Source organism: Oncorhynchus clarkii, chromosome 4, assembly GCF_045791955.1.
Source record: "Oncorhynchus clarkii lewisi isolate Uvic-CL-2024 chromosome 4, UVic_Ocla_1.0, whole genome shotgun sequence".
Lineage (NCBI taxonomy): Eukaryota > Metazoa > Chordata > Actinopteri > Salmoniformes > Salmonidae > Oncorhynchus > Oncorhynchus clarkii.
In genome coordinates, this window is record NC_092150.1 from 6,018,739 (window position 1) to 6,151,238 (window position 132,500).

General features: G+C 41.8%; 2 protein-coding genes across 3 annotated transcripts in view; one reads left to right on the forward strand and one right to left on the reverse strand.

The window, feature by feature from the left end:
• The first annotated feature begins 17,740 nt into the window (after nucleotides 1–17,740).
• On the forward strand, nucleotides 17,741–85,186 carry LOC139406338 (plakophilin-3-like). Of its 2 annotated transcripts, none has more exons than XM_071148841.1 (17): nucleotides 17,741–18,150; nucleotides 47,678–47,769; nucleotides 52,685–52,852; nucleotides 53,002–53,124; nucleotides 54,077–54,268; nucleotides 54,509–54,754; nucleotides 55,358–55,515; nucleotides 62,539–62,662; nucleotides 64,691–64,895; nucleotides 66,710–66,884; nucleotides 68,643–68,760; nucleotides 69,469–69,633; nucleotides 69,787–69,969; nucleotides 74,982–75,135; nucleotides 75,389–75,584; nucleotides 77,507–77,594; nucleotides 84,994–85,186. In XM_071148841.1, exons 1-17 carry the CDS (start codon nucleotides 17,922–17,924, stop codon nucleotides 85,033–85,035), a joined length of 2,658 nt encoding a protein of 885 aa, XP_071004942.1. In that variant the 5' UTR covers nucleotides 17,741–17,921; the 3' UTR covers nucleotides 85,036–85,186. The 2 variants fall into 2 exon arrangements, with proteins under 2 accessions (XP_071004942.1, XP_071004943.1); XM_071148842.1 differs by lacking the exon at nucleotides 17,741–18,150 and adding an exon at nucleotides 39,581–39,699.
• A 28,094-nt stretch (nucleotides 85,187–113,280) lies between these two features.
• Nucleotides 113,281–132,500, reverse strand: part of LOC139407537 (anoctamin-9) — a 37,962-nt gene continuing 18,742 nt past the window's right edge. The window contains exons 7-24 of the mRNA XM_071151355.1: nucleotides 131,932–132,011; nucleotides 129,960–130,094; nucleotides 129,560–129,653; nucleotides 122,819–122,879; nucleotides 122,050–122,132; nucleotides 121,744–121,848; nucleotides 121,132–121,296; nucleotides 120,817–120,853; nucleotides 120,340–120,451; nucleotides 119,027–119,084; nucleotides 118,783–118,880; nucleotides 118,300–118,496; nucleotides 117,622–117,774; nucleotides 115,649–115,796; nucleotides 114,991–115,113; nucleotides 114,564–114,657; nucleotides 114,235–114,347; nucleotides 113,281–113,813 (exon numbers count right to left, since the gene is read on the reverse strand). Coding sequence (XP_071007456.1) covers nucleotides 113,798–113,813; nucleotides 114,235–114,347; nucleotides 114,564–114,657; nucleotides 114,991–115,113; nucleotides 115,649–115,796; nucleotides 117,622–117,774; nucleotides 118,300–118,496; nucleotides 118,783–118,880; nucleotides 119,027–119,084; nucleotides 120,340–120,451; nucleotides 120,817–120,853; nucleotides 121,132–121,296; nucleotides 121,744–121,848; nucleotides 122,050–122,132; nucleotides 122,819–122,879; nucleotides 129,560–129,653; nucleotides 129,960–130,094; nucleotides 131,932–132,011 — 1,872 coding nt within the window. The 3' untranslated portion in view covers nucleotides 113,281–113,797. The remainder of the gene's footprint in view (nucleotides 113,814–114,234; nucleotides 114,348–114,563; nucleotides 114,658–114,990; nucleotides 115,114–115,648; nucleotides 115,797–117,621; nucleotides 117,775–118,299; nucleotides 118,497–118,782; nucleotides 118,881–119,026; nucleotides 119,085–120,339; nucleotides 120,452–120,816; nucleotides 120,854–121,131; nucleotides 121,297–121,743; nucleotides 121,849–122,049; nucleotides 122,133–122,818; nucleotides 122,880–129,559; nucleotides 129,654–129,959; nucleotides 130,095–131,931; nucleotides 132,012–132,500) is intronic.

Below are 132,500 nucleotides of genomic sequence, written 5' to 3' on the forward strand. Positions count from 1 at the left end.
CACACACACACACACACACACGCACGCACGCACACATACACTCTCTCTGTGTCAGTTATTCCCTCTCATCAGCCATCAGTTCTACAACCCCAGTGAAATGTCAGGAGCCAACTAATCTCTCATGGACCGATATAGCCATAACATAGCTGAGATTTTTTTTGTTCTGGGTTGCCGAGATGACGAGCCAATTTTACCACAGGAACGCTAACCAAGATTACCCTGAGCAATCATAATACATTTTTTTTACTTGTTTTGGGCTCCCGAGTGTCGCAGCGGTCTAAGGCAATGCATCTCAGTGCAAGAGGCGTCACTATAGTCCCCGGTTTGAATCCAGGCTGTATCACACATCCGGCCGTGATTGGGAGTCCCATAGGGCGGCGCACAATTGGCCCAGCGTCGTCCGGGTTTGGCCTGGGGGGGGTAGGCCGTCATTGTAAATAAGAATTTGTTCTTAACCGACTCGCCTTAGTTAAATATAATGTTAAATCAATCAAATAAGTAAAAATGTGTGTGTCCTGTAAGCATTCCAGTTGTCGTGGTTACGGTATGTAGAAGTTACGAACATCTCAACTGGGTGTCTCTCTCTCTCTCTCTCTGTCTCTGTATTAAAACACTACATCAGGATGTATGGATCAGCAGTGTAAATATTGACAACACTTCTGCTGCTGACAACCATCTTAGTATTAATTCAGAACCTTTGATTATTGTTATTATTTTCTCTGTGACTTTTAATAATTCTGTATCATCATATATACATATATCATATATCATATATATATATATATACATATATATATTTACCTCTTAATATAATTGTTATAGATGTGATAGAGATGATTAAACATACCATCAACAAGTACACAATCTAGTACAACATTAGTACAAAATCTAGCAACCTTATCTAGAGGTTTAGACCTCGTAGAGTAACAGCTATTGGGCTGACACTCTCAGGGACCCAGGTTCAAGTCCCGATAAAGGCTACCCCCTGAATTCACCACAATACAGTAGGTGGAAGAATGCACCCGGAAACTCCCTCTGTCACAGATGCTTGCACCCTCCTCTCCTCACCCTCGACCACTCACTTTCCTTGACTCTTTTGTACTACATGGTGACTGAGTCAACACCCTGTAGTGGATGGTCTCTCTGAGTCAACACCCTGTAGTGGATGGTCTCTCTGAGTCAACACCCTGTAGTGGATGGTCTCTCTGAGTCAACACCCTCTCTGAGTCAACACCCTGTAGTGGATGGTCTCTCTGAGTCAACACCCTGTGGTGGATGGTCTCTCTGAGTCAACACCCTGTAGTGGATGGTCTCTCTGAGTCAACACCCTGTAGTGGATGGTCTCTCTGAGTCAACACCCTCTCTGAGTCAACACCCTGTAGTGGATGGTCTCTCTGAGTCAACACCCTGTAGTGGATGGTCTCTCTGAGTCAACACCCTGTAGTGGATGGTCTCTCTGAGTCAACACCCTGTAGTGGATGGTCTCTCTGAGTCAACACCCTCTCTGAGTCAACACCCTGTAGTGGATGGTCTCTCTGAGTCAACACCCTGTAGTGGATGGTCTCTCTGAGTCAACACCCTGTAATGGATGGTCTCTCTGAGTCAACACCCTGTAGTGGATGGTCTCTCTGAGTCAACACCCTGTAATGGATGGTCTCTCTGAGTCAACACCCTGTGGTGGATGGTCTCTCTGAGTCAACACCCTGTAGTGGATGGTCTCTCTGAGTCAACACCCTGTGGTGGATGGTCTCTCTGTGTCAACACCCTGTAGTGGATGGTCTCTCTGAGTCAACACACTGTGGTGGATGGTCTCTCTGAGTCAACACCCTGTAGTGGATGGTCTCTCTGAGTCAACACCCTGTAGTGGATGGTCTCTCTGAGTCAACACCCTCTCTGTGTCAACACCCTGTAGTGGATGGTCTCTCTGTGTCAACACCCTCTCTGTGTCAACACCCTGTAGTGGATGGTCTCTCTGAGTCAACACCCTGTAGTGGATGGTCTCTCTGAGTCAACACCCTGTAGTGGATGGTCTCTCTGTGTCAACACCCTGTAGTGGATGGTCTCTCTGTGTCAACACCCTGTAGTGGATGGTCTCTCTGAGTCAACACCCTGTAATGGACGGTCTCTCTGAGTCAACACCCTGTAGTGGACGGTCTCTCTGAGTCAACACCCTGTAGTGGACGGTCTCTCTGAGTCAACACCCTGTAGTGGATGGTCTCTCTGTGTCAACACCCTGTAGTGGATGGTCTCTCTGTGTCAACACCCTGTAGTGGATGGTCTCTCTGAGTCAACACCCTGTAGTGGATGGTCTCTCTGAGTCAACACCCTCTCTGAGTCAACACCCTGTAATGGACGGTCTCTCTGAGTCAACACCCTGTAGTGGACGGTCTCTCTGAGTCAACACCCTGTAGTGGACGGTCTCTCTGAGTCAACACCCTGTAGTGGATGGTCTCTCTGTGTCAACACCCTGTAGTGGATGGTCTCTCTGTGTCAACACCCTGTAGTGGATGGTCTCTCTGTGTCAACACCCTATAGTGGATGGTCTCTCAGCTACTGTTCCTCTGAAGTCTGTTCTGGGCTCTGATCATCTGCTAGGAAGAAAACAATTGGCTATACACCTGTTGTAGCCAAATTAATCATAGTATCTGGACTGATCAATATAATAATGCTTATCAATATGTTATACATGGCTAATAATTATAATGTTATAATGTTCTAGGGTTTAAGGGTTTACCTTGCATTTTTAATATATGAATACTTAGGGTCTCTATTCAATCAAATCCGCTTTAGCCGACATCCGCATTGCGTTTGTTTTGTCTGAGGTGGAACTGTGTCAGAACTGTGTCAGAACTGTGTCAGAACTGTCGAATCCACAGGGGGCTCCTGGCCTTATACTTTAATGTATTCCGTTTTTCGCTACACCCGCAATAACATCTGCTAAACACGTGTGTGTGACCAATAACAACTGCTAAACACGTGTGTGTGACCAATAACATCTGCTAAACACGTGTGTGACCAATAACATCTGCTAAACACGTGTGTGTGACCAATAACATCTGCTAAACACGTGTGTGTGACCAATAACATCTGCTAAACACGTGTGTGTGACCAATAACAACTGCTAAACACGTGTGTGTGACCAATAACATCTGCTAAACACGTGTGTGTGACCAATAACATCTGCTAAACACGTGTGTGTGACCAATAACAACTGCTAAACACGTGTGTGTGACCAATAACATCTGCTAAACACGTGTGTGTGACCAATAACAACTGCTAAACACGTGTGTGTGACCAATAACAACTGCTAAACACGTGTGTGTGACCAATAACAACTGCTAAACACGTGTGTGTGACCAATAACATTTTGATTTGATAACGATTTTCTATTATTTCTCTGTAGCCTACGCTTATGTCATTCTGAAACGCCAGTGGGACGGGCGTGGCTTCGAGACAATGATCAAGGGCAGCTGCTCACTGATTTGACATCTCCAACGAAGTTTAACACCTCCGACACGCCAAAACACATCAGCGGAAAGGAGGGTGTGTCGGCTACCGCCGAGGTTAACGGCTCGATCCGATTGAATCCAGGTATTTTGTCTATCTGTGAGATAACTCACTTAAAAGCGAAAGAAAACCCCGGGTGGTAATAAGTTCTCTTAAGACTCCACAGTTGTAACAGCCGTCTGTGGTGGAAGGAGAGGAGGACCAAACCAGGCCAAACACAATCACAATATAGAAAAAAGAACATAGACTACCCACCCCAACTCACGTGAGGACCAAACCAGGCCAAACAAAATCACAACATAGAAAAAAGAACATAGACTACACACCCCAACTCACGTGAGGACCAAACCAGGCCAAACAAAATCACAACATAGAAAAAAGAACATAGACTACCCACCCCAACTCACGTGAGGACCAAACCAGGCCAAACAAAATCACAACATAGAAAAAAGAACATAGACTACCCAACCCCAACTCACGGCCTGACCAACCTAAAACAAAGACAATGACGAAGGAACTGAGGTCAGAACGTGACAACAGTCTACGACACGGCTCCTCGAAGGGGAAACCCAGTGGAACTTCGTTGGCGTAGCTCTCCATACAACAGAGCTGCCACTGGAGGAAAAGTGTGCTCTTTTCTCTCTTTTCTCCATCTGTCAATGTGGATCTCTACATATTATTTATTGTTAAAACGAGAGGCTGCCTGGATCTTTAACTTAAAGACCCTTGTTCCCTTCGGTCTCAACGTAGACTTTGATCTGAAGCCATTCTGGTGATTAATGTGACTTTGCCATTGTAATTGTTTGGAAGCTTGTGTAGTCAAATGAATCTATGATCGTTTGCTATCCATTTGTTGTTTGTATGCTGTTCTTTGTATGACATTTTAATATTTGATTATTAACCAATGATATTAGGCCCCTCTTGACCATGATTACAGACACCTGTGTCTTTTGACATGACATAAACGAGTCATTCCGCAGTGTTTGTGATTATACCCTGATGAAGACAGCTTGGCTGTCGAAACGTTGGTAATTACATTTTTGCATCTGAGCTCCTGGAGTGTGCGGCTCTCTTTCATTTTCAAATATGGATCTCTCTGTCTGTCTTCATTGTCTTTGTCTGTTCAGTGTGATGAGGATATGGGTATAGATTACATAAAAACATTCAAACATAAAAACATTATAACATGACATGAAACTCTATCCTGGTCTGATATCAGATTATTCCTAATCAGATGTATCTCTTCTCACAGCATCCTTGTGTTCGATGTCAGACGTACACACACACACGCACGCACGCACACACACGCACACGCACACACACGCACACGCACACGCACACACACACACACACACACACACACACACACGCACACACACACACAGTGGTGGAAAAAGTACCCAATTGTAAAGATACCTTAATAGAAAATGACTGAAGTAAAAGTGAAAGTCACCCAGTAAAAAGTAAAAGTACAAGTATAAATAATTTCCAATTCCTTATATTAAGCAAACCAGAAGGCATCATTTTCTTGTTTTATTACATTTTACGGATAGCAGTAGAGATGACCAGGGATGTTCTCTTGATAAGGGCAGTAGAGATGACCAGGGATGTTCTCTTGATAAGGGCAGTAGAGATGACCAGGGATGTTCTCTTGATAAGTGCAGTAGAGATGATCAGGGATGTTCTCTTGATAAGGGCAGTAGAGATGACCAGGGATGTTCTCTTGATAAGGGCAGTAGAGATGACATGGGATGTTCTCTTGATAAGGGCACTAGAGATGACCAGGGATGTTCTCTTGATAAGGGCAGTAGAGATCACCAGGGATGTTCTCTGTTTAGTGAGTCCTCCAGATCAGAGGCAGTAGAGATGACCAGGGATGTTCTCTTGATAAGGGCAGTAGAGATGACCAGCGATGTTCTCTTGATAAGGGCAGTAGAGATTACCAGGGATGTTCTCTGTTTAGTGAGTCCTCCAGATCAGAGGCAGGAGAGATGACCAGGGATGTTCTCTTGATAAGTGCAGTAGAGATGACCAGGGATGTTCTCTTGATAAGGGCAGTAGAGATGACCAGGGATTTTCTCTTGATAAGGGCAGTAGAGATGACCAGGGATGTTCTCTTGATAAGGGCAGTAGAGATGACCAGGGATGTTCTCTTGATAAGTGCAGTAGAGATGACCAGGGATGTTCTCTTGATAAGGGCAGTAGAGATGACCAGGGATGTTCTCTTGATAAGGGCAGTAGAGATGACCAGGGATGTTCTCTTGATAAGTGCAGTAGAGATGACCAGGGATGTTCTCTTGATAAGGGCAGGAGAGATGACCAGGGATGTTCTCTTGATAAGGGCAGTAGAGATGACCAGGGATGTTCTCTTGATAAGTGCAGTAGAGATGACCAGGGATGTTCTCTTGATAAGGGCAGTAGAGATGACCAGGGATGTTCTCTTGATAAGGGCAGTAGAGAGGACCAGGGATGTTCTCTTGATAAGGGCAGTAGAGATGACCAGGGATGTTCTCTTGATAAGGGCAGTAGAGATGACCAGGGATGTTCTCTTGATAAGGGCAGTAGAGATGACCAGGGATGTTCTCTTGATAAGGGCAGTAGAGATGACCAGGGATGTTCTCTTGATAATGGCAGTAAAGATGACCAGGGATGTTCTCTTGATAAGGGCAGTAGAGATGACCAGGGATGTTCTCTTGATAAGGGCAGTAGAGATGACCAGGGATGTTCTCTTGATAATGGCAGTAGAGATGACCAGGGATGTTCTCTTGATAAGGGCAGTAGAGATGACCAGGGATGTTCTCTTGATAAGGGCAGTAGAGATGACCAGGGATGTTCTCTTGATAAGTGCAGTAGAGATGACCAGGGATGTTCTCTTGATAAGGGCAGTAGAGATGACCAGGGATGTTCTCTTGATAAGGGCAGTAGAGATGACCAGGGATATTCTCTTGATAAGGGCAGTAGAGATGACCAGGGCTGTTCTCTTGATAAGGGCAGTAGAGATGACCAGGGATGTTCTCTTGATAAGGGCAGTAGAGATTACCAGGGATGTTCTCTGTTTAGTGAGTCCTCCAGATCAGAGGCAGTAGAGATGACCAGGGATGTTCTCTTGATAAGGGCAGTAGAGATGACCAGGGATGTTCTCTTGAAAAGTGTAGTGGAGATGACCAGGGATGTTCTCTTGATAGTGCAGTAGAGATGACCAGGGATGTTCTCTTGATAAGGGCAGTAGAGATGACCAGCGATGTTCTCTTGATAAGGGCAGTAGAGATTACCAGGGATGTTCTCTGTTTAGTGAGTCCTCCAGATCAGAGGCAGTAGAGATGACCAGGGATGTTCTCTTGATAAGTGCAGTAGAGATGACCAGGGATGTTCTCTTGATAAGGGCAGTAGAGATGACCAGGGATGTTCTCTTGATAAGGGCAGTAGAGATGACCAGGGATGTTCTCTTGATAAGGGCAGTAGAGATGACCAGGGATGTTCTCTTGATAAGGGCAGTAGAGATGACCAGGGATGTTCTCTTGATAAGGGCAGTAGAGATGACCAGGGATGTTCTCTTGATAAGGGCAGTAGAGATGACCAGGGATGTTCTCTTGATAAGGGCAGTAGAGATGACCAGGGATGTTATCTTGATAAGGGCAGTAGAGATGACCAGGGATGTTCTCTTGATAAGTGCAGTAGAGATGACCAGGGATGTTCTCTTGATAAGTGCAGTCAGAGATGACCAGGGATGTTCTCTTGATAAGGGCAGTAGAGATTACCAGGGATGTTCTCTTGATAAGTGCAGTAGAGATTACCAGGGATGTTCTCTTGATAAGTGAGTGAATTGGACCATTTTCCTGTCCTGCTAAACATTCAAATTGTAAAAAGTACATGTTTTTCCTTTAGGAATGTAGTGAAGTAAAAGTTGTCAAAATTATATAAATAGTAAAGTACAGATACCCCCCAAAAACTACTTAAGTAGTACTTCAAGTATGTTTACCTAAGTACTTTATACCACTGCACAAACACACACATACTCTCTATGTCTGTCTGTCTGTCTGTCTGTATGTCTGTCACACACACACACACACACACTCTCTTTATCTGTATATCTGTCACACACACACACACACACACACACACACACACACACACACACACACACACACACACACACACACACACACACACACTCACACACTCACAAACTCACACAAACACACCCTAATTTCTCTTTCTCTCTCTCTCTCTCTCTTTCTCTCTCTCTCTCCCTCAATTTCTCTCCTCTTTCTCACCGCCCCCACCTTCCTCCCTCTCATGCTGGTGTTACTCTGGTGAATACGGTAGAGAGACAGGGCCTGAGGAGTTAACGCTCGCTCCATACCAAAGCCAAGCTAGTTGTGAGGGCGTTGACGATGAGGAATCCTCTATAAACATATTATCACTTGTTTTGTTTTGCGTGTGTGTGTGTGTGTGGGGGGGGGGGGAATCACTCTCTCACAACAGAGAACCTTACCTGAGATCTACCTGTCCTGATCACCATCCTCTGAGACTTAATGGCGATGGTGGGTGAAGAGATATGGCTGCTATTAGCTAGCTAGTGGACGCTATTTGGGGACTTGAGTGCTTAATAACGGGGTTTGTTACTATGAATTTATTTACAGATATTTACACAATATTTGAATGTATAAAACTTTCAGCAGCCTCATTGGGCTGTTTCTATTCCTAGTGGGGTTAACGAATGCTATTAACCTAGGGGTTAACGAATGCTATTAACCTAGTGGTTAACGAATGCTATTAACCTAGTGGTTAACGAATGCTATTAACCTAGTGGTTAACGAATGCTATTAACCTAGTGGTTAACGAATGCTATTAACCTAGTGGTTAACGAATGCTATTAACCTAGTGGTTAACGAATGCTATTAACCTAGTGGTTAACGAATGCTATTAACCTAGTGGTTAACGAATGCTATTAACCTAGTGGTTAACGAATGCTATTAACCTAGTGGTTAACGAATGCTATTATTATTGCTGATTGACACAAAATGATTGGACTCTGAAGAAGGACATGGACAGCTGCCACGGCGAGATTCAGTTTGTTATTAGGGCTAAAAGGGGTTCAGTGTAGGGTTGCTATGTCAGGGCATTTGGGAGACAGGGGTAATACACTAGGTTACCTCCTGCTCCCTAGACCTGCTCTGTTACACTAGGTTACATCCCACTCCCTAGACCTGCTCTGTTACACTAGGTTACCTCCTGCTCCCTAGACCTGCTCTGTTACACTAGGTTACCTCCTGCTCTGTTACACTAGGTTACATCCTGGTCTGTTACACTAGGTTACCTCCTGCTCCCTAGACCTGCTCTGTTACACTAGGTTACATCCTGCTCTGTTACACTAGGTTACCTCCTGCTCTCTAGACCTGCTCTGTTACACTAGGTTACCTCCTGCTCTGTTACAGTAGGTTACCTCCTGCTCCCTAGACCTGTTCTGTTACACTAGGTTACATCCTGCTCTGTTACACTAGGTTACCTCCTGCTCTGTTACACTAGGTTACATCCTGCTCTGTTACACTAGGTTACCTCCTGCTCCCTAGACCTGCTCTGTTACATTAGGTTACATCCTGCTCTGTTACACTAGGTTACATCCTGCTCTGTTACACTAGGTTACCTCCTGATCTGTTACACTAGGTTACCTCTTGCTCCCTAAACCTGCTCTGTTACACTAGGTTACCTCCTGCTCTGTTACACTAGGTTACCTCCTGCTCCCTAGACCTGCTCTGTTACACTAGGTTACATCCTGCTCTGTTACACTAGGTTACCTCCTGCTCTGTTACACTAGGTTACCTCCTTCTCTGTTACACTAGGTTACCTCCTGCTCCCTAGACCTGCTCTGTTACACTAGGTTACATCCTGCTCTGTTACACTAGGTTACCTCCTGCTCTGTTACACTAGGTTACCTCCTGATCTGTTACACTAGGTTACATCCTGCTCTGTTACACTAGGTTACATCCTGCTCTGTTACACTAGGTTACATCCTGCTCTGTTACACTAGGTTACATCCTGCTCTGTTACACTAGGTTACCTCCTGCTCCCTAGACCTGCTCTGTTACACTAGGTTACATCCTGCTCTGTTACACTAGGTTACCTCCTGCTCTGTTACACTAGGTTACCTCCTGCTCCCTAGACCTGTTCTGTTACACTAGGTTACCTCCTGCTCCCTAGACCTCCTCTGTTACACTAGGTTACATCCTGCTCTGTTACACTAGGTTACCTCCTGCTCCCTAGACCTGCTCTGTTACACTAGGTTACATCCTGCTCTGTTACACTAGGTTACCTCCTGCTCCCTAGACCTGCTCTGATACACTAGGTTACATCCTGCTCTGTTACACTAGGTTACCTCCTGCTCCCTAGACCTGCTCTAAACAAATGAGATCTAATAGGAACCTTGACTTCCTCCCATTCTTTAGGGAATGGTTGATCACTACCCTGCTCTGACACACACTGGACCTTATTACATGTTGATCCACTTGAACACATTGAGATGAGAAGACACTGGACCTAACAATGAGTTATGAGTAGTGATAGACAGATCATTTCTGTCTACTAAAAGCAACGTAATTTCTCTACAGGAAATGATCACACACCTGCAGCACTGTTGCACATTGATCAGACAGCCGGACGGCCTGTTGCTATGCTAAGATAAATACGCCAGGCACAACAGAGGTGTGTGAGTCAGAGCTTTAATCACAGAGTAGGCCTGTACTGCACCACACCTTGTTATGCCACACACGCTCTGATGTCAGACTGCCTACGCTGTGTGATAGGCTCAAATCAATTCAAACTTGGTTTAAAAGTGTATTTGGATCAATATCAGAATATATTACTAAATTTAAAAAAAAAAAGTGATTGAAATTGTAGAAACAAAAGTGTAATCACATATGAATAACCTATGATTATACTATTTTTTGTTATTATTCATATTATTGTTATTATTCATAACTGTAAATATGAATAATGCTATTTTTTTTTTAATGTTATTATAATTATTTATATTCAGTCTTCAGTTCTATTGGTCCATCCACCTGGAAATACACATTAGGGGAGACTGGGGCATGTTGTAACAGGGGACTTTTACTCTGAAACTAAAAAAAAAAGGTTTTGTTTAAAACGTCCAGTTAGACAAAGGTTTGCCCTTTTGATTAGAGGTTAGCTATGTTGGTTTCAACAGTCTAGGTTAAAACAGTTTGAGACGAGGACAACTTTTGTGTTTTTCATACCTAAATGTAGAATGTAGAAATCTTGTTTTTTGTGTGTTTTTTTTTTATAAATATTTGATCAACAAGGAACCACAAAAAAATACACAGTATGATACAATAAGGCGATGGTCAACTTATGTAATGTTGAGTTTGAATGGCTGTGTCAAGCTACTGTACGTTCTCAGGGAAAAAATATTTGTCATGAAAGTCTGGCCGGGGCTTGTTGTCACACTGTTTTCGGGGCTTGTTGTCACATGTGAAACCTATTGAAGCCTCTGACCCTGCATATCCATTGCATGCAACTGAAGGCTCAAATTGAACTAACATGAAAAATCTCACTCTCTCTCACTGTCGCTCTCTCTCTCACACTCTCTCTCTCTCTCACACACACACACGCGCGCATCGCACCGACAGGACTAAACATCTCTCCGGGAAGAAGAAGGGCGGGGATCTATGTTTCATGATTAACGACTCATGGTGTAATTGTAACAACATAGAAGAACTCAAGTCCTTTTGTTCACCTGACCTTGAATTCCTCACAATCAAATGCCGACCCTATTATCTCCCAAGTGAATTCTGCTTGGTTATTGTCACAGCCGTGTATATCTCCCCTCAAGCCGATACCACGATGGCCCTCAAGGAACTTCACTGGACTCTATGCAAACTGGAAACAATATATCTTGAGGCTGTTTTTATTGTAGCTGGGGATTTTCAAAAATAAAATTTGAGAACAGGGCTACCTAAATTCTGTAGCACTCGCGCTGGAAAAACACTAGATCACTGCTTCTCTAACTTCCGCGATGCATACCAGGCCCTCCCCAGCCATCCTTTCGGCAAATCCAACCACGACTCCATTTTGCTCCTCTCGTCCTATACACAGAAACTCAAACAGGATATACCCGTGCTAAGGACCATTCAACGCTGGTCTGACCAATCGGAATCCACGCTTCAAGATTGTTTTGATCACGCGGACTGGGATGTGTTCCAGGTAGCCTCAGAGATACTGACGTATACGCTGATTTGGTGAGTAAGGAAGTGTAGTGGCATACTGTGACTATTAAAACCTACTCTAACCAGAAACCGTGGAGAGATGGCGGCATTCGTACAAAACTGAAAGCACGAACCACCGCATTTAACCATGTAAAGGTGACTGGGAATATGGCCGGATACAAACAATGTAGTTATTCCCTCCGCAAGGCAAACAAACAAGAAAAATGTCAGTATAGAGACAAAGTGGGGTCGCAATTCAACGGCTCAGACACGAGACGTATGTGGCAGGGTCTACAGACAATCACAGATTACAAAGGGAAAACCAGCCAAGTCACGGACACCAACGTCTTGCTTCCAGACAAACTAAACACCTTCTTTGTCCGCTTTGAGGATAACACAGTGCCACCGACGCAGCCCGCTACAAAGGACTGTGGGCTCTCCTTCTACATGGCCGACATGTGTAAGACTTTTAAACGTGTTAACCCTCGTAAAGCTGCTGGCCCAGAGGGGATCCATAGCTGCGTCCCCAGAGCATGCGCAGACCAGCTGGCTGGTGTGTTTATGGACATATTCAATCTCTCTCTATCCCAGTCTGCTGTCCCCACATGCTTCAAGATGGCCACCATTGTTCCTGTACCCAAGAAGGCAATGGTAACTGAACTAAATGACTACCACCACGTAGCACTCACTTCTGTCATGATGATGTTTTTTTATTTAACCTTTATTTAACTAGACAAGTCAGTTAAGAACACATTCTTATTTACAATTACAGCCTCGGAACAGAGGGTTAACTGCCCTGTTCAGGGGCAGAACGACAGATTTGTACCTTGTCGGCTTAGGGTTTTGAACTTGCAACCTTGCGGTTACTATTCCAACGCTACGCTGAGAGACTAGTCAAGGATCACATCACCTCTACCTTTCCTGATACCCTAGACCCACTTCAATTTGCTTACCGCCCCAATAGGTCCTCAAATGATGCAATCGCCATCACACTGCACACTGCCCTATCCCATCTGGACAAGAGGAATACCTATGTAAGAATGCTGTTAATTGACTACAGCTCAGAATTCAAAACCATGATACCCTCCAAGCTCATCATTAAGCTTGAGGCCCTGGGTCTTAAGCTTGAGGCGGCAGGGTAGCCAAGTGCTTAGAGCGTTGGACTAGTAACCGGAAGGTTACGAGTTCTAACCCCCGAGCTGACAAGGTACAAATCTGTCCCCTGAACGTCATTGAAAATAAGAATTTGTTCTTAACTGACTTGTCTAGTTAAATAAAAGGTTAAAAAAAAAAAAACATTAAAAACCCTGCGCTGTGCAATTGGGTCCTGGACTTCCTGACGGGCCGCCCCCCAGGTGGTGAAGGTAGGAAACAACATCTCCACTTCGCTGATCCTCAACACTGGGGCCCCACAAGGGTGTGCTCAGCCCCCTCCTGTACTCCCTGTTCACCCATGATTGCGTGGCCATGCACACCCCCAACTCAATCATCAAGTTTGCAGACGACACAACAACGAGACCGCCTACAGGGAGGAGGTGAGGGTCCTCGGAGTGTGGTGTCAGGAAAACAACCTCTCGCTCAACGTCAACAAAACAAAGGAGATGATCGTGGACTTCAGGAAACAGCAGAGGGAGCACCCCCTTATCCACATCGACGGGACAGCAGTGGAACGTTTAAGGTGGAGGTGGAACGTTTAAGTTCCAGGTGGAACGTTTAAGTTCCTCAGTGTACACATCACGGACCAATTGAAAAGGTCCATCCATACAGACAGTGTGGTGAAACCCTCACCAACTTTTACAGATGCACAATTGAGAGAATCCCGTCGGGCTGTATCACCGCCTGGTAAGGCAACTGCACTGCCCTCAACGGCAAAGCTCTCCAGAGGGTAGTGCGGTCTGCACAACGCATCACCGGGGGCAAACTACCTGCCCTCCAGGACACCTACAGCACCCGATGTCACAGAAAGGCCAAAAATATCATCAAGGACAACAACCAACCGAGCCACTGCATGTTCACCCCGCTATCATCCAGAAGGCGAGGTCAGTACAGGTGCATCAACGCTGGGACCGAGAGATTGAAAAACAGCTTCTATCTCAAGGCCATCAGGCTGTTAAAGAGCCATCACTAACACAGAGAGGCTGCTGCCTACATACACATTTGAAATCTGCCCACTTTAATAAATTAATCACTAGTCATTTTAATAATGCCACTTTAATAATGTTTACATGTCTTGCATTACTCATCTCATCTGGAATTTTCCAAGCAGTTTAAAGGCACAGTCAACTTAGTGTATGTAAACTTCTGACCCACTGGAATTGTGATACAGTGAATTTTAAGTGAAATAATCTGTATTTTATACCATCTACTGCATCTTAGCCTATGCCGTTCTGTCATTGCTCATCCATATATTTATATGTATATATTCTTATTCCATTCTTTTACTTAGATTTGTGTGTATTAAAGAGTTATTGTGGAATTGTTAGATATTGCTGCACTGTTGGGAACTAGAAGCACAAGCATTTCGCTACACTCGAAATAACATCTGCTAACCATGTGTATGTGACCAATAAAATTTGATTTGATTTGACACACACACACACAGACACACACATACACCACACACACACAGACACACACACACACAGCTTTTTAAATTATAAATGTTTTGTCAAACAAAAGATTTTATTGTAATATGTTGCAATAAAGAAACGTGTTCAGTTCATTTATAAGGACAAAACCTAATAAAGTGTATTTATCTCCAATAAGCAGAGAAATTAGATATACTTGCAATAATCTAGTTATTATTATTTAATTTCAGAATATTCTTACTTCAAATAGTATCAGGTGATAAGAACAATGCTTTTGACACTAACAGCACATGTACCATTGTTACATCTGGCCCCATACTGTGTGATAACTTGCCCAGCTACGGGGCACGATGTCACAACTGATCAGAGTGTTACTCTACCAATAATAACTTAAAAATGGCAATGTGTAACTTTTTTGGGGGGGCGAGCCTGAAAAAAAAGTCACATAGAAATGTGTGTTATAGATCTGTCATTCCACCTGAACACAAGTCTAAGAAGCGGTAGATCAGTTCTATGTGTGCTATTTCTATGCTTCCTGTTCTTGTTCACTATGGCCTATTTTATTGCCTTTACCTCCTCACGCCATTTGCACACACTGTACATAGACTTTCTTTTTTTTTCTTCTATTATGTTATTGACTGTGTTTATGTGTAACTCTGTGTTGTTGTTTGTGTCTCACTGCTTTGCTTTATCTTGGCCAGGTCGCAGTTGTAAATGAGAACTCGTTCTCAACTAGCTAACCTGGTTAAATAAAGGTGTTCTCAACTAGCTTACCTGGTTAAATAAAGGTGTTCTCAACTAGCCTACCTGGTTTAAATAAAGGTGTTCTCAACTAGCTTACCTGGTTTAAATAAAGGTGTTCTCAACTAGCCTACCTGGTTAAATAAAGGTGTTCTCAACTAGCCTACCTGGTTTAAATAAAGGTGTTCTCAACTAGCTTACCTGGTTTAAATAAAGGTGTTCTCAACTAGCCTACCTGGTTTAAATAAAGGTGTTCTCAACTAGCTTACCTGGTTTAAATAAAGGTGTTCTCAACTAGCCTACCTGGTTAAATAAAGGTGTTCTCAACTAGCCTACCTGGTTTAAATAAAGGTGTTCTCAACTAGCTTACCTGGTTTAAATAAAGGTGTTCTCAACTAGCCTACCTGGTTTAAATAAAGGTGAAATAAATATAAATAAAAGATGGTTCAATGATTCTCTATACTATACTAGCTTATTGTGTCACATAAACGGAAATTAGGCAAACTATTACAGTTTTAGCAACCAGGACATGGTGGAGGAGCAATTTCTACATAGTGCAACTTTAATAAAAGTTATAAAAGATGTAAAAGTAACTTTTTTCTAAACAAATCAAATTGTATTTGTCACATGCACCGAATACAACAATAGTAGACATTACAGTGAAATGCTTACTTTAATCTATTCATCAATAACAATGCTGAGAAATCTACAGTGGTTAAGTGCGACAACATGCCCCGGTCTACATTCAGAGTACCTTTACATGCACAGTAATAATTCGATATTAATTTGATTTTGGTAGTAGGTAGATTATGCAATAGTCATGGAAACACATTACTCTTCTTATCTTAATTGGTATAAAGTCAAACTCGAAGTAAGCATTACACGGTTTAAAAACACCTGGTTTTCCGAGCAGTCTTTCGAATTATTAGGATATATAAATGCCGACGCTGGGACAATTGTGCTCCTCCTTATGGGACTCCCGATCACGACCGGTTGTGATACAGCCCGGAATCGAACCAGGGTCTCTAGTGACTCTAGCACTGAGATGAGGTGCCTTAGAATGCTGCGCGAGTGAAGTTCGTAACAAATTCTTACACACTTTATATGTCTGAAATCAGAATCAAATATGCTTCCCAAAAATAACATCGCTGCAGTGCTTAAGGTGAGCCTGCCGGAACAGGATTCGGCACCTCTCCGATCAAAGTTAATTCGAGTTACCTCTTTGTTAATTGTCCTGCCCCACGGCCTGATATTCTAAGAGTTGATTCGGGTTGGGTCGGCCAGTGTTTGTGGTTTGCGTAACATTGTAACCTTTGTTTGATACCAATGCGTGGCCATAGCTGTGTGAGTAGCGCGCGTGTATCTCTCACAGAACTAGAATGAGATTCACTTTGTATGATCTGCCTCCCTCGCTCTGCTCTGATAGCCATGATCCTACAACTCTCCTATTTTCAGCGTTGCACTTCCTCATTTATTTGTTTATAGAATCATAGACGCGCTGAGGGTTCTGGAAAAGGGATCTGGAATTGAAATATATTTGCCAAAGTTAGCTATTGAATAACTGATGTTCAGAAATAAATTAAATTATTCAGAATGTCCTACTACACCATGCAAATGCCCGTCATTTTTGCCACAGAGGATCAACAGTTGATTTAATTGCTGTGGGTTGTGCGTAACCCAATAACATGGCATGGCCTACAGTCGGGGACGCGCGGCAAATCTGTCAGTGAACAAGCATGCGGTCAAAACAAGCCTTTCGCAATATGTCAAATACAATCGGGAGAAAACACCGGTTGGAAAGCAAATGGCTACTGCTGAAAAAAAAGAAATGCTAATCTGTCTGCTACCCAAAATATTTAATCAACTTCCAAATATTGTTTAAAATCGCGTCGGCCATCGCCGGTGAGTGAGATGCGCATCATTGGGGTGAGTCAGTGAAACTGGAACGCATGTTTAAGGACTATAATTTCCTCTTCATATTGTAGCCTACAACGTGTGTCTCCAAACACCTAGCCCTGGGTTATTGATAGATTCAAGGTCGTTTTTTGTCAAAGTAGTCTGTCACTTCGATCATTTGTGCGGCATTAAAGAAAAAGTAAGTCTCCAGTCGTGTAAAATTATGTAAAATTGCATGAAATGCGTTTATAAAATAAACATATTTTCCCTTACCAATTTATTTCCGGACCCTAGGCTACTAGAATGTTCCCCATGTATAAATGCCTCTACTCTATTGCCCTATGCCACTACGCAAATGAGATGATATGCATGCAATGCTTTGTTAGATATGTTGTTGTTTTTCCTCATGATGTCCCGTACCTCAGAGCTTCCCAGGTCACCCCCCTCTCCCGCTTACTGTTAGTTCCGGCACCTCCCGATTTACAAATGAAGCACATGACCAGTGTGCTAGAAAGTTTCTTTTGATTGGCGATGTTCTGCATTTATCAGAGTGCCATCATGTAGCCTTTTTCAGATGTGTCCATGTAAACATAATGATTAGGGGAATCGTTCTTCTTAGCAAAGCAATAACTACTATATGAATCTAACTATCCACAATAATCGCATTATTGTGTGCATGTAACAGGTACTCAATGAGAGAGTTTATTTTCCTGTGCCAGGTAGCCTACTCTCCCTCACAGACTCCACCCCGTTGTTATTTCAGCATATACTGTATAGTTCATTACCGAGGGAGCAGTCGTAAGAAAAGTATCTCACACAGGAACGAGCAACTCAACACCGAATACCGACTTTACCGATGACCAAATTAATTATTTCCAGATCAGAAATTGTTTAGACGAGAAACACACATTGCGCTCTCGGTTGGAATCCTTGGAACTTTTAAATTGCCTTCCGAGTTTCGACAATGAGTTTCGGGGCTCAAGATCATGTCTTTCTGTCTGCTTTGCAGCCCAATACCGCCGTCAGTACTTACGCGGTCCCGTCCGAGATCCAACTCGAGGGGAAAGGGGGTAACCTGTCGGATGAGATGACCCGGGCCAAGCGGGTCCAGCAGCAGGTTGCTATGCGGCTCGCCGAGAAAACCTCGACGCTTTCACGACAGAACGGCTCAGCCACACACTATACCTCCTCAGGTAGGACCTAGCCTCCTATGGCGACATGGTACTCAAATGAACCGTAGACTACCTACTACATTGCCGCGCTCAGAGACAATTTACTGACTTGATTTGATACATAAGCAAACTATTGACAGTGCTCAATCCACCTGTAGTAGCAACTGTCGGTAGAACTGCATTGCAATGTGATGCATTTGCCTCATGCCACAACAAACTGCTTAATACTGTTATATAAATATACCTTTCTTTCTTCAAACATGTATTCCACATTGTGTAAAATTATCATAAAGTCTACAAATGTTGAATTACCCACAATCCTCTAAAAACAGGCATGCTGCAAGTTATTGCAAGAACTTAAAATATTATTTAAAATAAAAATTATTATTTAAAATACTTAGATTTTGAGCAACATACAGGAGTTGGATTTATTCTTAACTTTTTTTGGTTAAATTAAATGAACAAATCATGTAAACAACTTGCATGAATTCGTACTAATTATATAATTTTTTATTCAATTAATTTGAGTCATTTAGCAGTTATCCAGAGCAACTTAGAGTAGTGAATGTCTACATTCTCTTACTTATTTTCCCCATACTGGTCCCCCTGGGAATCAAACTCACAAGCACAATGCTCTACCACCGGAGCTACGCGGGACCACTCTAGATTAATTGTTTAGTGTTGTATACAGTGTAAAACTACCTGATCCAGTTCTGCCACTCATCTCTCTCTCTCCCTCTCCCTTTCTCTCCCATTCTCCACTCCCTCTCTCTCTCTCTTCTCTCTCCCATTCTCCACTCCCTTTCTCTCTCTCCCCCCTCTTTCCATCTCTCTCCCCTTTCTCCCTTTCTTCTCTCCCCCTCTCCCTTTCTTCTCTCTCCCTCTCCCTCCTCTCTCCCATTCTCTACCTCCCTTTCTCTCTCCCCCCTATCTCCATTTCTCTCCCCTCTCTCCATCTCTCACCCCTCCCTTTCTCTCTCTCCCCTCTCTCCATCTCTCACCCCTCCCTTTCTCTCTCCCCCCTATCTCCATCTCTCTCCCCTCTCTCCATCTCTCACCCCTCCCTTTCTCTCTCTCCCCTCTCTCCATCTCTCACCCCTCCCTTTCTCTCTCCCCCCTATCCATCTCTCTCCCCTCTCTCCATCTCTCACCCCTCCCTTTCTCTCTCTCCCCTCTCTCCATCTCTCTCCCCTCCCTTTCTCTCTCTCTCTCTCCCCTCCCTTTCTCTCTCTCTCCCTCCACTCTCTCCACCGGCTACCTCAGTCTTTGTATAAGCCTGTATAGAATATAATAAAATAAACTTTATTTTTTTGTTTTGGGTTATAGCAGTGCTTTACCATGAAGTTTTTATACAATTGAATCTTTAGTTGACAGGCTCAAACAAGCATGGCTTTCATAGATCGGTTAGTTGACAATGTCATGAAGTGCGAAGCGCGCGCTTCAACGGGGCAGACGGTCTGTGTGTTGTTGTTGTGATTCTGAATGGCCAGATAGCTAGCAACAATGACAAGAAGCTGCCATGTGGAGAATCGTAAGTGGCTGGTTTCAGCTAGTTTTATCTTGTTCTTGATACCATGTCTTGTTTTGATGTTTTGACTGTTCTCACGTCTTTGCAACCATGGCAACCATAAAATAGCCAGCTAACCATCAACTGTAGCAATGTATTTGAGTGACAACAAGTGCTCATTGTCCAAATGTATTTATGTATTCAATAAACATTTGAGACTAAATATAGTTGACATGTTGTCAACAATCTAAGCCAAACCCATTCTTTTTTCCCACACAAGTCGGTTTTGTTGCTAAACAAACAACCCATCTATAAAATGAACTCACTGCCAGGAGAAAGAGAAAGAGAGAGTGAGGAATTGTCGCCAAGGACTAGGTTGAAAGAAATAGCTTCAGTGAAACAAGGCCTTGAGTGAGATTGAGATCCAGAAGATTGGGTGACAGGTGTTACTCAGGCTGAGTCTGCTCTAAGATGACCTATGAACTCACAGCTACCCCGAAACAATGAGGACTAGGGTGAAAATAAAGCGCTTCAGTCAGACCTGGTTCAATCAGACTTGTTTCAGTCAGACTAAGTTCAATCAGACTAAGTTCAATCAGACTTGTTTCAGTCAGACTAAGTTCAATCAGACTTGGTTCAGTGAGATATGGTTTAGTCAGAATTGGTTCAGTGAGACTTGGTTCGGGGAGACTTGGTTCAGTGAGATTGAGTTACAGGTCTGTCTTAGTCCGCTTTAGAGAGGAGAGGGTTTAATGTACATGTAGTTAATGAGAGGTGGAGAGACCAGGTTTCTGTGATTCTTGTCTGCCCAGTCTTGTCAGGGAAATTACATATCAATGGTCTTTCTCTCTGTCAACACAAAGCAGGCTGGGTGTCTAAGTGGTCTTGTTATGTAAGCTCTCTGGGACTGTCAAGGATTAGCTAAACTGTGGTGCTCCCTGGATTTTAAGTTAAAAGTTTCCTAAAGTCTTCAGAGTTATCCCAGGTGTTAAATTATGGTGTTCAGTAGTCAGTGACAGTGTTAGCCCCAGGCTGCTACCAGGAGAGACTGAAAAGGATTTTGATGTAGACAAAGAGCATATTTTCATCAGAATCATTAAGCATAGGCTCCTGAGTGGTGCAGCGGTCTAAGGCACTGCATTTTAGTGCAAGAGGTGTCACTGCAGTCCCTGGTTTGAATCCAGACTGGATCACATCTGGCTGTGATTGGGAGTCCCATAGGACGGTGCACAATTGACCCAGCTGGGGTAGGCCGTCATTGTAAATAAGAATTTGTTCTTAACTTACTTGCCTAGTTAAATAAAGGTTAATTACATTTGTTTAAAAAAAATGTGGACTTGTTCATCCGTTTCGAAAATTCCACAGAACAAGCAGAATAAAGTCGGTAATTTGCAAGCAAGCACCACTGCTGAGGTTACAGACCTCTTTCAGGACTGTGTTCCCCGATATAATGTAACCAGTTGATATTACGGTTTAAATCAATTGTTATTGCTTTTTTATTGACTTTAATATACACGTGCCAATTTAGCAACTATGATTTGTTATCTATAATGGTTATGAGAAATTATACATTATTGTGCACTTTTGACAAAGGCCTATAGATAGATGTGCACGTATATATTTTTCCAATGCAGGCCTTATGTTATCATTTAAAAAATATTTTTTTCCATTTTGAGTACTCAATTATTAAACCAAAAAATATGCGAGTGCTCGAACAGTTTAAAAATGTCAAATGCCCATACCTAATGTTGACTCACTGATCCAAACCTCGCATGGGGTTTACGGTACATTGCCTTCAGAAAGTATTCACCCCCCCCCCACACGCTGTTCTGTTACAGCCTGAATTTAAAATGGATTTAATTTAGATTGTGTGTCACTGATCTACACACAACATCCCATAATGTCAAAGTGGAATTATATTTTTAGAAATGTTTACAAATGAATTAAAAATGAAAAGCTGAAATGTTTTGAGTCAATAAGTATTCAACCCCTTTGTTATGACAAGCCTGAATAAGTTCAGAAGTCAAATTCCGTTTAACAAGTCACATAATAAGTTGCATGGATTCACTCTATGTGGAATAATAATAATGTTTAACATTATTTTTAAATGACTACCTCATCTCTGTACGCCAGCAGTGAATTTCAACCACAAAGACCAGGGAGGTTTTCCAATGTCTCGCAAAGAAGGACAGTTATTGATAGATGGGTAAAGATTTTTTTTTAAAGCAGACATTGAATGTCCGTTTGAGCATGGTGAAGTTATTAATTACACTTTGGATGGCGCATCAATACACCCAGTCACTACAAAGATACAGGCGTCCTTCCTAACTCAGCTGCTGGAAAGGAAAGAAATCGCTCAGGGATTTCACCATGAGGCCAATAGTGATTTTAAAACATTTACAGTTTAATGGCTGTGATGGGAGAAAACTGAGGATGGATCAACAACGTTGTACTTGCTCTACAATACTAACATGAATAACAGAGTGAAAAGAAGGAAGCCTCTACAGAATAAAAATATTCCAAAACATGCATCCTGTTTGCAACAAGGCACGAAAGTAATACTGCAAAACAAATGTCTAAATTAACTTTTTGTCCTGAATACAAGGCATTATGTTTGGGGGAAATCCAACACATCACTGAGTACCACTCTACATATTTTTAAGCATGGTGGTGGCTGCATCATGTTATGGGGATGCTTGTCATTGGCAAGAACTAGGGAGTTTGTTTTAGGATAAGAAAAAATGGAATAGCACAGGCAAAAATCCTGGAGGAAAACCTGGTTTAGTCTGCTTTCCAACAGATACTGGGAGACAAATTCACCTTTCAGCAGGACAATAACCTAAAGCACAAGACTAAATATACACTGGAGTTACTTACCAAGATGACATTGAATGTTCATGAGTGGCCTAGTTACAGTTTTGACTTAAATTGGCTTGAAGATCTATGGCAAGACATGAAGAATTTGATAAAGAATAATGGGCAAATATTGCACAATCCAGGTGTGCAAAGATCTTAGATACTTACCCAGAAAAACTCACAGCTGTAATCGCTGACAAAGGTGAATCTAACATGTACTGAGGGATGTGAATACTTATGTAAATGAGATATTTCTGTTTAATTTTCAATACATTTGCAAAACATTTCTAAAAACATGTTTTCATTTGGTCATTATGGTGTATTGTGTGTGTGTGTAGATGGGTGAGGAAAAAAAATCTATTTAATAAATGTTGAATTCAGGCTGTAACACAACAAATGTTGAATAAGTCAAGGAGTGTGTTCTCTAGGCAGCCAGAGACACATACCTGAGAGGAACAGTACAACATGTCTTCTTCTATCCAGGTCAACTGAGTGCAAACTGAACAAACAAACAAGAGTATGTCTCCCAATTCATGTTTAAAGCAGGACTACGTTGAAATAGATAAAAGGGGTGCACTTAAACAAATTGCTAACTCCACTAACTACAGTGGAAGGCCGGTGCCGTTTAGGATGAGGGAGAAACGATACAGTTGTTTACGAGCGTGGCCTTATGTCTATTACAGCATATTGGATGACTCTCATTCATCTTCCATTCACCCAGCTCTATAAGGTAGTAGTTTTGGAATTGTTAGGATAGATTACTCGTTGGTTATTACTGCATTGTCGGAACTAGAAGCACAAGCATTTCGCTACACTCGCATTAACATCTGCTAACCATGTGTATGTGACAAATAAAATTTGATGTAACAGCGATAGGTTTAGGTTTACTACATGATACTCTAATTTTCCCTATACACATCATGAGGTTGCTACAACCTATTCTATGAATACAAGCTCTATGACGTAGATGCACAGTTCAAGAGACATTTTAGTAATCAAGGTGGCAGACAGTGACACATTCAATACCAACTTGCACACTCTTGCCTGAATCTAGCTGATCTAGGGTGTAATCATTAGTCAACCAGTTGCAAACATGAGTTTCTATTGGACAAATCCAGGTACGTTTATCCTCGTTTCGTTCCATTTGCTTCCGTTTAAGAAATGTTTTTCAACAGAATCAGCGGAATGAATACACCCATGATCACACGTAAACACAGTTCACTTTCATAGCAGCCAGATAGTTGTATAATTCCTTCTCGCATCTACTAAGTGAAAGTGAAAGTTTAAAACATTTGATATCTCTCTCTCTCTCTTTGTGTTCCTCCTCCTTCATTTTTTAAATTTTTTTATTTGTTCTTAACTGTTCATCTATTGTCTTTCTCTCTTTGAGTGAACTACTCACCACATTGTATGCACTGCAGTGCTAGCTAGCTATAGCTTATGCTTTCAGTACTAGATTCATTCTCTGATCCTTTGATTGGGTGGACAACATGTCAGTTCATGCTACAAGAGCTCTGATAGGTTGGAGGACATTCTCCGGAAGTTGTCATAATTACTGTGTAAGTCTATGAAAGGGGGTGAGAACCATGAGCCTCCTAGGTTTTTGTATTGAGGCCAATGTACCCAGAGGAGGACGGAAGCTAGCTGTCCTCCGGCTAAACCATGGCGCTACCCTACAGCGTGCTGTTGAGGCTACTGTAGACCTTCAAGGCAAAACAGGTGTGTTTTAATCAATTATTTGGTGACGTGAATATTTTAAGTATAGTTTTATCTAAAAAGGATACCTTTTATTAAATATTTCACCATTTTTATTTTGGTGAAATTCACTGAGGAGGATGGTCCTCCCCTTCCTCCACCGACTAACTACAACTTTGACGGTTTAATGAAGCCTTCCGGATGCTTTGAAGCATGTTTTTACTGTTGTAAGGTATTGTATCATAGAGGCTGAATAGCTATCCCCAGTTTAGGATAATATTTTAATGCAAGTAGTCTCCTCTAATCCCACAGCCTTTGTATGAGTAGGAAGTGAAATTAAATGCAGAGTAGCCCAGTATCCCAGTAGCCCAGTATCCCAGTAGCCAAGTAGCCCAGTAGCCCAGTAGCCTAATTGCCCTATTGGCCCAGTATCCCAGTTGCCTATTGGCCCAGTATCACAGTAGCCTAGTAGCCCAGTAGCCTATTGGCCCAGTATCCCAGTAGCCTAGTAGCCTATTGGCCCAGTAGCCTATTGGCCAAGTATCACAGTAGCCTAGTAGCCTATTGGCCCAGTAGCCCTGTAGCCTATTGGCCCAGTATCACAGTAGCCTAGTAGCCTATTGGCCCAGTATCACAGTAGCCTAGTAGCCTATTGGCCCAGTAGCCCAGTAGCCTAGTAGCCTATTGGCCCAGTAGCCCAGTAGCCTAGTAGCCCAGTAGCCTATTGGCCCAGTATCACAGTAGCCTAGTAGCCTATTGGCCCAGTAGCCTAGTAGCCCAGTAGCCTATTGGCCCATTATCCCAGTAGCCTATTGGCCCAGTAGCCTATTGGCCCAGTAGCATATTGGCCCAGTATCCCAGTAGCCTATATGCCCAGTAGCCCAGTATCCCAGTAGCCCAGTAGCCTATTGGCCCAGTAGCCTAGTAGCCTATTGGCGCAGTAGCCTAAATTAATTAATATTCTATTCCAGTGACAGCTCAGGACCCTGCTGCCTTAATGGAGATATCCAATCACTTAGTCAGTAATAGTCACCTTAAGCAATCTATTGAACAACACCATGTATGGCAATGGGAAGTGCAGTTTATCATTACAATACAATGTTGTTTTCTGTGAGAGGGTGCTACGAGTCACTGGCAGGGATTTCAGAACAAATACAGTGTACACTTTTTACACTATGAATGCAGTTATGTATGTGCTAGTAGAAAAACACACAGACAATACTAGAGCATGGATAAAACATCCACAGATGACATCTTCCTGAGGGGATTGCACCTTTTATTCAAATTCCGCTTTTACATGAGTGACAGGGCGGCAGGGCGGCAGGGTAGCCTAGTGGTTAGAGTGTTGGACTAGTAACCGGAAGGTTGCAAGTTCAAACCCCCGAGCTGACAAGGTACACATCTGTTGTTCTGCCCCTGAACAGGCACCTACTGACTAGGCCGTCATTGAAAATAAGAATTTGTTCTTAACTGACTTGCCTCGTTAAATAAAGGTTAAATAAACAAAACAAAAAACAAAGCCCTAAGCTTAACCACTTGGAATTAATGCCTAAACTGTTCATTTTTAAGTTTACCTTGTAACCACATGGAATTAATGCCTAAACTGTTCATTTTTAAGTTTACCTTGTAACCACTCGGAATTAATGCCTAAACTGTTCATTTTTAAGTTTACCTTGTAACCACATGGAATTAATGCCTAAACTGTTCATTTTTAAGTTTACCTTGTAACCACTCGGAATTAATGCCTAAACTGTTCATTTTTAAGTTTACCTTGTAACCACATGGAATTAATGCCTAAACTGTTCATTTTTAAGTTTACCTTGTAACCACTCGGAATTAATGCCTAAACTGTTCATTTTTAGGTTTACCTTGTAACCACTCGGAATTAATGCCTAAACTGTTAATTTTTAAGTTTACCTTGTAACCACGCGGAATTAATGCCTAAACTGTTCATTTTTAAGTTTAGCTTGTAACCACATGGAATTAATGCCTAAACTGTTCATTTGTAAGTTTAGCTTGTAACCACATGGAATTAATGCCTAAACTGTTCATTTTTAGGTTTAGCTTGTAACCACATGGAATTAATGCCTAAACTGTTCATTTTTAAGTTTAGCTTGTAACCACTCGGAATTAATGCCTAAACTGTTCATTTTTAGGTTTAGCTTGTAACCACGCGGAATTAATGCCTAAACTGTTCATTTTTAAGTTTACCTTGTAACCACATGGAATTAATGCCTAAACTGTTCATTTTTAGGTTTAGCTTGTAACCACGCAGAATTAATGCCTAAACTGTTCATTTTTAAGTTTACCTTGTAACCACGCGGAATTAATGCCTAAACTGTTCATTTTTAGGTTTACCTTGTAACCACATGGAATTAATGCCTAAACTGTTCATTTTTAAGTTTAGCTTGTGACCACATGGAATTAATGCCTAAACTGTTCATTTTTAAGTTTAGCTTGTAACCACATGGAATTAATGCCTAAACTGTTCATTTTTAAGTTTAGCTTGTAACCACTCGGAATTAATGCCTAAACTGTTCATTTTTAAGTTTAGCTTGTAACCACTCGGAATTAATGCCTAAACTGTTCATTTTTAAGTTTAGCTTGTAACCACTCGGAATTAATGCCTAAACTGTTCATTTTTAAGTTTAGCTTGTAACCACTCGGAATTAATGCCTAAACTGTTCATTTTTAAGTTTAGCTTGTAACCACTCGGAATTAATGCCTAAACTGTTCATTTTTAAGTTTAGCTTGTAACCACTCGGAATTAATGCCTAAACTGTTCATTTTTAGGTTTACCTTGTAACCACATGGAATTAATGCCTAAACTGTTCATTTTTAAGTTTAGCTTGTAACCACTCGGAATTAATGCGTCAAAAAAACATTGCCGTTTGTCCATACTATGTTGAATTTAGAAGGGAACCTTTGAGATCTTGTTGTAGACAGACCAGGAAAAGGTGCCTGCTGAGTGACAGGTAGTGTTTGCATGTTGTCAGCAGGGTTAGGCCCAAGTCCTTGGGGCGCTGTCTCTTTAATCTTTCCCTCTCGCTTTCTGGCCTCATTCTCCACCAACCAGTTTGTTGCCTGTTCCCTGAGGCTTTGACTTAGCCAAGTATGAAGCTCACACACCCCTCCCTCCAGCCTACCTGCCTGGGAACACACAAACGCGTGCACACACACACACACCCACAAGTACAGTCTTGTTGTCTTTAACTTTTGTACTGTAAAATCAAATCGTATCAAATTGAATTAGTCACATGCGCCGAATACAAGAGGTGTAGATCTTAGTGAAATGCTTACTTACGAGCCCCTAACCAACAATGCAGTTTAAATACGAATAAGAATAAGAAATAAAAGGAACAAGTAATTAAAGAGCAGCAGTAAAATAACAATAGCGAGACTATAAACAGGGGGTACCGGTACCGAGTCAATGTGCGGGGCACTGGTTAGTCGAGGTAATTGAGGTCATATATACATGTAGGTAGAGTTATTAAAGTGACTATGCATAGATAATAACAGAGAGTAGCATCAGCTAAAGGGGGAGGCAATGCAAATAGTCTGGGTAGCCATTTGATTAGATGTTCAGGAGTCTTATGACTTGGGGGGGTCGAAGCTGTTTAGAAGCCTCTTGGATCTAGACTTGGTACTCTGGTACAGCTTGCCGTGCGGTAGCAGAGAGAACAGTCTATGACTAGGGTAGCTGGAGTCTTTGACAATTTTTAGGGCCTTCCTCTGACACTGCCTGGTATAGAGGTCCTGGATGGCAGGAAGCTTGGCCCCAGTGATGTACTGGGCCGTACGCACTACCCTCTGTAGTGCCTTGCAGTCGGAGGCCGAGCAGTTGCCATGCCAGGCAGTGATGCAACCAGTCAGGATGCTCTTGATGGTGCAGGTGTAGAACCTTTTGAGGATCTGAGGAAGCATGCCAAATCTTTTCAGTTTCCTGAGGGGGAATAGGCTTTGTCGCACCCTCTTCACGACTGTCTTGGTGTGTTTGGACCATGATAGTTTGTTGGTGATGTGAACACCAAGGAAATTGAAGTTCTCAACCTGCTCCACTACAGCCCCGTCGATGAGAATGGGGGCGTGCTCGGTCCTCCTTTTCCTATAGTCCACAATCATCTCCTTTGTCTTACTCACGTTGAGGGAGAGGTTGTCCTGGCACCACACGGCCAGGTCTCTGACCTCCTCCCTATAGGCTGTCTCGCTGTTGTCGGTGATCAGGCCTACCACTGTTGTGTCATCGGTAAACTTAATGACGGTTTTGAAGTCGTGCTGGCCATGAGTGAACATGGAGTACAGGAGGGGACTGAGCACGCACCCCTTAGGGCCCCCTGTGTTGAGGATCAACATGGCGGATGTGTTGTTACCTATCCTTACCACTTGGGGGCGGCCCGTCAGGAAGTCCAGGATCCAGTTGCAGAGGGAGGTGTTTCATCCCAGGGTCCTTAGCTTAGTTATGAACTTCGAGGGCACTATGGTGTTGAACGCTGAGCTGTAGTCAATGAATAACATTCACACATAGGTGTTTCTTTTGTGCCAGTGGGAAAGGTCAATGTGGAGAGCAATAGATATTGCATCATCTGTCGATCTGTTGGGGCTGTATGCAAATTTGAGTAGGTCTATGGTTTCTGTTATAATGGTGTTGATATGACCCATGACCAGCCTTTCAAAGCACTTCATAGCTACAGACGTGAGTGCTATGGGTCGGTAGTCATTTAGGCAGTTTACCGTAGTGTTCTTTGGGCACAGGGACTATGGTGGTCTGCTTAAAACACGTTGGTATTACAGACTCGGACAGGGAGAGGTTGAAAATGTCAGGGAAGACTAACAGTAACAGTTTACGTCCTTGTAATCCGTCTGGCCCTGCGGCCTTGTGTATGTTGATCTGTTTTAAGGTTTTACTCACATGAGCTGCGAAGAGTGTGATCACACAGTCGTAGAGAGAGAGAGACTTCCTATTAACTTCCTGTGTAGAGAGAGAGAGAGACTTCCTATTAACTTCCAGTAGAGAGAGAGAGACTTCCTATTAACTTCCTGTGTAGAGAGAGACTTCCTATTAACTTCATGTGTAGAGAGAGAGAGAGACTTCCTATTAACTTCCAGTAGAGAGAGAGAGACTTCCTATTAACTTCCTGTGTAGAGAGAGACTTCCTATTAACTTCCTGTGTAGAGAGAGACTTCCTATTAACTTCCTGTGTAGAGAGAGAGAGAGAGAGACTTCCTATTAACTTCCAGTAGAGAGAGAGAGAGACTTCCTATTAACTTCCAGTAGAGAGAGAGAGACTTCCTATTAACTTCCTGTGTAGAGAGAGAGAGACTTCCTATTAACTTCCTGTGTAGAGAGAGAGAGACTTCCTATTAACTTCCAGTGTAGAGAGAGAGAGAGACTTCCTATTAACTTACTGTGTAGAGAGAGAGACTTCCTATTAACTTACTGTGTAGAGAGAGAGAGAGAGACTTCCTATTAACTTCCTGTGTAGAGAGAGAGAGACTTCCTATTAACTTCCAGTGTAGAGAGTGAGAGAGAGACTTCCTATTAACTTCCAGTGTAGAGAGAGAGAGAGACTTCCTATTAACTTACTGTGTAGAGAGAGAGAGACTTCCTATTAACTTCCTGTGTAGAGAGAGAGAGAGACTTCCTATTAACTTCCTGTGTAGAAAGAGAGAGACTTCCTATTAACTTACTGTGTAGAGAGAGAGAGAGACTTCCTATTAACTTACTGTGTAGAGAGAGAGAGACTTCCTATTAACTTACTGTGTAGAGAGTGAGAGAGAGAGAGACTTCCTATTAACTTACTGTGTAGAGAGTGAGAGAGAGAGAGACTTCCTATTAACTTCCTGTGTAGAGAGAGACTTTCTATTAACTTCCTGTGTAGAGAGTGAGAGAGAGACTTCCTATTAACTTACTGTGTAGAGAGTGAGAGAGAGAGAGACTTCCTATTAACTTCCTGTGTAGAGAGAGAGGGACTTCCTATTAACTTCCAGTGTAGAGAGAGACTTTCTATTAACTTCCTGTGTAGAGAGTGAGAGAGAGACTTCCTATTAACTTACTGTGTAGAGAGAGAGAGAGACTTCCTATTAACTTACTGTGTAGAGAGAGAGAGACTTCCTATTAACTTCCTGTGTAGTGAGAGAGACTTCCTATTAACTTCCTGTGTAGAGAGAGAGAGAGACTTCCTATTAACTTACTGTGTAGAGAGAGAGAGACTTCCTATTAACTTCCTGTGTAGTGAGAGAGACTTCCTATTAACTTCCTGTGTAGAGAGAGAGACTTCCTATTAACTTCCAGTGTAGAGAGAGAGACTTCCTATTAACTTCCAGTGTAGAGAGAGAGACTTCCTATTAACTTCCAGTGTAGAGAGAGAGACTTCCTATTAACTTCCAGTGTAGAGAGAGAGACTTCCTATTAACTTCCTGTGTAGAGAGAGAGACTTCCTATTAACTTCCAGTGTAGAGAGAGAGACTTCCTATTAACTTCCAGTGTAGAGAGAGAGAGACTTCCTATTAACTTCCTGTGTAGTGAGAGAGACTTCCTATTAACTTCCTGTGTAGAGAGAGACTTCCTATTAACTTCCAGTGTAGAGAGAGAGACTTCCTATTAACTTCCTGTGTAGTGAGAGAGACTTCCTATTAACTTCCTGTGTAGAGAGAGACTTCCTATTAACTTCCAGTGTAGAGAGAGAGACTTCCTATTAACTTCCTGTGTAGTGAGAGAGACTTCCTATTAACTTCCTGTGTAGAGAGAGACTTCCTATTAACTTCCAGTGTAGAGAGAGAGACTTCCTATTAACTTCCTGTGTAGTGAGAGAGACTTCCTATTAACTTCCTGTGTAGAGAGAGACTTCCTATTAACTTCCAGTGTAGAGAGAGAGACTTCCTATTAACTTCCTGTGTAGTGAGAGAGACTTCCTATTAACTTCCTGTGTAGAGAGAGACTTCCTATTAACTTCCAGTGTAGAGAGAGAGACTTCCTATTAACTTCCAGTGTAGAGAGAGAGACTTCCTATTAACTTCCTCTGTAGAGAGAGAGACTTCCTATTAACTTCCTGTGTAGTGAGAGAGACTTCCTATTAACTTCCAGTGTAGAGAGAGAGACTTCCTATTAACTTCCAGTGTAGAGAGAGAGACTTCCTATTAACTTCCTGTGTAGAGCGAGACTTCCTATTAACTTCCTGTGTAGAGCGAGACTTCCTATTAACTTCCTGTGTAGAGAGAGACTTCCTATTAACTTCCAGTGTAGAGAGAGAGACTTCCTATTAACTTCCTGTGTAGAGAGAGAGACTTCCTATTAACTTCCAGTGTAGAGAGAGAGAGAGAGACTTCCTATTAACTTCCAGTGTAGAGAGAGAGAGAGACTTCCTATTAACTTCCTGTGTAGTGAGAGACTACCACTGTGGTACGTTAATACAGGATGGATTTCTGCCTGCTTGAACACCAATAACTCAGATACACATGAAATGACCCAGGTAAATCGATAGAACATCAACTCTGAGATGCACAAAAACAATATGACATTGAAAATGGGTGAATATTTACTTCAATTAATACCTAAACTTTACCGTCAAAAACTCTGGACATTGGCGTAAACGGTGTGATCCGGGTCTGAGGCTCGCGGGTTCAATCCCAGGTTTAGGCACTAGTTTGGATTCAGAAGTCAATTTCACCATTTTTTTGTGAGATCTTGTTGAATTTTTGTTCACAACAGGTAAATGAAGGTTCTGTTACGACCAGCCTATGGCCTCGACTCCCCTTTAATCTAAGCAGTCATGTCGCAGCATGTGAAAAATGTACATGATATCACATAGTTCTTTCTGCAGAGCTCCCTCCCTGGTTCTCACAAACATATGTCATATTTCCTCAGGACAGGAAGTAATACCAGTCTATATATGAAGTGTTTTTTTTCTTTCTTTTTTTTCTTTTTCGGTTCGAAACTATTGCTTATTTTTATTTATTTATTTTTATTTAACCTTTATTAAACTAGGCAAGACAGTATGGGGGCATTCATGTGTGTGTAAAATTGTACTGTTCTCAGATTTTTTAAATTCATAGATCTTATGTGTATGAAAATGTTTTTTGTTGTTGCAAAAATACTGTATATCGATTGTTTAGCTGGAATGGAATGTTTGCATCCTGTATATTAGACTGTGATATGTGGTTGTCTCACCTAGATATCTATATATCCATTATTGTCTCACCTAGATATCTATATATCCATTGTTGTCTCACCTAGATATCTATATATCCATTATTTAACAGGAATGTTGGCATCCTGTATATCTGACTGTGATATGTGGTTGTCTCACCTAGATATCTATATATCCATTATTTAACAGGAATGTTGGTATCCTGTATATCTGACTGTGATATGTGGTTGTCTCACCTAGATATCTATATATCCATTATTTAACAGGAATGTTGGCATCCTGTATATCTGACTGTGATATGTGGTTGTCTCACCTAGATATCTATATATCCATTATTTAACAGGAATGTTTGTATCCTGTATATCTGACTGTGATATGTGGTTGTCTCACCTAGATATCTATATATCCATTATTTAACAGGAATGTTGGCATCCTGTATATTTGACTGTGATATGTGGTTGTCTCACCTAGATATCTATATATCCATTATTTAACAGGAATGTTGGTATCCTGTATATTAGACTGTGATATGTGGTTGTCTCACCTAGATATCTATATATCCATTATTTAACAGGAATGTTGGTATCCTGTATATCTGACTGTGATATGTGGTTGTCTCACCTAGATATCTATATATCCATTGTTGTCTCACCTAGATATCTATATATCCATTATTTAACAGGAATGTTGGCATCCTGTATATTTGACTGTGATATGTGGTTGTCTCACCTAGATATCTATATATCCATTATTTAACAGGAAAGTTGGCATCCTGTATATTTGACTGTGATATGTGGTTGTCTCACCTAGATATCTATATATCCATTGTTGTCTCACCTAGATATCTATATATCCATTATTTAACAGGAATGTTTGCATCCTGTATATTTGACTGTGATATGTGGTTGTCTCACCTAGATATCTTAAGATCAATGCACTAACTGTAAGGCACTCTGGGTAAGAGCATCTGCTAAATTAGAAATGTGAAATGTACATGTTTTACATACAGATCTCATATTAATGTATTTAATTATTATTCTTAGATGTTTTTATAATCATTTTGATGTCACAAATGTATCATTTGTATAGTTCTTTATTAAAAATGTATTTTTTATTTTATTTTTTACATTTGACTGTAAAACCTAGCAGTACTACTTATTTATCTGACAGTGAGGCGGAGATACATCATTTTACAAAAAATTCTAAAATGAAACCATCAAGTGACAGATTTTTTAAAAACATAAACAATAACAATATGTATGTTATAGAACAATAACAATAACAATATGTTATAGAACAATAACAATATGTATGTTATAGAACAACAACAATAACAATATGTATGTTATAGAACAATAACAATATGTATGTTATAGAACAATAACAATAACAATATGTATGTTATAGAACAATAACAATATGTATGTTATAGAACAATAACAATAACAATATGTATGTTATAGAACAATAACAATAACAATATGTATGTTATAGAACAATAACAATATGTATGTTATAGAACAATAACAATATGTATGTTATAGAACAATAACAATATGTATGTTATAGAACAATAACAATATGTATGTTATAGAACAATAACAATATGTATGTTATAGAACAATAACAATATGTATGTTATAGAACAATAACAATATGTATGTTATAGAACAATAACAACAACAATATGTATGTTATAGAACAATAACAACAACAATATGTATGTTATAGAACAATAACAACAACAATATGTATGTTATAGAACAATAACAATAACAATATGTATGTTATAGAACAACAACAATATGTATGTTATAGAACAATAACAACAACAATATGTATGTTATAGAACAACAACAATAACAATATGTATGTTATAGAACAACAACAATATGTATGTTATAGAACAATAACAACAACAATATGTATGTTATAGAACAACAACAATAACAATATGTATGTTATAGAACAATAACAATAACAATATGTATGTTATAGAACAATAACAATATGTATGTTATAGAACAATAACAATATGTATGTTATAGAACAATAACAATATGTATGTTATAGAACAATAACAATATGTATGTTATAGAACAATAACAGTAAGTATGTTATAGAACAATAACAATAACAATATGTATGTTATAGAACAACAACAATATGTATGTTATAGAACAATAACAATAACAATATGTATGTTATAGAACAATAACAATATGTATGTTATAGAACAATAACAATATGTATGTTATAGAACAACAACAATAACAATATGTATGTTATAGAACAACAACAATATGTATGTTATAGAACAATAACAACAACAATATGTATGTTATAGAACAATAACAATAACAATATGTATGTTATAGAACAATAACAATATGTATGTTATAGAACAATAACAGTAAGTATGTTATAGAACAATAACAATATGTATGTTATAGAACAATAACAATATTCTGTATTTATTGAACATTTCTATTCAGCGGTGTAGTTTTACATACTGAGACAGAAACCTTCATTTGGCCTTGTTAACTAGTTTCAGTGAAGCCAGATAACCGTGTCAACCACCTGTGGCGTGTGTGTGTGTGTGTGTGTGTGTGTGTGTGTGTGTGTGTGTGTGTGTGTGTCCAGCCTTGTACAGCTAGTAAAGCCAGATAACTGTGTCAGTGAACTGCAGAGGTTAGTCAGTCTGTTCTGCAACTCCTTCTGACTTAGCCTGTCACTAACACATGACTCTGTAATTACACACACACACACACACACACTACCCTAAGATCACTGCTCTTTATGCCTCTCAGTGCTTTAATTATACAGAAACATTTAATTAGTCACTGTTTCTCTTCCCCGAGGACAACAACAATAACAATATGTATGTTATAGAACAATAACAATATGTATGTTATAGAACAATAACAATAACAATATGTATGTTATAGAACAATAACAATATGTATGTTATAGAACAATAACAATAACAATATGTATGTTATAGAACAATAACAATAACAATATGTATGTTATAGAACAATAACAATATGTATGTTATAGAACAATAACAATATGTATGTTATAGAACAATAACAATATGTATGTTATAGAACAATAACAATATGTATGTTATAGAACAATAACAATATGTATGTTATAGAACAATAACAATATGTATGTTATAGAACAATAACAATATGTATGTTATAGAACAATAACAACAACAATATGTATGTTATAGAACAATAACAACAACAATATGTATGTTATAGAACAATAACAACAACAATATGTATGTTATAGAACAATAACAACAACAATATGTATGTTATAGAACAATAACAATAACAATATGTATGTTATAGAACAACAACAATATGTATGTTATAGAACAATAACAACAACAATATGTATGTTATAGAACAACAACAATAACAATATGTATGTTATAGAACAACAACAATATGTATGTTATAGAACAATAACAACAACAATATGTATGTTATAGAACAACAACAATAACAATATGTATGTTATAGAACAACAACAATATGTATGTTATAGAACAATAACAACAACAATATGTATGTTATAGAACAATAACAATAACAATATGTATGTTATAGAACAACAACAATATGTATGTTATAGAACAATAACAATAACAATATGTATGTATGTTATAGAACAATAACAATAACAATATGTATGTTATAGAACAACAACAATATGTATGTTATAGAACAATAACAACAACAATATGTATGTTATAGAACAACAACAATATGTATGTTATAGAACAATAACAACAACAATATGTATGTTATAGAACAATAACAATAACAATATGTATGTTATAGAACAACAACAATAACAATATGTATGTTATAGAACAACAACAATAACAATATGTATGTTATAGAACAACAACAATATGTATGTTATAGAACAACAACAATAACAATATGTATGTTATAGAACAACAACAATAACAATATGTATGTTATAGAACAACAACAATATGTATGTTATAGAACAACAACAATAACAATATGTATGTTATAGAACAACAACAATAACAATATGTATGTTATAGAACAACAACAATATGTATGTTATAGAACAACAACAATAACAATATGTATGTTATAGAACAATAACAACAACAATATGTATGTTATAGAACAACAACAATATGTATGTTATAGAACAATAACAACAACAATATGTATGTTATAGAACAATAACAATAACAATATGTATGTTATAGAACAACAACAATAACAATATGTATGTTATAGAACAACAACAATATGTATGTTATAGAACAATAACAATAACAATATGTATGTTATAGAACAATAACAATATGTATGTTATAGAACAGTAACAATAACAATATGTATGTTATAGAACAACAACAATATGTATGTTATAGAACAACAACAATATGTATGTTATATAACAACAACAATAACAATATGTATGTTATAGAACAATAACAATAACAATATGTATGTTATAGAACAACAACAATATGTATGTTATAGAACAATAACAACAACAATATGTATGTTATAGAACAATAACAATAACAATATGTATGTTATAGAACAACAACAATAACAATATGTATGTTATAGAACAACAACAATATGTATGTTATAGAACAATAACAATAACAATATGTATGTTATAGAACAACAACAATATGTATGTTATAGAACAACAACAATAACAATATGTATGTTATAGAACAATAACAATAACAATATGTATGTTATAGAACAATAACAATATGTATGTTATAGAACAACAACAATAACAATATGTATGTTATAGAACAACAACAATATGTATGTTATAGAACAATAACAATAACAATATGTATGTTATAGAACAACAACAATATGTATGTTATAGAACAATAACAATAACAATATGTATGTTATAGAACAATAACAATAACAATATGTATGTTATAGAACAACAACAATAACAATATGTATGTTATAGAACAATAACAGTAAGTATGTTATAGAACAACAACAATATGTATGTTATAGAACAATAACAATAACAATATGTATGTTATAGAACAATAACAATAACAATATGTATGTTATAGAACAATAACAGTAAGTATGTTATAGAACAATAACAGTAAGTATGTTATAGAACAATAACAATATGTATGTTATAGAACAACAACAATATGTATGTTATAGAACAATAACAATATGTATGTTATAGAACAACAACAATATGTATGTTATAGAACAATAACAATATGTATGTTATAGAACAACAACAATATGTATGTTATAGAACAATAACAATAACAATATGTATGTTATAGAACAATAACAATAACAATATGTATGTTATAGAACAATAACAGTAAGTATGTTATAGAACAATAACAATATGTATGTTATAGAACAACAACAATATGTATGTTATAGAACAATAACAATAACAATATGTATGTTATAGAACAACAACAATATGTATGTTATAGAACAACAACAATATGTATGTTATAGAACAATAACAACAACAATATGTATGTTATAGAACAACAACAATATGTATGTTATAGAACAATAACAACAACAATATGTATGTTATAGAACAATAACAATAACAATATGTATGTTATAGAACAACAACAATAACAATATGTATGTTATAGAACAACAACAATATGTATGTTATAGAACAATAACAATAACAATATGTATGTTATATAACAACAACAATAACAATATGTATGTTATAGAACAATAACAATAACAATATGTATGTTATAGAACAATAACAATATGTATGTTATAGAACAACAACAATAACAATATGTATGTTATAGAACAACAACAATATGTATGTTATAGAATAATAACAATAACAATATGTATGTTATAGAACAATAACAATAACAATATGTATGTTATAGAACAATAACAATATGTATGTTATAGAACAATAACAGTAAGTATGTTATAGAACAATAACAGTAAGTATGTTATAGAACAATAACAATAACAATATGTATGTTATAGAACAATAACAACAACAATATGTATGTTATAGAACAATAACAATAACAATATGTATGTTATAGAACAATAACAATAACAATATGTATGTTATAGAACAATAACAATATGTATGTTATAGAACAATAACAGTAAGTATGTTATAGAACAATAACAACAACAATATGTATGTTATAGAACAATAACAACAACAATATGTATGTTATAGAACAATAACAATAACAATATGTATGTTATAGAACAATAACAATATGTATGTTATAGAACAATAACAATATGTATGTTATAGAACAATAACAATATGTATGTTATAGAACAATAACAATATGTATGTTATAGAACAATAACAGTAAGTATGTTATAGAACAATAACAATAACAATATGTATGTTATAGAACAACAACAATATGTATGTTATAGAACAATAACAATAACAATATGTATGTTATAGAACAATAACAATATGTATGTTATAGAACAATAACAATATGTATGTTATAGAACAACAACAATAACAATATGTATGTTATAGAACAACAACAATATGTATGTTATAGAACAATAACAACAACAATATGTATGTTATAGAACAATAACAATAACAATATGTATGTTATAGAACAATAACAATATGTATGTTATAGAACAATAACAGTAAGTATGTTATAGAACAATAACAATATGTATGTTATAGAACAATAACAATATTCTGTATTTATTGAACATTTCTATTCAGCGGTGTAGTTTTACATACTGAGACAGAAACCTTCATTTGGCCTTGTTAACTAGTTTCAGTGAAGCCAGATAACCGTGTCAACCACCTGTGGCGTGTGTGTGTGTGTGTGTGTGTGTGTGTGTGTGTGTGTGTGTGTGTGTGTGTGTGTGTGTGTGTGTGTGTCCAGCCTTGTACAGCTAGTAAAGCCAGATAACTGTGTCAGTGAACTGCAGAGGTTAGTCAGTCTGTTCTGCAACTCCTTCTGACTTAGCCTGTCACTAACACATGACTCTGTAATTACACACACACACACACACACACTACCCTAAGATCACTGCTCTTTATGCCTCTCAGTGCTTTAATTATACAGAAACATTTAATTAGTCACTGTTTCTCTTCCCCGAGGACGCTGGGTTGGGTCCAAATAGTATTTATTTTGTTTTGAAATATTTTATCTGTGCTTTATTTGATGTCGTCTGGAGTAACACAACCAGTGGAGTAGCCCCGTTGCAGATCCTGCCCCTCCGGCCCTAACAAGCTCAATCACACGCTCAAGGTGTTTGAAAGAAAACAAATACTAATTGCTCCCAGGTCAGGTTGGTGCCTGTAAACTACTATATACAACTGTTGTCCTTCTGTCCTTCTGCTCTCTGTGCAAACTCTGCTCTGTGCAATCTCTGCTCTGTACTATCTCTGCTTTCTGTACTATCTCTGCTCTCTGTATTATCTCTGCTCTCTGTATTATCTCTGCTCTCTGTATTATCTCTGCTCTCTGTATTATCTCTGCTCTCTGTATTATCTCTGCTCTGTCCAATCTCTGCTCTGTGCTATCTCTGCACACTGTACTAATTGTCAAAGACTCCAGCCACCCCAGTCATAGACTGTTCTTTCTGCTACTGTACGGCAAGCGGTACAGGAGCGCCAAGTCTAGGTCCAAGAGGCTTCTAAACAGCTCCTTCCCCCCCAAGCCATAAGACTCCTGCACATCTAGTCAAATGGCTATCCTGACTATTTGCATTGCCTCCCCCCTCCCCTCTCCACACCACTGCCACTCTCTGTTGTCATCTATGCATAGTCACTTTAATACATGTACTTACTACCTCAACTAACCGGTGCCCCCGCACATTAACTTTATCGGCACCCCCCATGTGTATATTGTTACTTTCTACTGCTGCTCTTTAATTACTTGTTACTTTTATCTCTTATTCTTTTCCGTATTTTTTGAAACTGCACTGTCGGTTAGCGGCTCGTAAGTAAACATTTCACTGTAAGGTCTACCTACACCTGTTGTATTCAGCATTTCACTGTAAGGTCTACTACACCTGTTGTATTCAGCATTTCACTGTAAGGTCTACTACACCTGTTGTATTCAGCATTTCACTGTAATGTCTACTACACCTGTTGTATTCAGCATTTCACTGTAAGGTCTACTACACCTGTTGTATTCAGCATTTCACTGTAAGGTTTACTACACCTGTTGTATTCAGCATTTCACTGTAAGGTCTACTACACCTGTTGTATTCAGCATTTCACTGTAAGGTCTACTACACCTGTTGTATTCAGCATTTCACTGTAATGTCTACTACACCTGTTGTATTCAGCATTTCACTGTAAGGTCTACTACACCTGTTGTATTCAGCATTTCACTGTAAGGTTTACTACACATGTTGTATTCAGCATTTCACTGTAAGGTCTACTACACCTGTTGTATTCAGCATTTCACTGTAAGGTCTACCTACACCTGTTGTATTCAGCATTTCACTGTAAGGTCTACTACACCTGTTGTATTCAGCATTTCACTGTAAGGTCTACTACACCTGTTGTATTCAGCATTTCACTGTAAGGTCTACTACACCTGTTGTATTCAGCATTTCACTGTGAGGTCTACTACACCTGTTGTATTCAGCATTTCACTGTGAGGTCTACTACACCTGTTGTATTCAGCATTTCACTGTAAGGTCTACAACACCTGTTGTATTCAGCATTTCACTGTAAGGTCTACTACACCTGTTGTATTCAGCATTTCACTGTAAGGTCTACTACACCTGTTGTATTCAGCATTTCACTGTAAGGTCTACTACACCTGTTGTATTCAGCATTTCACTGTGAGGTCTACTACACCTGTTGTATTCAGCATTTCACTGTAAGGTCTACTACACCTGTTGTATTCAGCATTTCACTGTAAGGTCTACTACACCTGTTGTATTCAGCATTTCACTGTAAGGTCTACTACACCTGTTGTATTCAGCATTTCACTGTAAGGTCTACTACACCTGTTGTAATTCAGCATTTCACTGTAAGGTCTACTACACCTGTTGTATTCAGCATTTCACTGTGAGGTCTACTACACCTGTTGTATTCAGCATTTCACTGTAAGGTCTACTACACCTGTTGTATTCAGCATTTCACTGTAAGGTCTACTACACCTGTTGTATTTAGCATTTCACTGTAAGGTCTACTACACCTGTTGTATTCAGCATTTCACTGTGAGGTCTACTACACCTGTTGTATTTAGCATTTCACTGTAAGGTCTACTACACCTGTTGTATTCAGCATTTCACTGTAAGGTCTACTACACCTGTTGTATTCAGCATTTCACTGTAAGGTCTACTACACCTGTTGTATTCAGCATTTCACTGTAAGGTCTACTACACCTGTTGTATTCAGCATTTCACTGTGAGGTCTACTACACCTGTTGTATTTAGCATTTCACTGTAAGGTCTACTACACCTGTTGTATTCAGCATTTCACTGTGATGTCTACTACACCTGTTGTATTCATCATTACACTGTAAGGTCTACTACACCTGTTGTATTCAGCATTTCACTGTGAGGTCTACCTACACCTGTTGTATTCAGCATTTCACTGTTAGGTCTACTACACCTGTTGTATTCAGCATTTCACTGTAAGGTCTACTACACCTGTTGTATTTAGCATTTCACTGTAAGGTCTACTACACCTGTTGTATTCAGCATTTCACTGTAAGGTCTACTACACCTGTTGTATTCAGCATTTCACTGTGAGGTCTACTACACCTGTTGTATTCAGCATTTCACAGTACGGTCTACTACACCTGTTGTATTCAGCATTTCACTGTGAGGTCTACTACACCTGTTGTATTCAGCATTTCACTGTAAGGTCTACTACACCTGTTGTATTCAGCATTTCACTGTAAGGTCTACTACACCTGTTGTATTCAGCATTTCACTGTGAGGTCTACTACACCTGTTGTATTCAGCATTTCACTGTGAGGTCTACTACACCTGTTGTATTCAGCATTTCACTGTGAGGTCTACTACACCTGTTGTATTCAGCATTTCACTGTGAGGTCTACTACACCTGTTGTATTCAGCATTTCACTGTAAGGTCTACTACACCTGTTGTATTCAGCATTTCACTGTAAGGTCTACTACACCTGTTGTATTCAGCATTTCACTGTGAGGTCTACTACACCTGTTGTATTCAGCATTTCACTGTAAGGTCTACTACACCTGTTGTATTCAGCATTTCACTGTAAGGTCTACTACACCTGTTGTATTCAGCATTTCACTGTAAGGTCTACTACACCTGTTGTATTCAGCATTTCACTGTGAGGTCTACTACACCTGTTGTATTCAGCATTTCACTGTAAGGTCTACTACACCTGTTGTATTCAGCATTTCACTGTGAGGTCTACTACACCTGTTGTATTCAGCATTTCACTGTGAGGTCTACTACACCTGTTGTATTCAGCATTTCACTGTAAGGTCTACTACACCTGTTGTATTCAGCATTTCACTGTGAGGTCTACTACACCTGTTGTATTCAGCATTTCACTGTGAGGTCTACTACACCTGTTGTATTCAGCATTTCACTGTGAGGTCTACTACACCTGTTGTATTCAACACATTTGAATAATAACATTTGATTTGATTTGATCTCTGCCCTCTGTACGATCTCTACTCTGTACGATCTCTACTCTGTACGATCTCTACTCTGTACGATCTCTACTCTCTACAATCTCTACTCTGTAAAATCTCTACTCTGTACAATCTGTACAATTCTCTACAATCTCTACTCTCTACAATCTCTACTCTGTAAAATCTCTACTCTCTACAATCTCTACTCTGTAAAATCTCTACACTGTACGATCTCTACTCTGTTCAATCTCTACTCTGTACGATCTCTACTCTATCCTCTCCCTACTCTGTACGATCTCTACTCTATCCTATCCCTACTCTGTACGATCTCTACTCTATCCTATCCCTACTCTGTACGATCTCTACTCTATCCTATCCCTACTCTGTACGATCTCTACTCTATCCTATCCCTACTCTGTACGATCTCTACTCTATCCTATCCCTACTCTGTACGATCTCTACTCTATCCTATCCCTACTCTGTACGATCTCTACTCTATCCTATCCCTACTCTGTACGATCTCTACTCTATCCTATCCCTACTCTGTACGATCTCTACTCTATCCTATCCCTACTCTGTACGATCTCTACTCTATTCTATCCCTACTCTGTACGATCTCTACTCTATCCTATCCCTACTCTGTACGATCTCTACTCTATCCTATCCCTACTCTGTACGATCTCTACTCTATCCTATCCCTACTCTGTACGATCTCTACTCTATCCTATCCCTACTCTGTACGATCTCTACTCTATCCTATCCCTACTCTGTACGATCTCTACTCTATCCTATCCCTACTCTGTACGATCTCTACTCTATTCTATCCCTACTCTGTACGATCTCTACTCTATTCTATCCCTACTCTGTACGATCTCTACTCTATTCTATCCCTACTCTGTACGATCTCTACTCTATCCTATCCCTACTCTGTACGATCTCTACTCTATCCTATCCCTACTCTGTACGATCTCTACTCTATCCTATCCCTACTCTGTACGATCTCTACTCTATTCTATCCCTACTCTGTACGATCTCTACTCTATCCTATCCCTACTCTGTACGATCTCTACTCTATCCTATCTCTGCTCTGTACGATCTCTACTCTGTACTATCTCTGCTCTGTACGATCTCTACTCTGTACTATCTCTGCTCTCTGTTGTGTCATGTCCCATATCATTAAACTAGTTATACCAATGTCATGTCCCATATCATTAAACTAGTTATACCAATGTCATGTCCCATATCATTAAACTAGTTATACCAATGTATTGATGTATCGATGTTTAATTAGGTGTGGTGGTGGTGGTGGTGGTGGTGAAAAACACAAGGCTTAGAGTTGTCTTTAAATTGGATCAGTTTTTGGTGTGCTGATTCAGGTCCTTCCTTAGTGTTGTCTTTAAATTGGATCAGTTTTTGGTGGGCTGATTCAGGTCCTTCCTTAGTGTTGTCTTTAAATTGGATCAGATTTTGGTGGGCTGATTCAGGTCCTTCCTTAGTGTTGTCTTTAAATTGGATCAGATTTTGGTGGGCTGATTCAGGTCCTTCCTTAGTGTTGTCTTTAAATTGGATCAGTTTTTGGTGGGCTGATTCAGGTCCTTCCTTAGTGTTGTCTTTAAATTGGATCAGATTTTGGTGTGCTGATTCAGGTCCTTCCTTAGTGTTGTCTTTAAATTGGATCAGATTTTGGTGGGCTGATTCAGGTCCTTCCTTAGTGTTGTCTTTAAATTGGATCAGTTTTTGGTGGGCTGATTCAGGTCCTTCCTTAGTGTTGTCTTTAAATTGGATCAGATTTTGGTGTGCTGATTCAGGTCCTTCCTTAGTGTTGTCTTTAAATTGGATCAGATTTTGGTGGGCTGATTCAGGTCCTTCCTTAGTGTTGTCTTTAAATTGGATCAGTTTTTGGTGGGCTGATTCAGGTCCTTCCTTAGTGTTGTCTTTAAATTGGATCAGATTTTGGTGTGCTGATTCTGGTCCTTCCTTAGTGTTGTCTTTAAATTGGATCAGATTTTGGTGGGCTGATTCAGGTCCTTCCTTAGAGTTGTCTTTAAATTGGATCAGATTTTGGTGTGCTGATTCAGGTCCTTCCTTAGTGTTGTCTTTAAATTGGATCAGATTTTGGTGGGCTGATTCAGGTCCTTCCTTAGTGTTGTCTTTAAATTGGATCAGATTTTGGTGTGCTGATTCAGGTCCTTCCTTAGTGTTGTCTTTAAATTGGATCAGATTTTGGTGTGCTGATTCAGGTCCTTCCTTAGTGTTGTCTTTAAATTGGATCAGTTTTTGGTGGCTGATTCAGGTCCTTCCTTAGTGTTGTCTTTAAATTGGATCAGATTTTGGTGTGCTGATTCAGGTCCTTCCTTAGTGTTGTCTTTAAATTGGATCAGTTTTTGGTGTGCTGATTCAGGTCCTTCCTTAGTGTTGTCTTTAAATTGGATCAGTTTTTGGTGTGCTGATTCAGGTCCTTCCTTAGTGTTGTCTTTAAATTGGATCAGATTTTGGTGGGCTGATTCAGGTCCTTCCTTAGTGTTGTCTTTAAATTGGATCAGTTTTTGGTGGGCTGATTCAGGTCCTTCCTTAGTGTTGTCTTTAAATTGGATCAGATTTTGGTGTGCTGATTCTGGTCCTTCCTTAGTGTTGTCTTTAAATTGGATCAGATTTTGGTGGGCTGATTCAGGTCCTTCCTTAGAGTTGTCTTTAAATTGGATCAGATTTTGGTGTGCTGATTCAGGTACTTCCTTAGTGTTGTCTTTAAATTGGATCAGATTTTGGTGGGCTGATTCAGGTCCTTCCTTAGTGTTGTCTTTAAATTGGATCAGATTTTGGTGGGCTGATTCAGGTCCTTCCTTAGTGTTGTCTTTAAATTGGATCAGATTTTGGTGTGCTGATTCAGGTCCTTCCTTAGTGTTGTCTTTAAATTGGATCAGATTTTGGTGTGCTGATTCAGGTCCTTCCTTAGTGTTGTCTTTAAATTGGATCAGTTTTTGGTGGCTGATTCAGGTCCTTCCTTAGTGTTGTCTTTAAATTGGATCAGATTTTGGTGTGCTGATTCAGGTCCTTCCTTAGTGTTGTCTTTAAATTGGATCAGATTTTGGTGTGCTGATTCAGGTCCTTCCTTAGTGTTGTCTTTAAATTGGATCAGATTTTGGTGTGCTGATTCAGGTCCTTCCTTAGTGTTGTCTTTAAATTGGATCAGATTTTGGTGGGCTGATTCAGGTCCTTCCTTAGTGTTGTCTTTAAATTGGATCAGATTTTGGTGTGCTGATTCAGGTCCTTCCTTAGTGTTGTCTTTAAATTGGATCAGTTTTTGGTGGGCTGATTCAGGTCCTTCCTTAGTGTTGTCTTTAAATTGGATCAGTTTTTGGTGTGCTGATTCAGGTCCTTCCTTAGTGTTGTCTTTAAATTGGATCAGATTTTGGTGGCTGATTCAGGTCCTTCCTTAGTGTTGTCTTTAAATTGGATCAGATTTTGGTGGCTGATTCAGGTCCTTCCTTAGTGTTGTCTTTAAATTGGATCAGTTTTTGGTGGGCTGATTCAGGTCCTTCCTTAGTGTTGTCTTTAAATTGGATCAGATTTTGGTGTGCTGATTCAGGTCCTTCCTTAGAGTTGTCTTTAAATTGGATCAGTTTTTGGTGGGCTGATTCAGGTCCTTCCTTAGTGTTGTCTTTAAATTGGATCAGATTTTGGTGGCTGATTCAGGTCCTTCCTTAGTGTTGTCTTTAAATTGGATCAGATTTTGGTGGCTGATTCAGGTCCTTCCTTAGTGTTGTCTTTAAATTGGATCAGTTTTTGGTGGGCTGATTCAGGTCCTTCCTTAGTGTTGTCTTTAAATTGGATCAGATTTTGGTGTGCTGATTCAGGTCCTTCCTTAGTGTTGTCTTTAAATTGGATCAGTTTTTGGTGGCTGATTCAGGTCCTTCCTTAGTGTTGTCTTTAAATTGGATCAGTTTTTGGTGGCTGATTCAGGTCCTTCCTTAGTGTTGTCTTTAAATTGGATCAGTTTTTGGTGGGCTGATTCAGGTCCTTCCTTAGTGTTGTCTTTAAATTGGATCAGATTTTGGTGGGCTGATTCAGGTCCTTCCTTAGTGTTGTCTTTAAATTGGATCAGTTTTTGGTGGGCTGATTCAGGTCCTTCCTTAGTGTTGTCTTTAAATTGGATCAGATTTTGGTGGGCTGATTCAGGTCCTTCCTTAGTGTTGTCTTTAAATTGGATCAGATTTTGGTGGGCTGATTCAGGTCCTTCCTTAGTGTTGTCTTTAAATTGGATCAGATTTTGGTGTGCTGATTCAGGTACTTCCTTAGTGTTGTCTTTAAATTGGATCAGTTTTTGGTGGGCTGATTCAGGTCCTTCCTTAGTGTTGTCTTTAAATTGGATCAGATTTTGGTGGGCTGATTCAGGTCCTTCCTTAGTGTTGTCTTTAAATTGGATCAGATTTTGGTGGGCTGATTCAGGTCCTTCCTTAGAGTTGTCTTTAAATTGGATCAGATTTTGGTGGGCTGATTCAGGTCCTTCCTTAGTGTTGTCTTTAAATTGGATCAGATTTTGGTGGGCTGATTCAGGTCCTTCCTTAGAGTTGTCTTTAAATTGGATCAGATTTTGGTGGGCTGATTCAGGTCCTTCCTTAGTGTTGATTCATGACATTTTCTGATTTCCCCTCTCTCTTTTTGTTTTGTAGAACACAGCGGTTCTTCAACAATGAAGTACCAGACCTTCAACCCAGGGTTCAGCTCTAAGTCCTACGTCTACACAGCCTCCAGACCTGTCATGGTGAGTGGTAGTCCTGCCTCCACACCTGTCATGGTGAGTGGTAGTCCTGCCTCCACACCTGTCATGGTGAGTGGTAGTCCTGCCTCCACACCTGTCATGGTGAGTGGTAGTCCTGCCTCCACACCTGTCATGGTGAGTGGTAGTCCTGCATCTACACAGCCTCCAGACCTGTCATGGTGAGTGGTAGTCCTGCATCTACACAGCCTCCAGACCTGTCATGGTGAGTGGTAGTCCTGCATCTACACAGCCTCCACACCTGTCATGGTGAGTGGTAGTCCTGCCTCCACACCTGTCATGGTGAGTGGTAGTCCTGCCTCCACACCTGTCATGGTGAGTGGTAGTCCTGCCTCCACACCTGTCATGGTGAGTGGTAGTCCTGCCTCCACACCTGTCATGGTGAGTGGTAGTCCTGCCTCCACACCTGTCATGGTGAGTGGTAGTCCTGCCTCCACACCTGTCATGGTGAGTGGTAGTCCTGCCTCCACACCTGTCATGGTGAGTGGTAGTCCTGCCTCCACACCTGTCATGGTGAGTGGTAGTCTTGCCTCCAGACCTGTCATGGTGAGTGGTAGTCTTGCCTCCACACCTGTCATGGTGAGTGGTAGTCCTGCCTCCACACCTGTCATGGTGAGTGGTAGTCCTGCATCTACACAGCCTCCAGACCTGTCATGGTGAGTGGTAGTCCTGCATCTACACAGCCTCCAGACCTGTCATGGTGAGTGGTAGTCCTGCATCTACACAGCCTCCACACCTGTCATGGTGAGTGGTAGTCCTGCCTCCACACCTGTCATGGTGAGTGGTAGTCCTGCCTCCACACCTGTCATGGTGAGTGGTAGTCCTGCCTCCACACCTGTCATGGTGAGTTGTAGTCCTGCCTCCACACCTGTCATGGTGAGTGGTAGTCCTGCCTCCACACCTGTCATGGTGAGTGGTAGTCCTGCCTCCACACCTGTCATGGTGAGTGGTAGTCCTGCATCTACACAGCCTCCAGACCTGTCATGGTGAGTGGTAGTCCTGCATCTACACAGCCTCCAGACCTGTCATGGTGAGTGGTAGTCCTGCATCTACACAGCCTCCACACCTGTCATGGTGAGTGGTAGTCCTGCCTCCACACCTGTCATGGTGAGTGGTAGTCCTGCCTCCAGACCTGTCACGGTGAGTTCTACTCCGTTTTAGGGACCAGGTATTATAAATATATTATAAATGTGTTATAAACAATGTCGGCCAACATGCAGTATTTTCTTAGGAAAATACTGTCTCCATTACACATCCGATGGTTTCTGAGTTCCTCTTGATATGTTCAGCAGATGGTCAAAAGAGCCCTGCAGACTTACGTGTTGTTGCCAGTAAAGAGATATTATAGACGGTGTCTGTCTACGTGAAAATATGCAGCTTAAACGCTGTGTTCGCTCTCTGCAGCTTCCTGTGAATACAGTCAGCTATCAACACAGTGGGATGGTTTCACAGTGCAGTGTTGACAGAGCCATCGAGCTAGGTCTTCTCTGGGCTCTGTAAGTGTGGTATTTCACAGCGGCTCTCCACCCTTCAGATTCCTCCACATCTCACAGTCAGAATGTTCCCACCTCACGTTAGCGTAGCAGATATCATTAGACTATGACACCATTACACAATGTCATTGCTGAATGAACTTGCCATGGATGAAATTAATTAAATTAATGAATGTAACATTTTACTAGATGTATATTGTGTTTTGTATTCAGCAAATATACATTACACACCATCAGAGGCTGCCAAGGGGAGGACGGCTCATAATAATGTCTGTAACGGAGCAAATGGAACGGCATCAAACACCTGGAAACCATGGAAACCATGTGTTTGATGTATTTAAAACCATTCCACTGATTCCGCTCCAGCCATTACCACGAGCCCGTCCTCCCTAAGTAAGGTCCCACTACCCTCCTGTGGTACATACAGTAGAATAGATACAGTAAATAAATGATTCACATGTACACGGTAATGGTAACGACAGAAAGAACTCCATTATAGTGGCCTTGTTGACCCCATAAAACAATTATAATTCTAAACTCAACAATTTCCCCGTGACTTTTACAATTAGCTTTGCACAATGAAGGTACACAGAATTTTTACTTGTGTCAACACTAGTCCATAGACACGAGCCACTCCCTTTTTATGACAGTGACTCACAGCATTTACACTATCTACTAAAGGTATATCTGGAAAGGTCAGAGTTTGTTGTCCCCGCTAATAGTGGCGGAGTCATAGAGGCGGAGTCATAGAGGCGGAGTCATAGAGGCGGAGTCATAGAGGCGGAGTCATAGAAGCGGGGTCATAGTGATTAGCATTAGCAGTAGACGTATAACGATAGAACCACAATCATTTCTCATTCTCAACATAAAGGATAGAAATATGCCTCTGGCCTTCGAAAAACCAAATAGTTTTTTTTCTGATAACAGTCAGATAACATGCTGTATGTGGTTTCTGAAAAATAATTAGCTCATTCTAAGAATCCATCGAGTCTGAGTTAGGGAGGGTTTCCTCCCAAGGTCGAGAGAGAAGGCCCTGTTGTTCACTCCAACCGCTAACAAGATAATGTCAACAACACTGATGTAATGGTGAAGTTCGCCATCTGGAAGCTTAGCCAAATATGGTCGACCAGTTTACTCAGATATGTCCTAGAGTTTTCTCCGGGGCTCCTGGCATGTCTCCACCTGTCTTTGTCAGGTAAACATGTCATCCTGATCGCTCGTCATTATTGATCACCTCCCCAGGCCTTCATTATTGATCACCTCCCCAAGCCTTCATTATTGATCACCCACCAGGCTTTCATTATTGATCACCTCCCCCGGTCTTCATTATTGATCACCTCCCCAAGCCTTCATTATTGATCACCCACCAGGCTTTCATTATTGATCACCTCCCCCGGTCTTCATTATTGATCACCTCCCCAAGCCTTCATTATTGATCACCCACCAGGCTTTCATTATTGATCACCTCCCCCGGTCTTCATTATTGATCACCTCCCCCGGTCTTCATTATTGATCACCTCCCCCGGTCTTCATTATTGATCACCCACCAGGTCTTCATTATTGATCACCCACCAGGCCTTCATTATTGATCACCTCCCCAGGTCTTCATTATTGATCACCCACCAGGTCTTCATTATTGATCACCTCCCCAGGCCTTCATTATTGATCACCTCCCCAGGTCTTCATTATTGATCACCTCCCCAGGCCTTCATTATTGATCACCTCCCCAGGCCTTCATTTTTGATCACCTCCCCAGGCCTTCATTTTTGATCACCTCCCCAGGCCTTCATTTTTGATCACCTCCCCAGGCCTTCATTTTTGATCACCTCCCCCGGTCTTCATTATTGATCACCTCCCCAGGCCTTCATTATTGATCACCTCCCCAGGCCTTCATTATTGATCACCTCCCCAGGTCTTCATTATTGATCACCTCCCCAAGGCTTCATTATTGATCACCTCCCCCGGTCTTCATTATTGATCACCTCCCCAGGTCTTCATTATTGATCACCTCCCCCGGTCTTCATTATTGATCACCTCCCAGGCCTTCATTATTGATCACCTCCCCCAGTCTTCATTATTGATCACCTCCCCAGGCCTTCATTATTGATCACCTCCCCCGGTCTTCATTATTGATCACCTCCCCAAGCCTTCATTATTGATCACCCACCAGGCTTTCATTATTGATCACCTCCCCCGGTCTTCATTATTGATCACCTCCCCCGGTCTTCATTATTGATCACCTCCCCCGGTCTTCATTATTGATCACCTCCCCAGGCCTTCATTATTGATCACCTCCCCCGGTCTTCATTATTGATCACCCACCAGGTCTTCATTATTGATCACCCACCAGGCCTTCATTATTGATCACCTCCCCAGGTCTTCATTATTGATCACCCACCAGGTCTTCATTATTGATCACCTCCCCAGGCCTTCATTATTGATCACCTCCCCAGGTCTTCATTATTGATCACCTCCCCAGGCTTTCATTATTGATCACCTCCCCAGGCCTTCATTATTGATCACCTCCCCAGGTCTTCATTATTGATCACCTCCCCAGGCCTTCATTATTGATCACCTCCCCAGGCCTTCATTTTTGATCACCTCCCCAGGCCTTCATTATTGATCACCTCCCCAGGCCTTCATTTTTGATCACCTCCCCAGGCCTTCATTATTGATCACCTCCCCAGGTCTTCATTATTGATCACCTCCCCAGGCCTTCATTATTGATCACCTCCCCAGGCCTTCATTATTGATCACCTCCCCAGGCCTTCATTATTGATCACCTCCCCAGGCCTTCATTATTGATCACCTCCCCAGGGCTTCATTATTGATCACCTCCCCAGGGCTTCATTATTGATCACCTCCCCAGGTCTTCATTATTGATCACCCACCAGGCTTTCATTATTGATCACCTCCCCCGGTCTTCATTATTGATCACCTCCCCCGGTCTTCATTATTGATCACCTCCCCAGGCCTTCATTATTGATCACCCTCCAGGGCTTCATTATTGATCACCTCCCCAAGGCTTCATTATTGATCACCTCCCCAAGGCTTCATTATTGATCACCTCCCCAGGCCTTCATTATTGATCACCTCCCCAGGCCTTCATTATTGATCACCTCCCCAGGCCTTCATTATTGATCACCTCCCAGGTCTTCATTATTGATCACCTCCCCAGGCCTTCATTATTGATCACCCACCAGGCTTTCAATATTGATCACCTCCCCAGGCCTTCATTATTAATCACCCTCCAGGCCTTCATTATTGATCACCTCCCCCGGGGGGGGGTTACAGTCTGTGTCTTGGTGGCTGGTTAGAAGCAATAAAGACAAATTTCCATGGAAATTAATGCAAATGTACAATACAATATTTTTTCAACTTCTCCTCTACTTCCTCTTCTGTCCCAGGCACCCAGGATGTCTCACTACTCTGGTGGTTTTTCCTCCCGCTCGGCGATGGACCTGAGTGGTGGTCAGAGGCTCAGCATGGGGGGTGGAGGAGGAGGAGGAGGAGGGTACCAGTACCACGATAACATGAGCCTGAGCGGGGGCTACCATGGGGGAGGGGGCTACCAGGTACCACGTTAATGAGTTACTGTATTCTTCGACTACCATACAGATCCTTTTGGGCATCTGAAGCAAGGCAATGTTATTTTTTCTGTGTGGGGGGGGCATATGTTAATCATGTATGTGTACCAGTGTGCTGATTAACTCTGTTCTACCAGGCTGGCGGAGGGGCCATGAGGCAACAGATGTCCACCGTGAACCGGGCGATGAGCCGTGCTCCCGGCCCAGACCTAGAGACCATGTCCCTGCGTTCCGTTAGGCTCCAGAACATGCCCGCTCAGGTATCTGACTTTAGATACACTGCATGATGTGTTCTGTGTGTATTGTGTCAATGTCAACGTAAGGTTTTTCTTTCAAGTGTTGTATATCTGTATTGATGTGGTGTTGATGTTGATGTTCTGTCTGTATTGATGTTGTCTGTCTGTATTGATGTGGTATTGATGTTGTCTGTCTGTATTGATGTGGTATTGATGTTGATGTCCTCTGTCTGTATTGATGTTTATGTTGTCTGTCTGTATTGATGTTTATGTTGTCTGTCTGTATCGATGTTGATGTTCTGTCTGTATTGATGTTGATGTTCTGTCTGTATTGATGTGGTGTTGATGTTGTCTGTCTGTATTGATGTGGTATTGATGTTGATGTCCTCTGTCTGTATTGATGTTTATGTTGTCTGTCTGTATCGATGTTGATGTTCTGTCTGTATTGATGTTCTGTCTGTATTGATGTTGTCTGTCTGTATTGATGTGGTATTGATGTTGATGTTCTGTCTGTATTGATGTGGTGTTGATGTTGTCTGTCTGTATTGATGTGGTATTGATGTTGATGTCCTCTGTCTGTATTGATGTTTATGTTGTCTGTCTGTATCGATGTTGATGTTCTGTCTGTATTGATGTTGATGTTCTGTCTGTATTGATGTGGTATTGGAGTTGATGTCCTCTGTCTGTATTGATGGTGATGTTCTGTCTGTGTTGATGTCTGTCTGCATTGATGTGGTATTGATGTTGATGTCCTGTCTGTATTGATGGTGATGTTCTGTCTGTATTGATGTTGATGTTCTGTCTGTATTGATGGTGATGTTCTGTCTGTATTGATGTTGATGTCCTGTCTGTATTGATGTTTATGTTGTCTGTCTGTATCGATGTTGATGTTCTGTCTGTCTGTATCGATGTTGATGTTCTGTCTGTATTGATGAGGTAGTTTTCTGATTCTGACTTGTTCTGAATCTTGTTTCAGCCGTCCCCAGTGGCAGCCTGGGTAGATGCGGATGGCAGCGATGGGGTCAGCCTCGTCTCGGACCACGATGCCACATTCAACCGCCAGCAGTCTGTCTACAGCACCGTCAATGGAGGAGCCTACAGCTCTGGGACCCAGATGAGACAGGCAGGAGGAGGAGGGTCCATGGCCTACCAAGCCCCCATGAGGATGGTTGGTGGAGCCCTATCGAAATTTTCAAACGAGATTAACACATTGCAATTCTTATATGTTCTATGGAATGTGAAAATGAGTTATGTATTTCAAATACATTTAGGAACAAATAATGCCAAACTAGCTTTTCAGGTGTTTGTAAAAGCAAATATGTAAATTTCATTTGCGTTACAATATAATAATTATTATATTTACAGCACGTTTTTTTAATTTTTTTATGAACATTTACATTTCTGCTAGGGGGGAGAGGAGATGATGTCGGTCCAGCAGCAGCATTCCTTTAAAGGGCCAGCGTTTCGCACCATCAGCAGGATCAACAACAGGAACAACAGGATGTCCATGGGCTCCATGTCTGGGGCTTCCACCCTCCCCCCTGGGGGAAGTAGCTACGGCGGTGGGGGGGGGAACTTCGTCATGTCTGGGGCTTCCACCCTCCCCCCTGGGGGAAGTAGCTACGGCAGTGGAGGAGGATTCATGATGGGCCAGGTGAGGATTTGCGATGTGATAGGTTTATAGCCCATTCGCATGGACATTTTTGTTATGTGTGATCAGAAAGCAAAACGGAATACACAAAATTAATACAACAACTCTGAGAAGTGAGTGGACACACATTGATTTTTTACATTTATTTAACGAGGCAAGACAGTTAAGAACAAATTCTTATTTTACAATGACGGCCTACACCGGCCAAATCTTAACCCGGACGACGCTGGGCCAATTGTGCGCCGCCCTATGTGACTCCCAATCACGGCCGGTTGTCATACAGCCTGGAATCGAACCAGGGTCTGTAGTGACGCCCGTACCACTGAGATGCAGTGCCTTAGACCGCTGCGCCACTCGGGAGGGTTCACATATTCACATAGCCCCATGATGGACCAGGGCTAAACTGAGCGGATTCTCAGCATCTAGTCCTATATTGCTATTTTACCTGCCTTGATTCTAAAAAATAAAATGTTTTATGTCATTGGTAGTTTTAATTTTTTTCTTATATTATATATATTTTTTCCTAAGTAGAGCTTTGGTATAATGAAAAGCGCTAAACAATTGAAAATGTATTATTGTAATTGAATATAATGTTATTGTTATTAGATGTCGTCTGGGTCTCAGGGGAATCTGATGATGCAGCAACAGAGGCAGACCACTCTGCCCAGGACCATGTCTATCAAGAGCATGCACAGTGTTGGGAAGGGCATGGACATCTACGACGGAGCGATGGACATGACAGGCAGCATGGGCAACCTCAGCAGGTAAGGAGTGGTTAAATATCGCGAGTGAGTGGTTAAACACTCCCTATTCCCGGGATAAATAGCTGTGAGGAAACCGGTAAATTATAATAATTAATGATTTGTATGAACAGCATGGCGTGAAATGGAACTGTTAAATGATATGAGATGTCTAAATCTGGCTCCCCTACAGCCTCTAATTATATGAGATGTCTAAATCTGTCTGCCCTACGACCTCTAATTATATGAGATGTCTAAATCTGGCTCCCCTACAGCCTCTAATTATATGAGATGTCTAAATCTGTCTGCCCTACGACCTCTAATTATATGAGATGTCTAAATCCGCCTGCCCTACGACCTCTAGTTATATGAGATGTCTAAATCTGGCTCCCCTACAGCCTCTAATTATATGAGATGTCTAAATCTGTCTGCCCTACGACCTGTAATTATATGAGATGTCTAAATCTGGCTGCCCTACGACCTCTAATTATATGAGATGTCTAAATCTGGCTCCCCTACAGCCTCTAATTATATGAGATGTCTAAATCTGGCTTCCCTACGGCCTCTAATGATATGAGATGTCTAAATCTGGCTTCCCTACGGCCTCTAATGATATGAGATGTCTAAATCTGGCTGCCCTACGGCCTCTGATGATGAACCATCAACGCTCGGGGTGGGGACAGACGGCCCATCTCGGGGTGGGGACAGACGGCCCATCTCGGGGTGGAGGACAGGCGGCCCATCTCGGGGTGGGGACAGGCGGCCCATCTCGGGGTGGGGACAGGCGGCCCATCTCGGGGTGGGGACAGGCGGCCCATCTCGGGGTGGGGACAGGCGGCCCATCTCGGGGTGGAGGACAGGCGGCCCATCTCGGGGTGGAGGACAGGCGGCCCATCTCGGGGTGGAGGACAGGCGGCCCATCTCGGGGTGGGGACAGGCGGCCCATCTCGGGGTGGGGACAGGCGGCCCATCTCGGGGTGGGGACAGGCGGCCCATCTCGGGGTGGGGACAGGCGGCCCATCTCGGGGTGGGGACAGGCGGCCCATCTCGGGGTGGGGACAGACAGCCAATCTCAGGGTGGAGGACAGACAGCCACTCTCAGGGTGTAGACCTTTCATCTCATCATGGTAACTTTTTTTCTTGTGACAGGTAGGCCTGAATTTTCTATAATAGCAATAAGGCACCTCGGGGGTTGTGGTATATGGCCAATATACCACGGCTAAGAGCGCGATGCGTCGTGCTTAAAAACAGCTCTTAGCCGTGGTATGTTAGCCAATATACCACACCCCCGAGGTGCCTTATTGCTTAAATATAATACTGTACCAATATATGCCACTTAGCAGACAATATAATGCAAACACAGAGACCTACAGTGCAGTGAGTGCATACAACCTCAGCACTCAAATACGGGGTGGCAGGGTAGTGGTTAGAGTGTAGAGGTGGCAGGGTAGCCTAGTGGTTAGAGTGTAGAGGTGGCAGGGTAGCCTAGTGGTTAGAGTGTAGAGGTGGCAGGGTAGCCTAGTGGTTAGAGTGTTGGACTAGTAACCGGAAGGTTGCAAGTTCAAACCCCTGAGCTGACAAGGCACAAATCTGTCGTTCTGCCCCTGAACAGGCAGTTAACCCACTGTTCCTAGGCTGTCATTGAAAACAAGAATTTGTTCTTTAACTGACTTAACCTTAAATAAAGGTTAAAAATAAAACATACAAAAAATACTCTAGTCAGGGTATTAAGTGTAGATATAATAAAGGGGCCGTGAGTTTGTCCCCTGCGTGAATAGTGCCATGTTCTCGGAGCAGGACAATCTGTTGTGACACGGTGTGTGTAGCAGTGCACGGAAACACATAACCTCTAAGCGCATGTTTTGTAAACACTACCTACCGTGATCTACCGTGATTGTTATTTTGGTATTATGCCTGAATAGGAGAGTCGTTAGTTTCTCAAGTTAACTCCCAATCTCACCCAAACGGGCTAAACTCCCCAACTAACTCACCACTAATACACATCTGATACCTCTTAAATGTAGCGGTTAGGTCAGCGAGGTTTAAAGTCTCAGATGATATAGTGTGGTCAACACTTCCTCTCCAATCCCGGGTGTAATAATACTGAATAAGTTGAAATATAGTGTGAACATTCTTACCACACATTCCTTTAAGAAACTGGTCAATCAAAATACACAAGCCTCAGGGAAAGCAGATTTTGTTAGAATGTGTGCATTAAAATGTGTGCATTAAAATGTGTGCGTTAGTGTATGTGAAGTAGAATGTGTGCGTTAGAATGTGTGCATTAAAATGTGTGCGTTAGTGTGTGTGAAGTAGAATGTGTGAAGTAGAATGTGTGCGTTAGAATGTGTGCGTTAGAATGTTTGCGTTAGTGTGTGCGTTAGAATGTGTGCGTTAGAATGTGTGCGTTAGAATGTTTGCGTTAGAATGTGTGAATTAAAATATCTGCATTAGAATGTGTGCGTAGAATGTGTGAATTAAAATATCTGCATTAGAATGTGTGCGTAGAATGTGTGAATTAAAATATCTGCATTAGAATGTGTGCATTAGAATGTTTGCGTTAGAATGTGTGAATTAAAATATCTGCATTAGAATGTGTGCATTAGAATGTGTGCGTTTAGAATATGTGACATTTGGGTTGGTATTTGTCTTGAAGCAGGGTCGAACATTATATTGACTATAGAAAACCACAGAGTGAACCTGCTCCGTCCATCCAAAAGAGCAGGTAGAGACTGTCGTAAAGATACAGACACTATAGTTACGTATTGGACTACTACTACTGTATTTGTTGTGGACATTTCGTTACGGCAGTATGTTAAAACATGCTCCGGTAATTTGAAAGTATTTTTTTAAACCTCCCGGTTTTGGGGCTGGTTGTGTCATACAAGCCTAATCTATGAGCATAATTACTGTCTTACCTCAATTAGCCACGGAATCCCTTGTTTGAAAGAGTCTGTTTTCTGGAAGTTGTGCCGCGCCATTTCCCTACATGTACCTCCACGTGGCTCAGTCCCCTAGCAATTTGAGTTCTAGCCAATGAGCTTCTGCCCCTAGCATTTGAGGGACAGCTAGCAAGAGGCCTGCCCAGCGTTATCCAATGAGACTGCAGGGCGGGCCCAAACAGCTCAGTGGACACAGCAGAGAGAGAGAACAATGACATGGTGCACATAGGGGACAGTGAAACCTCTTTGGACTTAAAGTGATGCTATCTTTTCACAGTGGCGGTACCGCAGTATCGCTGTTTTAGAGCTAATAATTCTATATATTCATAATTCTCTCAGTTTACAAGGTTTCGTTCTACCCCTCCAGATGACACTTTACGGGACACTCGCTGTCTGTGTCGACAAATAGTGCACATGTGCAGTGTTGCCCTGGGTTATGCTAACGCTGACGTCGGGGTACAGGCTACCATTCGTTGTGTTTCTGTCAGTGCGGTTCCTATGTCAGGGGTCCAGGACGGATGGTACAGCTGGTATTTCCTGGTTCCCAGAAGTGCTGGGACTTTGCATCCATTTTAGACCTGCGTGCACTAAGCAAGCACTTCAAGGTCTACAAATTCAGGAAGTTCCTGAGGTTCCATTTTGAGACTGTAGCCGATGAGTTTCTGGTCCTCCCTTTTTGGGCTTTCCCTGTACCCTCGCACTTTCACCAAAGTCGTGGAGCCTATGTAGTTTCTGGGGCTCAGGGTATTGGACAACCTGATAGTGGAGTCCAGGGAGCAGGTGGTAATTACCTGGAGCTTTTGGCACAGTACACAGTGCTCAGGCATTTTCTCCTGTTGTTGGCAGGCCAGCATGTGCTGGTGAGCACTGACAGCGGGACAGTGGTGGTGAGGACCGACAGTGGTGGTGAGGACCGACAGTGGTGGTGGGGACCGACAGTGGTGGTGGGGACCGACAGTGGTGGTGAGGACCGACAGTGGTGGTGAGGACCGACAGTGGTGGTGAGGACCGACAGTGGTGGGGAGGACCGACAGTGGTGGGGAGGACCGACAGTGGTGGGGAGGACCGACAGTGGTGGGGAGGACCGACAGTGGTGGGGAGGACCGACAGTGGTGGTGAGGACCGACAGTGGTGGTGAGGACCGACAGTGGTGGTGAGGACCGACAGTGGTGGTGAGGACCGACAGTGGTGGTGAGGACCGACAGTGGTGGTGAGGACCGACAGTGGTGGTGAGGACTGACAGTGGTGGTGAGGACTGACAGTGGTGGTGAGGACTGACAGCGGGACAGTGTTGGTGAGGACTGACAGTGTTGGTGAGGACTGACAGCGGGACAGTGGTGGTGAGGACTGACAGTGAGACAGTGGTGGTGAGGACTGACAGGGGTGGTGAGGACTGACAGTGGGACAGTGTTGGTGAGGACTGACAGCGGGACAGTGTTGGTGAGGACTGACAGTGGTGGTGAGGACTGACAGCGGGACAGTGTTGGTGAGGACTGACAGTGTTGGTGAGGACTGACAGTGTTGGTGAGGACTGACAGTGTTGGTGAGGGCTGACAGCGGGACAGTGTTGGTGAGGACTGACAGTCTTGGTGAGGACTGACAGCCGGACAGTGTTGGTGAGGGCTGATAGCGGGACAGTGTTGGTGAGGGCTGATAGCGGGACAGTGTTGGTGAGGACTGACAGCGGGACAGTGTTGGTGAGGACTGACAGTGTTGGTGAGGACTGACAGCGGGACAGTGGTGGTGAGGACTGACAGGGGTGGTGAGGACTGACAGTGGGACAGTGTTGGTGAGGACTGACAGCGGGACAGTGTTGGTGAGGGCTGACAGCGGGACAGTGTTGGTGAGGGCTGACAGCGGGACAGTGTTGGTGAGGACTGACAGCGGGACAGTGTTGGTGAGGGCTGACAGTGTTGGTGAGGACTGACAGCGGGACAGTGTTGGTGAGGGCTGACAGCGGGACAGTGTTGGTGAGGACTGACAGCGGGACAGTGTTGGTGAGGACTGACAGCGGGACAGTGTTGGTGAGGGCTGACAGCGGGACAGTGTTGGTGAGGGCTGACAGCGGGACAGTGTTGGTGAGGACTAACAGTGTTGGTGAGGACTGACAGCGGGACAGTGGTGGTGAGGACTGACAGTGAAACAGTGGTGGTGAGGACTGACAGGGGTGGTGAGGACTGACAGTGGGACAGTGTTGGTGAGGACTGACAGTGGGACAGTGTTGGTGAGGACTGACAGCAGGACAGTGTTGGTGAGGACTGACAGCGGGACAGTGTTGGTGAGGACTGACAGTGAAACAGTGGTGGTGAGGACTGACAGGGGGGGTGAGGACTGACAGCGGGACAGTGTTGGTGAGGACTGACAGCAGGACAGTGTTGGTGAGGACTGACAGCGGGACAGTGTTGGTGAGGGCTGACAGCGGGACAGTGTTGGTGAGGGCTGACAGCGGGACAGTGTTGGTGAGGACTGACAGCGGGACAGTGTTGGTGAGGGCTGACAGCGGGACAGTGTTGGTGAGGGCTGACAGTGGGACAGTGTTGGTGAGGACTGACAGTGTTGGTGAGGGCTGACAGCGGGACAGTGTTGGTGAGGGCTGACAGCGGGACAGTGTTGGCAGGGCCATCATAGATCTTTGAGAGAGAAAAGGCTCATTGTCGGCTGTTTTTCTGATAAGGGACCTGACTGTTCCGTTGGAAATGGATGCTCTCACGCACCCACCCGTGACCTCAGACCCTCCTTTACATGTTTCCCCTGTGGACCTGTTTCATCCCACGCTGGAGAGGGTGCGGCTGGAGGGCTTGTTATAGATTCTTGTGGCTCCCTGTTGTCCCAAGCGACCTTGGTTATTCGAGGACCCGTGACAACTCCCATTGAACCTGTTGTCCTAGGTGCGTGGGCAGGTCTGGCATCCATTGAGTGTGTATATTGTGCGGTGCAGGGGTGTGTGTGTGACCAAAGTTTTTGTCTGTTTTGCTATTCTGGCTCGTGATAGAGCACTTTCAAAGCAGCGTCTTTGTGATGATTACAAATGTCTCTTTGCCAAGAGCTGTAGATTCTGAGCTGGCTGCTACATGGCCCCCGTAGTGGCAGGACTGGTTTGGGTGTGGCACCAGAGGACTTTCATCAGGTTTCACATTTCACACACAAACAGCCGGTGCCTAGCTGTTAGCACAGCAGATGGAAAAACCACAGAGTGTTACCTTTAGCTTAGTTTACCATTCACACAGGCACAGGGTTATACCATCGGAGTGAAACGTGGACTGGCAATTTATTATCTCATTTTGCCTAATCGTGCACCAGGGGTTTGGGGTCAACTCCATTTAAATTCCAGCTAATTTGAGAATAAGTCAAATTCCAATTCCAATTCCAAATGTTCCTCATTGAAAAGCATTGACGATGAATTGGAATTTCAGTGTAATTCTTGAATTGACTGGAATTGAAATGGAACTGACCACAACCCACCTAGAGGGGCAGTTTCCCGGAGACAAGACTAAAAAGCTATTTCAATGGTGATGCTCAATTGCTTTTCATTCCAGGACTAGGCTTAGCTTTATCTGTTATCGAAATGAAAACTAGACAGTCAGGAAGCATAGAAAATTCCAAAAAGCAATGGATAGAGGAAATTTTTTTTGCTAATGTTTTACTGCGGGGAAACAGTCTATCTGAAACAGAACCGAATGCGGCCCTCAGTGAAGAACCAAATGTGGCCCTCAGTGAAGAACCAAATGTGGCCCTCAGTGAAGAACCAAATGTAGCCCTCAGTGAATAACCAATCATCGGCCCTCAGTGAAGAACCAAATGTGGCCCTCAGTGAAGAACCAAATGTGGCCCTCAGTGAAGAACCAAATGTGGCCCTCAGTGAAGAACCAAATGGGTCCCTCAGTGAAGAACCAAATGCGGCCTGCTGGGAAAAAGGACTTTGACACCGCTGCTATAGAGTGTTATCACCGTGAAATCCCCCATCATTCATAATCTATTATTTGTCTCAGTCTCTCTAACCTGTCCAGGGGCTGGCTTACTGTTAAGCACTTTGTGTCAACTGGGCTTTACAAATACAGGTACATTTGATTGGTTGGTTGATTGATTGATCTTTCTGATTGTACAGGATCAATAACCTGGACATGGCTACGGCGGTGAGGTACCTGGCAGAGGGGGATGCTGAGCTGCAGGTTCTGGGAGCAGCGTTTATCCAACATGAGTGTTACAGCGACACTGAGGCCAAGAAAGAGGTACTAAAGGGAGTTCCTCTTCATTCTGCATTCTCTGTTTCTCTGGTACTTCCTTATGATATTTACAATGTCAAATATGCGTCCCATTCGATGTGCTTATGTTCATTAACATAATATAAGGAACAATAGAAGTGAAGTTGCTAGTTGCATAAGAACTATTGTGTATCAACATATTGACTGAGGTGCTCCAGGTATATCAACACATTGACTGACGTGCTCCAGGTATATCAACACATTGACTGACGTGCTCCAGGTATATCAACACATTGACTGAGGTGCTCCAGGTATACAACACATTGACTGAGGTGCTCCAGGTATATCAACACATTGACTGAGGTGCTCCAGGTATATCAACACATTGACTGAGGTGCTCCAGGTATATCAACACATTGACTGAGGTGCTCCAGGTGTATATCAACACATTGACTGAGGTGCTCCAGGTATATCAACACATTGACTGACGTGCTCCAGGTATATCAACACATTGACTGACGTGCTCCAGGTATACAACACATTGACTGAGGGGCTCCAGGTATATCAACACATTGACTGAGGTGCTCCAGGTATATCAACACATTGACTGAGGTGCTCCAGGTATATCAACACATTGACTGACGTGCTCCAGGTATATCAACACATTGACTGACGTGCTCCAGGTATACAACACATTGACTGAGGTGCTCCAGGTATATCAACACATTGACTGAGGTGCTCCAGGTATATCAACACATTGACTGAGGTGCTCCAGGTATATCAACACATTGACTGAGGTGCTCCAGGTATATCAACACATTGACTGAGGTGCTCCAGGTATATCAACAAATTGACTGAGGTGCTCCAGGTATATCAACACATTGACTGAGGTGCTCCAGGTATATCAACACATTGACTGAGGTGCTCCAGGTATATCAACACATTGACTGAGGTGCTCCAGGTATATCAACACATTGACTGAGGTGCTCCAGGTATATCAACACATTGACTGAGGTGCTCCAGGTATATCAACACATTGACTGAGGTGCTCCAGGTATATCAACACATTGACTGAGGTGCTCCAGGTATACAACACATTGACTAAGGTGCTCCAGGTATATCAACACATTGACTGAGGTGCTCCAGGTATATCAACACATTGACTGAGGTGCTCCAGGTATATCAACACATTGACTGAGGTGCTCCAGGTATACAACACATTGACTGAGATGCTCCAGGTATATCAACACATTGACTGAGGTGCTCCAGGTATATCAACACATTGACTGAGGTGCTTCAGGTATACAACACATTGACTGAGGTGCTCCAGGTGTATCAACACATTGACTGAGGTGCTCCAGGTATGACAACACATTGACATGCTCCGGTTGTGCCAACTGTCAATCTTGGCCTAGGTGCTTAACACTAAAAGCCTCAACTTTGATTTAATGTCATAGTTCAGCAGACATACAGTAAATGTGATCGAAGTCATTCTAAAAGAATGTTGTCTTGTTGAAGTGACGGACACCATTTTGTTTCAAGCAGTTGTGAAGTATTTTGTCACAGACAGGTAGCTTGTAGATGCTTGTCGGTGTTTTTTCAGCTGTGGTTTTGTGAAAGAGCAGGAACAGAGATTTATGTGTGTGGTCTCTTGTTGCCGGGTGACAGGTTTGCTCAGCAGTCCAAGCACAGATGCTGGATTCTAAATCAAGCCAAAGGTCCTGTAAATCTGAAAATATTGGACAGCTTTAAGCAATATGGACTTTATTATTTTACCTTTATTTAACTAGGCAAGTCAGTTAAGAACAAATTCTTATATTCAATGACGGCCTAGGAACAGTTCAAGGGCAGAACGACAGATTTTGTACCTTGTCAGCTCTGGGATTTGATCTTGCAACCTTTACGGTTACTAGTCCAACTCTCTAACCACCAGGCTACGCTGTCTAATCATTTTAGATATACAGGATTGCCTAGGGAATAGGGGCTAGGCTAGGGGTCACTGGGATTCAGAATGAGTCTAAACCTTACAGAGTTGTTCTTCCCTCCAATCACTAGGTGCACCGCTATAAGGGCATCCCAGAGCTGGTGAGGCTGTTCAACAGTGAGAACCAGGAGGTGGCTCGCTACGCCACGGGCGCCACGAGGAACCTCATCTACGAGAACATGGACAACAAGGTGGCCCTTATCGAGGGGGGAGGGATCCCACAACTCATAGAGGCTCTCAAGGTGAATGACGACGAGCTACGCAAGAACATCACAGGTATGACGTTTTACATTTTAGTCCTTTAGCCTCTCTGGGATATGTGGGACGGTAGCGTCCCGCCTCGCCAACAGCCAGTGAAAGTGCAGGGCGCCAAATTCAAAACAACAAAAATCTCATAATTAAAATTCCTCAAGCATACAAGTATTTTACATCATTTTAAAGATAAAATTCTCGTTAATCCAGCCACAGTGTCTGATTTCAAAAAGGCTTTACAGCGAAAGCGTCACAAACGATTATGTTCGGTCACCACCAAGTCACAGAAAAACTCAGCCATTTTTCCAGCCAAAGAGAGGAGTCACAAAAAGCACAAATAGAGAGAAAATGTATCACTAACCTTTGATGATCTTCATCAAATGACACTCATAGGACTTCATGTTACACAATACATGTATGTTTTGTTCGCTAAAGTGCATATTTATATAAAAAAATCTCATTTTTCATTGGCGTGTTATGTTCAGTAGTTCTAAAACATGCAGTGATTTTGCAGAGAGCCACATCATTTTACAGAAATACTCATCATAAATGTTGATGACAATACAAGTGTTATACATGGAATTAGAGATATACTTCTCCTTAATGCAAACGCTGTGTCAGATTTAAAAATAAAAAATGTTACGGAAAAAGCAAGCCATGCAATAATCTGAGTACAGCGTTCAGACAATAAAGCAGCCAAAAATATGTTTGCCATATTGTGTAGTCAACATTAGTCAGAAATAGCATTCTAAATATTCACTTACCTTTGATCTTCATCAGAATGCACTTCCAGGAATCCCAGTTCCACAAGAAATGTTTGATTTGTTCGATAAAGTTCATCATTTATGTCCAAATAGCTTCTTTTGTTAGGGCGTTTGGTAAACAAATCCAAACGCGCGTTCAGGTCCAGCTGAACATCGGACGAAAAGTTGAAAAAGTTATATTACAGGTCGTAGAAACATGTCAAACTAAGTATAGAATAAATCTTTAGGATGTTTTTATCATAAATCTTCAATAATGTTCCAACCGGAAAATTCCAGTGTATGTAGAAAAGCAATGGAACAAGAGCTAACTCTTTCGTGAACGCGCATCACGAGCCTGTGGCACTCTGCCAGAGACCTGGCTCAATCCCCTCTCATTCTCTCCCCCTTCATAGTAGAAGCCTCAAACAAAGTTCTAAAGACTGTTGACATCTAGTGGAAGCATTAGGAAGTACATTATGACCCATTTACATTGTATATTGGAATGGCAAAGAGTTGAAAAACTACAAACCTCAGATTTCCCACTTCCTGGTTGGATTTTTCTCAGGTTTCATTCCGACATCATTCAAACAGTTCTAGAAACTTCAGAGTGTTTTCTATCCAATACTACTAATAATATGCATATATTAGCGTCCAAGCTACTCAATACTGCCCCACTGTTGTTTTTTTTTACCTTTATTTAACTAGGCAAGTCAGTTAAGAACAAATTCTTATTTTCAATGACGGCCTAGGAACAGTGGGTTAACTGCCTGTTCAGGGACAGAACGACAGATTTGTACCTTGTCAGCTTGGGGATTTGAACTTACAACCCTCCGTTTACTAGTCCTAACCACTAGGCTACCCTGTGGTTAGAGCGACTTACATTCATCTGAAGGTAGCTAATTAAGACAAACACATATCACACTTATAGTAAGTAAAACTTTCTTGAGATACAAAGTACTCTGTACAATGTAGGGCTCTACGCTGACATGTGCTCCTAAGTATAATTTTTTGGAGGAGCACAGAAAGAAATTTAGGAGCACAATGAACAATAGTAGAGGTAATGATACAAGGTTTGGTCATTGGGTTTTCTGTCAGGTATTCTGTGGAACCTGTCATCCAAAGACAACCTGAAGGAGAAACTAGCCAAGGAGACGCTAGCTGAGCTCACAGAGAGGATCCTGATCCCGCTCTCAGGCAGTGGAGACACTGAGGTCATCCGGCAGAGCCCCTCCGAGGTTGACATCTTCTACAACACCACCGGATGTCTCAGGTACAGTACACTATAGTACACTCTAGTAGAGTACAGTACACTATAGTACACTCTAGTAGAGTACAGTACACTATAGTATACTATAGGATAGTACACTATAGGATAGTACAGTAAACTAGTACAGTATTGTACAGTATAGTACAGTACACTATAGTACATTATAGTACACTATAGTACACTATAGAATAGTACAGTACACTATAGTACACTAGTACAATATAGTACACTATAGGATAGTACACTGTAGGATAGTACAGTACTCTATAGTACAATATAGTAAACTATAGGAGAGTACAGTGCAATATGGTACACTATAGTACAGTAATGTACACTATAGTACGATATAGTACACTATAGGATAGTACAGTATATTACACTATAGTACAGTATAGTAAATCATAGTACAGTATATTACACTATAGTCTAGTATAGTACAGTACACTAAAGTACAGTATATGACAGTATAGGACGGTATAGTACAGTACTCTATAGTACAATATAGTACACTATAGGATAGTACAGTACACTATAGTACAATATAGTACACTATAGGATAGTACACAGTAGGATAGTACAGTACTCTAGTAGAGTACAGTACAATATAGTACACTATAGCACAGTAATGTACACTATAGTACACTATAGGATAGTACAGTACAGTATATTACACTATAGCACAGTATTGTATAGTACAGTATTGTACACTATAGTACTGTATAGTAAAGCATAGTCCAGTATAGTACAGTACACTAAAGTACAGTATATGACAGTATAGTACAGTATATCAGTACAGTATATTACACTACAGTATATTACACTATAGTACAGTATAGTACACTATAGTACAGTATAGTACAGTGCACTAAAGGACAGTATAGGATGGTATAGTACACTAAAGTACAGTAGACTAAAGTACAGTACACTAAAGTACAGTATAGGACGGTATAGTACAGTATATGATAGTATTGTACAGTATTGTACAGTATTTCACACTATAGTACAGCCTTCTTCTTCTCGTTCCAGCTCCTCCTCTGTCTAAGTGCATGTGACAACAGTATATCTTCCCATGTCAGCTCTTTGACCCATGTCAGTTCATTGATATGTCAGTTCATTGACATGTCAGTTCATTGACCCATTTCAGTTAATTGACCCATTTCAGTTCATTGATATGTCAGTTCATTGACCCATTTCAGTTCATTGACCCATTTCAGTTCATTGATATGTCAGTTCATTGACATGTCAGTTCATTGACCCATTTCAGTTAATTGACATGTCAGTTCATTGACCCATTTCAGTTAATTGACATGTCAGTTCATTGACCCATTTCAGTTCATTGATATGTCAGTTCATTGACCCATTTCAGTTCATTGATATGTCAGTTCATTGACCCATTTCAGTTCATTGACCCATTTCAGTTTATTGACCCATTTCAGTTCATTGATATGTCAGTTCATTGACATGTCAGTTCATTGACCCATTTCAATTCATTGACCCATTTCAGTTAATTGACCCATGTCAGTTCATTGACCCATTTCAGTTAATTGACCCATTTCAGTTCATTGACCCATTTCAGTTCATTGACCCATGTCAGTTCATTGACCCATGTCAGTTCATTGACCCATGTCAGTTCATTGACCCATGTCAGTTCATTGATATGTCAGTTCATTGATATGTCAGTTCATTGATCAATGTCAGTTCTTTGTTCTATGATTTCTGTTTGCCTATCCCGTCTCTGACCTCTCACCCTGCTGTCCCCAGGAACCTGAGTTCAGTGAATGAGAAGACCAGACGTCAGATGCGCGAGACCAACGGTCTGGTGGATGCCCTGGTAGGATACATCCAGGCCTCGCTACTGGAAGGCAAGGTGGAGGAGAAGGTGAGAATGAGCTGCGTAGTGGACTGGAGTACAGATAGTGGACTGGAGTACAGATAGTGGACTGGAGTACAGATAGTGGACTGGAGTACAGATAGTGGACTGGAGTACAGATAGTGGACTGGAGTACAGATAGTAAACTGGAGTACAGATAGTAAACTGGAGTACAGATAGTAAACTGGAGTACAGATAGTAGACTGGAGTGCAGATAGTAGACTGGAGTGCAGATAGTAGACTGGAGTACAGATAGTAGACTGGAGTACAGATAGTAAACTGGAGTACAGATAGTGGACTGGAGTACAGATAGTGGACTGGAGTACAGATAGTGGACTGGAGTACAGATAGTGGACTGGAGTGCAGATAGTGGACTGGAGTGCAGATAGTGGACTGGAGTGCAGATAGTGGACTGGAGTGCAGATAGTGGACTGGAGTGCAGATAGTGGACTGGAGTGCAGATAGTGGACTGGAGTGCAGATAGTGGACTGGAGTACAGGTAGGAAAGTTACTTAGCCGTATGGTATTTGCAGAACAATTGTCACAATGCTTAACTGTACCTTCAGTGTTTTTCTTCGATCAAGTGTCGAACGTGTCGTCATGGGAATTAAATATATACTCAACATTCTATGGTACATTTGTTCATGTGAAAGCCTCACATGTTGGACTTTGGTATTAAAATCTATTCAATTTGTGTGTGTGTGTGTGTGTGTCCAGGGAGTGGAGAACGCAGTGTGTGTTATGAGGAACCTCTCCTATCAGCTGTACAGTGAGATCCCGCCCTCGGCCATGCTACGTCTGGAAGGACCAACCAGAGGCCAGGACACCAGCAGGAGTGAAGCCATTGGTTGCTTCACGCCTCAGAGCAAGAAAGTAAAAAATGTATGTATCACAGTGTCAATCTTCTTCTTCTGTCAGTTTAGCAGTTGAATCGTAGTCTTGGTGGTCTTCAGAATGACCCTGTCCGTGTCTAAACGGAAGTCCTGTATCACATCGCCTATTTCACATTGACCCCTGACCTTCTCCTTTTTACAGAAGATGAACCAGGACCTGGTTACATTCACGGAGGTGGCCCGCGTGCCCAAGGGTCTGGAGTGGCTGTGGCACCCCCAGGTGGTGGGGCTGTATAACCGCGTGCTGCAGGGCTGTGAGTTCAACTTTACCACCCGCGAGGCTGCAGCCGGGGCCCTGCAGAACATCACAGCTGGAGACAAGAGAGTGAGTGTTTATAATTCCCACTGCCAATGGTCCTTCTCTCGTCACCATCTTAAACCTCACGACCCGTCCCCTGGCGGTGCCAGATAGACTATGGAGTCATCTCAACTCACCACCCATCCCCTGGCGGTGTCAGATTAGACTATGGTGTCATCTCAACTCACCACCCATCCCATGGCGGTGTCAGATAGACTATGGAGTCATCTCACCTCACCACCTGTCCCCTGGCGGTGTCAGATAGACTATGGAGTCATCTCACCTCACCACCTGTCCCCTGGCGGTGTCAGATAGACTTAGACTATGTGGTCATCTCAACTCACCACCCATCCCCTGGCGGTGTCAGATAGACTATGGAGTCATCTCAACTCACCACCCATCCCCTGGCGGTGTCAGATAGACTATGCAGTCATCTCACCTCACCATCTCACCACTCATCCCGTGGCGGTGCCACGTACAAATCAGCTGGGCTTGACAATCTGGACCCTCTATTCCTGAAACTATCCGCCGCCATTGTCGCAACCCCTATTACCAGCCTGTTCAACCTCTCTTTCATATCGTCTGAGATCCCCAAGGATTGGAAAGCTGCCGCAGTCATCCCCCTCTTCAAAGGGGGCGACACCCTGGACCCAAACTGTTACAGACCTATATCCATCCTGCCCTGCCTATCTAAGGTCTTCGAAAGCCAAGTCAACAAACAGGTCACTGACCATCTCGAATCCCACCGTACCTTCTCCGCTGTGCAATCTGGTTTCCGAGCCGGTCACGGGTGTACCTCAGCCACGCTCAAGGTACTAAACGATATCATAACCGCCATCGATAAAAGACAGTACTGTGCAGCCGTCTTCATAGACCTTGCCAAGGCTTTCGACTCTGTCAATCACCGTATTCTTATCGGCAGACTCAGTAGCCTCGGTTTTTCGGATGACTGCCTTGCCTGGTTCACCAATTACTTTGCAGACAGAGTTCAGTGTGTCAAATCGGAGGGCATGCTGTCCGGTCCTTTGGCAGTCTCTATGGGGGTGCCACAGGGTTCAATTCTCGGGCCGACTCTTTTCTCTGTATATATCAATGATGTTTCTCATGCTGCGGGCGATTCCCTGATCCACCTCTACGCAGACGACACCATTCTATATACTTCCGGCCCGTCCTTGGACACTGTGCTATCTAACCTCCAAACGAGCTTCAATGCCATACAGCACTCCTTCCGTGGCCTCCAACTGCTCTTAAACGCTAGTAAAACCAAATGCATGCTTTTCAACCGTTCGCTGCCTGCACCCGCACCCCTGACCAGCATCACCACCCTGGATGGTTCCGACCTTGAATATGTGGACATCTATAAGTACCTAGGTGTCTGGCTAGACTCTAAACTCTCCTTCCAGACCCATATCAAACATCTCCAATCGAAAATCAAATCAAGAGTCGGCTTTCTATTCCGCAACAAAGCCTCCTTCACTCACGCCACCAAACTTACCCTAGTAAAACTGACTATCCTACCGATCCTCGACTTCGGCGATGTCATCTACAAAATTGCTTCCAACACTCTACTCAGTAAACTGGATGCAGTTTATCACAGTGCCATCCATTTTGTCACTAAAGCACCTTATACCACCCACCACTGCGACTTGTATGCTCTAGTCGGCTGGCCCTCGCTACATATTCGTCGCCAGACCCACTGGCTCCAGGTCATCTACAAGTCCATGCTAGGTAAAGCTCCGCCTTATCTCAGTTCACTGGTTACGATGGCAACACCCATCCGTAGCACGCGCTCCAGCAGGTGTATTTCACTGATCATCCCTAAAGCCAACACCTCATTTGGCCGCCTTTCGTTCCAGTTCTCTGCTGCCTGTGACTGGAACGAATTGCAAAAATCGCTGAAGTTGGAGACTTTTATCTCCCTCACCAACTTCAAACATCTGCTATCTGAGCAACTAACCGATCGCTGCAGCTGTACATAGTCTACTGGTAAATAGCCCACCCATTTTCACCTACCTCATCCCCATACTGTTTTTATTTATTTATTTTTCTGCTCTTTTGCACACCAATATCTCTACCTGTACATAACCATCTGATCATTTATCACTCCAGTGTTAATCTGCATAATTGTAATTATTTGCCTACCTTCTCATGCCTTTTGCACACAATGTATATATAGACTCCCCTTTTTTCTACTGTGTTATTGACTTGTTAATTGTTTACTCCATGTGTAACTCTGTGTTGTCTGTTCACACTGCTATGCCTTATCTTGGCCAGGTCGCAGTTGCAAATGAGAACTTGTTCTCAACTAGCCTACCTGGTTAAATAAAGGTGTTCTCAACTAGCCTACCTGGTTAAATAAAGGTGTTCTCAACTAGCCTACCTGGTTAAATAAAGGTGTTCTCAACTGGCCTACCTGGTTAAATAAAGGTGTTCTCAACTAGCCTACCTGGTTAAATAAAGGTGTTCTCAACTAGCCTACCTGGTTAAATAAAGGTGTTCTCAACTGGCCTACCTGGTTAAATAAAGGTGTTCTCAACTAGCCTACCTGGTTAAATAAAGGTGTTCTCAACTGGCCTACCTGGTTAAATAAAGGTGTTCTCAACTAGCCTACCTGGTTAAATAAAGGTGTTCTCAACTGGCCTACCTGGTTAAATAAAGGTGTTCTCAACTAGCCTACCTGGTTAAATAAAGGTGTTCTCAACTTGCCTACCTGGTTAAATAAAGGTGTTCTCAACTAGCCTACCTGGTTAAATAAAGGTGTTCTCAACTAGCCTACCTGGTTAAATAAAGGTGTTCTCAACTAGCCTACCTGGTTAAATAAAGGTGTTCTCAACTGGCCTACCTGGTTAAATAAAGGTGTTCTCAACTGGCCTACCTGGTTAAATAAAGGTGTTCTCAACTGGCCTACCTGGTTAAATAAAGGTGTTCTCAACTAGCCTACCTGGTTAAATAAAGGTGTTCTCAACTGGCCTACCTGGTTAAATAAAGGTGTTCTCAACTGGCCTACCTGGTTAAATAAAGGTGTTCTCAACTGGCCTACCTGGTTAAATAAAGGTGTTCTCAACTGGCCTACCTGGTTAAATAAAGGTGTTCTCAACTGGCCTACCTGGTTAAATAAAGGTGTTCTCAACTGGCCTACCTGGTTAAATAAAGGTGTTCTCAACTAGCCTACCTGGTTAAATAAAGGTGTTCTCAACTAGCCTACCTGGTTAAATAAAGGTGTTCTCAACTGGCCTACCTGGTTAAATAAAGGTGTTCTCAACTGGCCTACCTGGTTAAATAAAGGTGTTCTCAACTAGCCTACCTGGTTAAATAAAGGTGTTCTCAACTGGCCTACCTGGTTAAATAAAGGTGTTCTCAACTGGCCTACCTGGTTAAATAAAGGTGTTCTCAACTGGCCTACCTGGTTAAATAAAGGTGTTCTCAACTGGCCTACCTGGTTAAATAAAGGTGTTCTCAACTGGCCTACCTGGTTAAATAAAGGTGTTCTCAACTGGCCTACCTGGTTAAATAAAGGTGTTCTCAACTAGCCTACCTGGTTAAATAAAGGTGTTCTCAACTGGCCTACCTGGTTAAATAAAGGTGAAATAAAATAAATAAAAAAAAGATAGACTACGGAGTCATCTCAACTCCCCACCCGTCCCCTGGCGGTGTCAGATAGACTATGGAGTCATCTCAACTCCCCACCCGTCCCCTGGCGGTGTCAGATAGACTATGGAGTCATCTCAACTCCCCACCCGTCCCCTGGCGGTGTCAGATAGACTACGGAGTCATCTCACCTCCCCACCCGTCCCCTGGCGGTGTCAGATAGACTATGGAGTCATCTCACCTCACCACTCGTCCCCTGGCGGTGTCAGATAGACTACGGAGTCATCTCAACTCCCCACCCGTCCCCTGGCGGTGTCAGATAGACTATGGAGTCATCTCAACTCCCCACCCGTCCCCTGGCGGTGTCAGATAGACTATGGAGTCATCTCAACTCCCCACCCGTCCCCTGGCGGTGTCAGATAGACTATGGAGTCATCTCAACTCCCCACCCGTCCCCTGGCGGTGTCAGATAGACTATGGAGTCATCTCAACTCCCCACCCGTCCCCTGGCGGTGTCAGATAGACTATGGAGTCATCTCAACTCCCCACCCGTCCCCTGGCGGTGTCAGATAGACTATGGAGTCATCTCAACTCCCCACCCGTCCCCTGGCGGTGTCAGATAGACTATGGAGTCATCTCAACTCCCCACCCGTCCCCTGGCGGAGTCAGATAGACTATGGAGTCATCTCACCTCACCACTCGTCCCCTGTGCCAGATAAACTAGGGGATCATAAACAGGCTCCTCAAACTAACCGTGAAGCCTCTGTGACCAGGCCACTGATATGTGACCAGGCCACTGATATGTGACCAGGCCACTGATATGTGACCAGGCCACTGATATGTGACCAGGCCACTGATATGTGTTCCAGGCCACTGATATGTGCTCCAGGCCACTGATATGTGCTCCAGGCCACTGATATGTGCTCCAGGCCACTGATATGTGACCAGGCCACTGATATGTGCTCCAGGCCACTGATATGTGCTCCAGGCCACTGATATGTGCTCCAGGCCACTGATATGTGCTCCAGGCCACTGATATGTGCTCCAGGCCACTGATATGTGCTCCAGGCCACTGATATGTGCTCCAGGCCACTGATATGTGACCAGGCCACTGATATGTGACCAGGCCACTGATATGTGACCACTGGTCACATGACCAGGGTCATTTTGTTTTGTACCAGACTTGGTCACCTGACAATGAAAACTGCAACTGACATCACTCACATCAGTGATCTCTATAGTTCACTCAGCATTCATAGAACGACGACAGTGTATCTCTAGGTCTCTCTAGAACCCCCCGTGGGTACCTTCCCTTTCTACAGGGTGTAATTTCTTATAAGGGTTTACTTCAGACAGAGCAAAACGGGATTTGAGGGGGGGGGGGGGGGGGGTACTGTAATTAGTTTGAGAAATACTAATGCAGAAAGACCTTTCTCTCTTTTCCTCCTCAGTGGGCGGGGGTGCTGAGTCGTGTGGCTCTCGAGCAAGAGAGGATGATTCCTGTGATGTTGGACAAACTGAGGACCAATAATGACCTGGAGCTGAGATCCCTCACCGGCTTCCTCAGAAACCTGTCACGCCATGCCAAGGACAAGAACGCCATGGGTCAGTAACCAGGACCCTTTTTATATCAAATCCTTGATTGCCTCGGAACCTCATCCTCCATATAAGCTTTGAGTGAAAGGCGAGCAATTCAAGGACGTCAATGTGAGATATGTGTTATTAACAAACCAGAGCAAGGACCAAAACAAACACAAGAAGACTAACAAAAGCCATATCTGTCTATTTCAGGGGGGGATTTGACTACCGTGTGGGATGAATTAAATGAGATCAACCCTTCTTTTTTTTCTCCTTCTAGCAACCAAGACAGTGAACAACCTGGTGGACAAGCTGCCTGCTGACGGTCAACAGAAGGAGCCGTCCAGCGACGTGGTGGTCAACATCTGTGGAGCGTTGAACAACCTGGTGACCTGCAGCTCCGTCGCGGCCCGGGACATCACTTTCTTTGACGGGCTGCAAAAACTGGTGGCCATCAAGAACTCCAACGACAGCAGGTACGGGATAGGGAGAAATATCGGTAGCGGTGTTTCTTGCTGCTGGGTCGTTCCACCGATTCCGTGCCCTTTTTTGAGAAGTGTAATGTTTGACTTCATTCTGTCAACATTCTGTCATAAAGAGCACATGTTTAACTTCATAAAAAACATATTTTCACATCTCAAGAAGATACATTTTTAAAAAATGACTATAATAAGTGCCTATAAAGTAACAGGGTTGACAAGTTGTCCCCCCATCCCTCCTTGCTAATTGGGCAACTTTTGCACATTTGTTGTCGTCTGAGTGAGGGGAAATGCTGTAAATTAAGACGACTATGTGTATTTTGAAAAGATGAAACGTTGAGGATTATAATAAATACCACTTTGACATCAAACAAGCCAAAACACCCGAGTCCCAAATATGCACTTCACATTTCCAAATCATAAAACTGATGTCATAATACCAGTGCCAACGTTTATGACCACCATGTCTGATGAACAGTTACAAGATCCCTTGGGGTCATAACCCCTGGGTTGTTCTGAACAGAATGAGCCTATGTTTGTCTATTGTGAAGACAATTTGCCGCCGGAACACGCTCCTGAATGCACTCATGACTCCTCGTGACCTTGGGACTAGGAAGTCATGAGACTCGGAAGGTTTTATCTCTGCAAAGCATAGTTCTGAGATATTGAGCAGCAACGCTTTCACATCTCAGATCTCACAACTGTTTTGTAGTGAATAACCCATTATAGTCTTCACCTTAAAGGTAGCTAAAGAGTGCAGAGTATTAAAATCCTGAGTCATTTGTAAATGTGTGGGTTTTTCAGGAGGATACGGTCGCAGATAAAACCAGATGTCTCTGAAATGTTCATCTGGGTTCAGCTGTAATCGGGCTGACAATCCTGAATCCTGAGTCAGACATGTTTCGTTTTTAACAAAACTGTAGCTATTTGAATACAAACATGATAGAATAACAGTCTTTTTTTTTACCAAGAAAGAGTCAGAACACATCATCAAATACTTTAGGAATTGTATTATGATCATCAGACTAATTACTGTCATCACTGAACAACGATGTGACGACAATCAATTACGTTAAGATTTCTGTCTGTGTTTTTTTTATTTAGAGGCAGATGGCAAAGACGTGTTCTGATTGGTCCGTCTGTATTTGTTCAGGCTTGTGATTGGATTGCAGATATAACCTTATAGTGCCCAAGTTCAAAATAGTTTCATGCAGATAGATCTTTCTAGTTTTTAATTATTTTCTTCACTTAAAATGTACTTTAAAAAAAAAATCTAACTCCACAGACATAAGAAAAACAATCTTAAGGTCAATTATATGTGACAAACTAATATTTTTGACAAAAATGTCATAGAGAATCATGTTGTCCCAACGTCTTGTCCTTTCTGTGTGCACCAAAATGATTGTGTTTCTCTGAATTGCCTTGTGACGCCTAACACTGTAGGATCGTATTTTAGAACTTTAGAACATAGAACTTTAGAACGTAGAACTTTAGAACGTAGAACTTTAGAATGTAGAACTTTATAACTTTAGAACATAGAACTTTAGAACGTAGAACTTTAGAACGTAGAACTTAGAACTTTAGAACGTAGAACTTTAGAACGTAGAACTTAGCTAGTTACCTTAGCAATAGAACAGCCTTTCAAATGATGCTCACCTGACCCAGATTGAGATCTATAACGGACCGTTTGTTGTTGTTGTTTGGATTGCGCAAACAACAACAGTAATTGTGTGATGGCGGGAATGCAGATTTGCTTTACAAAACAAAACAGCGACAAGTGTGCTTGCTCTAGTTCCTCAACGGCACCTTGTCATTTTCTCTGTCTTCTGTTGCACCCACCCTACACTTTCCTGCAATTAGAGCGAATCTCAGTCCAACTGCTAGTTCATATCCTGGTCTTTATGTTGTCTTTCTTGTAGTCCTGGGAAGCTGAAAGCAGCCAAAGCAGCAGCCACAGTCCTCTGCAACATGTTCCAATACAAGAAGCTGCACAAGGACTACAAACAGGTGAGAAACACCCCTGGAGAATGGTAGAGAGGAGGATCACAGACTACTGGAGAATGGTAGAGAGGAGGATCATAGACTACTAGAGAATGGTAGAGAGGAGGATCATAGACTACTAGAGAATGGTAGAGAGGAGGATCACAGACTACTGGAGAATGGTAGAGAGGAGGATCACAGACTACTGGAGAATGGTAGAGAGGAGGATCATAGACTACTGGAGAATGGTAGAGAGGAGGATCATAGACTACTGGAGAATGGTAGAGAGGAGGATCACAGACTACTGGAGAATGGTAGAGAGGAGGATCATAGACTACTGGAGAATGGTAGAGAGGAGGATCACAGACTACTGGAGAATGGTAGAGAGGAGGATCACAGACTACTGGAGAACGGTAGAGAGGAGGATCATAGACTACTGGAGAATGGTAGAGAGGAGGATCATAGACTACTGGAGAATGGTAGAGAGGAGGATCATAGACTACTGGAGAATGGTAGAGAGGAGGATCATAGACTACTAGAGAATGGTAGAGAGGAGGATCACAGACTACTGGAGAATGGTAGAGAGGAGGATCATAGACTACTGGAGAATGGTAGAGAGGAGGATCACAGACTACTGGAGAATGGTAGAGAGGAGGATCACAGACTACTGGAGAACGGTAGAGAGGAGGATCATAGACTACTGGAGAATGGTAGAGAGGAGGATCACAGACTACTGGAGAATGGTAGAGAGGAGGATCACAGACTACTAGAGAATGGTAGAGAGGAGGATCATAGACTACTAGAGAATGGTAGAGAGGAGGATCACAGACTACTGGAGAATGGTAGAGAGGAGGATCACAGACTACTGGAGAATGGTAGAGAGGAGGATCACAGACTACTGGAGAATGGTAGAGAGGAGGATCACAGACTACTGGAGAATGGTAGAGAGGAGGATCACAGACTACTGGAGAATGGTAGAGAGGAGGATCACAGACTACTGGAGAATGGTAGAGAGGAGGATCATAGACTACTAGAGAATGGTAGAGAGGAGGATCACAGACTACTAGAGAATGGTAGAGAGGAGGATCACAGACTACTGGAGAATGGTAGAGAGGAGGATCACAGACTACTGGAGAATGGTAGAGAGGAGGATCACAGACTACTGGAGAATGGTAGAGAGGAGGATCACAGACTACTGGAGAATGGTAGAGAGGAGGATCACAGACTACTGGAGAATGGTAGAGAGGAGGATCACAGACTACTGGAGAATGGTAGAGAGGAGGATCACAGACTACTAGAGAATGGTAGAGAGGAGGATCACAGACTACTAGAGAATGGTAGAGAGGAGGATCATAGACTACTAGAGAATGGTAGAGAGGAGGATCACAGACTACTGGAGAATGGTAGAGAGGAGGATCACAGACTACTAGAGAATGGTAGAGAGGAGGATCATAGACTACTAGAGAATGGTAGAGAGGAGGATCACAGACTACTGGAGAATGGTAGTGAGGAGGATCACAGACTACTGGAGAATGGTAGAGAGGAGGATCATAGACTACTAGAGAATGGTAGAGAGGAGGATCACAGACTACTGGAGAATGGTAGAGAGGAGGATCATAGACTACTAGAGAATGGTAGAGAGGAGGATCACAGACTACTGGAGAATGGTAGAGAGGAGGATCATAGACTACTAGAGAATGGTAGAGAGGAGGATCATAGACTACTAGAGAATGGTAGAGAGGAGGATCATAGACTACTAGAGAATGGTAGAGAGGAGGATCATAGACTACTAGAGAATGGTAGAGAGGAGGATCACAGACTACTGGAGAATGGTAGAGAGGAGGATCATAGACTACTGGAGAATGGTAGAGAGGAGGATCACAGACTACTGGAGAATGGTAGAGAGGAGGATCACAGACTACTGGAGAATGGTAGAGAGGAGAATCACAGACTACTGGAGAATGGTAGAGAGGAGGATCACAGACTACTGGAGAATGGTAGAGAGGAGGATCACAGACTACTGGAGAATGGTAGAGAGGAGGATCACAGACTACTGGAGAATGGTAGAGAGGAGGATCACAGACTACTGGAGAATGTTAGAGAGGAGGATCACAGACTACTGGAGAATGGTAGAGAGGAGGGGACACTAAGGACAGAACACGTGTTGTACTGGTAGAGAGGAGTTTGAGAAGAATCTCTTGCCTCATTGCTGGGTAATTTTGGAGGGGGTGCCAACACGGCTGTGTGAATCACAGAAACAGTCAGGAGGAAGCGTTCTATAGGAAGCACTGATGCATCACATGGTATAATGTTCAGACACTATCAGAGGAGCTTATTGTTCATGTAACATCTCTCAAAGTCTGAAAAAAACTGTGTGAATACAATATGAGGAACCCAAATTCCTGTGGACATTGGTTAATAATGAGTAGGGAGGGGATTCCCTGTAAAATTCATCTCCTGTTGCTCTACTTTCAACTACAGTTGAGCTGTCTGCTGTCTCCTCTTGTCTGGTAGAGAGTCAGAGCTTTCAACTACAGTAGAGCTGTCTGCTGTCTCCTAGTGTCTGGTAGAGAGTCAGAGCTTTCAACTACAGTAGAGCTGTCTGCTGTCTCCTCTTGTCTGGTAGAGAGTCAGAGCTTTCAACTACAGTAGAGCTGTCTGCTGTCTCCTCTTGTCTGGTAGAGAGTCAGAGATTTCAACTACAGTAGAGCTGTCTGCTGTCTCCTCTTGTCTGGTAGAGAGTCAGAGCTTTCAACTACAGTAGAGCTGTCTGCTGTCTCCTCTTGTCTGGTAGAGAGTCAGAGCTTTCAACTACAGTAGAGCTGTCTGCTGTCTCCTAGTGTCTGGTAGAGAGTCAGAGCTTTCAACTACAGTAGAGCTGTCTGCTGTCTCCTCTTGTCTGGTAGAGAGTCAGAGCTTTCAACTACAGTAGAGCTGTCTGCTGTCTCCCCTTAGAGAGTCAGAGCTTTCAACTACAGTAGAGCTGTCTGCTGTCTCCCCTTGTCTGGTAGAGAGTCAGAGCTTTCAACTACAGTAGAGCTGTCTGCTGTCTCCTAGTGTCTGGTAGAGAGTCAGAGCTTTCAACTACAGTAGAGCTGTCTGCTGTCTCCCCTTGTCTGGTAGAGAGTCAGAGCTTTCAACTACAGTAGAGCTGTCTGCTGTCTCCCCTTGTCTGGTAGAGAGTCAGAGCTTTCAACTACAGTAGAGCTGTCTGCTGTCTCCTAGTGTCTGGTAGAGAGTCAGAGCTTTCAACTACAGTAGAGTGGTCTGCTGTCTCCTTTTGTCTGGTAAAGAATCAGAGCTGTTTATCTGTCATTCACATGCATGCATGTACACAAACACACACACATACACACACACACACGTTGTAAAGTAATTTATCAGTGCTTAGATATAAAGCTGGGAAACTCTCACCTAATCGTTCACCTCGAAGTGAATGGGTGACTGTAGAACCCAACCCTCATTCCTGTGTGTGTGTGTGTGTGTGTGTGTGTGTGTGTGTGTGTGTGTGTGTGTGTGTGTGTGTGTGTGTGTGTGTGTGTGTGTGTGTGTGTGTGTGTGTGTGTGTGTGTGTGTGTGTGTGTGTGTGTGTGTGTGTGTGTGTGTGTGTGTGTGTGTGTGACGTTGTTTTGCATTCCGTTAACCAGCCTTGAGGATAGGGAGGGTTCAATGAAAAGAAGATAGACCCCTAACGGATGGGCAGCCGGTAATCTGGTGGTTAGAGCGTTGGGAAAGTCACCGAGAGGTCCGAATACCTGAGCCCCACCAGGTGAACACGTGTCCTTGAGCAAGGCACTTAACCTTTGCTCCAGGGGCGTTGTACTACTATGACTGACCCTGTAAAACAACACATTACACTTAACCTAGATGTTTTGGTTCCTACTTAATGTAATCCGTATGCTCACACACAGTAGTATATAGAAATATCTGCCATTTTAGCAGACTCTTTTATCCAAAGTGACATACATGAGTAGATTTTACGTATGGGTGGCCCCAGCGGGAATCAAACCCACGATATATGCTTTTGTAAGCAGACACACACACACACACACTTAGGGAGAGGCTTGCTAGAATGATTGCTGTTTTAGATTTGTGGTTAGCCCTACCTAAAGGGTGCAGCTCTCTCTATCTAAAGTGATTTCCTGGTGAACAAGTCCCAACACACCCAACATAATATCTACCTCCCTCTACAGTACCTGCATGCTTCTTCTCCACGGAATGTTTTTTTTTTCTTTTCAGTAGAACTATTTGAACAGTTTGTCATAAAAGAAACAATTCCAAACATGTTCCACTGTCACGTGTAATAAATTCCTTGGGACTGAGTTCTGTTAGAACATCTCTGATAGGTTGTTACACCTTATGGACATTAGACAGCAACATGAGTTAGTGTACAGGCTGTGTGTGTCAAGCTCAAAGGTCACGAGCACTGCATTTTTTACTTGACACAGTTTACTATCCTTTTCTGAGGTTCAATGTTCACACACAGTATGTTAGCCTGGTCCCAGATCAGTATGTTAGTATGTTAGCCTGGTCCCAGATCAGTATGTTAGCCTGGTCCCAGATCAGTATGTTAGCCTGATCCCAGATCAGTATGTTAGCCTGTTCCCAGATCAGTATGTTAGTATGTTAGCCTGGTCCCAGATCAGTATGTTAGTATGTTAGCCTGGTCCCAGATCAGTATGTTAGCCTGGTCCCAGATCAGTATGTTAGTATGTTAGCCTGGTCCCAGATCAGTATGTTAGTATGTTAGCCTGGTCCCAGATCAGTATGTTAGCCTGGTCCCAGATCAGTATGTTAGCCTGGTCTCAGATCAGTATGTTAGCCTGGTCCCAGATCAGTATGTTAGCCTGGTCTCAGATCAGGATATTAGTATGTTAGCCTGGTCCCAGATCAGTATGTTAGTATGTTAGCCTGGTCCCAGATCAGTATTTTAGCCTGGTCCCAGATCAGTATGTTAGCCTGGTCCCAGATCAGTATGTTAGCCTGGTCCCAGATCAGTATGTTAGCCTGGTCCCAGATCAGTATGTTAGTATGTTAGCCTGGTCCCAGATCAGTATGTTAGCCTGGTCTCAGATCAGTATGTTAGCCTGGTCCCAGATCAGTATGTTAGCCTGGTCCCAGATCAGTATGTTAGCCTGGTCCCAGATCAGTATGTTAGCCTGGTCCCAGATCAGTATGTTAGCCTGGTCCCAGATCAGTATGTTAGCCTGGTCTCAGATCAGTATGTTAGCCTGGTCCCAGATCAGTATGTTAGCCTGGTCTCAGATCAGTATGTTAGCCTGGTCTCAGATCAGTATGTTAGCCTGGTCCCAGGTCAGTATGTTAGTATGTTAGCCTGGTCCCAGATCAGTATGTTAGCCTGGTCTCAGATCAGTATGTTAGCCTGGTCCCAGATCAGTATGTTAGCCTGGTCCCAGATCAGTATGTTAGCCTGGTCTCAGATCAGTATGTTAGCCTGTTCTCAGATCAGTATGTTAGCCTGGTCTCAGATCAGTATGTTAGCCTGGTCCCAGGTCAGTATGTTAGTATGTTAGCCTGGTCCCAGATCAGTATGTTAGCCTGGTCTCAGATCAGTATGTTAGCCTGGTCCCAGATCAGTATGTTAGCCTGGTCCCAGATCAGTATGTTAGCCTGGTCTCAGATCAGTATGTTAGCCTGGTCCCAGATCAGTATGTTAGCCTGGTCCCAGGTCAGTATGTTAGTATGTTAGCCTGGTCCCAGATCAGTATGTTAGCCTGGTCTCAGATCAGTATGTTAGCCTGGTCCCAGATCAGTATGTTAGCCTGGTCCCAGATCAGTATGTTAGCCTGGTCCCAGATCAGTATGTTAGCCTGGTCTCAGATCAGTATGTTAGCCTGATCCCAGATCAGTATGTTAGCCTGGTCCCAGATCAGTATGTTAGCCTGGTCCCAGATCAGTATGTTAGCCTGGTCCCAGATCAGTATGTTAGCCTGGTCCCAGATCAGTATGTTAGCCTGGTCCCAGATCAGTATGTTAGCCTGGTCCCAGATCAGTATGTTAGCCTGGTCCCAGATCAGTATGTTAGCCTGGTCTCAGATCAGTATGTTAGCCTGGTCTCAGATCAGTATGTTAGCCTGGTCCCAGGTCAGTATGTTAGTATGTTAGCCTGGTCCCAGATCAGTATGTTAGCCTGGTCTCAGATCAGTATGTTAGCCTGGTCCCAGATCAGTATGTTAGCCTGGTCCCAGATCAGTATGTTAGCCTGGTCCCAGATCAGTATGTTAGCCTGGTCCCAGATCAGTATGTTAGCCTGGTCCCAGATCAGTATGTTAGCCTGGTCTCAGATCAGTATGTTAGCCTGATCCCAGATCAGTATGTTAGCCTGGTCCCAGATCAGTATGTTAGTATGTTAGCCTGGTCCCAGATCAGTATGTTAGCCTGGTCCCAGATCAGTATGTTAGCCTGGTCCCAGATCAGTATGTTAGCCTGGTCCCAGATCAGTATGTTAGTATGTTAGCCTGGTCCCAGATCAGTATGTTAGCCTGGTCTCAGATCAGTATGTTAGTCTGGTCCCAGATCAGTATGTTAGCCTGGTCCCAGATCAGTATGTTAGCCTGGTCCCAGATCAGTATGTTAGCCTGGTCCCAGATCAGTATGTTAGCCTGGTCCCAGATCAGTATGTTAGCCTGGTCCCAGATCAGTATGTTAGCCTGGTCCCAGATCAGTATGTTAGCCTGGTCTCAGATCAGTATGTTAGCCTGGTCCCAGATCAGTATGTTAGCCTGGTCCCAGATCAGGATATTAGTATGTTAGCCTGGTCCCAGATCAGTATGTTAGTATGTTAGCCTGGTCCCAGATCAGTATGTTAGTATGTTAGCCTGGTCCCAGATCAGTATGTTAGCCTGGTCCCAGATCAGTATGTTAGCCTGGTCTCAGATCAGTATGTTAGCCTGGTCCCAGATCAGTATGTTAGCCTGGTCCCAGATCAGGATATTAGTATGTTAGCCTGGTCCCAGATCAGTATGTTAGTATGTTAGCCTGGTCCCAGATCAGTATGTTAGCCTGGTCCCAGATCAGGTTTTGCAACAATGGACTAATGAAACAAATACCAAAAGAGAGTTTTTAGGTCTTTGTTTTCCTCTGAGGGCGGTTAGTCAGTGATTGAGTTAACAACAAATACTCAACACAGACCTCAAATTTTTGCCTCTAAAAATTAAAGTTCAATACAAACATTTGTAAAATATGGAAAATGAAAACATAAAAATTCTATCAGATCTTTCAGCACTCTGACAGAGTTAATGTTTTACGGAGTTGACAAAAATCCATTTTTTTTTCTTTCTAATTCAAGACTTATACACAGTTGTCATTGTCCTTCTGGACAAGCAAATCTGGGACAAAGCTATCAGTATAATACATACTTTGATATATGCCCTGACAAAATGTCTCTCATGTTTGTGTTTTACAGAAAGGGTTCACACGACCAGACTTTGCAGACATGACAATCTAAAAAAAAGAAGAAGAGGAACAGATACAATGTCTCTCTCTCTCTCTCTCTCTCTCCTTCTGCCAAGCGTCTGGAAACGTATCTGATCACTTCAGTGGTCAAAGACTGGTCTGTACAACTGAAAACATTGCTCCTTGGGCTACTTCCTACTTACGCACACATGGAGTTGGATGAACTGTACTACAGTGCAAGTGACGACAAAGATGGAACCTGTTTAGGGACGACCTTAATGGTGGACTATGATGATAACGTACCCCCTTTTCCTTGTGAGCTTGAATACCGTATGTATTCAATGCTATATGTTGAGTTGATATGTATTCAATGCTATATGTTGAATTTAATATATGTATTCAATGCTATAATGTTGAGTTTAATATGTAGTCAATGCTGTAGCTTTGAATGCTGTATGTTCTATATGATGGAATCAGGGACTTTTTTTTTCTCAATGTAACCAATCAGTCTGCTGTAACCAATAATGCTATGACTCATTTCTCCTGCCTTAGCAAGCGTGGTTTGACACAATCCCAACGCCCCCCATTTTGTTAACCCTGGTCCCAGATCAGTTTGTGCTGTTATAGCCTACACTTATGGCCATTGTCACAACACAACACTGCTAGTAAAGGGATGGTTTGCTGTCACTGGTGCTTTTTACTTTTGCTGAAGGGTTGAATTATTGATGTTGTTCATTGTGTTTTCTATTTAGTTTGGTGTTGTTTATTTCTCAGACAAAACCAGAGTATCACTGAGTTATAATGAGATATAAACCAGAGTATCGCTGAGAGTTATAAACCAGAGTATCGCTGAGAGTTATAATGAGTTATAAACCAGAGTATCTCTGAGAGTTATGAGTTATAAACCAGAGTATCACTGAGAGTTATAAACCAGAGTATCGCTGAGAGTTATAAACCAGAGTATCACTGAGAGTTATAATGAGTTATAAACCAGAGTATCTCTGAGAGTTATGAGTTATAAACCAGAGTATCGCTGAGAGTTATAAACCAGAGTATCACTGAGAGTTATAATGAGTTATAAACCAGAGTATCACTGAGTTATGAGTTATAAACCAGAGTATCACTGAGAGTTATAAACCAGAGTATCGCTGAGAGTTATAATGAGTTATAAACCCAGAGTATCACTGAGAGTTATAATGAGTTATAAACCACAGTATCACTGAGTTATAATGAGTTATAAATTAGAACTGAATGTATGTTTTTATGGATGTGTGGAAAAACTGAACTACTGACACCTGCATGAATGACCTACAATTATGACTCAGAAAGGGAATCATGCAATTGCCTTTAAAAGCTTTACACAGTGGCTTAAACTTTTTTTGTTTTACATCAAAGAGAAGACAAACAACTGCTTTGTGTCCGTCATTAGACTGAGACCATTCTTATTTACATTTACGGTATGAAAAAAATAATCAACAACTATTTTTACAATGTACTTTTTAACTGTTAACTGCAGGTCGAATAAATCTGCGTCATTTGTAACTAATAAAGCTGACGTCACTGAAGGAGTTTGGTTAGCGAGTGTGAGAATAGATAATAGATGTTCTTTTGAGGTTTCACGTCAACCAGGGTCACGGTGTTTTATTGAACAAACAATACATTGGACATGCATTAAATGCGATATGAAAAACTCTGGGCCTTAGCTTCTGCTGGTCAGGTCACGTGTTCAGAGAAAAACTTCTGCTCTTTCATAACAGGATCAATCAGCATTTCAGCTCCATGCAGAAGACTGAAAGTGGCCGTGTTTTGAGAGCATCGACTCTGACAGACCGACTGATCTACAAATGAACTTGCTTCCTAAATAACTACTCTATGGGGCCGATGGGATAAGAGCTATGGATAAGAGCTACAGTGCCTTGCGAAAGTATTCGGCCCCCTTGAACTTTGCGACCTTTTGCCACATTTCAGGCTTCAAACATGAAGAATCAACAACAAGTGGGACACAATCATGAAGTGGAACGACATTTATTGGATATTTCAAACTTTTTTAACAAATCAAAAACTGAAAAATTGGGCGTGCAAAATTATTCAGCCCCTTTACTTTCAGTGCAGCAAACTCTCTCCAGAAGTTCAGTGAGGATCTCTGAATGATCCAATGTTGACCTAAATGACTAATGATGATAAATACAATCCACCTGTGTGTAATCAAGTCTCCGTATAAATGCACCTGCACTGTGATAGTCTCAGAGGTCCGTTAAAAAGCGCAGAGAGCATCATGAAGAACAAGGAACACACCAGGCAGGTCCGAGATACTGTTGTGAAGAAGTTTAAAGCCGGATTTGGATACAAAAAGATTTCCCAAGCTTTAAACATCCCAAGGAGCACTGTGCAAGCGATAATATTGAAATGGAAGGAGTATCAGACCACTTGCAAATCTACCAAGACCTGGCCGTCCCTCTAAACTTTCAGCTCATACAAGGAGAAGACTGATCAGAGATGCAGCCAAGAGGCCCATGATCACTCTGGATGAACTGCAGAGATCTACAGCTGAGGTGGGAGACTCTGTCCATAGGACAACAATCAGTTGTATATTGCACAAATCTGGCCTTTATGGAAGAGTGGCAAGAAGAAAGCCATTTCTTAAAGATATCCATAAAAAGTGTTGTTTAAAGTTTGCCACAAGCCACCTGGGAGACACACCAAACATGTGGAAGAAGGTGCTCTGGTCAGATGAAACCAAAATTGAACTTTTTGGCAACAATGCAAGACGTTATGTTTGGCGTAAAAGCAACACAGCTCATCACCCTGAACACACCATCCCCACTGTCAAACATGGTGGTGGCAGCATCATGGTTTGGGCCTGCTTTTCTTCAGCAGGGACAGTGAAGATGGTTAAAATTGATGGGAAGATGGATGGAGCCAAATACAGGACCATTCTGGAAGAAAACCTGATGGAGTCTGCAAAAGACCTGAGACTGGGATGGAGATTTGTCTTCCAACAAGACAATGATCCAAAACATAAAGCAAAATCTACAATGGAATGGTTCAAAAATAAACATATCCAGGTGTTAGAATGGCCAAGTCAAAGTCCAGACCTGAATCCAATCGAGAATCCGTGGAAAGAACTGAAAACTGCTGTTCACAAATGCTCTCCATCCAACCTCACTGAGCTCGAGCTGTTTTGCAAGTAGGAATGGGAAAAAATTTCAGTCTCTCGATGTGCAAAACTGATAGAGACATACCCCAAGCGACTTACAGCTGTAATCGCAGCAAAAGGTGGCGCTACAAAGTATTAACTTAAGGGGGCTGAATAATTTTGCACGCCCAATTTTTCAGTTTTTGATTTGTTAAAAAAGTTTGAAATATCCAATAAATGTCGTTCCACTTCATGATTGTGTCCCACTTGTTGTTGATTCTTAACAAAAAAATACAGTTTTATATCTTTATGTTTGAAGCCTGAAATGTGGCAAAAGGTCGCAAAGTTCAAGGGGGCCAAATACTTTCGCAAGGCACTGTTTTGATAAGAGCTATTGTTAAGAGGTAAATGAGTAAGCTGTTTAGATAAGTGGATTGTAAATATAAAATACAATTATTTTAGATCTAGTTTACCTTCTGATCGCTGGAGACAAATGTGAAACCAGTCACATGGCAGCAAACGGAAGCATATCACCTTTTCCACAGTGAAGTTTATGAAATGCTGGTAATTATAACTTGCAGATATGAAATGTGGAGACCCAAACTAGGGGCTTCTGTAGCTATGATTAGTGAGGAGTATTAGGGTAGATTTCAGTGGTAGGTCTCAGAGTAGGACCATCCTCAGCAGTGAATTGCAGATGTTTGTTTTTTTGTGAAACAAAAATAAAACGTAGCCTTTTTAGATATATCTATACTAAATATATTCACGTCACCAAATTATTTATTAAAACACACTGTTTTGCAATGAAGGCCTCAGCTGCACTCTGTAGGGTAGCACCATGGTGTAGCTTGAGGACAGCTAGCTTCAGGGACATTGACTTCAATAGAAAACCTAGGAGGCTTATGGTTCTCACCCCCTTCCATAGACTTACACTGTACTTATGACAACTTAGGTTGAAGGACGTCCTCCCGATCAGAGCTCTTGCAGGATGAACTGACATGTTGTCCACCCAATCAAAGAATCAGAGAACGATTCTAGTACTGAAAGCATAAGATACAGCTAGCTAGCACTGCAGAATAAAATGTGGTGAGTAGTTTGTCTCAAAGAGAGAAAAAGACAATAGATGAACAGTTTTGAACAAAACATTTTTTTTTAATAAAGGCGAAGCAAGAGCGAGTGAGAGCTAGCTACATTTAATATTTTTTTAGTTAGCGAATGCAGCTAGCTAGTTTAGTCTACTCAAACACCCGGCTCAAACAGAGAGGGATGCTATGTTACCTAGCTGGCTATGGCTATCCAACAGAGAGGGATGCTATGTTACCTAGCTGGCTATGGCTATCCAACAGAGAGGGATGCTATGTTACCTAGCTGGCTATGGCTATCCAACAGAGAGGGATGCTATGTAACCTAGCTGGCTATGGCTATCCAACAGAGAGGGAGGCTATGTTACCTAGCTGGCTGTGGCTATCCAACAGAGAGGGATGCTATGTTACCTAGCTGGCTATGGCTATCCAACAGAGAGGGATGCTATGTAATCTAGCTGGCTATGGCTATCCAACAGAGAGGGATGCTATGTAACCTAGCTGGCTATGGCTATCCAACAGAGAGGGATGCTATGTAACCTAGCTGGCTATGGCTATCCAACAGAGAGGGATGCTATGTTACCTAGCTGGCTATGGCTATCCAACAGAGAGGGATGCTATGTTACCTAGCTGGCTATGGCTATCCAACAGAGAGGGATGCTATGTTACCTAGCTGGCTATGGCTATCCAACAGAGAGGGATGCTATGTTACCTAGCTGGCTATGGCTATCCAACAGAGAGGGATGCTATGTTACCTAGCTGGCTATGGCTATCCAACAGAGAGGGATGCTATGTAACCTAGCTGGCTATGGCTATCCAACAGAGAGGGATGCTATGTTACCTAGCTGGCTATGGCTATCCAACAGAGAGGGATGCTATGTTACCTAGCTGGCTATGGCTATCCAACAGAGAGGGATGCTATGTTACCTAGCTGGCTATGGCTATCCAACAGAGAGGGATGCTATGTTACCTAGCTGGCTATGGCTATCCAACAGAGAGGGATGCTATGTTACCTAGCTGGCTATGGCTATCCAACAGAGAGGGATGCTATGTTACCTAGCTGGCTATGGCTATCCAACAGAGAGGGATGCTATGTTACCTAGCTGGCTGTGGCTATCCAACAGAGAGGGATGCTATGTTAGCTAGCTGGCAGTACTCCATCTTAAAAGTCACCGGACGCCACTGGTAAATGTATAGACTACTATATAGACTACTGTTCAACTCCTATCACTTTCCTCACCTTTCAATATTTCATGGATTTAACAATTGAATAAGGCAATTTTCAAGATGAATCAGATATTTTGTGGGTAAAGGCGTTTCAAACCTGTTTTTATTTTTCATAAATACTTTCCTAACCCTAAATAATATACCAGATTAGAGTAAATCAACCAATATACGTGGTTTTCTTTCATTGATCCTTTTTCTACCCCCGAAAAATGTTGAAGTATAGGTTTATCGTTTTTTTCAACGGATGGTTTTAGATACACGTACTGAAAACCCTATTGAATGAAAATCTGTTTTCAGTGGTTGAGTTCAATTTATTCAGTGTGAACTGCGACTGAGTAGGACTGTTGCTTTCAAACACTACCTGTGAGTTCTCAGCCCTGTCCTTGTTTGCATACTAGCTGGTTCTCAGAGAGGATGGATGGAATATTACAGATGTGAGGGTTAGTCTAGTAGGTTGGGCCAGATATAAGGGTTAGTCTAGTAGGTTGGGCCAGATATAAGGGTTAGTCTAGTAGGTTGGGCCAGATATAAGGGTTAGTCTAGTAGGTTGAGCCAGATATAAGGGTTAGTCTAGTAGGTTGGGCCAGATATAAGGGTTAGTCTAGTAGGTTGGGCCAGATATAAGGGTTAGTCTAGTAGGTTGGGCCAGATATAAGGGTTAGTCTAGTAGGTTGGGCCAGATATAAGGGTTAGTCTAGTAGGTTGAGCCAGATATGAGGGTTAGTCTAGTAGGTTGGGCCAGATATAAGGGTTAGTCTAGTAGGTTGGGCCAGATATAAGGGTTAGTCTAGTAGGTTGGGCCAGATATAAGGGTTAGTCTAGTAGGTTGGGCCAGATATAAGGGTTAGTCTAGTAGGTTGAGCCAGATATGAGGGTTAGTCTAGTAGGTTGGGCCAGATGTAGGTTGAGCCAGATATAAGGGTTAGTCTAGTAGGTTGGGCCAGATATAAGGGTTAGTCTAGTAGGTTGGGCCAGATATAAGGGTTAGTGTAGTAGGTTGGGCCAGATATAAGGGTTAGTCTAGTAGGTTGGGCCAGATATAAGGGTTAGTCTAGTAGGTTGGGCCAGATGTAGGTTGGGCCAGATATAAGGGTTAGTCTAGTAGGTTGGGCCAGATATAAGGGTTAGTCTAGTAGGTTGAGCCAGATATAAGGGTTAGTCTAGTAGGTTGAGCCAGATATAAGGGTTAGTCTAGTAGGTTGGGCCAGATATAAGGGTTAGTCTAGTAGGTTGGGCCAGATATAAGGCTTAGTCTAGTAGGTTGGGCCAGATGTAGGTTGGGCCAGATATAAGGGTTAGTCTAGTAGTTTGGGCCAGATATAAAGGTTAGTCTAGTAGGTTGGGCCAGATGTAGGTTGGGCCAGATATAAGGGTTAGTCTAGTAGGTTGGGCCAGATGTAGGTTGGGCCAGATATAAGGGTTAGTCTAGTAGGTTGGGCCAGATATAAGAGTTAGTCTAGTAGGTTGAGCCAGATATAAGGGTTAGTCTAGTAGGTTGGGCCAGATGTAGGTTGGGCCAGATATAAGGGTTAGTCTAGTAGGTTGGGCCAGATATAAAGGTTAGTCTAGTAGGTTGGGCCAGATGTAGGTTGGACCAGATATAAGGGTTAGTCTAGTAGGTTGGGCCAGATGTAGGTTGGGCCAGATATAAGGGTTAGTCTAGTAGGTTGAGCCAGATATAAGGGCTAGTCTAGTAGGTTGGGCCAGATATAGGTTGGGCCAGATATAAGGGTTAGTCTAGTAGGTTGGGCCAGATATAAGGGTTAGTCTAGTAGGTTGAGCCAGATATAAGGGTTAGTCTAGTAGGTTGGGCCAGATGTAGGTTGGGCCAGATATAAGGGTTAGTCTAGTAGGTTGGGCCAGATATAAGGGTTAGTCTAGTAGGTTGGGCCAGAGTTCACATAGGGCATGAGGAAGACAATTAGGGACAAAACTCTTCAGCTGGTGGTGCTAATGAGGAGCCAGTGTGGTAGCCCATACAGGCTGGTACTCAGGGTGTGCTGTGATCAATGTATCCACCTGGTGTTGAAATACAGGACCGAATCCAATAAACAACAACTGGACAACTGCTTTTTCAACTGCAGTATGCGGAATTGATATACAACTACTAAAACAGTATATATAATACAAGGATGTTGGGTTTTATAAAATATACAACAGGGCTAAGCAGAACTAGGGATAACAACAACAAAAAACATTAAAAGCTTAGGCAAATAGGTCTAACAACTGGTTTGGACCACAGTTGGTGAGCTTGTGAAAACTTTATTTAAACTAGGCACTTCAGTTAAGAACACATTCTTACTTACAATGGCGGCCTAGTAATCTCCCTCCATGTGTAAACAAGAAGTGCAAATAGGGTTGGGGTGGGGGGTGTTGTCACTGAACCAACAAAGGGATGGGGGCCCTTCACAAAAGCATCTCTTCTCTCGATTAAAACCTCTTAAAGATCCGCCCTTTTTTTTAAAAAATGTACACCTAAAATTACATATCCAAATCTAACTGCCTGTAGCTCAGGACCTGAAGCAAGGGTTTGCATATTCTTGGTACCATTTGAAAGTTTTGAAGTTTGTGGAAATGTGAAAGGAATGTAGGAGAATATATCACAATAGATCTGGTAAAAGATAATACAAAGAAAAACGTTTGTTTTGTTGCTTTTCTTTGTACCATCCTCTTTGAAATCCAAGATAAAGGCCATAATGTATTACTCCACCTCAGTTGCAATTTAGATTTTGGCCACAAGAAAAAAAGTTTTAGACTGATCCAATGAACCATTGCATTTATGTTCAAAATGTTGTATCAAGACTGCCCAAATGTGCCTAATTGGTTTTATTAATAACTTTTTAAGTTCATAACTGTGCACTCTCCTCAAACAATAGCATGGTATTATTTCACTGTAATAGCTACTGTAAATTGGACAGTGCAGTTAGATTAACAAGAATTTAAGCTTTCTGCCAATATCAGATATGTCTATGTCCTGGGAGATTTTCTTGTTATTTACAACCTCATGCTAATCGCATTAGCCTATGTTAGCTCCCGTAGACAGGACACCGATCCTGAAGAAGTTTTAAGACCTCTGGGGACTAAAGTATCTAAGGAATGGATCCAGAATGTCTCTCTGGACTTTTCAGGTGTTTGTCAACATAGCCACCGCGTTTGGTTTCACCGACTTGTTCTAATTCCAAAACAAAAAAGAGGACGACTGGGCTGGTGGAGTCAGCAGTTGAAAGGCACTTCGGTGCTCACACATTCTACTGCGTTAACTCCCTTGAAGTTTCTCTTTCTCTTGACGTCAAGGCCTTGTAAGACAGGGAGAGGCAGCCCTGGACCACAGGAGCTCTGGACGTCAAGGCCTCGTAGACAGGGAGAGGTAGCCCTGGACCACAGGAGCTCTGGACGTCAAGGCCTCGTAGACAGGGAGAGGTAGCCCTGGACCACAGGAGCTCTGGACGTCAAGGCCTTGTAAGACAGGGAGAGCCAGCCCTGGACCACAGGAGCTTTGGACGTCAAGGCCTTGTAGACAGGGAGAGGTAGCCCTGGACCACAGGAGCTCTGGACGTCAAGGCCTCGTAAGACAGGAAGAGCCAGCCCTGGACCACAGGCGAGAGGAAGGGAGAAGGTTAAAGTCCAAATGAACCCTCAATCTTACCAACCGCGCTTTGTCACAGCTGATTATTCTAGCTAGACAAGCACTTACCAATATCATGTATGTGGATACTGTGCATGAATATGAACTATTCACTTTGTAATTGTGTTGTCCACTACATTACACTATCTATCCCAATCCAATATGCTTTAGGTCCAAGGACACAATGCCAGGCAGCCCCATGTCTCCTGCAGGGTCTGGGTCAGGGCGACAGTCCAGGTGGTCTGGGTTTAGGGTGAGCATTGGGTTCTTATCGTCCTGGAAGAGGGTCTGGGTGTTAGTCATGGGGTAGTATATACTAACTACTATATACTAACTACTACATACTAACTACTAAATACTAACTACAGTACTACAGTACTACTACACACTAACTATTATATACTAACTATTATATACTAATTACTACATACTACAGTACTACTACCTACTAACTATTATATACTAACTATTATATACTAATTACTACATATTACAGTACTACTACCTACTAACTACTACAGTACTACTACATACTACAGTTCTACTACATACTAACTACTACATATTACAGTTCAAATATATACTACAGTACTACTACATACTACAGTTCTATATACTAAATACTACATACTACAGTTCTATATACTACATACTACAGTTCTATATACTAAATAGTATACATACTACAGTTCTATATACTAAATACTAACTACTAAATACCACAGCTCTACTATATACTACAGTACTACATACTACAATATAATATAGTACAACTACATACTACAGTTCTACTATATACTACTGTACTACTACATACTACATACTACAGTTTTACTATATACTAACTACTAAATACTACAGTTTTACTATATACTAACTACTAAATACTACAGTTTTACTATATACTAACTACTAAATACTACAGTTTTACTACATATTACGATACTACATACTACAGTTCTACTATATACTATAGTACAACTACATACTACAGTTCTACTATATACTATAGTACAACTACATACTACAGTTTTACTACATATTACAATACTACATACTACAGTTCTACTATATACTATAGTACAACTACATACTACAGTTCTACTATATACTAACTACTAAATACTACAGTTTTACTACATATTACAATACTACATACTACAGTTCTACTATATACTATAGTACAACTACATACTACAGTTCTACTATATACTATAGTACAACTACATACTACAGTTTTACTACATATTACAATACTACTACATAATAACTATTACATATTAACTACTACATACTACAGTTCTACTATATACTACTGTACTACTACATATTACAGTTCTATATACTAAATACTACATACTACAGTTTTACTATATACTAACTACTAAATACTACCGTTTTACTACATATTACAATACTACATACTACAGTTCTACTATATACTAACTACTAAATACTACAGTTTTACTACATATTACAATACTACATACTACAGTTCTACTATATACTATAGTACAACTACATACTACAGTTCTTCTATATACTATAGTACAACTACATACTACAGTTCTACTATATACTATAGTACAACTACATACTACAGTTCTACTATATACTATAGTACAACTACATACTACAGTTCTACTATATACTATAGTACAACTACATACTACAGTTCTTCTATATACTATAGTACAACTACATACTACAGTTCTACTATATACTATAGTACAACTACATACTACAGTTCTTCTATATACTATAGTACAACTACATACTACAGTTCTTCTATATACTATAGTACAACTACATACTACAGTTCTACTATATACTATAGTACAACTACATACTACAGTTCTACTATATACTATAGTACAACTACATACTACAGTTCTTCTATATACTATAGTACAACTACATACTACAGTTCTACTATATACTATAGTACAACTACATACTACAGTTCTACTATATACTATAGTACAACTACATACTACAGTTCTTCTATATACTATAGTACAACTACATACTACAGTTCTACTATATACTATAGTACAACTACATACTACAGTTCTACTATATACTATAGTACAACTACATACTACAGTTCTACTATATACTATAGTACAACTACATACTACAGTTCTACTATATACTATAGTACAACTACATACTACAGTTCTACTATATACTATAGTACAACTACATACTACAGTTCTACTATATACTATAGTACAACTACATACTACAGTTCTTCTATATACTATAGTACAACTACATGCTACAGTTCTACTATATACTATAGTACAACTACATACTACAGTTCTTCTATATACTATAGTACAACTACATACTACAGTTCTACTATATACTATAGTACAACTACATACTACAGTTCTACTATATACTATAGTACAACTACATACTACAGTTTTACTACATATTACAATACTACTACATAATAACTATTACATATTAACTACTACATACTACAGTACTACTACATATTAACTACTATAATCTAACTACTATTTACTAACCACTATAAACTAACTACTACATGCTAACTACTACATATTACAGCTCTGCTATATACTAACTACTACATACTACAGTACTACTACATATTACAGTACTACTATATACTATTACATGTTAACTACTTCATACTAGAGTACTACTACATTCGAACTACTATATACTAACTACTACATACTAACTACTATATATGAACTACTACATACTAACTACTATATACTAATTATATCTACATAGTAACTACTACATATTCTACATAGTAACTACTACATAGTCACTACTATATACTAACTACTACATATTCTACATAGTAACTACTACATAGTCTACATAGTAACTACTACGTAGTCTAAATAGTAACTAAGTAGTATACACAGTAACTAAGAAATTAGTACCGGGATTTCAGTCCTGGCCCGCAACAGGTAACCCTCATTGACTCTTGTTTTAAGTCATGTCCTCGTTTGAGGCATAGGGCTTAAGGTACAGTCCTGGGAAATCTTGTATCTATACCAATTCAAGCCGGCTCTATGGTATCTTGAAACAGAGGGTTACCTACTGAACATAGATAGCATGGTTATTTTCGAGACTCCGTCTGATCTGAAATCCTGCAGCTACGACTTTGAGCTGATTGATGTAAATGCTAGAAGTTTGATTTAGAAAAAGGTATTTTATTGTACCTCTGTCTTCTCAAACCAACGCGGAAATTCTGATTATTATGGAATTTTGGTTAAAGAAGTTTATGTCGAATTCGGATGTGTATCTGACTGGTTATAAGGGTTATAGATCTGGCACCTCGGCTCTACCTTATGATCTAAATCTGAATTAAGAAATCTGATTGACTATGCTAAATCTGAATGATTAAATCTGAGTCACTATGCTAAATCTGAATAATTAAATCTGAGTCACTATGCTAAATCTGAATGATTAAATCTGAGTCACTATGCTAAATCTGAATAATTAAATCTGAGTCACTATGCTAAATCTTAATTATTAAATCTGAGTCACTATGCTAAATCTGAATGATTAAATCTGAGTTATTATGCTAAATCTGAATTATTAAATCTGAGTCACTATGCTACATTTGAATTATTAATATTGGTTGATTTTAATCTGGATTGGTTGATGCTAGTATCAGATAGATTTAGCTCATTACAAATATCTTTCAGCCTAACTCAACTAAACCAACACGCCCCAACTTCAAACACGCTTAAAAATCTAAATATACAGCCACTGGAATCTTTGCTATTCTGCTCAGTGAACCGTGTCTCATTTTTCGCATAAGAAATGCTAAACTACCTAAATCCCGCCCACACATTCTTACAAAGAAACATTTTAGGAATTTGAATGAGCAAATTCTGATCTGCGGGTTGTGTGACTGGGAGGGTGTGACTCGGATCAGGCTCTAACTTGTTTTACTTCTCGATGTAACACTGTTGCAGAAAACCATGCTCCATATAAAACAAACTAAGAGTAAAGGATAATCCTGGAAATGTACTGAAAATATATGTAGCTTGGGCTAAGATTGACTGATACGACGTCTGACTGGCAGTGCTTCAGACGTTTGAGAAAAAGATGTCAATCCCTGGTTCTACCACTAGAGGGAGTACTTTATTCACCTCCGAAACAGACTGTAGGGAACGACGCACTCCCAGATACACATTCTCTATTTTAATTTCAACCATTTTATATCTATCTATATGATGTACTATGTTCCTTGCGGAAAAAAACCTATGTTAAAAAATCCACAGGGCCTGATCCTCAATAACATGCTTAGGGAATGTGATTTTGGGAAAGAGGTCATTTTAATGGGAGATTTTAACATTAAATATGACGACAAGTCTTGTAGGAAAACCCTCAAACGGATCACTAATACCTTTGACCTTACACAGCTAGTTAAAGGGCCAACCAGGGTGACTTGTTGCTCTAAAACAGATTGATTTGGTGTTCAGTAATAAACTAGAGATAGTCACTAAATCATTCAATATGGTTACTGGGCTATCTGATCATAATCTGACACTTATAGCCAGAAAGCTGTCTAAGAGCAGGTTTAACCTCTCTACTGTTAGAAAGCCGGATCTACTAAGAATACTTAACAGTGAATTCAACTATTTTGAAAATGCAATTAAGGGAATTAACTGGAATGATCTCTTGTCCTATACAGATGTGGAAGCTGATAGTCAGGTTTTTCTATCCACAATCCAGACTACAATAAATGGTTTCCTAAAGAAAATCAAATCCAAACCTGGCCAAGAGAGCACTCTTCCTTGGCTAAATGGAGAAATCTGGAAATTGATGAAAGAACGAGATTATGCTCTAAAAACAGCCCTAAGATCCAAATTGGAGCATGACAGACGTAGGTTTACCATGTTGAGAAATAAGGTGATGAAAGGAATCAGACAGGCCAAGGAAAACTTTTTTATTAACATAATTGGTGAAGCAAAGGGAAATTCTAAACTGATCTGGGAGAATCTAAAAAAGTTAACAGGGAAAGACCATAGTAACACTGCAAAAAGACTAGAAATCATGGTGAATAACAATCTAACACAGGATGCAGTCGAAATAGCAATAGCCTTCAATTCCTACTTTATTGACTCTGTCAGGGTACTGACACAGAACCCCTCCACTGGTTTATTGGGCTCAGTGCTAGTGAATGACGCTCAACCTGTCTTCATCATATAAGGGAGGTTTCTGAGTCAAAGGTGAACAAGGTGATTAGCTCACTAAAGAACTCTAAAGTCAAAGATGTGTTTGGGCTGGACTCTACCTTACTTAAAAACTACAAAGAGTCACTCATTGGCCCCATTACTAAGGTCACCAACACATCTATTGGTCTCGGGGTGTTTCCAAGGGTATGGAAGTCGGCCATAATAACGGCCATCTTTAAATCAGGCGACCCTGCTGACGTGAGTAACTACAGGCCCATTAGTATACTACCTGTGGTGTCAAATGTTGTTGAAAAGTGTGTAGCAGAACAACTGATTGCCCACCTCAACAACAGCCCCTTCACATTACACTCCATGCAGTTTGGCTTCAGAGCGAAACACTCCACAGAAACGGCCAACTGCTTTCTTCTGGAAACTGTGAAGTCCAAGATGGACAAAGGAGGCGTTGTTGGGGCTGTGTTTCTGGACCTAAGGAAGGCTTTTGATACTGTTAACCATGAGATTCTCATCACAAAATTGTCCAAGTTCAACTTCTCCCACGATGCCTTGAGATGGATGAAATCATAACTTGAAGGCAGAACTCAGTGTGTCAGAGTGAGCAATGAGCTGTCGCCCACTCTTAGCTATGATGTGGGCGTGCCCCAGGGGTCAATACTGGGGCCCCTCCTGTTCAGCCTGTACATTAATGATCTGCCTTCTGTCTGTACTGGGTCTGAAGTTCAAATGTATGCAGATGATACAGTGATATATGTACATGCAAAGAGCAAACAACAAGCTGCACAGGAACTCACTACTGTAATGGTCCAGGTTACAAAGTGGCTCTGTGACTCGTGTTTGCATCTCAATGTGAAAAAAACTGTCTGCATGTTCTTCACAAAGAGGGCAACAGATGCTACTGAACCAGATGTCTATGTGTCAGGGGAGAAGCTCCAGGTGGTATCTGAGTTTAAGTATCATGGCATCATACTTGATTCCAACCTCTCTTTTAAAAAGCATGTGAAAAAGGTCATTCAGATAACCAAATTCAACCTAGCTAATTTCCGATTTATACGAAATTGTTTGACTACAGAGGTAGCAAAACTGTACTTCAAATCTATGATACTCCCCCACTTAACATACTGCTTGACTAGTTGGGCCCAAGCTTGCTGTACAACATTAAAACCTATTCAGTCTGTCTACAAACAGGCTCTCAAAGTGCTTGATAGGAAGCCCAATAGCCATCATCACTGTTACATCCTCAGAAAGCATGAGCTCCTGAGTTGGGAAAATCTTGTGCAATACACTGACGCATGTCTTGTATTCAAGATCCTAAATGGCCTGGCTCCTCCCCCTCCACTCAGTACTTCTGTTAAACAGAAAACCCAGACATATGGCAGCAGATCCACAAGGTCTGCCATGAGAGGTGACTGTATAGTTCCCTTAAAGAAAAGCACCTTTAGTAAATCCGCTTTCTCTGTGAGAGCTTCCCATGTCTGGAATACACCGCCATCAGACACACATAACTGCACCACCTATCACACTTTCACAAAATGCATGACTACATGGCTAAAGGTCAATCAGATTTGTGATCATAATCCCTAGCTGTCTATTGCCGCATCCATGTTGTCTGTTGTCTGTAGCTTGTGAGGTGTGGAAACACTTTGTTGCTTTTATGAATTTTGTCTTGCTGCTTTTTGTTCTATGTTGTTCTGTCTGTATGCTACGTCTTGCTTGTTCTATGTTGCTCTGTCTGTATGCTATGTCTTGCTTGTCCTATGTTGTTCTGTCTGTATGCTATGTCTTGCTTGTCCTATGTTGTTCTGTCTGTATGCTATGTCTTGCTTGTCCTATGTTGTTCTGTCTGTATGCTATGTCTTGCTTGTCCTATGTTGCTCACTGCTCAATGATTGTCTATATTGTAATTGTTTTTAATAACCTGCCCAGGGACTGCGGTTGAAAATTAGCCGGCTGGCTAAAACCGGCACTTTTACTGAAACATTGATTAAATGTGCACTGTCCCTGTAAAAATACAAATAAACTCAAACTCCTGATCTCTTCTTACTGCAGCTCTCTGCCCCACTTATTGCAGAATCATTAACCTAGATGATTTTGCTTGACAGTTGTTTCTGGTGTTATCTCTAAGTCTGGGAAAGTGGCACAGAGATCCTTTTGACTTAGATAACCACCGTCCAATGTACTGTATCTTGAAGAACACTCTTATTGGTATTCTTATCTCCACCCGGCACAGCCAGAAAAGGACTGGCCACTCCTCGGAGCCTGCTTCCTCTCTAGGTTTCTTCCTAGGTTCCTGCTTTTCTAGGGAATTTTTCCCTAGCCACCGTGTCTCTACATCTGCATTGCTTGCTCTCTGTGGGTTTCTGTATATATATATTTTTTAAAGGGCTCTATCAAAACATTTGATCGATTGATTGAACGTCCAAGTTATCTTGCCTTTCCAAAGTTTTAGAATCTCTGGCCTTTTCTAAGAGAACTTTCTTGCCCAGGCTCAATGTAAACTCACTGGACTCTAAACACACACTCACACATACTACACTGACACTCCAACACACACACACACACACACACACACACACACACACACACACAGGCATATTGACGCCACACACACACACACACACACACTCACACTCACACTCCAACACACACACATACACACACAGGCATATTTGGTTGTTGGTTAGGGCCTGTAAGTAAGCATTTCAGGTCTACACCTGTTGGTTAGGGCCTGTAAGTAAGGTCACCTGTTGGTTAGGGCCTGTAAGTAAGCATTTCACAGTAAGGTCAATTGTTGGTTAGGGCCTGTAAGTAAGCATTTCACAGTAAGGTCACCTGTTGGTTAGGGCCTGTAAGTAAGCATTTCAGGTCTACACCTGTTGGTTAGGGTGTGTAAGTAAGCATTTCACAGTAAGGTAACCTGTTGGTTAGGGCCTGTAAGTAAGCATTTCACTGTAAGGTCACCTGTTGGTTAGGGCCTGTAAGTAAGGTCACCTGTTGGTTAGGGCCTGTAAGTAAGGTCACCTGTTGGTTAGGGCCTGTAAGTAAGCATTTCACTGTAAGGTCACCTGTTGGTTAGGGCCTGTAAGTAAGGTCACCTGTTGGTTAGGGCCTGTAAGTAAGGTCACCTGTTGGTTAGGGCCTGTAAGTAAGCATTTCACTGTCAGGTCAGCTGTTGGTTAAGGCCTGTCAGTAAGCATTTCACAGTAAGGTCATCTGTTGGTTAGGGCCTGTAAGTAAGGTCACCTGTTGGTTAAGGCCTGTCAGTAAGCATTTCACTGTCAGGTCACCTGTTGGTTAAGGCCTGTCAGTAAGCATTTCACTGTCAGGTCTACACCTGTTGGTTAGTAAGGTGTATTTGTAAGGTGTAATTGTAAGGTGTAATTGTAAGGTGTATTTGTAAGGTGTAATTGTAAGGTGTAATTGTAAGGTGTAATTGTAAGGTGTATTTGTAAGGTGTAATTGTAAGGTGTATTTGTAAGGTGTATTTGTAAGGTGTAATTGTAAGGTGTATTTGTAAGGTGTAATTGTAAGGTGTAATTGTAAGGTGTATTTGTAAGGTGTAATTGTAAGGTGTATTTGTAAGGTGTAATTGTAAGGTGTAATTGTAAGGTGTATTTGTAAGGTGTATTTGTAAGGTGTAATTGTAAGGTGTAATTGTAAGGTGTAATTGTAAGGTGTATTTGTAAGGTGTAATTGTAAGGTGTAATTGTAAGGTGTATTTGTAAGGTGTAATTGTAAGGTGTATTTGTAAGGTGTAATTGTAAGGTGTAATTGTAAGGTGTATTTGTAAGGTGTATTTGTAAGGTGTAATTGTAAGGTGTAATTGTAAGGTGTAATTGTAAGGTGTAATTGTAAGGTGTAATTGTAAGGTGTAATTGTAAGGTGTAATTGTAAGGTGTAATTGTAAGGTGTAATTGTAAGGTGTAATTGTAAGGTGTAATTGTAAGGTGTAATTGTAAGGTGTATTTGTAAGGTGTAATTGTAAGGTGTATTTGTAAGGTGTATTTGTAAGGTGTATTTGTAAGGTGTAATTGTAAGGTGTAATTGTAAGGTGTAATTGTAAGGTGTAATTATAATGTGTATTCAGCGGATGTGATCAATAAAAATGTATTTGAAATAAATTGTGATTTGATCTGTCCTAGATCAGGGATGGGCAGTTGGCGTCTCCACTTTTGTAGGTTAGAATAGTAGAATACGCAAGGTGCAATTTCAACATTCGGGTTGTGCATCAGCAGTTTCTCTCTTGTTCTGTCAGTCACACAATTAGCACATCAGCTAACATTTTTTTAGATTGATAAATTAGTCAAGCAGCCAGCTATCTAAACTTGTAGTAATCATGGTTGAATTACCAAATGTGTCGCCCCCCCCCCCCCCCCCCCCCCCATTGATTTTCTGTCACGTGTATTTCCTCTCCGGCCTCTAGGTCACCAGGCTGCTTGCTAGGGCGCACACCTGGCACCAGCGTTACGCGCATCTGCGCATAATGACACTCACCTGGACTCCATCACCTCCTTGATTACCTGCCCTTTATATGTCCCTCCCTTTGGTTTCTTCCCCAGTCGTCGTTATTTCTGTATCTGTGTCATGTCGGTGCGCTGTTCGTATTTCTTGTTGTGTTCGTTTATTTATTAAATGTCTTCACTCCCTGAACTTGCTTCCCCGACTCTCAGCGTACATCCTTAGATTTTCTTAGTCACTTTCACTCAGATATCATACTATGGCAAAATGTGTAGAATTGCATTAAATGTTGTAGTAAAATTGCTAAATCTTCTCTCTGCCCCATTGCAAAATGTGTAGATTTGCAACAGACTTCCTTTAAAACTACAACATTTTCTCTCCGCCCATTGCAAAATGTGTAGATTTGCAGGATATTAAGTCAAAAACTGCAACATTTTTCTCTCCACTCTCAAGAGGGGGCCTCTAAAATGTTTTGCTCGCAAGGTGGGATAAACAAAAAGTTGCTTAGGACCCCCCAAGAGGCTTAGGGCCGGCTCTGACTATGTGTGGATGTGGGTAAGTTGCCGCTGATGAGATCAGACTTTTTGTGGCCCTCACACCGATCAAAGTTGCCCATCCCTGTTCTAGATGTCTTAAATTGCTTAGATCATAAAAAAACATTGGCTCAAACATTACAACAAAATCTATGGGCTAAAAAACGTAGATAAAAAAAACATTCGCTGTCATGGGCTAATTGATCTAGACATTTCTGACGTTATAGCTGTAAGGGAGTTCGTAACTGGCAGCAGGGAAGTCAGGCGCAGGAGAGCGAAACTAGGCCATCAATGGAGCAGTTTTATTCATAACAACCACCGGAAACCAGAAGAATAAACAAACGGATAACAAACCCCGTCGCGGACCAGAGAAAACACACACACTTTCAGTAAACAATACCGCACAAAGACATGGTGGGAACCGAGGGTTAAATCAAATCAAATCAAATCAAATTTTATTTGTCACATACACATGGTTAGCAGATGTTAATGCGAGTGTAGCGAAATCCTTGTGCTTCTAGGTCCGACAATGCAGTAATAACCAACAAGTAATCTAACTAACAATTCCAAAACTACTGTCTTGTACACAGTGTGAGGGGATAAAGAATATGTACATAAGGATATATGAATGAGTGATGGTACAGAGCAGCATAGGCAAGATACAGTAGATGGTATCGAGTACAGTATATACATATGAGATGAGTATGTAAACAAAGTGGCATAGTTAAAGTGGCTAGTGATACATGTATTACATAAGGATACAGTCGATGATATAGAGTACAGTATATACGTATGCATATGAGATGAATAATGTAGGGTAAGTAACATTAAATAAGGTAGCATTGTTTAAAGTGGCTAGTGATATATTTACATCATTTCCCATCAATTCCCATTATTAAAGTGGCTGGAGTTGAGTCAGTGTCAGTGTGTTGGCAGCAGCCACTCAATGTTAGTGGTGGCTGTTTAACAGTCTGATGGCCTTGAAATAGAAGCTGTTTTTCAGTCTCTCGGTCCCTGCTTTGATGCACCTGTACTGACCTCGCCTTCTGGATGATAGCGGGGTGAACAGGCAGTGGCTCGGGTGGTTGATGTCCTTGATGATCTTTATGGCCTTCCTGTGACATCGGGTGGTGTAGGTGTCCTGGAGGGCAGGTAGTTTGCCCCCGGTGATGCGTTGTGCAGACCTCACTACCCTCTGGAGAGCCTTACGGTTGAGGGTGGAGCAGTTGCCGTACCAGGCGGTGATACAGCCCGCCAGGATGCTCTCGATTGTGCATCTGTAGAAGTTTGTGAGTGCTTTTGGTGACAAGCCGAATTTCTTCAGCCTCCTGAGGTTGAAGAGGCGCTGCTGCGCCTTCTTCACAATGCTGTCTGTGTGAGTGGACCAATTCAGTTTGTCTGTGATGTGTATGCCGAGGAACTTAAAACTTGCTACCCTCTCCACTACTGTTCCATCGATGTGGATAGGGGGGTGTTCCCTCTGCTGTTTCCTGAAGTCCACAATCATCTCCTTAGTTTTGTTGACGTTGAGTGTGAGGTTACACAACATGTAACGAGGGAAATTGAGACCAGGTGTGTGAGAAGACAAGACAAAACAAATGGAAAATGAAAAGTGGATCGAAGATGGCTAGAAGACCGGCGACGCCGAGAGCCGCCCGAAACAAGGAGAGGAACCGACTTCGGCGGAAGTCGTGACAATAGCTATCTAAGAGTCTTAAGGTCTGCAATGACTTGACAGGAGGAAAACTGATGATGCACGACCCAATTTAGAAATTGCACCCTGTGCATTCTACTATTGCAATTTTCAAGAGTTCCTCTAAAGAAAAAGTGTTTTCTATTAAAAAAAATTGTGGGAGAAACCAGAACATTTTGGTCCGTAAGTTCCTTGTCTTTCTACTGCCTGATTTTAACAATTCTAAGTTTAACCGATTAAAACATAAAAGAGTTAGTCTATAACATTTTCTTATTTTCTAGCCTGTTAAAAAGTGTTCATATTAGCTGGTCCTGCATATCCTGCCATAAAGGGCAACAACAGATCCATTAACATCAGCATCAATCTATACTCTCTGTTTATTATCTACTTTAACTCTACCTACATGTACATATTATCTTAAGCTAACCGGTGCCCCCGCACATTGACTCTGTGCCAGTACCCCTTGTATATAGTCTCGCTCTTGTTATTTTACTGTTGCTCTTTAATTATTTGTTACTTACATTGTTTACTTCACACTTATTGTTTTCTTAAAACTGCTGTTGGTTAAGAGCTTGTAAGTAAGCATTTCACTGTAAGGTCTACAGCTGTTGTATTCAGCACATGTACAAATAAAGTTTGATTTGAATGGTAAACACAGCAGGATATATATAGTACAAACACACCCAGAGGATTAAGAGATGTCTCTTTCTTTCTTTCCCTCTCTTCAATGACCAGTTTGTCAACATATTAACTAATGGCAATGAGTAGGCTGCAGTGAAACCTGCCCTGGGGAAACTAGTTAAACCTCTCATAGTGAAACCTGCCCTGGGGCAACTAGTTAAACCTCTGATCGCTGAGTAACCCAACACGTTAGTCTCCTATTTGTCATCAACAACCTGTGCAGATCACTGTAGGCTAAACTATCATTCTGAATGTATAGACCTTTTAGTAAAAGTTAAGAATTTTGATAGAGACTATTCTGGCACAACACTGGTAAAGTTTTATCAGACTGAAACATTACCACCTGAAAAGTATACATAAATACAATATATTTTTTGTGTTACAAAGTTGCATTTATTTTTTTAATTAAAATATGCAAATGAGGCAAACCCTCCTTAAATATGCGCTAATTTGCAGAATATGCAAATTACGAGAATCAGTTTATACACCACATTGCTTCAAGGCAGAATGTTTTATTTTAGTGTGATAAAACACTCCATGGTCATACTTTAACAGAACAGTTTATCAAAATATTGTCCTTTTGCATATATTTGCAGATGAGCGTTACACTTAAAAATATATATATATATTTTTTTTAAAAGAGCCTCTGTGTTAGTCTGACTGAAAGACCTAAGAACCCGTGTGTGGAATAATGGGACATGTCAAAAATGTCTCAAAATGTATTTTTAGGGACTCGGAAACTAGTCAGGATCAAGACAAAGTTGAACGGAGCAAAGTAGAGAGAGATCCTTGATGAAAACCTGCTCCAGAGCGCTCAGGACCTCAGACTGGGCTGAAGGTTCACCTTTCAACAGGACAACGACCCTAAGCACACAGCCAAGACAGCACGGGAGTGGCTTCGGGACAAGTCTCTGAATGTCCTTGAGTGGCCCAGCCAAGCATGGACTTGAACCCAATCAAACCTCTCTGGAGAAACCAAAAATAACTGTGCAGCAAAGCTCCCTATCCAACCTGACAGAGCTTAAGAGGATCTACAGGGAAGAATGGGAGAAACTCCCCAAATACAGTTGTGCCAAGCTGGTAGTGTCATACCCAAGAAGACTTGTGGCTGTAGTCACTGGCAAAGGTGCTTCAACAAAGTACTGAGTAAAAGGTCTGAATACTGTAAATATCAAATCAAATCAAATGTACTTTTTACTCCATACATTTACCATGACACCTAAAAGTACTCGTTACATTTTGAATTCTTAGCAGGACAGGAAAATGGTCCAATTTACGCACTTATCAAGAAAACATCCCTGGTCGACCCTACTGCCTCTGATCTGGAGGACTCACTAAACAGAGAACATCCCTGGTCATCCCTACTGCCTCTGATCTGGCAGACTCACTAAACAGAGAACATCCCTGGTCATCCCTACTGCCTCTGATCTGGCAGACTCACTAAACAGAGAACATCCCTGGTCCTCCCTACTGCCTCTGATCTGACAGACTCACTAAACAGAGAACATCCCTGGTCATCTCTACTGCCTCTGATCTGACAGACTCACTAAACAGAGAACATCCCTGGTCATCCCTACTGCCTCTGATCTGACAGACTCACTAAACAGAGAACATCCCTGGTCATCTCTACTGCCTCTGATCTGGTGGACTCACTAAACAGAGAACATCCCTGGTCATCCCTACTGCTTCTGATCTGACAGACTCACTAAACAGAGAACATCCCTGGTCATCTCTACTGCCTCTGATCTGACAGACTCACTAAACAGAGAACATCCCTGGTCATCCCTACTGCCTCTGATCTGACAGACTCACTAAACAGAGAACATCCCTGGTCATCTCTACTGCCTCTGATCTGGTGGACTCACTAAACAGAGAACATCCCTGGTCATCCCTACTGCTTCTGATCTGGCAGACTCACTAAACAGAGAACATCCCTGGTCATCCCTACTGCCTCTGATCTGACAGACTCACTAAACAGAGAACATCCCTGGTCATCCCTACTGCCTCTGATCTGACAGACTCACTAAACAGAGAACATCCCTGGTCGACCCTACTGCATCTGATCTGGCGGACTCACTAAGCACACATGCTTCGTTTGTAAATGATGTCTGGGTGTAGGAGCATGCCCCTGATTAGCCGGAAATTTAGCTTAACATAAGGAATTAGAAATGATTTGTACTTTTAATACTAAAGTATATTAAAGCAATTACATTTACTTTTGATACTCTAAAGTAGGACAATTGGGTACTTTTTCCACCACTGCCAATGTGCACACGCGCTCCATACTACATCGGGTCGACGTCGGTGAGATTACAGTACGAGTCAACAGTTTGAACACACCTGATCAACACACCTACAAAAGGGTTTTTCTTTATTTTACTAGTTTCTACATTGTAGAATAATAGTGAAGACATCAAAACTATGAAATAGCACATATGGAATCATGTAGTAACCAAAAAAGTGTTAAACAAATCAAAATATATTTTACATTTGAGATTCTTCAAAGTAGCCACCCGTTGCCTTGATGACACTCTTGGCATTCTCTCAACCAACCAAACTTCTGACTTGTACTGTATGTGTACTGTCTGGGTACTGTATGTGTACTGTCTGGGTACTGTATGTGTACTGTATGGGTACTGTCTGTGTACTGTCTGGGTACTGTCTGGGTCTCGACCCCGCCCTGTGCTACTGGGTACTGGACTTCCTGACGGGCCGACCCCAGGTGGTGAGGGTAGGCAACAACATTTCCACCCCGCTGATCCTCAACACTGGGGCCCCACAAGGGTGCGTTCTGAGCCCTCTCCTGTACTCCCTGTTCACCCACGACTGCGTGGCCACGCACGCCTCCAACTCAATAATCAAGTTTGCGGACGACACAACAGTGGTAGGCTTGATTACCAACAATGACGAGACGGCCTACAGGGAGGAGGTGAGGGCCCTCAGAGTGTGGTGTCAGGAAAATAACCTCACACTCAACGTCAACAAAACTAAGGAGATGATTGTGGACTTCAGGAAACAGCAGAGGGGACACCCCCCTATCCACATCGATGGAACAGTAGTGGAGAGGGTAGTAAGTTTTAAGTTCCTCGGCGTACACATCACAGACAAACTGAATTGGTCCACCCACACAGACAGCATCGTGAAGAAGGCGCAGCAGCGCCTCTTCAACTTCAGGAGGCTGAAGAAATTTGGCTTGTCACCAAAAGCACTCACAAACTTCTACAGATGCACAATCGAGAGCATCCTGTCGGGCTGTATCACCGCCTGGTACGGCAACTGCTCCGCCCACAACCGTAAGGCTCTCCAGAGGGTAGTGAGGTCTGCACAACGCATCACCGGGGGCAAACTACCTGCCCTCCAGGACACCTACACCACCCGATGTCACAGGAAGGCCATAAAGATCATCAAGGACAACAACCATCCGAGCCACTGCCTGTTCACCCCGCTATCATCCAAAAGGCGAGGTCAGTACAGGTGCATCAAAGCTGAGACCGAGAGACTGAAAAACAGCTTCTATCTCAAGGCCATCAGACTGTTAAACAGCCACCACTAACATTGAGTGGCTGCTGCCAACACACTGACTCAACTCCAGCCACTTTAATAATGGGAATTGATGGGAAATGATGTAAAATATATCACTAGCCACTTTAAACAATGCTACCTAATATAATGTTTACATACCCTACATTATTCATCTTATATGTATATACTGTACTCTATATCATCTACTGCATCTTTATGTAATACATGTATCACTAGCCACTTTAACTATGCCACTTTGTTTACATACTCATCTCATATGTATATACTGCACTCAATACCATCTACTGTATCTTGCCTATGCCGCTCTGTACCATCACTCATTCATATATCCTTATGTACATATTCTTTATCCCCTTACACTTGTGTGTATAAGGTAGTAGTTGTGGAATTGTTAGCTAGATTACTTGTTGGTTATTACTGCATTGTCGGAACTAGAAGCACAAGCATTTCGCTACACTCGCATTAACATCTGCTAACCATGTGTATGTGACAAATAAAATTTGATTTGATTTGATTTACTGTATGTGTACTGTCTGGGTACTGTATGTGTACTGTCTGGGTACTGTATGTGTACTGTCGGTACTGTATGTGTGCTGTCTGGGTAATGTATTTGTGCTGTCTGGGTAATGTATGTGTGCTGTCTGGGTAATGTATGTGTGCTGTATGTGTACTGTCTGGATAATGTATTTGTGCTGTCTGGGTAATGTATGTGTGCTGTCTGGGTAGTGTATGTGTGCTGTCTGGGTAATGTATGTGTGCTGTCTGGGTACTGTATGTGTACTGTATGTGTACTGTCTGGGTAATGTATTTGTGCTGTCTGGGTAATGTATGTGTGCTGTCTGGGTAATGTATGTGTGCTGTCTGGGTAATGTATGTGTGCTGTCTGGGTAATGTATGTGTACTGTATGCGTACTGCATGTGTGCTGTCTGGGTACTGTATGTGTACTGTCTGGGTAATGTATTTGTGCTGTCTGGGTAATGTATGTGTGCTGTCTGGGTAATGTATGTGTGCTGTCTGGGTAATGTATGTGTGCTGTCTGGGTAATGTATGTGTGCTGTCTGGGTAATGTATGTGTACTGTATGCGTACTGCATGTGTGCTGTCTGGGTACTGTATGTGTGCTGTCTGGGTAATGTATCTGTGCTGTCTGGGTAATGTATGTGTACTGTATGCGTACTGTATGTGTGCTGTCTGGGTAATGTATGTGTGCTGTCTGGGTAATGTATGTGTGCTGTCTGGGTAACGTATGTGTGCTGTCTGGGTACTGTATGTGTGCTGTCTGGGTACTGTATGTGTGCTGTCTGGGTACTGTATGTGTGTATGTGTGCTGTCTGGGTAATGTATGCGTGCTGTCTGGGTAATGTATGTGTACTGTATGTGTGCTGTCTGGGTACTGTATGTGTGCTGTCTGGGTACTGTATGTGTGTTGTCTGGGTAATGTATGTGTGCTGTCTGGGTACTGTATGTGTACTGTCTGGGTACTGTATGTGTGCTGTCTGGGTACTGTATGTGTGCTGTCTGGGTAATGTATGTGTGCTGTCTGGGTAATGTATGTGTGCTGTCTGGGTAATGTATGTGTGCTGTCTGGGTAATGTATGTGTTCTGTCTGGGTAATGTATGCGTGCTGTCTGGGTAATGTATGCGTGCTGTCTGGGTAATGTATGTGCACTGTATGTGTACTGTATGTGTACTGTATGCGTGCTGTCTGGGTACTGTATGTGTGCTGTCTGGGTAATGTATGTGTGCTGTCTGGGTAATGTATGTGTGCTGTCTGGGTAATGTATGCGTGCTGTCTGGGTAATGTATGTGCGCTGTATGTGTACTGTATGCGTGCTGTCTGGGTACTGTATGTGTGCTGTCTGGGTAATGTATGTGTGCTGTCTGGGTAATGTATGTGTGCTGTCTGGGTACTGTATGTGTACTGTATGTGTACTGTATGTGTACTGTATGCGTGCTGTCTGGGTAATGTACAGTGGGGCAAAAAAGTATTTAGTCAGCCACCAATTGTGCAAGTTCTCTCACTTAAAAAGATGAGAGAGGCCTGTAATTTTCATCATAGGTACACTTCAACTATGACAGACAAAATGAGAGAAAAAAATCCAGAAAATCACATTGTAGGGTTTTTAATACATTTATTTGCAAATTATGGTGGAAAATAAGTGCTGCCTCCAGAATGTTGTTCTGGAGGCAGCTCTGCAGAGTGTTCACTAGTTAGCACAGCCACAAAGTCATAAAATCGGATTTTAAAACAAACTTTAACCCTAACAGTAGATTCGGCCTATAGCCAACACTAGATTCGCGACACCTGTTTGAGGAAACTTTCAGAAGTACTGTAGGCTATCTGCTTACCTTTTACAACAGTCCTCGTAATGAACGCCGAGTCTGAACAGCGTTTTTAAATTAGAACAATTGTCAAGTTACATTGACCAGAAGTGATGAATATACTGTATAAAAAAAAAAGTAATTTGACTGAGTTTAAAGGCCTTAACATGACTTGGCCCCCCATCCATCCAGGTACAAAGCAATGTTTCATTTAACATGTTTATTTGATCCTTTATTTAACTAGGCAAGTCAGTTAAAAACAAATTCATATTTACAATGACGACCTACCGGAAAACAGTGGGTTAACTGCCTTGTTCAGGGGCAGAATTACAGATTTTTTTACCTTGTCATCTCAGAGATTTGATCTAGTAACCTTTCAGTTAGTGGCCCAACGCTCTAACCACTAGGCTACCCTGTAGGTCATTTGGTCGTATATTAATATCAACGGTGTCTCTTTCGTTAAGTTAAAGTGAATGTGTTATGTCTCATAACATGAAGCACATCTCAGTGCTTTAAAAAAAAATATTACATTTCCTGTCCACAGTTGATAAACATAAGTATCTCACATAACATAACATATCACTACGTTGCATACCATGCCACAGCATGCCTGTACTGCCTGTACTACCTGTACTGCCTGTACTACCTGTACTGCCTGTACTACCTGTACTACCTGTACTGCCTGTACTGCCTGTACTACCTGTACTACCTGTACTGCCTGTACTGCCTGTACTACCTGTACTGCCTGTACTACCTGTACTACCTGTACTGCCTGTACTACCTGTACTGCCTGTACTACCTGTACTGCCTGTACTACCTGTACTACCTGTACTGCCTGTACTGCCTGTACTGCCTGTACTGCCTGTACTGAACAGTAAACAAGATGATTTAACAACGGCAAACAAAAAAATAGTGCAGCTTCATGAAATATAAAATAAATATATATAACATCTAGAAGTGTTGTCTGTTACCATTTAGACAATATTTAATATTTTTCTCTCTTATAAGAAACAATAACTATATCTAGGGTCAGAGGTCACATGGCCAGCACTCTGACGTCATCTGACACAAAAAAACAAAAAAACAACAAATAGAAAACCAATAAAACCCAGGCGATAAGCGCTCCCTCTCCCCTCTCCCTCTCCCTCTCTCTCTCTCTCTCTCTCCCTCTCCCCCTCCCTCTCCCTCTCCACACACGAACATGTCCTCCAACAGTGCCGGTAATCAGTCACATCTGAGCGGATACTGTGTCCAATGTGTTTTTTCAGACATCACTATGTCAACATTAGAATTCTCCAAATACTGTGGCGATGTTGTCATACCTCCGATGAGCTGTAACAACCACAAGCACATTCATTCATTTTGAACAACATAGGAGGGAAATAGACATTTAGCGATAACAAATGCTGAATTTGACAAAAGGTTATATAGGGTAAGACTTCCTCTATATCCTCTTCAGAATGCATTATAAGCACATTTATAAGGCCTCATAAGGTATACATTGTGTATTAAAATGATGTATATATATATCATCATTATATCACAGATAGAATCATCTTATTAAATTATTTTTATATATTTTACATGTGAAATGGCCAGAGACTATTACAGACACCTGTGTTAATGTGAAGTACTCAAAAGAATGTCTTGTGATAGATCACATAAAATCCTTGAAAGATACCATAATTATGGCAGTTTACTGGTAAACTTTGAACGTTTCCAGTAATATTCCCCCTCTCTTTTGAAACCTTACCTGAGCTCTTCCTTCAACCTGTTGAGTTTATCAAAGAGCCTTTGATTCTTGACATCCAAGGGAACGCTGGGAACAAACCAGGCTGTGATGAATTTACATATGACCACCACGTGCTGTAAACAGAGATTACGAGGTCAGGGATGGAAGAAAACATGACTATTCAATTAATAATACGCAATTGGAAATAATATATATATATATATTTTTTTTTTACAAATGTCTACGTTTCAACTATGAAATAAATGGCAAAGTTACTTCGCTCAATTTTTACTGAGTCGAGACAAGAAATGGTTAAAAAAAAAAAAAAAAGTTAAATATTTCTGTCTTACCTCAAAGAGGATGACAAAAGCAAAGCGCACGGCTAAAATGAGCCAGAACTGAGGAGTCAAGCTGTAGTCTTCATTACTTCTATAATCTTTATAACTGGCGACAGAGAGAGAGAAAACGCAGATATTCAAAATACCAAATCAATAATAATAATAATAATAATAAGCGGAGAATCCTTGGAGGGATCAATGGAATTAACCAAGGACAAGTACTAAATATATGCAAACAAATAAAAATACATTTTTTTTTTTTTTAATTATCATTCATTTCCTAGTATAAAAGGCACAACTCAGGCATATTTCTTTTCTTTCCTTGTTTCAATCAATTCTAGAAATAATACTGATAAATCCTCTGGACTATCCCTGTTTTAAAAACGGACAACATGAGCATCATTTCGGTGCTGATTAAGGGCTGGAAAGGGGTATGAACCTGCAGTAGGAGACATTCTGTCCGCTAGGCGTCACCATCTGGTCCGGTGAGAACTCATTATAGATTCTCTGGTCGTTCATGTACACTGTGGACAGGCTGTTGTTGATGTAGCCGGCCATGCAACTATAGGACAAAAAAGAATATACAGGAAGAAATACTGTCACTGTTAGCTAACATGTAGCCTGAAGGGCTCACACAACTGGCAACATCTACCATATATTTTTTTACACCTTTCTTTAACTAGGCAAGTCAGTTAAGAACAAATTCTTATTTAAAATTACGGCCTACCAAAAGGCCTCCTGTGGGGACGAGGGCCTGGGATTAAAAATTAAAAAATAAAATAAAATATATAGGACAAAACACACATCACAAGAGAGACAACACTACATAAAGAGAGACAACACTACATAAAGAGAGACAACACTACATAAAGAGAGACAACACTACATAAAGAGAGACAACACTACATAAAGAGAGACAACACAACACTACATAAAGAGAGACAACACTACATAAAGAGAGACCTAAGACAACAACATAGCAAGGCAGCAATTCCATTTGAATTGAAAATTGGAATTTCAGATGACTTCCTGAATTGAAATGGAATGGAGCCCTAGCCCTGCCGCTGCAGTCATCGAGTCAGAATGGACAGACGTACTCCGTGTCCGTGATCGTTCCATTGGCACACGGTCCATAACTGTAGCGGTATACAAGGCGAGGGATGAAATCTGAAGATATCCCAATAACCAGGCCGTTGGCGATGACTGCCAACACCCCGATAGCCTCCAACACATCTGTCCATACGCCTGAGAAACAGAAGACAACACATACAATGCAAAGTGAAATTATATAGTATACCTATACATGTCATGGTATTATATAGTATACCTGTATTCATGTCATGGTATTATATAGTATACCTATACATGTCATGGTATTATATAGTATACCTGTATTCATGTCATGGTATTATATAGTATACCTATACATGTCATGGTATTATATAGTATACCTATACATGTCATGGTATTATATAGTATACCTGTATTCATGTCATGGTATTATATAGTATACCTGTATACATGTCATGGTATTATATAGCTATAACGTATAGTTCAAGATTACAGAAAAATATGCCATTTCCAAGCTAACAAGGAAATGGATCAAATGCTCATGAAAACATTTTTTTAAAACCAGATTGTCAGATGTTCAGTACACTGTGAAGACCTCGTTTATATTTAACCAGATTATCAGATGTACACTGTGAAGACCTCGTTTATATTTAATCAGATTATCAGATGTACACTGTGAAGACGTCGTTTATATTTAACCAGATTATCAGATGTACACTGTGAAGACCTCGTTTATATTTAACCAGATTATCAGATGTACACTGTGAAGACGTCGTTTATATTTAACCAGATTATCAGATGTACACTGTGAAGACGTCGTTTATATTTAACCAGATTATCAGATGTACACTGTGAAGACCTCGTTTATATTTAACCAGATTATCAGATGTACACTGTGAAGACCTCGTTTACATTTAACCAGATTATCAGATGTACACTGTGAAGACGTCGTTGATATTTAACCAGATTATCAGATGTACACTGTGAAGACGTCGTTTATATTTAACCAGATTATCAGATGTACACTGTGAAGACCTCGTTTATATTTAACCAGATTATCAGATATACACTGCGAAGACCTCGTTTATATTTAATCAGATTATCAGATGTACACTGTGAAGACCTCGTTTACATTTAACCAGATTATCAGATATACACTGAAGACCTCGTTTATATTTAACCAGATTATCAGATGTACACTGTGAAGACCTCGTTTATATTTAATCAGATTATCAGATGTACACTGTGAAGACCTTGTTTATATTTAATCAGATTATCAGATATACACTGTGAAGACCTCGTTTATATTTAACCAGATTATCAGATGTACACTGTGAAGACATCGTTTATATTTAACCAGATTGTCTGATGTACTCTACACTGTGAAGACCTCGTTTATATTTAATCAGATTATCAGATGTACACTGTGAAGACCTCATTTATATTTAATCAGATTATCAGATGTACACTGTGAAGACCTCGTTTACATTTAACCAGATTATCAGATGTACACTGTGAAGACCTCGTTTATATTTAACCAGATTATCAGATGTACACTGTGAAGACCTCGTTTACATTTAACCAGATTATCAGATGTACACTGTGAAGACCTCGTTTACATTTAATCAGATTATCAGATGTACATTGTGAAGACCTCGTTTACATTTAACCAGATTATCAGATGTACACTGTGAAGACCTCGTTTATATTTAACCAGATTATCAGATGTACACTGTGAAGACCTCGTTTACATTTAACCAGATTATCAGATGTACACTGTGAAGACCTCATTTACATTTAACCAGATTATCAGATGTACACTGTGAAGACCTCGTTTATATTTAACCAGATTATCAGATGTACACTGTGAAGACCTCGTTTACATTTAACCAGATTATCAGATGTACTCTACACTGTGAAGACCTCGTTTATAGTTAACCAGATTATCAGATGTACTCTACACTGTGAAGACCTCGTTCATAAACGTTCTGTTTCTCACCGATGTCGTTGGTCTTCTTGGGTACCATCCTGCGCTCCAAACTGACCATCTTGATGGCGTCGAGCCGTATCTCTATGATGTTGTTGATTAAGGCCAGCAGGGGAGCCAAGGGGAACGCAGCCACAAAGATGGTGGTGAAACTGAACTGGAGGACTGGGGAGGGAACAAAACAATAACATTTAGTCTCAAACTAACTAGGACTTCAATGACATGTACCCACAAAGCATATGGCCTCTGGTCCAATATTCATACTAAACACACCACTTACAGTGAAGCAATGTATTGGGCATGTGGAGCAGAAAGCATCACTATTGACTTCCTGAGACCAAGGAGGAGCGCAGTTTCCTGTGAAATACCTTGGCTTTTCTGCGTCAGTGGTATTGATGGTGCTACTTGAGTGTGTTGTGTTGAACGATATGGGTGGAACTTTTCCACTCACCGACTCATGCATTCTGAGTGGTCCTGTTAAGGTCATTTGGTAGAGAGCATGGCAACGCCAAGTTGGTGGGTTTGATTCCCGGGACCACCCATACGAACAATGTAAGACTGTAAGACTCTTTTGATAAAAGAGTCTGCTAAATGGTATATCATTATATACGTTATGCTAGTGTGGATATTAGAACATAACCTCTCAATAGGCTGAACCCTGACCCCTTGCCCTGGTCATCTGTGACATACCCATCTCCAGGAACTCATTGAAGAGGCTGAAAGAGTTCACGTCGTTGAGACGGTAGTTTCTTAGCCAATCACTGAGCTTGCAGATCTCACACAGCTCTTCCCACCGATTGGTCTGTTGGTCTGCCTTCTTGTAGCAGTGGGGACACTTCCTCTGTAGCTTCTTAGTCCTCCGCCTCTTTAGCCACCTGTTGAACCAGCTGTACACAGAGACAGGAAACAGCTCTGAATGATGGACCTGGGCACTCCAATTGGACAGACCAATCAGTATAGGGTCCTGGTCTGGTTTAGTGGGAGCTATGCCAACCCCTGACCACACACTTCTCTTGGAAGCAGCCCTTAGATCCTTGGTCTTAGCACTAACTTTATGTATGTCCTGTTTCATTCATGTCTAACCCAAATCTGTTCATAACAGTAAGATATGTAAATCAACTTTCCCTCATCAACATACACTGCAGCGATGTACTTGTGTTGATGTGGACTTACGGGCCTCCGAACTCAAAGACGTTGCTGATGGTTTGTTTCAGAACCATAATGATGGCCATCTGGATGAAAAGGTCTGTGAGGCAGCCACTGGGGTGGCACTGCACGAGGACGACACGGGTACGACACGGAGACGAGACAGGAACAACATACAGCATTTAGCTAGCATCAGGTAAATTTCCACTCCCATTTCAACCGTATTTGTGAAGGATAATCAAATTGTTAGAAATGTTTCAGGATCCCTCACCTCCTCCAACCTCCACTTCCCTGCGATCCGAACGTAGCCACCTGGGTGTCCATTTATCCTGAGAAGAGCAACCAACATGTCACTACTCTTAACATCGTCCAACATGTCACTACTCTTAACATCGTCCAACATGTCACTACTCTTAACTTCATCCAACATGTCACTACTCTTAACATCGTCCAACATGTCACTACTCTTAACATCGTCCAACATGTCACTACTCTTAACATCGTCCAACATGTCACTACTCTTAACTCCATCCAACATGTCACTACTCTTAACATCGTCCAAAATGTCACTACTCTTAACTTCATCCAACATGTCACTACTCTTAACTTCATCCAACATGTCACTACTCTTAACTTCATCCAACATGTCACTACTCTTAACTTCGTCCATCATGTCACTACTCTTAACTTCATCCAACATGTCACTACTCTTAACTCCGTCCAACATGTCACTACTCTTAACATCGTCCAACATGTCACTACTCTTAACATCGTCCAACTACTCTTAACTTCATCCAACATGTCACTACTCTTAACATCGTCCAAAATGTCACTACTCTTAACTTCGTCCATCATGTCACTACTCTTAACTTCATCCAACATGTCACTACTCTTAACATCATCCAACATGTCACTACTCTTAACATCGTCCAACATGTCACTACTCTTAACTCCATCCAACATGTCACTACTCTTAACTTCATCCAACATGTCACTACTCTTAACATCGTCCAAAATGTCACTACTCTTAACTTCATCCAACATGTCACTACTCTTAACATCGTCCATCATGTCACTACTCTTAGCATCATCCAACATGTCACTACTCTTAACATCGTCCAACATGTCACTACTCTTAAATTCATCCAAGTCTCTACTCTTAACATCGTCCAACATGTCACTACTCTTAACTTCGTCCAACATGTCACTACTCTTAACTTCATCCAACATGTCACTACTCTTAACTTCATCCAGCATGTCACTACTCTTAACATCGTCCAACATGTCACTACTCTTAAATTCATCCAACATGTCACTACTCTTAACTTCATCCAAGTCTCTACTCTTAACATCGTCCAACATGTCACTACTCTTTACTCCATTGACAAAATGTTATATGCACACCTATAGTTTAGTCAACTGCTCGGGGAGTGAAATCTGATCAACAAAAAGGAGGAAACTCCAGCACAGGAGGCTCCACAAACAATGTAATGGAACTCAAACCTCTCAGGCTGTTTCTGTCTCTTCTCTACGTTCATCAAACACTCTTCATGATACCAGATGATTAGACTGTGGAGATCTCACCTGCCCAGGAAGAAGGCAACGTAGAAGAGAGAGGAGAAGAGTGTGAAGAACTGGAAGGTGAACATCTTGACGGTGAAGCTTCTCTCAGAGGCAGCAAACGACTGATTCTCCTCTGAAAGACAAACCAAATGTGAACACTTATAAATCTCAACTACACCACAAGATGACAGTCTACAAAGTAACTATCCAAAAAGGCAGTCCCCCTCCAGGATTCTTGCGATTCTGTGATCGCAAAATGTTTTGCAAAACCAACAATTCCCCGCATATTATGCGAGGTTTGCAAATTTGACAAATCACAGAACTATTTCCGCATAATATGATTAAATCAAGCCACACGTCAACACACCTTTTCCCTCCATCAGAGCATTAAAATATCAGAATTCCGCAGCAAATCAAGCCTTTTTTTTTGCACGCAAATAATCACAAAAACTCCCCGCGAACTGAAAAGTACTTTGAATCATGTAAAATGTCACCAACCTATGTCGCAGAGTTTCAGCGACACAATCCTGTTGACCTACAAGAAGAAGAATACAGTCAGATAAAGGGTCAAGTTTAAAAGGGTAAAATTACTAGCAGGATTACAGACAGGGAAATAGCCATGGGGCCACACTCAACTGATCAATCCGTACACACACACACACACACACACACACACACACACACACACACACACACACACACACACACACACACACACACACACACACACACACACACACACACACACACACACACACACACACACACACACACACACACACACACACACACACACACACACACAGTGCGTACCCGTGTCATGATGGTGATGGTGAAGTAGTGTAGCACTGCTCCTAGTATCACAGCGGCCGTGTTGGAGTGGTCACTCAGGAACTCCCATGATCCTTCAGCCAACATCACAGTGGCAACCACCCGGAACACCACCAGGGCATGGGCCAGGCCGATGATCAGCAGCAGCTATGAAGACATTCTCTTTAGGAAATACTGCTCAGAACTGTCTCAATAAGGAGTTGTCTTGATACTGCTCAGAACTGTCTCAATAAGGAGCTGTCTTGATACTGCTCAGAACTGTCCCAATACTGCTCAGAAATGTCTCAATAAGGAGCTGTCTTGATACTGCTCAGAACTGTCTCAATAAGGAGTTGTCTTGATACTGCTCAGAACTGTCCCTGTACAGAGCTGTCTTGATACTGCTCAGAACTGTCCCTATAAGGAGCTGTCTGGATACTGCTCAGAACTGTCTCAATACTGCTCAGAACTGTCCCTATACTGCTCAGAACTGTCCATATAAGGAGCTGTCTTGAGATGAAGCCAGATTCATCTTTAGACCATAAGTTGTGGGCCAGATGTGCCTTTCAAACTGGTTTCAAACAAGCCGTTTGTAAAAAAAAAATAGGCACTCACTATAAGAGTGACCAGGATGAGGACCAGGGTGCTACGTAGGTAGGAGTGCTTGTGTTCCTTAGGCGCACATTCTGCATCGTTCACTATGTCCAGGATCAGCTCCTCCTACAGATAGGGGAACATAGGGTTATTATAACACCCCCCACCAGTTTCACAGGGCCCTATTCCAAGGGGTTCGGTCAGGACATGTACAGATAGCTATACCTATTTTTATTTTTTTTTATTTTATCTGATCTTTTTATTAATTTTTTTAAGATCAGAAAACAAAAGTTGACCAAAAAGAGAATGTGTTTAGTGGGACCATACCTCCTCCTCACACCAGTCGAACACCTTCCATTCACATGTATAGGAGGCTCTGTGTCGTTTCCAGAACTCCAGGAACAAGGTGGCTGGAGAAACAACGACAGCAGTACTGTATCTCAGCGCTAAAACCACAACATATCTGTAAGGTATGCAAGACTACCCCATAATAACATATCTGTAAGGTACTACTGTATGCAAGACTACCCCATTATAGCATAAAAACAACAACATGGGAGATATTTTAAAGACATTGATAGAATCATCCTAGCCTGGTCCCAGATCTGTGTCTGCTATCTGGCCAACACCTTGTCACTCATTGTCACACCGAACGTCAAGACAATTACAAGAGTTTAGCAAGAGAGCAGAAACAAACTGGTAACCAATTATTCCTATTAGTACAGGTGTAGGATCTTAATTTGTTGCTGGGAATTTTCAGATGAGAAATGCAGATGAGCTTCGTCATTTACATAAATGCAATGAAAACCCACACTAACACATGGTTATATTAACAGTATTCCACTTTTCATGTAACTTCATTTTGACCCGAACCACAGATCAAGCAACATTATCGACTTAACGTTTAAAATCCTTTTTTGCTGCAAGATTATTTAGTTGCAACAATACAGGTCAAATTGAGATCCTACATCTGGGGCTTTCTCAGCACTGAAAATATAACATGTCTTTTGGGAACTACTGGAGTATATAGGACTCACCCCATACTGCCATGAACATAGCAGGCATATTTTTAAGGTAATACTAGGTATAGACTCACTCCATACTGCCATGAACATAGCAAACATAACCGTCCCCTCGTTGTCAAATAGGATGCTGACCTGTAGAGAAAGAGACCACACTTGTTAGAAACCAGCTCCACAACACATATTTCTTGTAGTGTACACACGCACACCAGTTGTGGGTTTGGTGTCGAAAGAAGGATGCATAGACAGAAAAATAACCTCATACCTACTGTCAAAATATGGTGGTGGATATTTGATTTAATGTGTCTTTTTGTTGTTGTTGTTGTTGTTGCTTCCACTGGTCAACGTCATCATGAACTCTACCAAGCACCAAGGACATTTTAGCCAAAAAAACCTACTTGCCTCTTCCAGTAGGCTGAAACTTTTGGCCGCAAGTGGATCTTCCAGCAAAGACAAAAGCCCCCAAGCACACATCAAAAATCTATAAAGAACATTTTGCAATGGCCATGTCAGTCTTCGGACTTGAAGCCCATTGAAAACATGAGGGTTTGAATTGAAAAAGGCAGTCAGTCCATAAGCACAAACCGAAGGGAATCCAGCCTCTGGAAAGATTATGTCTAAGATCCCTCTCACAATGTGAAAGAAAAAAAATACGGCAGACAGAGTGGGAGGGTCGTCACGTCTCCAATCTCATTTTTTCTTAAATCTCGAAAAAAAGCTCAGTGTCGTTATCCTTGCAAGTATTGAAGACATGAGTATCAATAAAAAAATGTAACCTATCCTTTTGAGAAATTGTTTCTATTACTTGTTTAACAAAATATATTTCGCCGAGCAATTGTATTAGTACAAAAGAGTATAATCTTGAAAATATTTGGAGCATACAATATACAGTGCCTTGCGAAAGTATTCGGCCCCCTTGAACTTTGCGACCTTTTGCCACATTTCAGGCTTCAAACGTAAAGATATAAAACTGTATTTTTTTGTGAAGAATCAACAACAAGTGGGACACAATCATGAAGTGGAACGACATTTATTGGATATTTCAAACTTTTTTAACAAATCAAAAACTGAAAAATTGGGCGTGCAAAATTATTCAGCCCCCTTAAGTTAATACTTTGTAGCGCCACCTTTTGCTGCGATTACAGCTGTAAGTCGCTTGGGGTATGTCTCTATTAGTTTTGCACATCGAGAGACTGACATTTTTTCCCATTCCTCCTTGCAAAACAGCTCGAGCTCAGTGAGGTTGGATGGAGAGCATTTGTGAACAGCAGTTTTCAGTTCTTTCCACAGATTCTCGATTGGATTCAGGTCTGGACTTTGACTTGGCCATTCTAACACCTGGATATGTTTATTTTTGAACCATTCCATTGTAGATTTTGCTTTATGTTTTGGATCATTGTCTTGTTGGAAGACAAATCTCCGTCCCAGTCTCAGGTCTTTTGCAGACTCCATCAGGTTTTCTTCCAGAATGGTCCTGTATTTGGCTCCATCCATCTTCCCATCAATTTTAACCATCTTCCCTGTCCCTGCTGAAGAAAAGCAGGCCCAAACCATGATGCTGCCACCACCATGTTTGACAGTGGGGATGGTGTGTTCAGCTGTGTTGCTTTTACGCCAAACATAACGTTTTGCATTGTTGCCAAAAAGTTCAATTTTGGTTTCATCTGACCAGAGCACCTTCTTCCACATGTTTGGTGTGTCTCCCAGGTGGCTTGTGGCAAACTTTAAACAACACTTTTTATGGATATCTTTAATAAATGGCTTTCTTCTTGCCACACTTCCATAAAGGCCAGATTTGTGCAATATACGACTGATTGTTGTCCTATGGACAGAGTCTCCCACCTCAGCTGTAGATCTCTGCAGTTCATCCAGAGTGATCATGGGCCTCTTGGCTGCATCTCTGATCAGTCTTCTCCTTGTATGAGCTGAAAGTTTAGAGGGACGGCCAGGTCTTGGTAGATTTGCAGTGGTCTGATACTCCTTCCATTTCAATATTATCGCTTGCACAGTGCTCCTTGCACAGTGCAGGTGCATTTATACGGAGACTTGATTACACACAGGTGGATTGTATTTATCATCATTAGTCATTTAGGTCAACATTGGATCATTCAGAGATCCTCACTGAACTTCTGGAGAGAGTTTGCTGCACTGAAAGTAAAGCGGCTGAATAATTTTGCACGCCCAATTTTTCAGTTTTTGATTTGTTAAAAAAGTTTGAAATATCCAATAAATGTCGTTCCACTTCATGATTGTGTCCCACTTGTTGTTGATTCTTCATGTTTGAAGCCTGAAATGTGGCAAAAGGTCGCAAAGTTCAAGGGGGCCGAATACTTTCGCAAGGCACTGTAGCTCTTATCCATAGCTCTTATCCCATCGGCCCCATAGAGTAGTTATTTAGGAAGCAAGTTCATTTGTAGATCAGTCGGTCTGTCAGAGTCGATGCTCTCAAAACACGGCCACTTTCAGTTTTCTGCATGGAGCTGAAATGCTGATTGATCCTGTTATGAAAGAGCAGAAGTACAGTTTTATATCTTTATGTTTGAAGCCTGAAATGTGGCAAAAGGTCACAAAGTTCAAGGGGGCCGAATACTTTCGCAAGGCACTGTAGCTTAGTATTTGTAGCATTTATTTCACCCACTCATTTTTGCTCATCTTTGTGAAGGGCGGCAATACCTTTGGAGGTTACTGTATTTAAATATTGTGGTTTCTGCTGAACGGGCTAATACTTTCCACATGAATCTGACATGTCGTTTCCTCTGTAATCACATGGTAATAAGCTTTCAAAAATAAAATAGACCCGCTCCAATTTGACCCACCCTAACAGAACCACAGATGATGAAATCTCTATTGCACTCCACACTGCCCTTTCCCACCTGGACAAAAGGAACGCCTATGTGAGAATGCTGTTCGTTGACTTCAGCTCAGCGTTCAACACCATAGTGCCCTCAAAGCTCATCACTAAGCTAAGGACCCTGGGACTAAACACCTCCCTCTGCAAATGGATCCTGGACTTCCTGACGGGCCGCCCCCAAGTGGTGAGGGTAGGTAACATCACATCCGCAACACTGATCCTCAACACGGGGGCCCCTCAGGGGTGCGTGCTCAGTCCCCTCCTGTACTCCCTGTTCACTCATGACTGCATGGCCAGACACGACTCCAACACCATCAAGTTTGCAGACGACACAACAGTGGTAGGCCTGGTCACCAACAACGACGAGACAGCATATAGGGAGGAGGTCAGAGACCTGGCCGTGTGGTGCCAGAACAACAACCTCTCCCTCAACGTGATCAAGACAAAGGAGAAATGATTGTGAACTACAGGAAAAGGAGGACCGAGCATTATCATCGACGGGGCTGTAGTGGAGCAGGTTGAGAGCTTCAAGTTACTTGGTGTCCACATCACCAACAAACTCATGGTCCAAACACACTAAGACAGTCGTGAAGAGGGCACGACAAAGCCTATTCCCCCTCAGCAGACTGAAAAGATTTGGCATGGGTCCTCAGATCCTCAAAAGGTTCTACAGCTGCACCATCGAGAGCATCCTGACTGGTTGCATCACTGCCTGGTATGGAAACTGTTGGGCTCCCGACCGCAAGGCACTACAGAGGGGAATGCGTACGGCCCTGAAGAGACTACCTCCCTGAAGAGACTATAGATGATAGAGTGGACCAGAGTGGTGGTAGCCCACCACCAAGCAAGCAGGCCAGATGGGAGAAGCAACAGAGTATACCTGTACGTGAGAACAGAGTCTGAGGAGGTGTTTGATGAGCTCATGCCCAACACCCCAACTCTGAAAGGCCTCAGACAAGTAATTTCTGAAAGTACTATACTGCAGTAGTAGTAATAGTATAATGCAGTAGTAGTAATACTATACTGCAGTAGTAGTAATAGTATAACACAGTAGTAGTAATAGTATAATGCAGTAGTAGTAATAGTATAACACAGTAGTAGTAATACTATACTGCAGTAGTAGTAATACTATACTGCAGTAGTAGTAATACTATACTGCAGTAGTAATAATAGTATAATGCAGTAGTAGTAATAGTATAACGCAGTAGTAGTAATACTATACTGCAGTAGTAGTAATACTATACTGCAGTAGTAATAATAGTATAATGCAGTAGTAGTAATAGTATAACACAGTAGTAGTAATACTATACTGCAGTAGTAGTAATAGTATAACACAGTAGTAGTAATAGTATAATGCAGTAGTAGTAATAGTATAACACAGTAGTAGTAATACTATACTGCAGTAGTAGAAATAGTATAATGCAGTAGTAGTAATACTATACTGCAGTAGTAGTAATAGTATAACACAGTAGTAGTAATAGTATAATGCAGTAGTAGTAATAGTATAACACAGTAGTAGTAATACTATACTGCAGTAGTAGTAATACTATACTGCAGTAGTAGTAATACTATACTGCAGTAGTAATAATAGTATAATGCAGTAGTAGTAATAGTATAACACGGTAGTAATAATAGTATAACGCAGTAGTAGTAATACTATACTGCAGTAGTAGTAATAGTATAATGCAGTAGTAGTAATAGTATAACACAGTAGTAGTAATACTATACTGCAGTAGTAGAAATAGTATAACGCAGTAGTAGTAATAGTATAATGCAGTAGTAGTAATAGTATAACACAGTAGTAGTAATACTATACTGCAGTAGTAGAAATAGTATAACGCAGTAGTAGTAATAGTATAATGCAGTAGTAGTAATAGTATAACACAGTAGTAGTAATACTATACTGCAGTAGTAGAAATAGTATAACGCAGTAGTAGTAATAGTATAATGCAGTAGTAGTAATACTATACTGCAGTGGTAGAAATAGTATAACGCAGTAGTAGTAATAGTATAATGCAGTAGTAGTAATAGTATAATGCAGTAGTAGTAATAGTATAATGCAGTAGTAGTAATAGTATAATGCAGTAGTAGAAATAGTATAACGCAGTAGTAGTAATAGTATAATGCAGTAGTAGTAATAGTATAATGCAGTAGTAGAAATACTATACTGCAGTAGTAGAAATAGTATAACGCAGTAGTTGTAATAGTATAATGCAGTAGTCTGCCTGTTAGTTCACAGCCTGATGTATTGTGTAACCACAGAATTCTTATCCACTGTGCTAAAACCACTTAGTTTCAGATAAATCCTGTCAACATCTTTCAGTTGAGTTTTTAAATTTTTCTTTGTACGTTTTTCCAACATTTCAACATTGCTCTAGCTCCTGTAAAATGGATCGATCTTACAGACAGTGAGCCACGTGGCTGTGGCTTGCTACTGTATATAAAGCAGGCAGACAGGCATCAAGACATTCAGTTACTGTTGTATTAAAACAGTAGAATGGGCAAAACTAGTGACCTAAGCGACTTTGAGCGTGGTCTGATCGTCGGTGCCAGGTGCACCGGTTCCAGTATCTCAGAAACTGCTGCCCTCCTGGGCTTTTCACGCCCGACAGTGTCTAGGGTTTACCAAGAATGGTACGACCAACAAAAAACAACATCCAATCAGTACCAGTCCTGTGGGCGAAAACAGCTCGTTGACGAGAGGTCGAAGGAGAATGGCAAGCTAACAGGCACAAACAGACAAATAACAGTGCAGTACAACAGTGGTGTGCAGAACGGCATCTCGGAGCGCACAACTTGTCGATCTTTGTCACGGATGGTTATTACAGCAGACAACCACAGCAGGTTCCACTCCTATCAGCTAAAAACAAGAAGAAACGTCTCTAGTGGGCACGACATCACCAACACTGGACAATTCAGGAGTGGAAAAAACAGCCTGGTCCGACAAATCCCAGTTCCTGATGACAGAGTCAGTATTTGGCATAAGCAGCATGAGTCCATGGACCCTTCCTGCCTGATGTCAACGGTACAGGCTGGTAGTGGTGGTGGTGTACTGGTGAGGGGAATGTTTTCCTGGAGCACGTTAGGTCCCTTGATACCAGATAAGCAACGATTGAATGCCACAGCGTATCTGAACATTGTTGCTGACCAAACCCAATAGAGTATCATTGGGATGAGATGGAACGGGCTGTTGGCAGCGTGACTGTACCACGGTCCAATCTGCAGCAAATGTGTGATGCCATCGCGTCAGCACGAACCAACATCCCTGTGGAACGTTTCTGACGCCTTGTAGAATCCATGCTGTGAAGGCTCCCGAGTGGGTCAGCAGTCTAAGCCCCTGCATTACAGTGCTGAAGCTCCACTACAGCCTGGGGTTCGATTCCAGGCGGTGTCACAGACGGATGTGACCGGGAGCCCCAGGGGCAAGGCACAATTGGCCCAGCGTCGTCTGGGTTAGGGGAGGGTTTGGCCGGGGGGGCTTCCCTTGACTCTAGCGACTCCTAGTGGCGGGCTGGGCGCCTGCAAGCTGACGTCTGTTGTCAGTCACTAAATTCAGGAAAAATTGCACCCCCCCCACCCCTCAAAAAAATGTATAATCCTTGCGCTGAACATTTCAGGCTGTTCTGGAGGCAAATGATTTGTATTGATACTTGTCGAGTTGTATTGTTTTTCAAAGAAAATATATATTTTTTACTAATGAGTGAGTGAGCACGTGAGTGCATGAGTGAGTGAGCGCGTGAGTGAGCGCATGCGTGAGTACGTGAGTGCATGAGTGAGTGAGCGCGTGAGTGAGCGCATGCGTGAGCGATTGAGTGAGCGCGTGAGTGAGTGAGTGAGCGAGCGAGTGAGTGAGTGAGTGGGTGAGCGCATGAGTGAGTGAGCGCGTGAGTGAGTGAGTGAGTGAGTGAGTGAGTGAGTGAGTGAGTGAGCGAGTGAGCGAGTGAGTGCGTGAGTGAGTGACTACCTTGGCGTAAAGGCAGGTATCGCTGAGTAGCCACACTTTGCATCTCTTGTCACACAGAGGACACATGATTGTGTTCGACTCACACACCTCCTTTCTACAAAAAAACATGATTCACCAGGTGGTTATTACATAGTATATTACACACACACACACACACACACACTCACTCACACACACACTCACTCACACACACACACACACACAGTCCACACACACACACTCACTCACACACACAGTCCACACACACACACTCACTCACACACACACACACAGTCCACACACACACACTCACTCACACACACACACACTCACACACACACACACACACACACACAGTCCACACATACACACACACAGTCCACACATACACATACATACACACATTCACACTCACACTCACATAAGTGGCGAGGTCTTGTAGAAAGCCAGCGCGTAGAGGAAGACAATGACCCCTAACAGAGCTGCAGGGAGCAACAGAAGGGTGTACCAGCCCAGCCAGAGGTAATACAGAGCCACCTTCTCCCCAAAGTAGTTCCTGACAGGGACAAGATACAGACAGACAGGTGTCAAGATAAAGACAGACAGGTGACAAGATAAAGACAGACAGGTGACAAGATACAGACAGACAGGTGTCAAGATACAGACAGACAGGTGTCAAGATAAAGACAGACAGGTGTCAAGATACAGACAGACAGGTGTCAAGATACAGACAGACAGGTGTCAAGATACAGACAGACAGGTGTCAAGATACAGACAGACAGGTGTCAAGATATAGACAGACAGGTGTCGAGGTAAAGACAAACAAGTGTCAAGATAAAGACAGACAGGTGTCAAGATAAAGACAGACAGGTGTCAAGATAAAGACAGACAGGTGTCGAGGTAAAGACAGACAGGTGTCAAGATAAAGACAGACAGGTGTCAAGATATAGACAGACAGGTGTCAAGATATAGACAGACAGGTGTCAAGATAAAGACAGACAGGTGTCAAGATATAGACAGACAGGTGTCGAGGTAAAGACAGACAGGTGTCAAGATAAAGACAGACAGGTGTCAAGATAAAGACAGACAGGTGACAAGATAAAGACAGACAGGTGTCAAGATAAAGACAGACAGGTGTCAAGATAAAGACAGACAGGTGTTGAGGTAAAGACAGACAGGTGACAAGATAAAGACAGACAGGTGACAAGATAAAGACAGACAGGTGTCAAGATAAAGACAGACAGGTGTCAAGATAAAGACAGACAGGTGTTGTTCCTGAGTGACACATGCAACACGATTGAAGTCATAAAGCCTTGACTAGAACGTTGTTTCTCTAAAAACACAGGTCCAGGTAAAGGGGAATACAGTGCATTCGGAAAGTATAACATCACTGATGGGTTGGCCCTGGAGACAGACCTAACTAATCTATCATCACTGATGGGTTGGCCCTGGAGACAGACCTAACTAATCTGTCATCACTGATGGGTTGGCCCTGGAGACAGACCTAACTAATCTATCATCACTGATGTGTTGGCCCTGGAGACAGACCTAACTAATCTGTCATCACTGATGGGTTGGCCCTGGAGACAGACCTAACTAATCTATCATCACTGATGTGTTGGCCCTGGAGACAGACCTAACTAATCTATCATCACTGATGGGTTGGCCCTGGAGACAGACCTAACTAATCTATCATCACTGATGGGTTGGCCCTGGAGACAGACCTAACTAATCTATCATCACGGATGGGTTGGTCCTGGAGACAGACCTAACTAATCTATCATCACTGATGGGTTGGTCCTGGAGACAGACCTAACTAATCTATCATCACTGATGGGTTGGCCCTGGAGACAGACCTAACTAATCTATCATCACTGATGGGTTGGCCCTGGAGACAGACCTAACTAATCTATCATCACTGATGGGTTGTCCCTGGAGACAGACCTAACTAATCTAACATCACTGATGGGTTGGCCCTGGAGACAGACCTAACTAATCTATCATCACTGATGGGTTGTCCCTGGAGACAGACCTAACTAATCTATCATCACTGATGGGTTGGCCCTGGAGACAGACCTAACTAATCTATCATCACTGATGGGTTGGCCCTGGAGACAGACCTAACTAATCTGTCATCACTGATGGGTTGGCCCTGGAGACAGACCTAACTAATCTATCATCACTGATGGGTTGGCCCTGGAGACAGACCTAACTAATCTATCATCACTGATGGGTTGGCCCTGGAGACAGACCTAACTAATCTATCATTACTGATGGGTTGGCCCTGGAGACAGACCTAACTAATCTATCATCACTGATGGGTTGGCCCTGGAGACAGACCTAACTAATCTAACATCACCGATGGGTTGGCCCTGGAGACAGACCTAACTAACCTGACATCATTGATTGGTTGTCCCCGGAAACAGGCAGTCCATCTGGCCCAACTTTTCCTCAGTTCCTTCTGAGTTTTTCTCTGAAAGCACGAGCACAAAGTCAGGGACAGGAGCATTCAAATGCACACACACACACACACACACACACACACACACACACACACACACACACGACTCAATGTATTAGCATGACAAATGTTTTAACATTTTCAAAAATGAAACCTCACATGGACAAACAGATACTCTGTGTGTGTGTGTGTGTGTGTGTGTGTGTGTGTGTGTGTGTGTGTGTGTGTGTGTGTGTGTGTGTAAATGTCAGTTAACAAGAACAGAGGTGTCCTCCTCAGACAGTGAATAAATACTATGTTTTAACTCGGAGGGTGTCTCAGTAGTCTCTCAGTACGCAGAGAAACAGAGGAAAACAATGATATCGCTTTGACCTTTAGAGTCTTTATGGCAGCCATTCATTCACATACCTTTGACACAGAAACTTATTTTCCATCAGTAGTAGTGTGTAGTGTGTAGTGTGTAGTGGGTAGTGGGTAGTGTCTAGTGGGTAGTGTCTAGTG

Excerpts from the sequence above, each read along its gene's own strand:
- LOC139406338 (XM_071148841.1), top strand. The coding sequence starts at position 17,922 with ATGAGTTTCGGGGCTCAAGATCATGTCTTTCTGTCTGCTTTGCAGCCC. Across the intron at positions 52,853-53,001 it reads ATGGGGGAGGGGGCTACCAG|GCTGGCGGAGGGGCCATGAG; the intron begins GTACCACGTTAA and ends CTGTTCTACCAG. Across the intron at positions 53,125-54,076 it reads TCCAGAACATGCCCGCTCAG|CCGTCCCCAGTGGCAGCCTG; the intron begins GTATCTGACTTT and ends ATCTTGTTTCAG.